Genomic DNA, 127355 nt, shown 5'->3' on the forward strand with positions numbered 1-127355 from the left:
CAGGGTACTAGAGCCTTCATGCCCCCGTATCACATCTTGTATCCAAGCTAGAGGTGGTACAACAGGGTACCAGAGCCTCCATGCCCCCGTATAACATCTTGTATCCGAGCTAGTGACGGTACAACAGGGTACTAGAGCCTCTATGCCCGCCTGTATCACATCTTGTATCCAGGATAGTGGCGATACAACAGGGTACTAGAGCCTCCATGCCTGTATCACATCTTGTATCCAAGCTAGAGGCGGTACAACAGGGTACAAGAGCCTTCATGCCTGTCCGTATGACATCTTGTATCCAAGCTGGAGGCGGTACAACTGGGTACTAGAGCCTGCATGTCCGCCTGTATCACATCTTGTACCCAAGCTAGAGGTGGTACAACAGGGTACTAGAGCCTCCATGCCCCCGTATCACATCTTATATCCAAGCTAGAAGTGGTACAACAGGGTACTAGAGCCTCCATGCCTGCCTGTATCACATCTTGTATCCAAGCTAGAGGTGGTACAACAGGGTACTAGAGCCTCCATGCCTGTATCACATCTTGTATCCAAGCTAGAGGTGGTACAACATGGTACTAGAGCCTCCATGTCCGACTGTATCACATCTTGTATCCAAGCTAGAGGCAGTACAACAGGGTACTAGAGCCTCCATGCCCCCCATATCACATCTTGTATCCAAGCTAGAGGCGGTACAACAGGGTACTAGAGCCTCCATGCCCACCTGTATCACATCTTGTATCCAAGCTAGAGGTGGTACAACATGGTACTAGAGCCTCCCTACAATGGGTCTGTCCTCCACAATAACTCATTTTGCGCTGATTTTGTAATCCCTTCCTTATATCGATGTATTACACAGAGAACGTTTCATTCCATCCGACAACTTCTAGGGGAGCGATTGGGTTTTGGCAATGAGTGCATTTTACATGGAACCCTTTAAGGATGTAACAATTTGTATGCGATTTTTTCATCTCCTCTTTTCAAACCCCATAACTTTATTTTTCCGCTCGCAGGGCCCTAGGAGGGGCTGTCCATTGTCCATTTGGGGTTATGTGTAATTTATTGTAGGACTTTTATTAAATATTTGAGTGAAAGAACACAATCCCTTCTGCCATTTGTGTTTTTACAGCCTGCACTCTGCGGTATAACCGACACGATAAGTATTTCTGCGGATCTCCTCAGTCCGGAGCCCTCAGCCCCCCAGTGTAATCCAGCCGGAGGAGCTACATATGTATACTGCACCTTTTATGTGTTTGTAGTGTAGTACTAGAAGGTGGCCACTAGAGGGCGGTGGAGTAGCAGTGTGCCCCGGCTCTGCTTCCTGCTCTCGGGCGCCCGCTGACGTCACAGCTCTTGCTGCCTGCAGCTGGGTCGGCAGTTGTAAAGAGGTGTCTGAGGCCGGCGGTGCCCACTTGGTGCCCTCGCTGCCCGCTCGGGGATCTCCGCCCATCTCGGACTTTGTTGCCAAGTTGCAGAATCGTTTTGGATTGTATCTGTTTCCTCGGGAGAAACATCTGCAGAGAGAGACCCCGAGGATGGTGGGGCCCCCGGGAGCCCCCGACCTGTCTGCATGATCTCCTCACTCGGTGCTGGATTGCTGGGGGGCAGATCTGCGAGTCCGGGTGAGTGCGGGTGACTGCTGGAGGCTTCACCCACTTCTTACAGTTTACTTGTTAGAGTTTTACTTTACTTACAGAACACTTTATTGTACTTGTACTGCGCTGAGGAGCAACTGCCCGGTGCAAGGAGCCGCTGCCCGGTGCAAGGAGCCGCTGCCCGGTGCAAGGAGCCGCTGCCCGGTGCAAGGAGCCGCTGCCCGGTGCAAGGAGCCGCTGCCCGGTGCAAGGAGCCGCTGCCCGGTGCAAGGAGCCGCTGCCCGGTGCAAGGAGCCGCTGCCCGGTGCAAGGAGCCGCTGCCCGGTGCAAGGAGCCGCTGCCCGGTGCAGGGAGCCGCTGCCCGGTGCAGGGAGCCGCTGCCCGGTGCAGGGAGCCGCTGCCCGGTGCAAGGAGCCGGTGCAAGGAGCAGCGCCCGCTGCTGGAGATGCATCTGTCTCTTGCACCATATATCTCCTCTTGTGCCCCAGATGCCGCCTGTTGCGCCGCGGTCTGTTACATTGTAGCTGACAGTTGTTGTTCTGCACTTCCTGGTGTTCACTATTGTTTCCATATTGTTACTCTTGTTGCACTATATTCACTAGGATTAGAGATGAGCGAGTATACCTGTTAGGCTGGGTTCACACGGGGCGGATTCCCGCCGGAAATCCCGCGGTTTGGCTGCAGCAAAAACTGTGAGATTTCCGCCAGGAGAACCACCGCGAAAAAACCCGCAGTGGCTTTGAAGCGGCCCGGCCGCTCACTCTTCCGCTGCGGCCGGCGCTCCCATAGAGGAGAGCACGGCCGCGGCGGAAAGAAAAAAGAATGGACATGCTGCGGTCGGCAAAGCCGCGGCCAGGCGCGTTTTCGGCCGGATTAACCGCAGCGGATTGGCCGTCCTGTGTGGATGAGATTTCTGAGAAATCTCGTCCACATGGCTGGCCAACACCGAGATTAGCGGCCACAGGCGGATTTGCCGCGGCGAAATACCGGATGGAACTTCCGCGGCAAATCCGCCCTGTGTGAAACTAGCCTTAAGGCGATTTACTCGAGAGAGCATCGCCTTTTTCGAGTAACCGCTGGCTCGTCCCTGAAGATTCGGGGAGGCCGCGGGGGGTTGCGGAGGGGATCAGGAGGGAGAAAGAGAGAGATCTCTCTCCAGCCCGCTACCCTCCGCCGCTCCCCCCCCCCCCTCAAATCTTCAGGGATGAGCCAGCGGTTACTCGAAAAAGGCGATGCTCTCTCGAGTAAATCGCCCTAACGAGTATGCTCGCTCATCTCTACTAAGGATCACTCCCCGGTGTTACAGTCGGTGTCTATGTTGTGTGTTACGCTGCCTGTCCACGGGCGTTGCGGTATTCCGCGGCGGATCTCCTCCACAGGAGTCGGCAGACGGATCTCCGCTGTGAGTCTTATCTGACAGATAGGCTCACCGCAGAGAATGCGGCCCCGCGGCCACAATTCAATAACGCCCGTGGACAGGCAGCCTTACTTTTATTGCACTATGTATCGCTAGTGCCGCACTCAGGTCTGTTGTATTGGGGGTTGCTTTTGTTTCACTATGTGTCAGTTCTTCTGCGATTGCGTGCGCCTCATTGCGTTTTTGCGCACAGAACAAGGCTTTTCTGCGCATATATTGGCATATTTTACTGTGCTTTTTCTGCCCACAGGGCATGTTCGTTTGCGCGTGGCAAGCAAATGCACTAATTGAAATGGCTTAGTTCTAGCGCAAATCCGAAGTGTTTTTTACGCATTTTTTGCGGTTTGCGCGCGCATTTCTGCACCTTCCTTCCATTGACTTCTATGTTATAATTTGGAGGGAAAAAATGTATGCCACCTAAATACAAAATATGGAATTGTGACTAAACCTATTGGAAGCAGGGGATCCTTCTCTGCATATCGCACACAAACATGCCGGTGTGAAGCCGCCCCATGATCACTTACCTGTCTGACTTTTGGTTTCTGTTGTATTGTGGTTCCTCTCGTTGCACTATGTATCCCTTGTACTCCACTGACGATCACTCCCGTGTGTTACAGACGTGTCCGTGTCGCAGGTTATTGCACTATATATCACTATAGACCACAAGAAGAAGATCCAGCATCCATAAAATCACTGTTTTATTGAGACCTATTAAAATCCCACCAGGAAGGACATACAATGGCGCGATAAAGAACCAGCAAGTGCAGAGCGCTGAAAACATGGCTGAAAATTTGCATAAAAATTGCTTGAAAAATGCACGGAAAATGGTCAGTTTTTCACAGACCAAAATCGCACTCTCCCATGTGAATACAACCCAGCAGATGACTTCTGTTGTGTTGCGGGTCACTGTTGTTGCACTACTGTATGTATCACTAGCATTGCACTGAGGTCTGTTGTGTTGCGGGTTACTGTTGCACTACTCTATGTATCACTAGCATTGCACTGGGGTCTGTTGTGTTGCGGGTTACTGTTGTTGCACTACTATATGTATCACTAGCATTGCACTGGGGTCTGTTGTGTTGCGGGTTACTGTTGTTGCACTACTATATGTATCACTAGCATTGCACTGAGGTCTGTTGTGTTGCGGGTTACTGTTGCACTACTCTATGTATCACTAGCATTGCACTGAGGTCTGTTGTGTTGCGGGTTACTGTTGTTGCACTACTATATGTATCACTAGCATTGCACTGGGGTCTGTTGTGTTGCGGGTTACTGTTGTTGCACTACTATATGTATCACTAGCATTGCACTGAGGTCTGTTGTGTTGCGGGTTACTGTTGTTGCACTACTATATGTATCACTAGCATTGCACTGAGGTCTGTTGTGTTGCGGGTTACTGTTGCACTACTCTATGTATCACTAGCATTGCACTGGGGTCTGTTGTGTTGCGGGTTACTGTTGTTGCACTACTCTATGTATCACTAGCATTGCACTGAGGTCTGTTGTGTTGCGGGTTACTGTTGTTGCACTACTATATGTATCACTAGCATTGCACTGAGGTCTGTTGTGTTGCGGGTTACTGTTGTTGCACTACTCTATGTATCACTGGCATTGCACTGAGGTCTGTTGTGTTGCGGGTTACTGTTGTTGCACTACTCTATGTATCACTAGCATTGCACTGAGGTCTGTTGTGTTGCGGGTTACTGTTGTTGCACTACTGTATGTATCACTAGCATTGCACTGGGGTCTGTTGTGTTGCGGGTTACTGTTGCACTACTCTATGTATCACTAGCATTGCATTGTGGTCTGTTGTGTTGCGGGTTACTGTTGCACTACTCTATGTATCACTAGCATTGCATTGTGGTCTGTTGTGTTGCGGGTTACTGTTGTTGCACTACTATATGTATCACTGGCATTGCACTGGGGTCTGTTGTGTTGCGGGTTACTGTTGTTGCAGCACTACTCTATGTATCACTAGCATTGCATTGTGGTCTGTTGTGTTGCGGGTTACTGTTGTTGCACTACTATATGTATCACTAGCATTGCACTGAGGTCTGTTGTGTTGCGGGTTACTGTTGTTGCACTACTATATGTATCACTAGCATTGCACTGAGGTCTGTTGTGTTGCGGGTTACTGTTGTTGCACTACTATATGTATCACTAGCATTGCACTGGGGTCTGTTGTGTTGCAGGTTACTGTTGTTGCACTGCTGGCTCCAGTGTTACAAATGGTGTTTGTTATAGTGTGTACCTCTGTTACTAGTATCTCTCCTACTATATTACTATGTTCCTGTTCCCCCTGTGTTGTAAGCGCTGCGGAATATGTTGGCGCTCTATAATAATGATTATTATTATAGTACAGATGGTGGTTATTGTATTGCGGGTTACTTCTGTGCACAATATATATATCACTTGTTCTGCACTAAGGATCTCCCCTGTTACAGATGACGTCTGTCACTTTATAGCTTACTGTTTCCTTTGCCGTATTTGTTACTAGCGCTGCACTAAAGCTTCCTCCCCCTGTGTTACAGATGGTTATATGTTACGTTTGTTGCACTAAGGATCCCTCCTGTGTTACAGATGACGCTCGTTGTATTGCGGGTCACCTTTCTGTGCTGGGGACAATTCCTCCTGCTGCCTCAGGATAAGGTCTATTACTGTACGGTACACTCTCTGCACATCAGTAGGGATCGTGTCTCGCCCAGCGGCGTTTCCTCCGTACGGCTGGATCGGCACCTGCACTGGAGTGGCCGCAGCCGAGGGGAGACGTATCGCTCTCTCCTATTCCTTCCTACTGGATTCACTCCTTGTTTGCGCTCATCAGATCTGCTGGTATTCCGTATCCAATGTGAGTGAATGCGATACTTTACACCTCAATCGCACGCAGCAGGAGGAATCTGCGTGGAATCTGTCGCATTCTCTGCACTGATTGGCCATAACATTAAGGCAGATTCACATGCGGAAAATAGAACCCTTTAACTTTAATGCGATTGTTCATATGCGCATATTTCTCCTGCACATTTCGGGTGTGCAAAAAACCCCAGCATGCTCTGTTTTCCTGGATATTTGTGCACCGAAGGTCCTGATAGAAGTCAATGGAGGGGGGGGGGGGGGGGGGGGGGCAAATGAACATGCAATACACTAGGAGATACGTGAAACACTGCGTAATCCTGCTGAAAACGAACACATCTGGAACTCATTAGACTAATTAGCTATTTCCATTGGTCTTTAATTGCTGAACCCAAATGAACATGCCTTGCAGACACGAACAGTACAGTAAAATACGCCGATGCGCATTCAAAAGAATATAGTGTGTTCCGCAAAACTGCTAAGCTCATGTGTGCGCAAATATGCATACGCTGATGTGAATCTGGCCTGAGGGTTACATGTTCTCGCCAACAAAAGAAAACAGATAAACGGAAATCTGCCATGTGTGAATATTCCGTAAAACCGCTGCCAGGGAAGTGAATAAGACGGATTATCTAGTGACAGTGGCGCTGGCCTGGAGTATATTTACGTAAAGGTAAAGTCCCCTGGTGCAAGCACCGAGTCATGCCAGACTCCTCAGGTGACCTTTTCTTGGCAGACTATTTTTGTGGGGTGGTCTGCCACAGCCTTCCGCAGTCATCTTTTACCCCTCCCACCAAGCTGGGTACTCCTTTTAATTGACTTCGGAAGGATGGAAGGCTGAGTTATATTTGAGTTACCTGAACCAAGTGGGGATTGAACCCACAACCTTCAGGTCGTGAGCGAGAGCTTAGGACTGCATTTCTGCTGCTCAACTGTGACAAGGGCCAAATTGTGATGTGTAGTCGGAGTATCTCCAGTAAGGCCAGTCTTGTGGGGTGTTCCCAGTATGTAGTGATTAGTACCTACCAAAAGTAGTCCCAGTAAAGGCCAGCCAGTGAACCGGTGACAGAGTTATGGGCGCCCAAGGTGTGGGGTGAAGGCTGCTTTCTGGTCCAAGGAGTGACTGTAGGACAAATTACTGATGAAGTTCCTGCCGGCGATGATAGAAAGGTGTCAAATCACTCAGAGCATCAAATCTCGCTGTGGAGCCACAGACCCGTTGGAGTGCCAATGTGACTCCTGTCCTCCACCAAAAGTGCCTACCATGGGCATGTGACATCAGACCTGGACCATGGAGCGATGGAAGGCAGCACCCTGGTCTGATGAATCACGGTTTACATGATGGAGATGGCTGAGTGTGTCACTTACCTGGGGAAGAGATAGTACCGGGATGGCAAGGATAAAAACTGGCAGGAGCAGGGTGATGGGCAATGCTCTGCTGGGTACTTTGGTCTGTGGATGTGACACGTACCCACCTACCTAGGATTGTACAGACAGGTACCCCCATCATGGCAGCGCTATTCCCTAATGGCAGTAAGTACGGGTGGAACACAGCGACTAGTGGTAATCCGCACGCAGTTACTGCGGCTCAGCCGCAGCGGGTATGGGGGCACCCTTCCAGTTTCACCGCTTGGTATTGGGCTCTTTTGTGATCTACTGTGAAGGTGAACATACAGCAGATGTAACATATAAAGCCCAGTGCAGACAATAGTTCTGCCAAATATGCGGGGCTGTATACTTTATAACCGGTCTGTCTACTGCGGGAGCCAAACATGGGAAGATGGAAGTACAAAGGCGCCAGCAGTTTCTATCCAGCCGCTCTGCCCGCTATCCTGGGGTTTGTACCATGAGAAGAGTGGTCGGGGTTAACCAGGAGAAGGCGGGGCCAACACATTTATAAGTAATTACAAAGAGTGGCGCAAATGTATGTCTGCTTACAGCCAGCACGGATTTCAATCCCAGCAGCCCCAGATGTGACGAGTTTCTTACGAGGGAAACGTCTCTTACTTCATTTGGCTAAATCACACAGTTTGATTCTCACAAATGGGCGCCAATCTTAATAAATCGGCCCGAAAGTATATTAGAGACTTGGGGTACTTTTACACTTTTATCGCTCACGATACTGATCGGACGGGACAACGGTCGCCCCATAAGCACAGGCTCCGATAGAATTGCGCGCTTGTGGAGTTGCTTGTTTTTCAGCTTACCAAGCGGCTCTTGGCCCGTGTGAACAGGCAGTCTATCATCTATGAACGACTGCCTGTTTACGCCTGGTAGAGATAACCAGCGCTGGGCTTCCATTTAGTGAGCGATCATCACTGCTGTATGAAAGGAGCAATAGTTGATGGAACGGCTGTTGGGCACTTTAGGGCATCTCATGTAAAGGTACCCTTACGTAACTCTTCATTATACAAAGGGGTCTTCTGGAACGATCACCTATTGGTGGTCTGTCCTCAGGATAAGTCCTCAACAGTTGATCGGCAGGGATCCACCGCTCTGGATTCCGAGGATCAGCCGTTCGCCGGGCCTACTGTTGGTGTGGAGAGGGCTGCAAGCAGGTTCTTTGTCCATTTTTTGGTGCCTCGACTAGATATTGCATTGACCTGCATTACCAACTGTCTGCTTTCAGCGCTGTCCACACTAACAGCAGCTCTGGCAAACGGCGGAGATCTTGAGCAGTGGACCCCTGCAGGTCAACAAGGATAGGTCGTCAATAATAAAGTCCTGAAAAACCCCAAGTTGTGCCAAGATGCACAATGCCTCCCAGAATGTGGGGCGAAGCGCTGGTTCCGCTCTCGGCACTCTTGGCAATTAGCTGATGTTGCTAGGGGAAGTCTCAGCCGGCTGCACATTTCTCCTTCAGCGCTGCTGTTACTGAGCCACCTTTTGGTTCTGGGTGGTAGAGGGAGATCCTGAAATGCAAACCCTGTTCTATGATGTTCATGTGCCCTAATAGACTTTAAGAACAGAGGTTGTAGTAGTGGTACAATCCCCTTAAAGGGGTTGTCTAGTTCTAAGCTAGTGATGGCCTATCCTCAGGATGTCATCAATAGCAGATCAGTGGAGGTCCCCCGCAGTTGTGCAATGAGCTGTTTTCTGCAGGAAGCAGACAGCTCCATTCCCACTGCAGTGGCCAGGCTTGGTATTACAAGCAAAGTTCCCATTGAAGTGAATAGCTTGCATTATGAAGCCTACGGTGATTCTGAGCTTCCCAATGGAGTCGGTCAGCATTGGCTGCGCCCATCCACACAATTAACCTAGATTGTGCTGACATCTTTTATAGCTGCTATGCCACTCTTGTAGACTACTGCTCCCCCAACATCCCTACTAGATGTAAGTTATAAGCTGGCAGTGACATACATTGCCCAACTACCACTTGGATCATGATGGCAACTCAGAGCCGGCAAAGCAAGTGAAAAAAGGGACGTAATAGTTATAGCTGAGTATAAATCTCCAGCCCCGACATCATATGTCACGTGACCAACATGGCAGATGCACGAGACCAGTCTTTACTTGTATTCAGTTCTCATGCCACTTTCTTAGACCCCATCTAGTAGCACGTTGGACTCCTTTCGCTTTCTGAACCGCAGCAATTTGTCGTGTGGATTCCACGAGGTAATGAAATCATTCTACAGGAATATCGGCCCCCGTGGACTGGGAAGCGTTTTGTAGTTACCAATCTTTGCTAAGGAATGGCAACATCCTGGCCCCCGGTAGTCTAGCACCAATGACCAGCTTCCTTGCAAGTCACTCAGATTGCTGGATATCCTCTATTCTTACTTGGAGAAGAGAACGAGACAGCAAAGTGCAGGAAACATTTTTTTTTGATGAGTATTCCTTTTCTTACTGGTTAAGGACCATTTTTTTTTTTGTGAACACCTTTGGCCCAGGGTTGGATACTTTACACCCCTTGTCATCACCGTAGTTGGATACTTTACACCCCTTGTCGTCACCGTAGTTGGATACTTTACACCCCTTGTCATCACCGTAGTTGGATACTTTACACCCCTTGTCATCACCGTAGTTGGATACTTTACACCCCTTGTCATCACCGTAGTTGGATACTTTACACCCCTTGTCGTCACCGTAGTTGGATACTTTACACCCCTTGTCGTCACCGTAGTTGGATACTTTACACCCCTTGTCGTCACCGTAGTTGGATACTTTACACCCCTTGTCGTCACCGTAGTTGGATACTTTACACCCCTTGTCGTCACCGTAGTTGGATACTTTACACCCCTTGTCGTCACCGTAGTTGGATACTTTACACCCCTTGTCGTCACCGTAGTTGGACACTTGACACCCCTTGTCGTCACCGTAGTTGGATACTTTACACCCCTTGTCGTCACCGTAGTTGGACACTTGACACCCCTTGTCGTCACCGTAGTTGGACACTTGACACCCCTTGTCGTCACCGTAGTTGGACACTTGACACCCCTTGTCGTCACCGTAGTTGGACACTTGACACCCCTTGTCGTCACCGTAGTTGGACACTTGACACCCCTTGTCGTCACCGTAGTTGGACACTTGACACCCCTTGTCGTCACCGTAGTTGGACACTTGACACCCCTTGCCGATACGGACAGGCTAGTCCTACTCCTAGACCATTCTATCCCTAAAGCACCAAATATTAACTATAGAAGAGCCAGGACCCTTAAGAATCTACTAGCACCCATTCAACTGAAAAATACTAAAGACCCCCAAGAACTAAAAGTTCATTCTTTCCCGACCTCGTGGGGCCGTTCTTGTGGCCACATACTTTGGAACCCCTGCAATACTTCCACTAATAAAACTGAAGTATTTCACAGCGACGCCTCGGGCCAATATTCTACAATAAATTCCTTCATGGACTGCTTGTACGATTAGATCATTGTTCTAGAATGTCCATGAAAATGACAGCATGTGGGAGGAACAACACAAATGTTACCAAGTAGAATAAACAAGCGTCCTTCTAGCGCTGCGAATGGCTTCTTGACACACAGGTTATCTCGCTGTGCAGATACATCAGTCTTTCACGATCACTCTGGTTACCTAATTAGTAAAGAGTCCTGACTTTTCAATTCATGTTTAACATAATTTAGCGACCGCACTTAAGTCTCATTCACCCGGGCCATGCGATTTGTCGCGGACGGAGACTGCGTTAAGAAGAGAAAACTGCGACTAAAGTTTGCGTTTTCTCATTCATACGCATGGCCGCAGCCCGGAGTTCCTTCGGCTGGCATAAATCTACTAAAATACCTCTAATGGTTTAGCAGCTCTAGCCGCTGCTGAACTCCCTCCTCCCTTTGTCAGCAGCTCCCATAGACAGGGAAGACCTGGGGCGATGCTTTGACATGGCTAATAATTGTCCAGTCTTCAGATGGGCGCGATCTTCAGCCGACGTTTCATCGCAGCAAAATAGCCGTGATAAAACGCTCGTGTGAATGAGGCCTTCGGCTGCTTCACTCCTGCGTTAGGGTCAGTTCAGGGCTTCTGTCTCTCTGTTCTGTTTGGGGGAGAGAAACTGTAATAAAAAAAAAAGATTCATTTTTTTCTCATTGATTTCAATAGGGTTACAAAAAAAACGCAAAATGAACTGTAAGGCCTCCATTTACTTCCATTCCGTCGGGTTTCCAATTCCTTAACAGAAAAATAGAGAACTCGTTTTTTTTAAAAAAAATTTTGTTCCATTCCAACGGAATAGAAGCAGAAGGAAGCCTTTCCATTATTTATTTACTTATTTTTTTGAAGCCCCATTGAAATCAAATGTGAAGAAAAACAGATCAATTTTTTTCACGTTTTTATATTGGTTTCTTTCCTCCAAAAACGGAGCAGAGAGACAGAAGCCCTGAACTGACCCTAACACCGCCGGTGTGAAAGCAGCGTGAATTGTAGAAAATGTTAACTGTTTGTGTTCCACTGACGGCGGTGTCTGTAAAGGTCCCCATAAAGGGAAATATGTTTTTGGGTCTCTTTAAGAGTCTTTGGCCCGTCTGTCTGGGACTTTGTGGACTTCCTGCGCCTCATAAATGAACATGATTGTTTTTCAGAAACCAGTTACTTCCTCTTCTGTAGTTGTTCCATTTTACCTTAGAAATGTGTCGCACTCACGAGATACGTGCGGGGAGCGAGAGGCTTCAGTAACCGAGGGCCTTCATTTTGGGGTAACAGCAGTTTGTGTCACCTCTCCTCGTGCGGGCGCAGCCGAGCTTGACTCTTTTTTTTTTTTTTTTTTAAATGTGAAAATACTGCAAATTATCGTTGCAGCATTTCTGCTACGTACTAACATGCCCTACGGCTGCGTTCACATGGGACGGATTTGCAGAAATTTCATGTGGCAAATTCACCTGCGGCTCATAATCCCGGGATTAGCCAGCCATGTGGGTGAGACTTTGCGAAAATCTCGTCCACACGGGACGGCCAATCTGTCGCTGCAAAATCGGGCAGAACCGTCAATGCGGCGGGAATTAACAGCCGCAGCAGGTCAATTCTTTTTTTCTGTTGCGGCCTCACTCCTCTCTATGTGGAGAGAAAGTCGCAACGGAATGCCAGCGGCCGAACCGCTCCAAAACCCGCGGCAAAATGCTGAAGCTGCGGCTCTCCCACGGAAATCTCGCAGCTTTGTGGTGCAGCCGAGCCGTGGGATTTCCTTCCCGTGGGAACCCAGCCTTAGACTACTGATGCACGACCAGGGTTCGATATCCACCAGGTAGTTCAAGTGTTGCTGCGGTTGTCTTGGTTGTATGAAGAGGAGCCGCAGGTGCAGGGAAGAGGACGGCATTAGGACTGTTCGGTTGTTTTAAAGAGACTGTGCCAAGTTATAAAGTTATCCTCTGTGCACTGGATAACACTATGATAGGTGGGGGTCTGACTGCTGGAACCTCCAATGCTCCCAAGGAAGGAGGTCCCGAAGGTCCCCATATGATTATTGTGTAGGTTGCACATTCACATCACTGCTGCGAACATTTTAATGGGAGCTCCAAAAATTGCTGAAAGCTTGTACTTGGCATTTTACAACACACCCACGGAAATGAATGGAATCAGTTCTTACTGTGACCTTTGGGATCATTGGGGGTCCAACTTCTGGGACCCTCACTGATCATAAGGTTATCCCTTATCCTGTCGATAGGGGATAACTTTACAGATTGACACAGCCCCTTTCAATGGGTCATCTGGTTACTGGAAAACATCCCTTTAATAGTGCTTTGTGTTGTAAAATAACAAGTAGAGCTATACTTACCCTCTGCTGGCGGAATCCAGCACTGCAGTCCCACTGTGGTCCCAGCATTTGTTGTGGCAGCAGCTGTCACCAGAAGTCCGGTGGAGGCTGCAGCATCACGTTCCCAAACTCCTGGCATCATGGCACTCAGGATGTGAATGCTGATGCCAGGAGAATGGGCGGTGACGCAGCAGTGGTCACCTGACTTCTGGTGATGACTGCTGTCACTACAAACACCGGGACCACAGCGGGACTGCAGTGCTGGATCCCAGCGGAGGGGTAAGTAGAGTTCCGTTTGTCATTTTACTACAGACGGTTCTAACAACAGGATGTTGCCCGGTATCTGGACAACCCCTCTGATGCTCGTGCACACATCCGCGTTATGTACCCGGGTTGTACTGTTCTGTAATACATAGACCGTAGCTTGCTGTGGGCCGCACTGAACCTGTTGTGTGGCTCCGGTTGTATACATAAACATACGGTGCCTCACGCATGATATGGAGTCCTTAGATTTGCCGCAGACATAAGTCCTAACGATGATGGATCTTGCAGCTTGGAATTTCTCTCGGTTGCCAGGCTTCATCCAACCGTATTCGTTTTCTTTCCTCCTTTTATTAACTGGTTCGTTCTAATTATAGGAAGGAGATGTCATCGGGAAATTCCCAGTTGTTTTCTTACACGTAAGAGCCGATGATGCTCTTGGCTTCACCAGAAGAAAAATACGAGCTGACGCAAATGGCGGCTTTTATTACTCAAGGAGACCGGGAGGGGAATTGAAAGGAATTAGAGATCTGTCCAATATTATCCTATGGGAGCTGCGCGCTTGTGAGCCAAGGAAAGACATTCGCCAGTGAACACCAGCTGCCTGACTTGGCCAGGCCTTCACATCGATGTCCGTCATGACCGTCACAACTGGAGGCTCACCTTTATAAAACCATTAGAGGGGTAGCCGCCCCCTTTATAATGCTTAGGCTATCCCAATATAGACGTGTGGGCGGCAGATATAGGTCCATCACTGGACTGGAGACCTTCTGGGGCGGCGGCGCTGTGGCTTTGGATCTTACCCCACAATATAATTAGGCTTTTCTCGCGGTTGAAGGGAACAGGTTTCATAATGGCGTTCTATAGGAAACCCGCACTTTCCTGCACAACTTTGCACTTTTGAGTCTGATTCGCTATGAACACTGATCTGTATTTAACTTGTATGTTGCCCGAAACATCTGCTGAAAATGGCGCAACATCTGGGCACGTTTGTTGGCGAGTCTGCATATTGGTGAAGCCATCTGCTAAAGTGGCACCAGTAATAGCCACAACCTCACCCGTGTCTCGTCTCTCAGGGCGCCAAGGCTTATTGTTGCATTGTAAACCCCACCAGAAGAAATCCAGTGGCGCCGGTCAGGTGATCTTGGTGACCACAGATTTTTTAAAATTAATTGCTCACCAAAATAACTTTCAGTTTCCCTCATGCTTGGATTAGATTTGTCCCATCTTGTTAAAAGTAACATTCCGCTAATTCCCAAATTTATTAATCAATCTGTAAATCCAGGATTTTTTTATGATGGAAATCTTATATATATATATATATATGTGTGTGTATATATATTAGGCTACAGTCACATGAGCGAGAATCTTAGTTACAGCAAATGTAGAGCGATATGCCACAGGATACCATACAGAACCTGTATGCCTTCATGCCTGCCCGTGTCGCATCTTGTATCCAAGCTAGAGGCGGTACAACAGGGTACTAGAGCCTCCATGCCTGCCTGTATCACATCTTGTATCCAAGCTAGAGGCGGTACAACAGGGTACTAGAGCCTCCATGCCCCCCGTATCACATCTTGTATCCAAGCTAGAGGCGGTACAACAGGGTACTAGAGCCTCCATGCCCGCCCGTATCACATCTTGTATCCAAGCTAGAGGCGGTACAACAGAGTACTAGAGCCTCCATGCCTGCCTGTATCACATCTTGTATCCAAGCTAGAGGCGGTACAACAGGGTACTAGAGCCTCCATGCCTGCCCGTATCACATCTTGTATCCAAGCTAGAGGCGGTACAACAGGGTACTAGAGCCTCCATGCCCACCTGTATCACATCTTGTATCCAAGCTAGAGGTGGTACAACAGGGTACTAGAGCCTCCATGCCTGCCTGTATCACATCTTGTATCCAAGCTAGAGGCGGTACAACAGAGTACTAGAGCCTCCATGCCTGCCTGTATCAATCTTGTATCCAAGCTAGAGGTGTACAACAGGGTCCTAGAGCCTCACTACAAGGGGTCCGCTCTCCACAATATATTCTCCTTTTCACTTACTTCTACCAACCTTACAATCACACAGATAGTGTCGTCACCCCCCCCCCCCCCCCCACTACTCCTTCTAGGTGCTTCGTCTTTTTGACAATGAGTGTAAACTGGTGAGCAGCAATCTTGTAAGATAAGCGTCAGGATCCCCAGACGTCCCCCACAGGATGTGCCATTATTTGCTGACTCCGGATACTTTCCCTTAGTGATGCGTCTCCCTGTATAAAGTTTACAATGATGTCATCTGCCGCTCACTGCTTGCCATGTGGGCCGCCGCTTGTCATCCTCTGCACTTGGCTGTACGACATTTACTCATCTTACAAAACCTGCTCCTCACAAGCCCCATTTACACCAAAGATGATCGCTCCTAATTCCTTCAAAAGGTAGCTTGAATGAGAGTATGAGCCGTTATTTTGCATAAGCTGCTAATGGGCTCTAATGCAGTTCCATCTAGACAGATATGTAGATGATGAGAGTTGTGGTGATTAGATGGACGGTCTTGTCACCGGAGGCCCTAGAAGTGGTTCCCCCCCTTGGCCTATAAGAGGCTCTCGGAGACTCCTTGTGTGTAGTGATCTCTTCTTCTGCTTGTAGAGCTTGTTGACCACTAGACGCCTCTACGAAGCAGAGAAAAGATTTCACCCCGTTACCAGAGTCTGAGAGGGGCGCATTATTGGGATGTAAGAAGCTGGAGGGTCATATCCATGAATTGTCCCCCATCGGCCGTTCTGACCAGACTGTTAGGAGGTGTTGGGATCAGTGGATGGGGGCACACAAAGTGACCGGGCTCAGGACGCCTCTACAGACCACCAGTAGAGAGGAGCGTCTGACCAGACTGTTAGGAGGTGTTGGGACCAGTGGATGGGGCAAACAAGGTGACCGAGCTCAGGACGCCCCCTACAGACCACCAGTAGAGAGGAACATCTGACCAGACTGTTAGGAGATGTTGGGACCAGTACATGGGGGGCACACTAGGTGACCGGGCTCAGGACGCCCCCTACAGACCACCAGTAGAGGAGCGTCTGACCAGACTGTTAGGAGGTGTTGGGACCAGTGGATGTGTGAGGGCACACAAGGTGACCGGGCTCAGGACGCCCCCTACAGACCACCGGTAGAGAGGAGAGTCTGACTAGACTGTTAGGGGGTGTTGGGACCAGTGGATGGGAGCACACAAGGTGACCGGGCTCAGGATGCCCCCTACAGACCACCAGTAGAGCGGAGCGTCTGACCAGACTCTTAGGGGGTTTTAGGACCAGGAAAAGGGAATTCTGGGCACAGATGTGAATTTATCCTTATCTGTTATGATATGTTTTTCAGCATCTGCGCTCTTGTATTAAACGGGTCTGTTGAATGGGATACAAACGGAATAGTTTCTGCTTGTGCCCACCCCCACAGAATGAAATCCCATAGAAAGATTCATTTCGTCCGGTTTCCATTTTTTGGGACAGAAAAACGGTCCTGCTGGTGAGTCTTTATTTTTTGTTAAAAAAACGAAAACCAGCTGGAACAGAAGCGTCCTGGAGCCCGAGCCGCCCTATGGAAATCATTGGGGATGTTACTGGATCCAATTGTTATTTGTTTATTTTTGTACCATCCTTGGATGGGAATTCGGCCTCAGGGCTTATTCACACGGGTGTATATCAGCCGCCATTTTCACGGTCGGCCAATATACGCTACTATCTGATGCATTGGATTTCAATGGATCAGATCACACAGGCGTATTCCCGCAGCGTAAATGTGCTTGGCCGTGTCAGTACAGCAGCAGGCGCTTTTTTTACACCAGGCAGCAAAGATAGTCGTGGAACTATATTTGTGCCCGGAATACGTAGACTCCAATGGGAGCCAATGACAGCGGCCGGTGAAGGGAGGTGGGAGGGGGTTGAGCAGCGTGACTGCTAAACTTTCTCCCCTCTGGCTATTTGCAAAGGGAGGGGGCCCCCCTCCCATTGCTGGCTGTGGACAAGGGGGGGAGGGGGATGAAAGCTTAGCTCCGCCCCCATTCCACAACCTCCCATTGCAAATAGCCAGAGGGGAGGAGAGAGGAGGTGAGCCAGTGAGGGAAGGGGGAGACAGGCTAAGCTGTCATTCCCTGCCCAACGGCATTGTAGCCTCGGCATATATGTGCCGGGCCTGGGTCGTCTGAACGGGCGCACAAACGTTTTTGCGGTGCCAGCAGGCGCGTGTAAAGATGACTACAGCCGTGTGGAAGAGCCCTAAAACTGGAGCTTTTCAAGGAGCGTTAATATAAATGTTCTGCTTTTACCCTGCATTGGTCAATACATGAAGACCGCAGAAGGTTGTGTGAAAACTGCGGCATGGTAGGCATGCAGAGAATCCCAGCCGTGGAGGAAATGCTTGTCCTACACGGTGACAGCGAAAACCAGTCCTTTAGAAGGTCCCAGCATTTTGCCAATTTTTTTAAATCCTGCAGCCTTCCTCCCGTTTGTTCCATTGGTGCATCTGGCAGCGTAGCCCCCATTTATTCCTTGCAGGTTGGTAATTGATGGGAGCTTCGTAAACTTTATCTGTAGTACTTTGTGTTTTCTTTCTGCTTCCGGTCCCCAGAGCATCGCTTGTATGGGTTTTCTCTCTGCTTCCAGCCCCTAGAGCATCGCTCGTATGGGTTTTCTCTCTGCTTCCGGCCCCCAGAGCATCGCTCGTATGGGTTTTCTCTCTGCTTCCAGCCCCTAGAGCATCGCTCGTATGGGTTTTCTCTCTGCTTCCGGCCCCCAGAGCATCGCTCGTATGGGTTTTCTCTCTGCTTCCGGCCCCCAGACCATCGCTCGTATGGGTTTTCTCTCTGCTTCCGGCCCCCAGAGCATCGCTCGTATGGGTTTTCTCTCTACGTCCGGCCCCCAGAGCATCGCTCGTATGGGTTTTCTCTCTGCTTCCGGCCCCCAGAGCATCACTCGTATGGGGTTTCTCTCTGCTTCCGGCCCCCAGAGCATCGCTCGTATGGGTTTTTGCTCTGCTTCCGGCCCCCAGAGCATCGCACGTATGGGGTTTCTCTCTGCTTCCGGCGCCCAGAGCATCACTCGTATGGGGTTTCTCTCTGCTTCCGGCCCCCAGAGCATCGCTCGTATGGGTTTTCTCTCTACGTCCGGCTCCCAGAGCATCGCTCGTATGGGTTTTCTCTCTACGTCCGGCTCCCAGAGCATCGCTCGTATGGGTTTTCTCTCTACGTCCGGCCCCCAGAGCATCGCTCGTATGGGTTTTCTCTCTATGTCCGGCCCCCAGAGCATCGCTCGTATGGGTTTTCTCTCTACGTCCGGCCCCCAGAGCATCGCTCGTATGGGTTTTCTCTCTACGTCCGGCCCCCAGAGCATCGCTCGTATGGGTTTTCTCTCTACGTCAGGCCCCCAGAGCATCGCTCGTATGGGTTTTCTCTCTACGTCCGGCCCCCAGAGCATCGCTCATATGGGTTTTCTCTCTACGTCCGGCCCCCAGAGCATCGCTCGTACTGTTAGCTTTATATCCTTTCTTCATTGAGATAAAATCCAACTTCTGCTTTTTCTTCTAGTAATCTGTGTTGCATCTGCAGTTACTAATCACCAAATCAGCACCAACTCATGTACTCGCCAAGGTCCTCTCTATAGTGATGTCACATGTTGGCGGTCTCCAGTGTTTTATTGGTATCTAGATGTAACTGGGTCTGCGTACAATGGTGCTTGAAAGTTTGTGAACCCACTGTAAAGTGTTTGCGTGATGATGTCAGGCCTAGTCTGCTATCTAGGATTTCGCCACTTGACCTTCGATCAACTAGTTTGATCCACCAAAATAGGGGATCAAATTGAACCTAGGTCTGAACCACGATCACGGGTTAAACCGTGTTGGCGCAATATTCTTCTACTTGATCTTATAGCCACTCTTGTTGATCTCAGATCAAAACTTTGGTGCAGCTAGCCCTTAAAAGGAAAAAAAAAAACATTGGAGGGACCTCCGTCTGCTCTGTGTGCCTTTTTAGAGATTGTCTGAAAGCAAGATGCCTGTGCAGAAAATTTAGATTCTGTCTTCATGGTTACAGACTACATACATTGTTTACTTGTGGTCTGTAACCATGGAGACACATAAATGAGCACAGAAGCAGCAAATGGCAGATTTGTAATTAATACGAATAACAAACGTATTTAATGAAAAAAAACTATCATTTAACATGTATGATAAATTGCAAAGTATGAGTATTTGCAGGAATACGGACTATTACATGAGTCATACTGAGAACTTTTTTATAGTACTAGAAGGAGAAGTTTAACCATTGACAGCCACATCCAGTTCACATTTCTCCCACATCCTGTGAATTCTACATTCATGCCGTCTGCTATGAACATAGACGTGCCCCTACATATATAGACCCCTTGTATTTCAGCCACCTTGTATAACATAACCTATTTATACCGCACCTGGGGTTCCTTCTCCTTTAAGAGTCTCTTTATGTCTTGCTGTATGAAGGCAGTGGCTGATTGTCCCCTTATGCTAAATTCGGCTCTGAGTGGGAGCCATATTTTGCTTAGTAACGACTGTGCAATTTGAAATCACTACCCACAAAGAAACTCCAGTGTTATCTCCCCGGCGGCAGGATATGTCTACGTAATTGCAGACAGGAAACCCCAATGCTGGGACTGCTGCAAAGACATCTGATGCTTAGCAGGCCGAGTGGAAATTATGCGGCGCGTTCAGCTTCAGACTTTTCCTTTACGATGAATGAATCTTGAAAGAAAAATGCAGCTGCAAAGTTCTCTGTGTACTACGGCCATACGAGTGTGGTGTGAGGCTGCACATAGCCCTACAGTACCCCATGTACTAAGGACATACACTATCCTACCAGAAGTAATTGGGCAGCTGAGCAAGAGTAGTAGACTCTACTACATACATCTTATGTACTTCATCTGGTATTTCCCTCCATTCATCCTGAAAATGTCTGGTGAGGGCTATCTGCAGTGGTTTAAGGAAGGTCTCCGCCATTAATGAAAGCTGCTGAAAAGGAGGCAGATTTCCATTCGTTCTGGGATTTTGTGCCTGAAAGAATTACATGGTGGACTGTGCCATTCTTTCCAGCGCAAAATACTGGAAACTTACGGAAACCTGCCCAAATGGAGAACTATTGGGCTCCATTTCAGCAGGTCATGTCCACGGGCGGATCAGATTCTGCATTTGGGAGCCCGCAGCAGAATCCAGCCCTGCCCGTGGCCGAGGGCACTGCGGGTGATCTACTTGGGCCGGCTGTCTACGGGCGCAGCGTTATCCTATGGAAAGCGTTCACTGCACTACCTGTGTGCGGATTATTGCCGCGGGTAACACAGTGGAATATCGCTCATGGATAGAGCCCTTACCCTAGGTTATATGTTTTTCATGTATTCTCTGTGGGGTTTGTATTTTTAATTCGTTCTGTTCTTTCGATGGCTAACAGTCATAGACATTGGTACCTGATCCAACAATGGCGCGGTGGTATAAAGCGCTCCAGAAGGACGGTGGTCATACAGCTTTCCAACCATGCCAGCAGGTTTTCCAGCCGTGTCCCGATGTTGTGTGTTCGGCTCACTTTCCTGTGTTTGTCTCTGCTTTTGTTCACCCGAGTCCACAGACTCCCGGATCCTTCTCTTTCCAGTCATCAAACTGCTTCCTGCCGGCTCACAGGGACAGGAAGGACACCTAGAATGTCCGCGGCGATCAGCCGGCGCAGGCGGAGCGGCTTTCGCTCTTAGAACGATTTTCCTGACAAACCTTGTCTTAAGACAAAACAATGGTGTCTCCGGTCCCGATCCCAAACGGAGCAGACAAGGGTCTGTTCACACTGCAGATTCCGTCTGTATAACCGAAGAGCCATTTATTGGCCCGTGTAGAAGGGCCCCATGATGTCATCACGCTTGTATGCCGCTCGTCGTCATGGAATGCAGCCTGAGCATGCTGTGTTCAGGCAGGTGTGTACGTATGTCGCGACTCGTGCTGTTTAGTGTGTTCCACTGATGATACTGATAGCATCTTTTTTGCGCATGCGTTAGGTATCTGTGGTCAAAAGCGCCGATACAAATCGCTCAAAAACGCTGTGATCGAAATTGCGGCGTTTTGCTGACGCCGTATGTTAGAGGGCTATTATACAAAAAAAAAAGAAATTAATCCACAAAGTTCGCTCATCATCCAAAAATCAGCGGTGTGAGTGAAAGTAGTGGGGCAGAAGTTGTAGTTCTCTTACCTCCTCGTACAGCGAGGCGGAGCGTAAAGCCGGTAGGCTGCCACATATAAGAGCAGTCGTTGGGGTTATAGAAATGAAAGCGGTTGTACAGATTGAGAAAAACGTGGTTGCTTCCTTCCAGAAACTGCGCCACACACGTCCACAGGTTGGGTCTGGTATTGCAGGTTAGCTCTATTAACCCCTTAATGACGCAGCCCCTTTTTCTTTTTCCATTCTCGTTTTTTCCTCCCCTTTTAAAAAAAAAAAATCATAACTTTTTCATTTATCCATCAATGTCGCTGTATGAGGGCTTGGTGTTTTTTGCGGGACGAGTTGTGCTATATAATGTACCGTATAATGTACTGAAAAACTCTTTAAAAATTCTAAGAGGAGTAAAATAAAAAAAACAAAAAAACAACATTCTGCCATCTTTTAGTGCGTCTGGTTTCTACGGCGCACAAACTGCAACAAAAGCGACATGATGCCTTTATTCTACGGGTGGGTACGATTACTACGATACCAAACTTGTAGGGTTTTTTTTTTTCTTTTACTGTAAATGTCTTTGAAAAAAAAAATTTTTTCCCAATTATTTTCTGCCGCCATCTTCTGCGCCCAATAACTTTTTAACTTTTCCGTCTACGTAGTTCTGCGATGGCTCATTTTCTTTTGCGGGATGTCCTGTAGTTTGTTATTACTAGTTCAGAATACATACAACTTTTTGATCGCTTTTTATTGCATTTTTTTATGGGAGACAAGGGGACTGTGCAATTCTGGCGTTCTTTAATTTTTCTTTGATGACGTTCACCGCGCGGGGTAAATGTGCTACTTTGATAGATCGGACTCTTACGGACGCGGCGATACCAAATATGTATTTTTCTTTTATGATTTAGATTTTTTAATTATAGATATGGCAAAAGGGGGGGATTTTAAACTGTAATAACTTTTTATTTTATTTTTTTACAATTAATGAAACCTTATTGATCTTATTTTTACTTTTCTTTTAAGCCCCCCTGGGGGACCACAACATGCGATCCTTTGATCGCTCCTGCAGTCTGACGTAATGCTATAGCATTACATCATACTGCTTTTTGACAGGCAGTCTATCAAGCCAGCCCACGGGGTTGGCTTGATAGGCAGTCTCCTAAGGCAGCCCTGGGGCCTTTCAGAAGGCCCCCGGCTGCCATGACATCTGCATGGCTTCGCCGATCTCACCGCAGGGGGACCGTATGGGACCCCCGAACATCGTTTGGAGGATTTAAATGCTGCTGTCTGAACTGACAGCGGCATTTCAAGGGTTAATAGCCACAGTCGGCTGCATGACCGATAGCAGCTATTGCCCGTGGGTGTCAGCTGTAGTAAACAGCTGACGCCCACGCTGTATGAAGAGAGTAATCTGGAAAGCCGTGTGTGGCGGTAGTCCTGGTCTTTGTCTGCTTCTAGTTCCTCTACATGGATCCCCTTTCTGTATTTTTGTACATTGGAGGAGGTGTTTAACATCCTACAAGTCTACGTCTTCAGTTGTTCTTGTTTCATGAGTAATATCCTTATTTTCTGACACGTTGCACTCGCCCACAGTTCTTCATCAGGGTGGCTTGTCTATACCTCTTGTGATCTGCAGATTAGTAGGGTCTCCATGGGGGTTCAGGTCCCTCCGTACTAGGGCTGACTATCTGCTGAAGTATTCTAATGGTGGATGTGACTGTCCAGCTGGCATCGTGCAGATAAGTGCAGGAAATAGGCGATGCCATAAGTGGCCTTGGTGCACATCTGCCGTATTACATGGAAAGTTACTTTCTAATGACCTCTGTCCGCATGTTGTCATCGGTAAGCTGCTGGAACAACAATGAAATCCGTTCTGATCCTTGAGGAATAAAATCTGAGTTTGTTCCATTAAAGTCTGCCGTTGTTTTACCCATATGTTATCAATGACTCATAGGTAGGTAGAGGGGACAAGTCTGGGCAAGTTGACATGAAGCTATGATACTTAATGGCATTGTTGATTTTTCTATCCACTTTCCCGTGTTATTTCTGCACTTATCGTGTAATTCTCCTTCCGCTATGAAGCGATTCATCAGCATCTCCGATCATTGAAACCTTAAAAACCCGTGGTACTGTTGTATCTTGTCTCCACCAAAAAAAAGCATGGAGAACTGAGATAGTGCTGTGGGAGGTATAGGGTATGCAAACAGCTGCTGATTGGCTGGGCTCCTGTCTGGCCTGTTCGCTATGTTAGCTTCCCGCTGCCGAAGGGAAGCGGGGACAGGGCGCTGTGCAAGCAGCGGGGTGCTCGGCACTGAGAGCAGAGGAGATGGCCGGCCGCCTGGCCAGCGGAGATGGGAAGGCCACGGAACTGTGACAGCAGCGGCCCCCGAAGGGTCTGCAAGAAACCTGGAAATGGTAGGGCAGTGGGAACAGGAAACTATGCCAGCAGCAGCAGGGTGGTCGGTACTGAGAGCAGTGGAGAGCGGGCTGGCCAGCGAGGACAGGGCAGGGAACTGTGCCAGCAGCAGCCCCAGCAAACACAGGGTTTTCCTGTGAGAAACCCAGAGAAATGATGGCACAGCATGGGGGTGGTCGGCACTGAGAACAATGGAGATGGCAGGCAGAACCTGTAAGGGGGAAGATGAAAGTGGAGACCCGGAGATGATGGTTCGCAGGGCAGCGGGGAAAGCCAACCAATCAGCAGCAGTGGGCATCACCTGCATCTCAACACAGCTCACCCATATCTCCACTCCTTGCTTCAGGTGGAGACAAGATACCACAGTACCAAAACCCATGTTGGGTTATAGGTGAACTTCCCTTTTATTCCATGCTCACATCTACACTCAACGATCACTTCATTAGAAACACCTATTGAACATCGGGTTGGTCCACCTTTTTGGGTGATCACTGCATTTAGAAAATCAGGGAACGGATTCCACAAGGGGTTTGAGGGCAGTTGGTCCAAGATTTCTTGTCCTTTCATAAGTTTGTCCAAAGAAAAACTCATCCAGGAGGACAATCCGTCCAATCTCAATTTGTCTGGCAGCAGTGGCATCCAAGCGTACTTGCTTTCAGTTCGCTTCCTCTGTACCGCGGATGGTCCGCACGGCTCTCTGTTGGACAGGCGCAGTACAGTAACTTTTCAAACTCCTGTTTTTCCCACGGATTCCGAGGCCTGTCCGCAGTGTCAATTGCAGATTGATGTGCAGACATCGCAGGAAAATGGAGCATGCTGCAATTTTTTTCCTCCGTAAATGGGAAACTGCTATTGGTTTCCGTTTGTGTGCATGGAAAATCAGTTCTCCATAGCGTGCTATGGAGGGTTATTGCTGTGGAGCGTGAAGGTGGACGCCCGCTCTGGATTCCGCAGCAAAAATCCACCCGTGTGCATGCACCCAAAGGAGAAATCCTCTGGTGCTGCCTAAGGAGTAGAGAAACCGAAGTCTGTCCTAATGCATCCATGAAAGATCTCACCAGGGAGACTAGAAAAGCATGGGGGGAAAGTCCCCACCCGTATCGCCACCGCCCGCGGCTTAGTCAGGAGAGCACTAAGAAATTGTTCTAATAGGTAAATAAATGCAGTCGCCTGGATGGCTTCGGGGTTCATTTTTGGACACAGTAACGTTAGGCTCACTTTATGCCAATCTTTACTTGAAGGGGCATCATTGTGACCTTATTGATCATGGGTTCAGTGCGGTCAGGCATTTTGTGCCTACAACTACTTAGGCCTCATATCCACTTGCACACAGCGGAATCCAGCCGTGCCCGCGGACATGGACAGGAAAATATATTTTCTTACCTGTCCAGATCCAGCGCCAGTGTCCTCTATGCCGGCCGGATCCTCTTTTCTCACCATGGCGGATGTGTCCGAACGCGCTGGCAACGTGCCATATGCATGCGCAGTGCAATTATTATTTTTTTTAATCTCCTGCTTTCCTGCGGATCCACGGCATGACCGCAGTGACCGCTGTGGCTGTGCTGCAGACTGGACGTCTTCCATTGACTTCAATGGAAAGCATCCCGCGGGATCCGCAGAAAAGCGGAGCATGCTGCGATTTCTTCCCGTGTAATCCGCATGCCGGGGAAAAATTACATCTGCATGCTTTAAATCGCCTTGCGGATGCTAATGCATCCCTAGGGGCAGCTAGAGCTGCGGGTCTCTGCGGATGTTTTATAATTAATATCCGCCCGTGGATTGCGCCTAAGTCTTTAGTTCTCATGTTTCCTGATAAAGAATCTTCCTTGTTAGATGCATTTAGACAGAAGCTCTTCTAATGACACAAAGTTCCTCCATGTCTCCTTATTTCTGGTGATGCTGGACCAGGGGCCACTAATGCTCAGCACTACTGTAGGACGTTGCAGCGGCGGTGCTCCGTCCTGGCAGCACACTCCTTCCCGCTCTGACTCTTTTCCTAATTACATTTTCCATCCTCCTGTAATTGGTCCATCTGGCCGAGTGTGAACGTCTATAAAAGCTGGCCGGCTTACCTCCCGGTGGATGGAATAATTCTGGATGATATTTAGTCCTGCAGCATCATCTGTGTACTTGTTCCTCTGCTATAATATGGTCCCGAGACCCCAGGAGCTGGTCCCTGCCAGGGGGAGATGGTTTGTTTTCTCGCGCACCAAGGGGCTGGCACAGGTTTATGCGGACGTGTCGGATCCATAGATGCTTTGTATTTCTGTGCACTAGTAGCCTTCTTAAAGGGGTTGTCCAAGTTATTGTATTATTCTCTAAATGTAAACCTGCCTCCAAAACTTTTCAATAAACTTTCTGTGCCGCAGATGCCCCCTTTCACTGGGTTGTCGACACATCATGTGACTTATGACATCAATGCATCCACCAAGCCCGGCGACATCCTGTAAATGTGTCATGTTTGTCGTGTGGTGTCTGGGTTGTCTTCAGCGACAAATCCAGGTTTAGTTTGGGCACTGATGACAGCCGTGTTCATGTCTGGAGACCTTGGGGGGAGCGCCTCAATCCTGTCTTTCTGTGGAGCAGCACACTGCCCCCTGCTGGTGTGATGGTTTGGGGACCACCCTTGCATATGACAGTTGGTCACCCCTAGTGGGGAAAAGACTCGGTAGTGTGTTGCACCATAGAATAATATCAGCCTGTATTCTGCCCGTTGGTAGTTTTTTTTTGTTTTTTTTTAATGTGGTTTCAGTAAAAAAAAAAGAAAGCCCATCAAAAACATTTTTGGGGGCCCATTCACACAGGACAGAATTAGGACGCCCGGACATATCTGAGTCACAATGTTATCCCTTTGTGGCTTGACTTCTGCACTTCGCATCTTTACTTCTAAACCACAAGATTAAATTCTACAGCGGGCAAACGTTCTGCTGCGGAATTAAAGACGTCTTGCAGAATTGTTGTTGCGGATTTCTATCATACAGAAGATGGAACGCCGCAGCTACAGTCTGCAGAATAATACGCAAGGCATTCCAACACTGGCGCGTGTGAATGCAGACAACAGCACATGCAGTGATATCTTTCACATGGACCATCGACCTGTGTGAAAACGGCTCGTGCGTACAGCTTCATAGGCTGCAATGAATCGCAGGGACAGAAGATAACCCCAAGGCCCCCTGTCCATGGACGAGGCGGAATGTCGCTAGTAGTACTCCGCTGCAGGGGGGAGAATGACCGCTCTCTGCGGCGAGCCTGACTGATGGATAGCGCAGCATACCGCAATTTGAATCCCATGAGTGGAGAATCGCTATGATTCTCCCCTCGTGATTGTCGGACTGCACTCTTCATAGTTAAGTCTATGGAAAGCGTTCACTGCGTTACCCACAGCCGGATTATCGCCTGTGGACAGGAAACAGGAGGCCTTCGTAGCTGTAAAGGGGCACGAACATTGCAAACAACTTCCGCTCATCTACTAGCTTGTGTTAGCCTCATCATTTACATAATATACTTAACCATCTCCCCAGTATCTGCCTCTCCTTCTGTTATAGTATATGTCTATGCACATTATAGTGGGTTTACTAACCATTTGGCCAAAATCATCCTGGAACAGCAGAGGGGTAGGCATTCACATACTGCCTCCCTGCTGATTGGACCAGAGAGAGCAATGCAGCATGGGAAGTAAGGGCAAGGAATTCAGGACAGTAATCTTACGGCAGAATGCTTACCTTGTTACACACCCCCTGCCTGAAAGTGGATTGCAAACGGCTGAGCAATAGAAAAATGGGGAAGACTACCTCAAAATTAGAACTTACAGACCTGAAGCAGTGCAAATAGCAACAAATGAGCGGGGGAGGAGAACCTGGTGTATTTGAGAAAACTTATTGAGAACTTAAGTGGACTTTAAAGGGATTGTCATAAAGTTGTCTTCTCTAGCCCCTGGCAGTCAGCTGTTGCCAAAAGGTGTGACTAGCCACGTGCTACATCAAATCAATAGATGTCCATGTGATACATGCTGGGTCTGCCAGAATGGAGGCCACTCTTACAAAGCTGCTCTCTTCTGGCGCGTGAAGGAACTGTGTCACATGCATGCCTTAAAGGGGTTGTCTGCCCCCAGTCATCAGCTGATCGTCCAGCCCATTGTCATGTGTTGTTTGGACAGGTCATCATTAGTTGATAGACAGGGGTCTGCCGCTTGGGACCCCCATCCATTAGCTGTCCGCTGTCCGCTTATAACAACATCGGGCTCGACCCCCCCCCCCCCCCCCCCTCAGTCCATCAACTACTAATGACCTATCCAAAGGATTTTGAAGCCTTTTTTGCGGATTTTTCACTGTGGATGACCTCCGCCATTACCGCTACGCGTGAATATAGCCTCAAAGGGATGACCTCGTTAATAGTTCTCAGCAATAAATGTAAATACTGTTTTTAAAGAGGTATTCCTATCTCAGAAATCACTGCTATATTTACTGGCCACCCGGCCAGTTACTACAGATACAGCAGAGTGCTTCACTGCAGTGCTATTACCTTATCTCCCATTGAAGTCAATGAGCGCTACACAAACACAATAGCGCAGCACGCCGCCCTGTTCCTGTAGCGCTCGTTGACCTCCATAAGAGCTGCGCAGACGGCTCTGCATGGAAGCGCTCAGCTATTTCCTACAGGGCCCGGTTTTCCCATCTCGGGTTTTCATGGCCTTTCAATCTCACTATTGCATCTTTGCTACTTTTGTTGTGCCGTTCTATATTATTCCTGGGGTGATGCCGCCAGCTCGGACAGCTTCCTGCACCGTACAGACAGGCCTCTAGCCCATAAGATGGCAGCCTATGGAGGGGCATGTGACCAGCGCATTACCATGCCTCCTTCATGGGTACACAGAGCGCCTTCCACACAAGGGCACGTTCTGGGCATTGGGCACACTGGGCCTCATGTATCAAACCTGCCTATGAGTGAACCAATCAGAGCTGTAATTGGTTGCTATGGGCAACAATGATGGCCTGTTGGCCAGGCACAGTACAGAATGGCACAACGGAAGAAAGGAAGCATTACTGAGATGTAAACATGATTTATCTTATTCACTGAGCGACATTATTAACAGACCGACCCTCTACAGATAATTAAAGGTTGTATGGCATCATGGAAATGAAGTGTGACTGGATCCAAGATATTGTCATGCCTATGGCCACCAGTCCTTCTGTCATAAACAGGGTCAGCCATGGAATAGTAGCACATTTCTGAGCCTGGCACCACTCTCTTATGAAAGCTGTCTAAAAGAAAGTCTGTTTTTTTTTTGCCCATAACAACCAATCACAGCGCAGCTTTCATGTTACCTCAGCAGTATAATATATAACAACCAATCACAGCGCAGCTTTCATGTTACCTCAGCAGTATAATATATAACAACCAATCACAGCACAGCTTTCATGTTACCTCAGTATAATATATAACAACCAATCACAGCGCAGCTTTCATGTTACCTCAGTATAATATATAACAACCAATCACAGCACAGCTTTCATGTTACCTCAGTATAATATATAACAACCAATCACCGAACAGCTTTCATGTTACCTCAGCAGTATAATATATAACAACCAATCACAGCGCAGCTTTCATGTTACCTCAGCAGTATAATATATAACAACCAATCACAGCACAGCTTTCATGTTACCTCAGTAGTATAATATATAACAACCAATCACAGCACAGCTTTCATGTTACCTCAGCAGTATAATATATAACAACCAATCACAGCGCAGCTTTCATGTTACCTCAGTATAATATATAACAACCAATCACAGCACAGCTTTCATGTTACCTCAGTACTATAATATATAACAACCAATCACAGCGCAGCTTTCATGTTACCTCAGCAGTATAATATATAACAACCAATCACAGTGCAGCTTTCGTGTTACCTCAGTATAATATATAACAACCAATCACAGCGCAGCTTTCGTGTTACCTCAGCAGTATAATATATAACAACCAATCACCGAACAGCTTTCATGTTACCTCAGCAGTATAATATATAACAACCAATGACAGCGCAGCTTTCATGTTACCTCAGCAGTATAATATATAACAACCAATCACAGCACAGCTTTCATGTTACCTCAGTAGTATAATATATAACAACCAATCACAGCACAGCTTTCATGTTACCTCAGCAGTATAATATATAACAACCAATCAAAGCGCAGCTTTCATGTTACCTCAGCAGTATAAGCAATAGCAACCAATCACAGCGCAGCTTTCATGTTACCTCAGCAGTATAATATATAAGAACCAATCACAGCGCAGCTTTCATGTTACCTCAGCAGTATAATATATAACAACCAATGACAGCGCAGCTTTCATGTTACCTCAGCAGTATAATATATAACAACCAATCACAGCGCAGCTTTCATGTTACCTCAGTATAATATATAACAACCAATCACAGCACAGCTTTCATGTTACCTCAGTACTATAATATATAACAACCAATCACAGCACAGCTTTCATGTTACCTCAGCAGTATAATATATAACAACCAATCACAGCGCAGCTTTCATGTTACCTCAGTATAATATATAACAACCAATCACAGCACAGCTTTCATGTTACCTCAGTACTATAATATATAACAACCAATCACAGCACAGCTTTCATGTTACCTCAGCAGTATAATATATAACAACCAATCACAGCGCAGCTTTCATGTTACCTCAGTATAATATATAACAACCAATCACAGCACAGCTTTCATGTTACCTCAGTACTATAATATATAACAACCAATCACAGCGCAGCTTTCATGTTACCTCAGCAGTATAATATATAACAACCAATCACAGCGCAGCTTTCATGTTACCTCAGTACTATAATATATAACACCCAATCACAGCGCAGCTTTTATGTTACCTCAGTATAATATATAACAACCAATCACAGCGCAGCTTTCATGTTACCTCAGCAGTATAATATATAACAACCAATCACAGCGCAGCTTTCATGTTACCTCAGTACTATAATATATAACACCCAATCACAGCGCAGCTTTTATGTTACCTCAGTATAATATATAACAACCAATCACAGCACAGCTTTCATGTTACCTCAGTACTATAATATATAACACCCAATCACAGCGCAGCTTTTATGTTACCTCAGTATAATATATAACAACCAATCACAGCGCAGCTTTCATGTTACCTCAGCAGTATAATATATAACAACCAATCACAGCGCAGCTTTCATGTTACCTCAGTACTATAATATATAACACCCAATCACAGCGCAGCTTTTATGTTACCTCAGTATAATATATAACAACCAATCACAGCACAGCTTTCATGTTACCTCAGCAGTATAATATATAACAACCAATCACAGCGCAGCTTTCATGTTACCTCAGTATAATATATAACAACCAATCACAGCACAGCTTTCATGTTACCTCAGCAGTATAATATATAATAACCAATCACAGCACAGCTTTCATGTTACCTCAGCAGTATAAGAAATAACAACCAATCACAGCGCAGCTTTCGTTTTACCTTAAGCAGTATAATATATAACAACCAATCACAGCGCAGCTTTCATGTTACCTCAGTATAATATATAGCAACCAATCACAGCACTGCTTTCATGTTACCTCAGTATAATATATAGCAACCAATCACAGCACTGCTTTCATGTTACCTCAGTATAATATATAACAACCAATCACAGCGCAGCTTTCATTTTACCTCAGCAGTATAAGTAATAAAAGCTGCGCTGTAATTGGTTGCTATGGGAAACGATGGCAGATTTTGCTGTAGACAGCCTTCCTAAGCCTGTGGTGTCGGGATGAGAGGCGGCCTACTTTTCGGCGCTCCGCCCTGTACCAGTCCTGCATATTTACCTGGTAAAATAAGGTTTTGTCCAGTCAAGATAAAAAGGCAGGGGCAGAAATGTCTTCACGTTTCCAGCGTTTGCTTTGTGCTGCCCGCAGACCGGCTCCTCCTCAGGTTCATTTATGGGGAAGTTTAATATAGATGTTGAATCGGCCAGATATTGCTGCCAGTTTGGCAGGTCTCACGTGAATTCCCTGCATACTTCTATATTCGCCCTTCTGCGTGCGCTGATGGCGGCCGGCCTCGTATTTTCCTCAGCTGGTCGTCGCTTTTCACACCTGTAAAAATGGCTGGAAAAACAGAGCTTACTTCAGGAAAAATAAGGCCGTAAACCCCCTCAGTAATGGCGTTCTATAAAGGGGGTTGTTTAACGGGAACATCCAGGCCGGCGGCAGGGGGAGCGGTGTGACCGCCGGCGATGCAGATGACAGGCCGACCGTGTCGTGTACCCACTGCTCCTCCAGGCCCTTTCATGGATGTTGGCCGTTGGATATGGGCTAGATCTGATTATAACATGGAGGACATTACAGGGCTCTTCAGAAACGTATCGAGCTCAGGGCCCACAGGACCAATCTGGCCGCCACTTTGATTTATGTGGCCCACAACGAGCTCCGAGCGCAAAAGGATCAGCTCCCCACTTTCTCCATAAGATGCAGCCAGCTCATGGAAGAGGGGGCAGCGCCACCACAGGGAGCGGGTTCAATGTTTGATTCTGAGCTCTGGCGCACCTCCACACCTCTCTGTTCAGCTCTTCACAGGTGGTGGCACAGCTCCGACCCCTAGCAGGTACCCCAGCCGCCCGCCATGGTAGGACGCTCAGAGCTAAAGAGGAGACCCGCCATCATAGTGCATAGAGCTCCACAGCCATGTTACGGAGCAGGTGCACCAAGGGCCCTTCCTCGCGGGCCATGCTGATTGGTCAGTGAGATGTGTAGCATATTCACAGAGTATTAGGACCTTCTTGCGGTCTTTTCTGTGTGCGTATTCGCTGCATTTTTCTCCTGCCTTCGCACATCTGCATGCGTCACTCGTGTTTACACAATCTCATTGACTTTAATAGGACCTGCTGCCATCTTTGCGACACGTGTAAAATAAGCGCACAAAAAACGTGCGTCTGAATATCCCAGTGCAAATCTGTGACATTTATGCCGTCTGTGTTACGCGCATGAAAAAATGTGTAAGGGCTTATTCAGACGAGCGTGGGCGCAACTACGCTGTCGGCATGGAGCCTGAACGAGGGGAACCCCTTCACTGGCTTTTTAAACTCCGCGCCAGAGCGGACAGGTCCCATCTTTTCTCGCAGTACAATTAACGGGCGAGAGCCCCTCAGTAAAAGCGAAACCACTAAAAATCCATCGATATCCGTAGTTTTATTTTGTACCGTTACGCGGCCGTTAATATCATGGCGGCATAAGGGGAGCATGTTCATCTAAATCCGCATTAATATAAAGCACAAACCCGCCCGTGCGAATGAGCCCATGTTAACGGCCCCTTGCTGGCAACCATCATGCTGATGTGGCCCTCGGTGAACATGAGTCTCAGGAGTTGATCGGGTCCTCTAAATACTTCTGATGTTCAGAGTTTCCCTGAACTGTAGCGGTATGTGGGACGTAAGCCAAGTTAGTGACAAAGGTTGGCGGTGTTACACTGTGACACTTATTTACTGTAACGTGATGCGGTATTTCCTCTTCCTGTAATCGCCGGCGCTGTCCTTGGCCCGCTCAGTCTGCCGCTGCTATACAGATGTGGGATTTAATTTGCAGGAAAAAGAAAGCAATCCGCCGCTCGTTCTGGTCTGCACGGCCGTGTAGTAAGTCCATTAATCAGCCGGTGTAATATGCTTGCGTAGACGCCATTCCCAGGTCTAACGTTCTGTTCTGAATCATTTCGCGTCTTTCTAGGGGTCTTCCATTATTTTGATGCAAAGCTTGACATTTCCATCTGCCTACATCCAGTATACCACCGATAACGAGATAGCATTCTGGAATACCTTTTGCCACCACTAGGGGAGCATAGAAAAGAATAGATTTATGCATCTCCCATTGCGCTCATTAATGAACACGCAGTCAGCTCCCCCTAGTGGTCGCCGAAGGCAGACAGAATTTTATTGTTTAAAACAACCCTTCAGTCCTGGGGCAAAATGTTGTCCCTGGAGCGGGAAGGGGGGAGTTATATTATCTGGTACCCTCTTCTTAACTCCTGTGCAGTCACCGATTCTCTGGTTTCTGGGGCCCCACTCGGCTGATCCAAGATGGCTGTGCCTCCTCTTCTTAGACTACCCAGTGCATTAGTAATCGGGCATTGCGTGCCGCTTTCTGATTGGCTAGGGCTGCTCACCTGTCCAATCAGAGCGGCGTGTAAGGATTTAAGCTACCAATGTAATTCTAATGCTCAGTGTACATTGGGTAGTCTAAGAATCGCCATGACCCTCTTGGAAGTATAAAGGGGGCCGCCGCCGGAACAGGCAGATTGGTGGCAGAACCTGGAAAGACACCAGATAATGTAACACATGAATGTAAATGTGTACAAACAATGGGTTCTATTGTCTGCTTACCGCGAGATGTGTGAGGGAGCCCAAATATTGTATAAATACCGAAAACTGCTACATGGACGCAAAGTCATGTAGGGCAGGGGTGTCACACTCATTTTCATCGAGGGCCACATCAGGCTTATGGTGACCTTCAAAGGGCCGATTGTAAGGCTGCCTGCAGACAGCCGGGACCAGACCCGAGCCCCTGCAGGGACCAGCGCAGCACTCGCCTCTCCCGTGGCTCTGGCTCTGTGATGTGTCGGCTGCCGGCCAGCGTGCGCATGCGCAGAATGGAGCCAGCGACCGGAGAGCGACATTTCTAAGGGGAGCTCTGCGAGTCCCGCACAGAAATAGAGCATGCCGCGATTTGTTTTCCGCCTGTATTTTCATGTGGACATATCGCGGCCGTCTGCCTAGGATTGTGTTTTTTAACGCAATCCTATGGCAGCTTCCATGGGCGGAGATTTTGCGGGAAATCCCGCCACGGAATACCCGCCCGTGTGCAGGGGGCCTAAGACTGTACAGTAAGGGCCTGTACACACAAGTGTATTTGCGTACATAATATGCAGTGAATAAAAGCCATTGATGTCAATGAGATGATTCACATGATGGATATTATCACACAGCATGACCTATATTGTTACATACTGCGCACCCCAATAGGCTATTAAAGTGAATGGGCCATGCAAATACCTGGTGAATGCGCAGGAAACCGATGTGTTCACTGCATATTTGCGCACCATTTCAGTGGGCCCATCTGCATTCTTTTTTGCATACGCAAATATACAGGCATAAGCGACTTTCGAAATACAATTACACCCGTGTGAACGAACCCTAATAGTGGCCCTGATAGTGGCCCTAGTAAAAATAATAACCCCACAGTGGCCCAATTAGTAATATTACCCCCTCAGTAGTAATATCCCCGTAGCAACATTAACCCCCCCCCCCTCAGTAATAATAATAAGCCCCCTCGGTAATAACAATAAGCCCCCCTCAGTAATAAGCCCCCCCTCGTTAATAATAAGCCCCTCTCAGTAATAATAATAAGCCCCCCTCAGTAATAATAGTTCCTCCCCAACCCATGTACTTACCTCCTCCTTGCTGTCAGCGCCGCTCCCCCTCTGCTTGTGCTGAGCCCCCGGATGCACACTGACATCAGTGTGTGCGCCCGGCACGCTTCCTCCCCGAGTCCTCTCCTGTGGAACTGAGGAGCAGGGGACTCAGGGGAGGAGGATTCGGGCTGCATACTGACGTCAGCGGTAATAGCGCGATTACCAGCGGGGAGCTGCAGCACCTCAGCTGGTAATCACTACATTGGTAAGCAGTGTCGGCATGCCAGGGGCCAGATAACATGTGGACGGATTTGGCTTGCGGACCTTGTGTTTGACACGTGATATAGGGCCAAAAAAGTCAGATCTGGAGATCTGCTTTATATCAATAAGTATAATGGCCATTTGCAGTAAAACCGTTAATCTCCGCCGCGCACAAGCGCCTCAACAGAACAATGAAAAGCATTTCATGTCATTTCCATCGTATTCCAACGGTTTTGGAAAGTTGAACGAGTTTTTAGCATCAATAGGCACGCAAAAAAGCCATTCCTAGTGTTTCTGGCATGGCAGGCTGTGTACTGCGATCAACCTGGATCAGTCGGGGGAAACTTTCTGCATCCAGTTGGCCGTTGTGGAACAAGACAGACTGTACATGTCGGGCTCGGCAGCGGTCCATCAAAACTGTACATTCTGCTCTTACAAACTGCACTCGTAAAAAGCACCATTATATATACAACGGATGGCGCAAGAATAAAAATAGTCTCCGAGAAAAGGGGAATTCGATCCTGCACGCACGCCGCCCTGTGTGGTAGGAAAAATGGGGAAAACTCAAGTGTTTTATTACTTGTCAGCAGTGAAGAGAAAATGTCTCAAAATCCGATTTATTCACCATAAAACCACATACTATAAGGAGAAGCAACAGCGATCAGGATGGAGCGAGGTCCGGCGTCTGGACACACGTATGACGCCAGCGCATAGAATAGCGGGGCTGTTGTTACCGTGTCCTTGTAGGCCGTGGAATGTGGGGTTTATTATAAATCATTGGGGCAGATTTACTATTGAAAATCGTGCCAGAAAACCATCTTACATGTTTTGCGACACTTATTATCTGTTTTAGACACTTTAAGACACTTTTCTCCGTTGCTGCTAACAAAGGGGTGTCTAGTTGTGTAAACGGGTACATGGACAAAATGTGACATTGTGCCCCAAAAATTACGCCCAAAAATTGTGCATTTTTTGGCACAAACTAAGCCAACTAATAAGTGGTATTAAAGACAGTCTGGAGATGGGCCAGGTGGATCATTCCGCATGAACCACTGTTTAAGGACTGTCTAGTCTTCCATTCACACTGTCTAATTATTAAACTGCACAGTAAATCAGCCACAATGTATTTTTGAATATCAAACACTTTTCTTTCTTATTTACTTGTTGTTTTTATTCTCATTTCTCTGATTGTTTGTTTTTTATTTAAAAAAGCTCCCCAGTTTCTTTGCTGTTCTTGCAGTATCTTCCAACAAAGCTGGAGGACCAATATTCTCCTAAAATCCAGATACAGACTGCTCCTCAGCACTGAATGTAATGATAAGAGGGGTGGGGGGTGGTGAAGATGTGAAATTAGCAATTTATAGCAGGGGAAGGAGGAGAAGATAAAACTTAAAGGGGTTGTCCCGCGCCGAAACGTTTTGTTTTTTTTTGTCAATAGGCCCCCCGTTCGGCGCAAGACAAACCCAATGCATCAGTTAAAAAAAACCCGTTTAGTACTTACCCGAATCCCCGCGCTCCGGTGACTTCTTACTTACCTTAGTAAGATGGCCGCCAGTATCTTCACCCACGATGCACCGCGGGTCTTCTCCCATGGTGCACCGTGGGCTCTGTGCGGTCCATTGCCGATTCCAGCCTCCTGATTGGCTGGAATCGGCACACGTGACGGGGCGGAGCTACGAGGAGCAGCTCTCTGGCACGAGCGGCCCCATTCAACACGGAGAAGACCGGACTGCGCAAGCACGTCTAATCGGGCGATTAGACGCTGAAATTAGACGGCACCATGGAGACAAGGACGCCAGCAACGGAACAGGTAAGTGAATAACTTCTGTATGGCTCATATTTAATGCACAATGTACATTACAAAGTGCATTAATATGGCCATACAGAAGTGTATAACCCCACTTGCTGCCGCGGGACAACCCCTTTAATGGTATTGCTGAGGAAGGAGGAGGCAAACGATTACTTTATTGCCAGGAGGAGGAGAAATTGTTCGGCACCTGCAATGTAAATCTGTGTCAGCTGTTTGTTCCCAGGAGAGAATGCCGAGAATGGATGTCTAAATTATACAGTATACAGAGAAGATTCAAAGTGTGGAGAGCTTCCCCTGTCAATGTGCTCTGCTCTGTATGATTGAGACATGACAGTGTCAGCCTTCCCCAGTGCAATGTACACTGCAAGAGCCAAACAACTTCTCACCTGGCAATAAAGTAATGATTCATCTCCGCCTCGGCTGTAATATGGAGTGTTATCATCCCCTCCTCCCCTCCAGCAATAAACTGCTAGTTTCATATTTCCCCACTTCTGTCCTTACATTCAGTGCTGAAGAACAGTCCACCTGCCTAGCTGACAGATTTTAGAAGAGTCTCGGCCCCCCAGCTTACAGTATGCTGAAACATACTCTAAACACAGCAAGAAAATTATAGATTTCTCTAATTGGCTTTAATTTAAAAAAAAATGTTTTATATATTGATTTATAAAGAAATAGAATTCTACCGTAAAGCTCCGTTACGCGGGACGATTGTTGGCTAAACGGGCGTATGACCTCACCGCTAGAGGTTTGCGCTCGTGCAGAATGTTTAGACAGGCAGATCATGGCTGAGTACCACTAACTTCTTCCTCAGCGCTTCACATTTTATGAGGGTTTAGACGCAGCGAGAAGTGAGCGAACCAGCGATGATTTTTACGCCAGTTAAGTGAGCGATAAATGAAAAGTAAGTCCGCTGCGCCATTGTTCCAGTCAAAAAAAATAAAGCTAAACGGAACTTAATATGTGGCTACACAAAGTCCATCGGAGCCGAGGATGGTCTTTGCAGCAGCAGTCTTCTCTGGCCTCATTGGAGACTCCTCCCTATGATGTCCATATGGCCTATTAGGATGGAACAACCCCTTTAATGAGACGTCACTACTGGTCTCTATATACCTGTCCGAAGCCTCTGTAGCTGTAGATCTCTCAGTACCATTACAGACTTCCTGCCTGGATATTTCTTGCTCTGTCGTATCATTTTGCCGTGTCGGCACATCTACGCGCTTTCCACTTCCTGTCACCTGCAACTTTCAAATATTTCTTACACCCATAATCCAACCAAAATGTTTGAGCGAGTATGCGTGCCCTCGCCATATCCTGGTTGTGGACATTCACACTAATTAAATGGTATGGCTTGTGATTTGACGTGTGGATGAGGCATGCTGGATTTGACCGTTCCCAAGTCTTTGCTGCGTGGGAGACACTTCTGGTCTGAGTGTCAATAAGCAAGCGTCCTAATGTGTATAGTGAGCTTAAAGAGATCCTGCCACTTTGTAAAGTCAGCAGCGGCTGGCTGCATAGCTCTGCAGCCGCGACACTTCTTACTCTTACTCTATTGTAAGTCCCCTTCCCTCCCGCAGCTCCCCAGGCGCTCCGTCAGGCTTCTGTGTTGGCTTCAGCCTTGAAACACCATTCTCTTCCTGGTAATATGGGTTGAATACTCCGCCTCCAGGAAGAGAATACTGTGATTGGCTCAGCCAATCACAGCCGGCACTTGATGAGCCAATCACAGCCATTCAATGATGTAATTCCCTGAAAAATTGGAATGTGCAGAACAAATTAATTGGATTTACATTGATTCCTATGGAAATAATTGCCTCTAGTTTCATTGTTTTCAAGTTTGTCCGATTGCTGTCAGACGGCTTACCAACTAAACTAGAGGTTTGGCTGTAGCTGTAATGGGGCTCGGAGTAGTTGTCGGAGACCTTGTCACACAATATGAAGGTGAATATTGTATTATATGTAATCACTTAAAGGAGCCGCCCCAACTGACCGCAGCCTTGTTTACGGACAGTTAACAGTCCAGCTTGGCTTCAGAAGTTCAGCAGTAAAACTTTTACTGATATTTGTTCTCTTTTTCCTCACAGATAACAAGCTCTCTGCCAAGAAGATATCCCCTGGAATGCGGACTTGATCTCATCCTGAACATGAGTAAGTGCTGCTGCCACTAAGCTTGTGGAATCTCACTACACTGAGTGATCATCGGCGTTGACCTGCATGACTTTAGTCGTAGCGATGGAAGAAGTCGTGGATGTGAAGAGCATTAACCCGTACATCTAGGAACCAATGACATCAGCTTGTGGTTACTGCCTCAGGCCTCATTCACACGAGCGTGACCTTCACGCCGAACTTACCTGCGACAAAAAAACGCCACAGAAAATAGCATGAATGGACGACTTCCTGTAATCAAGCCACGAGCTGAAAGGGGTGTTTTGTGGAAATACTATTGATGCCCTATCTTCAGGATAGGTCATCAGTAGTTGATCGGCCGGGGTCCGCCGCTCAGGACCCTGACTGATCAGCTGTGCAGGCGCGGTCTGTCAGTGCCGCAGTAACAGAGGTTGGTGCGAAAGCCTCCACGCCGACCTCCCATGTAGTGGCCGGCGCTTGTAACTGCAGGCACTGCTCTCATGGATTTCAGACAGGCTGAACTGGATGGACATTCGTCATTTCTCAGCCTAGAATACTATGTATCCATGTTAAATCTCTGTTCTGGGAAATTCCGCTTCGGCATCCAGAGAGGGTGAAGATGTAGAATGGGCAGCGGTGGTTCTTGTTGGCGCTGCTGCTGATTGCAGTAATAAATGCTCTTACCCGCTGATAACATCGCTCTCATCCCGGTTTGTTCTATTTTTGTCCTTTTGGCTCACAACATGTATTTTTAGATGATCGTTTACTCTTTTAATTTCCTCTCCGGCATCTTGTTGGTGTCATGGAGGGGATTGTTTACTTGTGGTGGAGTCCAGGGATCCTGCTCTTCGTGGTGGAGTTGGGCTGAACTCCTCAACTGTTATTGGACTAGGTTGTCGCTGCGGCACCTCTTCCTCGCCAGCCCAACGCCGCTGTTTGTTTTGGTTTCTGTGGAAATGTTAATGGTTAACCCTGCCTGCGCTGCGGCCACACGACCGGTTAACTCCCTGTATGTAGGAGGCAGTATAGACATTGCTGTGGTTCAGGAGTCATGGACAAGGCGAGGGGATCAGCACTGCACTCAGTTCTGTTCTCTCACTTGAAAGTGGATATTTTGTATATCGGATAATGTAACGTAAAGCGAGTTTAGTGTATTTATATATGCAGCGAATGACCCCCTTTATAGAGACCCTTATCCAATAGTGCGTTGGACTCCTGTTGTGGCGTAGATTCCACTTGGTGATGAAATCGTTCTACAGAAATATCGGCCCCTGCGGACAGGAAGCTTTATCTAGTTGTGAGCTGACGGGAAGGGGTCAGCGATTCATGCTGCTCACACCAAATTCTGAGCTCCCATCAGTAACAGACATCTGGCTCCATCTGACCAGGAGATGTTTTTCCGCTGTTCAGTGATACAAGTTTTGCGCTCTTTGGCCGACTAGCGTCTCACCCTTCTGTTTCGGCTGCTCTTGACCGTGCAGTGCCCGTTGATCTAGACAAGCCCCAGAAGCAATAGCCTAAGCTCTTGTATTTTGTCTGTGTGACCCCGTTCTTCACATTTGGAGTATTTGGTCTCTTCTTCTATTTGATACATCAGATCTTCCTCATGAAGGCGCACCCAACAGCCTCTTTTGGAGTATAGTATCCCCATGATATTGTTATTAAAGGGGTTTTATATAAATAATGCTTAAAGGGGTTGTCCAGGACTTGTTGATGACCTAGTAGTAGATTTCCGGGTGTCCGCCGCTTGGGATCCCTGCTGATCATTGGGAGTGCTGTCAGTGTGGACAGAGGCGGATAACACAGTCATCGTTGTAGCAGCCCAATTTAGTACAGATTCCGCAATCGCCGTCCGTGTGGACGATGCGCGGTAATACATGGGCATTGAAAGGCATGAACTTTGCTGGTTCACTCAGACGTGCGGGTAGGAATTGCGAATTCCGCGAGTGGAAGAAAGATTGCAGCATGCTCTATTTTAGCGCAGATTCCGCATATATGGGCTCCACTGATTTCTATGGATGCATGCGATCTGCAGTTGCGTATGGGCGCGGATTCACTCGCAACTTGCTAGTGGACCAGATACAAAAGCCAGAATTTTAAAGGGAGGAGAGAGACAGAATGTACATCTATGTGGAAAACCACACACATGCGCAATTAATTTCCTCAACCATTCGCAGCTCTTCCACTGCAGATATCGGCACGTGAAACCTGGCCTGTTTGTGTGAGCCCGGCCTTAAATCACCCGCTCTGTTTCTAGGCTGGGTTGCGCATGAATTGCAGCCCATATTCCTTATATTGCATATGGATAATAATAATAATCTTTATTTGTATAGCGCCAACATATTCCGCAGTGCTTACATAGACAGGGGGGATACAGAAAGACAAAAGTACAAACATTACAGAACCACGGTTACATAGTAATCAGCTGATGGAAACAATAGGGGTGCGGGTCCTGCTCCAACGAGCTTACATACTACAAGTAATGGGGTGATACAGAAGGTAAAGGGGCTGGAGATGTGCAGGTATGGTGCGGTGGAGATGTGCACGGTATGGCGAAGTGAAGAGTGAGGGATGCTATACACATAGACAATGGTCAGACATTTAGCCGTGTGACGGCAGAAACGGTGTGACTGCAGGGCTGGTTTATGACGGCTAGCAGGGATTGCAGTCAGTAGGTCAGGGAGCATGTTATCAGGCGGAGTACAGAGGGGTTTGTTTAGGGAATGCGGTAACGTTTGCATAAGTGCCATACAAGTGTATAGGGCTGCGTGGTACGCAGAGACATAGAGCATGCTGCGATCTATTTCTCATGCGTATTGACAGTGTGTAAGCTCTAATGTCAACGGATCAATGAAAGTCTATTTACTCTCATTTACTCCAGTCACCACATGTCACAGGGCTGCAATATGTGCCAAAATCACGGCCGTGTGAATGAGCCCTTACTGTCTGTGAATGTGCACAAGGCTCGCGCCATTCACTGACAGCAAACCGAGATCCTGAAAATGAGATACAAGATGTATTGTGAAGCTGTAGGGCCTTTCATGTGTCCGGTGATTGGTGGTATTTATAGGAGTATGGACATCCCCTTTAAGCGGAATGTGATCTGCTAAATGTTAAGTTGCTCTTACCGAGTCACGGGAGTCGCCATCCACTAGGATAGGAGCGGATTGTCCTACATGGAGATAAACAGATCTGTGTTGGGAACATCTGAGGGACGTTGTCTTGGAGAAGGTCTGCTTAGTCCAATTCACAGGGAGTTTGTGGTTTGTCAGTCTGGAGTCTCAGTGATTTCTTCCTGTGTCTGTAAGGCATTGGGTAATGTGCTCCTCGCAGCCCCCTCACTGATTACGGGATGAGGTCACGTAGCAGTATAGAGATATGCTGGGGAAGGCAACCATTCATACCGGATCACCAGGGCCTTCTGCTTGTTGGAAGCTAGGTATGTTCCACTGTCTGGAGCCTTGGTCTATAAGGCTAGGCTCACACTGGCGGGTTTGTATTGCGGATTCCGTGATCGCCGTCCACATGGGAGATCTGCGGTAAAACGCGGGCGTTGGAAGGCATGCTTTTTCGTTATACACTCACAGATATGAATTGCGTATTTCACAAGCGGAAAAAAATCCCAGCATGCTCTATTTTGCTGCAGAATCCGTGTGGATTTACATTGCATATGGGCTGCGGATACCTGCGTTATCGCTAGGCAACAGCGCGGGATATACAACTAAACGACACAAAACCCTGTACTACGCATGACACCTGCACACCTCCACGGTCATCCGCAGTACATTTATAGGAGGTTCGCAGAGTAACCGGCTGGGCTCACTGATGGAATCCATTGCGGGTCTCCCACATGTGGAATCTAAAAGGGCGAACCATCCAAGATCACCGATCACTTATCTCCTCTACATAGCGCTGTGTCGGTATCTCCCATAGAGTTGCATACAGCGGCAGTCACATTGGTGATGGAGGACTAGGGGTCACCAGTTCTTGTGGGGTCATACCTTCTAGAGATCAGTAGGGGTCCTAGTGGTTGTATCTCCACCAATCTAACATTTGTCACCCATGCAGTGGATAGACCAAATAATTACTGGAATACCCCTTTAATTGTTTCAATTACATGAAAATGGGGGGTCAGAATTATTTAACATCCTATATGGAGACACATTAGCAACAGCTTTATACAGGCTTTTGTTGTTTCTTCTTCTGGATCAACACCAATAAGGCTACATTCACATCTGTGGTAGTGATTACGTTTACCTGCTCTGTCATGGGTGCAGAAAAACGAAACCCCCTGGATGAACCGATCCGTCTCAAATCAGGACCCAACTGTGCCGAATGGACCCCATTAACTATAGTGGGGTCCCCCATTAACTATAGTGTGGTCCATTCGGTCCTAGCATTTTTACTAGATGAAAAATTTCTGCATGCACGACTATTTCATCTGACATTTCATTACATTGCGTCCCCTAAAGACGAACCCGGCGCAGTAAAACCTCCCCTAGCGTCATGTGTAGCACTGCATGTGGCTGCAACTTCATGGGAGTTACTATGTTTCTTAATACTCTGTTCTATAGCACATACATATTCCACAGCACTGCACACGGATTCTCATCACAGACATCAGCCATGTTCCCCCGGGGGCTCACATTCTAGAATTTCACCTATTAGTATGTCTTTGGAGTGTGGAAGGAAACACAGAATACCCGGAGGTAACACGCAAACATGAGGAGACCGTGCCAACTCCATGCAGATGTTGCCTCTGGCTGGATGTGAACCCAGGACCCCACGGCAACAGCGCCAACCACCAAGAAACTCGTGCGAGTTCGGTCTGATACATTGTAGACGGGACTTGTACGCGCAAAGAATCCATTATTTTCAATGGATGATTTTTTTCTCTGACCGTGACAGAAGAATCGCAGCCTGTCCTGTTATTTGGCGATTCTGTTTAAGCGCGATATCGTTACGAGTTTCTCACTCGCCCATGTAAATCCGGCTCTAAGAGTAAAACCTCCTCTAGACGGCGGCTGTGGGGTTCCCCGTTATTTCTTGTGAGTCTACAGATAAGCGTTGAGTTAAATGCCCGGCCGTTCTTGGAAGTATTCAGCCTCTACCCGAAATCACGAAGACAAATCCCGCGCCCGTTAATACAGCGACATAAACTTGTAAAGCGTGCGTCATCCGGAGATAGGGGGAGAAGTTGTTAAAGGGTCAGAATGCAGCCAAGTCTTCATACAATGCTGCAATCAAATGAGAGCAAGCTAATGGTTTAATTAGGTGAAGCCGGGCGGACAGCAGCGCCGTGTGCCAGACCCTTCCTGCAGCGCCGTGTGCCGGACCCTTCCTGCAGCGCCAGCCAAACACACCCCGGGATGGCATATCCTTCATGTACATAGTAAAAAGTGCGGAGTCCCATACATGATGGCGCATGCGGTCTGTACGACCACTTGTACCAGGATAGACTTTTATCACCTATCCATAGGATATGTTTGATCGCGGGGGTCTCACCAATCCTGAGTACAAGGGTCCCGCGTCCCACTCGTCTGCCCATGTGTGACCGTCTCTCCATTGAATCTTCTCACATGTAGAGAGTGCACTCGGAGGAGGAGGAGACACGGGACCCCCATTCACAGGACCAATAGGTGGTCTCACTGCTGTCACCTGTCTTATAGATAGGTGATAAAAGTTTGCCTTAAGCAAGAATCTGCTATCACGACCCTGCGGAAGATCCACGGTAAAACATGGGCATTACAAGGCGGGCACTTAGGCTTTATTGTTCGCAGATACAAACTGCATATTCTGCGAGCGGAAGAAAAGAAACAACATGCTCTGTTTTAGCACGGCCCCCATTGAAGTCAATGGAGGCGAGTGTTCCGACACCCATACCCAATTAACATTGCATATGAGCGGCAGAAACGCTCGCAACTTCGGAGGAAAATAGATATAAAAGCTGGAGTGCCGGCTGGAGGGGAGAGAGCTCTCTTCCGCATGGACGATACGCTGGGCATAGACGTCCCACCCCCTCTCATTGCTGGCTGCGGATAAAGGGTGGGAGCTTATGAGGGGGAGAGAAGGGAGAAGACAGCTCAGATGGTAGCCTATATCGACCGTCCATGAAAACGGCAGCCGATATACACTCCTGTGAATAAGCCCTAAGGATCTGATTATTTGTGGGGGGATTGTCATCTCCACCCTTCAAAAGCCATAACTTTTTTTTTTCTCTGCCAGCATAGCCATATGAAGGCTTGTGTTTTTGCATGGCAACTTGTGGTTTTTATTGGTACCATTTTTAGGGTACAAATAATGTATAACTTTTATAAAAAATGTTCGTAGGGCAGGGTAAAAAGACCGTCAATTCTGCCAATTTTCTTAATCATTGTATCTGCGTCAGTCGTGCAGCAAAAATGACCTTTTTCCTGTGTTAGAATGATTACAATACGAAAACTATACATTGTTTTTAGGTTTTTACACTTTTTCACAATAAAAAAAATCTTCCTTTTTTGGCCGCCTGCAGACGAGCGGGTCGGATCCGGCAGCGAGAAATCTCGCCGCGCGATCTGACCCCAGAGCCTGCAGGGACGAGCGTGTACTCACCCGCGCCTGGCGGCCCCGGCTCTTTGATGTGCCGGCTGCCGCGCAGCCGGCGCATGCGCAGACCGGAGCCGGCGGCCAGGTGAGTGCGTGCTCCGCACAAAATTAGAACATGCCGCGGTTTGTTTGCCGCGCGAGATTTCGCGCGGCCAAACCGCGGCCGTCTGCATAGGAGTGCGTATTGTAATGCACTCCTATGCAGACTTTCAGCGGCGGAAATCGCGCGGGAAATCCCGCGGCGGGATTTCCGCTCGTCTGCAGGCGGCCTTTGTAAAATATTTTTCTTGTGTTTTTTTTTTTGCTTTTTTATAGCGTTTGCTGTGCAGGATAAAAAGTGTGCGGAGTTTATGGTGTGGGTTGTTACGGATGCGACAATATCAAACATGAGTTTTTAACATTTTTTTTTAAACAAAGGGGGAAGTGTACGAACACATTTTTTTTATCCTTGTGTTTTTATTGCTACCTTTTATTTTTTATATTTTTTTATATTCCTGTAGGGAACTTGAATCTGTGATGCTATGTGCGCACTGAGAATAGATTGCAGTACTTCAATACTGCAATGAATTATTGCTTCTCATAGTGATGACAGGCCATGGGAGACCCAGATGCCTGGCATCTGATTGCCATTTCAACTCCTCAACCATTTGTGATTACATGGCGGAGGGCAAATGATGGGACAGAGGGAGCCCCCTCCCCCTGTGAGCTCTTTGCATGCCGCAATCAATATGGATTGTGTCGTGTAAGGGGTTAGGCGTAGGATGTCGGCTGTCTATCACAGCCAGCTTCCACTGTGGATGGCGTGGGCTCAGTTTCTAAACCCACACCATCCATAGGACGTAAGTTTTCATCCATTCATGGGAACCCCGTGCCAGGACGTACATTTATGTCCTGTGATGGGAAGGGTTTAAAATCACCCCCAGCTGAGAATCCCACATTGTACCACAAGCATCCAACTGACCCCATGAATTTTACAACTGTTCTCCCAGTCCCAGAAGTTCCCCCTGTGCCTCCCGACCTGCCCTCTTCTACAGAGCTCCTGAAACACTGGTGTCTTCAGGACCCGCCTCGCCTACAGTTATGTGACCTGGGAATGTTTAGCCCACTCGACTCTAGCCTCTTACCAGCGGGGCAGTGCCTGAAGCAGCGGGGAAAAGTGAAAGAGAGGTGAGTATAGTCTTTTTTTTTTTTTTACAGCTGACTGTAGGGTAGAGAACTAGGTGACCAGGGGAGTTAGACCTGGTGATAGGAAGAAGGGGCCCTAGACCCGGGTGTCTCCCATGATATCCAGGTGACTTAACAGCTCTGTATCACATCATCAAGCCACACCAACATATCAGCGGTGAGCTGTCTCACTTCTGACACTACAGGGCGCTTCGTGCAGCTTTGTAGATGTCTTGTCTTCTAATGACCGATCTCAGACAGTGGAGCGCAGCAACTGGGCCACCAAAATATAGTGCCTTACCATTGTCACTGTCAGTCATGTCATTATGGGGGGATCAGTAAGCAGAGATCCCATTGATCTCAGGAACGAGAAGTGTCCCATTCCACGGTTTTCACGGGTGCCTAAGCATGTGCGGTGACTCTGGACACCAGTTACTGACGTGTGACTGACCTATCACAGTGGATGTTTTCTGGGCTACTTTTTGTGTTGTCCTTCATTAACTTGTCTCTAAATCCTGCGATGTGCTGAGCAAGATACTAAACAAGCAGGGAAACAAAAAGTAGGTCCGGCAGATGCCTCGTGGATGCCATCCATCACCCATTGGCTCCATCACCCAGTTGTGTGGCCTCAACTCTGGCAATGTGGGTGAGAGCAGCTGTACGTCAGAACTTGGCTCGTGTATTAGGCCTCAAGGGCCACGGGCCCTAATAACCGTATTTATACACCCACTTTTTGTGGTACCAAATATGCAGATAAATGACTTTAACCTCACTGCTGGGATGTGTTTCAGATGACGAGGAAGCCCTCAACCTCATTATGAAGGACCTGGCTGCCCTGGGGAGGTGCGGAGGATTGCTGGACGGTAACCGCCACAAGAATAACAAGCAGGTAATCGTCTCTCCTTATTGCTTACAGTTGTAATCTGGGTGCCGCAGTGAATAAAATGGTCATGTTTATGGTGCCATGACATATACACTATCCTACCAAAAGTAAGTGGACCCCTGAGCAAGAATCATAAGTACTATTTATTTCTGTATGTTACTACCTAGTGGGGCTCCTAATAACTCTCCATGGCACACCTTCTACTAACAACTGGTACAGCTGGTATTTCCCTACATTCATCCTGCAAGCGACTGGCGAGTTCTCTCAAAGAAGATGGACGCTGTTCATATTGCTTGAGCTGAAGTTCTGGTTCATCCCAGAGATGTTCAGTAGGTTCAGGTCGGACTCTGTGCAGCCGGTCCAATCGTGGAATATCCGTATCCTCAAACCAACATGAAACAGCGCTGGATCTGTGATGAGGCACGTTGGCTTGTTGGAAGTATGGCCGACCATTCCCAGAGTATTACCACATTGTCTAGAAGGTCAGGGTTCACCTCCGTGTTCATAGTCCTTGTCACTACAACCAACGGACTGAGACCATGCCACGTAACACATCCCCAGACCATAACGGACCCTCCGCCGTATATAACTGTTGGCACACCACACTCAGGTAGAAGGTGTTCCCCAGGATCCTCCACACCCGGGAACGTCCAGCTGATTTGTTGGTAGAGTAGTGCGATTCGTCACTCCATAGAACGTTCTTCCGTTGCTCACCTGTCCAATGGCGACGCTCCGTGTACAGTTATAGACGGCCGATGGATTGTGCTTCATGATGGGCGGCTTGTGTGCAGCGACATAACCCATATATCTAATAGCGTGCAGCTCCAGGCACAGACTACGGCTGACACCTTTGAGGGTCTGCATCTTATGTAGCATGGTTTAGGACATGTGACATTCTACTGATAGGGGGTGCAAATACTTTTCTAGGATAGTGTAACTTCTCTTTGTACATTTGGTAGTGCTGGAGACTTCTCTTGGATTTGAGGACCTATTCTGGTAGTTCTATCCGCCGGTGTCAAAAATGCTCTAGGACGCCGTGTGTTCACAGATGGAAAGCAACATGAACAGCATAGGCTATCTGCGGGCCCCCCACCGATGAGCACAATGAAGGGGCCCCAGTGCTTTATTGTACTTGTGCCCCATGCTGTGCCCCAAGTGACAAATGCCTAGAATGCTGCAGCAGATCAATAAGGCTGATATTACACGGACGAGTGCGATATTGGGCTGTGAGACTTGGCAACGTGCAATTTTTTTTTTTCCCCCCCGCTGATGCGAGTTTTTTTGTGTCAAACACCTCGCATCACTTTAGGGAAGCAGCGATCAGCAATTGTTTCCCATAGTTTTCAATGGGAATCCTTGCCCTCACGTAGACTCCGGCTCCCACGCTGAGGTACCACACCTCGTCTATTGTAGCGTCAGTTGCCACATTACTTGGGCCACTTATAGTCTGGTGGCCTGGGGGCCCCGAAGTGAAGCCCTGATCCTGACTGGTGGGGTGAAAGACCGGCGTACCCAGGTGTTATCTTTGGATGGTCAAAAGCCAAACCAGTGTATGGTACAGCAGTAACAGGCGTATGTGAGGGTGTATATATAGGGGAAACATATAATAGGAAAACAGTGGTATATGGGGTTTGTATAGATACGGAAATACTGGTGTATGGGGGAGAGATATAGGGAAACTGTAATATATGGAGGAAACCTATATAGGAAAACAATGGTATATGGGGGAATCATAGACTTGGAGTTGTGTATATATATAGAGAAACAATAGTATATGGAGAGACATATATATTGTGGGAGATATAGGGAAACAGTAGTATTTGGAGGATATATATATATATCTCAGGGTGTATATAGGGAAACAGTGGTATCTGGCATTGCTTGTGACTGTATACTGAATGTGCTCCATCACTGCACACAATGACTCCATCGATTTGTTGGGGTGCCCCGCCTTCGTCGTCACTCATCAAAAAAGCAAGCCACTGCAACGCTGCGCACGCGGGACGGCAAGATGGCAGACCGTTACTGTTTGCAGCTAGTCTATACCGGTGGTGTTGTGGATGAAAAACATGAACAGGAAAATCCACTATTGTGTGCTTTGGCAGCTCCGCACGCCTGTGTTACCGATGAAGCGAAAGACCTAAAACATGAAGACCTGGTTTGTGTTTTTAAATAAAAATCAGTTAGAAAGTTTATTGATTTAAAAAATGGAAAGCGAAACGAGATCTTACAAAATGTGGCACCTCAGGTCATGTCCGTATCAGCAGGGGTGCAGGCGTGTTCCATCTGGACTCGCTGCTTGGATATGGCTATTGTTGTGGTTAGTCTGCCCGTTACTGTGCGTCCCGGCACCAATATCCTTGTGAATTCCTCTGCGGCATTCTCAGAGCATTTTCGTTTTTTACCTTGAGGAATTGCTCTGAAGGGCTGGCTCTGTAGCCATGTGACTTGCTCTATGTGATTTAATCATGTACGCTATATAAGCGCCAATGTTGTTTTGTGGAGCTTTTATTTACATCAAGAGACAAAGTATCATAAGAACTTCATCAGGAGTTGATCTGTTTCATTGTGCTCCAAAAATGTGAAAAGTGAGAAGAGACAAACAGCTTTACAAAGCAGTCAGAGGATCCAGCGTCTGCATCGTGTCTGTGCAGAGAACCAAATACAAAGTGACATTGGTACAATGCAGAGGAGTTGCTTCATCCTTCTACACTGAAAGATAAAACAACCCTCTGGTGTCCAGACAAAACTCCATCCCCGGACTGGAGCGTTCTCCTTCTCTGCCGTCACTCCAATCTTCCAGTTCCAGGTCCTATTATCAGCCATCCAAGATGACCGATGCAAGACTACCTGATATTGGTAGTGTTAGACTACCATTGCACAGTGCCTGCTGTCTGATTGGGCAGAGCTGCTCACGTGATCAGCACTAGCCAATCAGAGAGCAGCGCAACATGTATTAGGTAGTTAGAAAATTGCTGCATCCATCTTGGACAGTCAAACTCTGAGCCTGGAACTGATGAATCAGAGAGCGGCAGAGAAGACCAACTACAGGTAATATACCCTCCTTCCTCTCCTGTCCTGGGACAGAATTTCATCCTGAAACTAGAGGGTCACTTTAAAAAGGTTTTGGGGCAAAAACTGTCAATGACCTATCTTTGGGGATAAGTTATCAATTAATCGCCGGGCAACAGCTGCACAGGATCCCAGGCGATCAACTGATCACCCAGCCAGGTGTCTGTGAAGCAGGCCGGTTGTGCGTCATAGTAGATGGCATCAGAAGTGACCTACATGGCTTCACTCTCATTGAAATCACTTCCACCCAAGAAACAAAACCCTTGCCATAATTGCAATCTTTTGGTCACCCCGTCTCCAAGAAAAAGTGTAATCAAAAGCAATTAAAAAGTTGTATGTACATAAAATGGTACAAATAGAACCCAGGGTGCAGGTCGTCCTACAAAAAAACAAGCCCTCACATGTCCCCATCGACAGAAAGATAAAAAAAAGTAACGGTGGTTACTGAAAATATTTTATTTTTTAAAAGTAGTTCAGCAAAAGAAACCCCAAAAACAACGATATAAATCTGGTATGATGGTAATGGCGCTGCCTCACAGGATACAGGTAACATGGCGTGTGTGCCCTCAAAAACAAAGCACACTTCCCCCACGCAAGATGAAAACATTTTCCCCTTTCACTCCACTTCGAAATTTTTAATTTTGGTACCTGAAGTAGTAACATTAAAAATACAACTCGCCCCTCAAAATACAGGCCCTCCGGGAGCGACGCCGATAGAAAAATAGGGAGCGAGATATGATTGTTGTGAAAGTGGGGAGGAAAAAAACAAAAACGAAAAAGAATATGGCCGCGTCCTTAGGGGTCCTTCACATCATTGCAGCTGCTTTTTACCAAACTTTGTTCAACCCCTTTAAATGTTCTTTAAATTCACGGGTAGGATCCTTATTAACCCTTTAGTGGCACCTATTCTCAGCTCTTAAACTGAGCATATTGTGAATAACAGAAAAAAAGAGAAGGGTGAGAACAAAACACCGCCGCCGTGCCGAGAAACAATTGACCGCCACCGAAAATGGAGTTTCCATATAAACATAAAGCTGCATATTCTGCTTCAATAACAGAGTTATTAACTTCTCTACCGAGTCGAAAACACCGGAAAGATGTCATCTAGTCTGGGGACGAAGAGGAGAGGAAAAGCTTTCTTGTTTTGATTAAAGGAGATGTCCCGCGCCGAAACGGGTTTTTTTTTTTTTAACCCCCCCCCCCCGTTCGGCGCGAGACAACCCCGATGCAGGGGTTAAAAAAACCACCCGCACAGCGCTTACCTGAATCCCGGCGGTCCGGCGTCTTCAATACTTACCGCTGAAGATGGCCGCCGGGATCTTCTACCTTCGTGGACCGCAGCTCTTCTGTGCGGTCCACTGCCGATTCCAGCCTCCTGATTGGCTGGAATCGGCACGTGACGGGGCGGAGCTACACGGAGCCCCTCTCTGGCACGAGCGGCTCCATAGAAGAAAGCTGAAGACCCGGACTGCGCAAGCGCGGCTAATTTGGCCATCGGAGGCCAAAAATTAGTCGGCTCCATGGAGACGAGGACGCCAGCAACGGAGCAGGTAAGTATAAAACTTTTTATAACTTCTGTATGGCTCATAATTAATGCACAATGTACATTACAAAGTGCATTATTATGGCCATACAGAAGTGTATAGACCCACTTGCTGCCTCGGGACATCTCCTTTAAGTGAAAAGCGCTCTGAACTTTAACCAAAAACAAAAACACAAACGTCTGCCGGCAAAGGGGAGGAATGCAGGAGGCAGAGAGGAAAGGGAAAGCTCCAAAACAACCGAAAATAAGAAGATATCCTCTTCATGGACTATTTGTGCATTATACCTCCCAAACTTCGCGCGGCCCTGATGATGACCAGAATCTGAACTTGGAGAAGGAATATGAAGCACGGAAGGGGATTGTTTTTAATCTTTTTGGTTTTTAGTAAGGCATCCAACCTCTAAAAATGCTAATACCTATACACAGCGGGGAGTCGTGCGGAGAGCTTTCAGGTCCTCTGGATGAATGGTCATCACCTTTAATAGATTCAGAGGGGTTGTTTTGCAGTTACTGACAACGTTTGCACCGAATGCAGCAGGATGAAATTCTGTCCTGGGACAAGAGAGGACGGAGGGTATATTACCTGTAGTTCATCAGTTCCAGGCCAAGTTTTTGACTATCCAAGATGGATGCAGCAATTTTCTAACTAATTTTCACGTGATCAGCTCTGGCCAATCAGAGAGCGACTGTCAGTCACGAGTTTAGAGATGGTATGTAAGCCATTTTATCCCAAACATGTTCAATGAGGTTACAGTCTGATGAGTTTGGGCGCCAAGGCAGTGTGGAGAAGTCATTGTTGCGTTCCTCCAACCACTCCATAGTGATCCGAGCTCGATGATGAGTGTTGAAGGTCCATTCACATCTTTCCTGAGCGCATTTGAGGTGTTGTTGGCAATGACGTGGGGTCATCAGGGGCACCCTTGTTGGTCTTCAGCTATGAAGCCTCAGTCAATGTAAGACACAACATGAGCATTGTGTTACTTGTCTAACTTCCACATTGTTGTATGGCTGGGTTAGTTGGTCCACTGTGGCACATCATTGCCGTGATGCCAGGCAAATCGCCCAATATTCAGCTCTAGGATCAACCACACGTTGCCTGCTGTGTGATCTTCTGTCCGATGTCTGTCTATGGTACAAACAGTTTTACTACAACCTGGATACCATGGTTAAGGAACAACCAACAAGTATGTCTATTTCAGAGTTACTGGCACCACACCTCGGGCACCAACAATCTGCCTACGGTCAAAGTCACTCAAGTTACCGTGTTTATCCATGACTGCCAAATGTTTCCTTCTGCTGTACAGAGGAGAGTGCAGAACATCATGTGGGAGCAGATCTGATGCGGCCATCACATCGTACCACTTAAGGCCCAATGTGCACGGGCGGATTGGATTCTGCATGCGGGAGCCCACAATGGAGTCCGAACCCGCGGCCAAGGACACTGCTTACCTGTCCGGGTCTTCTGCGTGCCTGTCCGGGTCTTCTGCGTGCCTGTCCGGGTCTTCTATTTTCCTCACTGCGGATGTGTGTGGAATCGCCGGCTGGCACACTGCCGCATCTGCACAGTAGATTTTTTTCTTTTTTAATTCCTGCTTTGCCGTGGATTGGATGGCTTCCATTGACTTCAATGGAAGCCGTCTGTGTGGGAACCGCACTGAAATGAAGTTTGCTGTGACTTGTTTTCCGGACTGAAAGGTCTGCAAAACAAATCTGCATGCTTTAATTCATGTGGAAACGCCCATACCTCCCTATGGACGGCTTGATTCGTGGATCTTCTGCGCGGACTCCGTAAATCATATCCGCCCATGGACATTGGGCCTTAGTGATTACAAGATGTCATGCATCGATGGTCCTACTGCAGTGATCGTTCTGAGTAGTTTGTACACTCCTGCTTGCTTGAATGCTAACCTGTAAGATACTCACTGAGAATAGAGTCTGGGCGAATAACCTTCTCGAATCTCCTAAAGCTTTAAGCCATAGCAGCCATGAAAACTCAAGATGTGCTGGAGGCCGCAAGCGTTAATTGGAAGCAGGGACTGGGCATCGGCTCGTGAGCCGCCTGTTTGCATATGTTGTCCATCAGTAACCTGGCAACTGCAGCAAAACTCGTGTTCTGCAGCCAGTTAGTAAGAAGACCCCAGTCCGGGCTCACGTTTCAGGGGAAGTCTTTTATTATGGAATATCACAAATCCAGATGTGGAGAGAAGAAAATAAGTTTCAGGCTTCACCGAGATGCAAACACCTGCCGCCTCCAGCCATCCATGTGGAAAATCCATGTCTACCCAACGCGGCGAGAGATAAGTCAGCTGCTCGCAGGCTGGAGCTCTCGGGTGATTAGGAACTGTATGGAAGAAGACGTCTCGTGGCCTGAAGAGGATATCTGCATCGCTGTCCTATAGTAACGGTGATCTTTAGAGGAACGCGCTTTTTATCATGTTTATTCCTTGATTGATTAGGCAGATTTTCTTGCCCTGATGGTCAATGTTACCCGGCCGATCAGTGGCTGATCACCTATCCTGAGGAGGCATCATCAATAGTATTTCTGTGAAAAACCCCTTAGGCCTCATGTCCACGGGCAAAATATGATTTAAGATCCGCAGCGGATCTCCCGCATGCGGATCCGCATCCCATAGGGATGCATTGACCACCCGCGGGTAGATAAATACCCGCGGATGGTCAATAAAAGGGATTTAAAAAAAAATGGAGCATGAAAAAATCTGGACCATGCTCCATTTTCGTGCGGGTCTCCCGCGGGGACGGCTCCCGCGGGCTTCTATTGAAGCCTATGGAAGCCGTCCGGATCCGCGGGAGACCTAAAATAGGAATTTAAAAGTATTTACCCATCCGGAGCGGACCGGGAAGGTCTTCTCTTCCTCACGGCCGCATCTTTCTTGCTTCGGCTCGGCGGATGTGCCCGGCGCATGCGCGCGGCACGTCGACGTGCCGCCGGCGTGACGAATTCATCCGCCGGCCGAAAAAGAAGATCCGGCCGTGAGGAGCAGCAGACCTTCCCCGCCCGCTACGGATAGGTAAATTCTTTTAAATTCTTATTTTCAGCGCTCATGTCCGCGGGGCAGGAGGGACCCGCTGCAGATTCTACATGTAGAATCCGTAGCGGGCCTGATTTTCCCCGTGGACATGAGGCCTTAAACTTGACAAAGTGTTAAATGCACAGTTGTAGCACTCTTTAACATGACCTTTTCAGTGGCTTTTGTGGTGTTAAGTGTCGGATTAAAATTTGCTGCAGCGGTGTATTTAATAAAAATCTAAAACACTCGCTAATCGGCTGCACATCTCCCGTGAGAGCAGTGAGGTATACACCTGGCCTATGGGGACGAGCAATGTTAATTGTGATCATCTGCTCCGATTAACCGATTCTCGGCCCGTGTGAAAGAAAATGATCAGCAATGGTTGCATCAGGCCGAGAATTCAGCTTATGTCGAAGGACCCTGAGGGTCCATTTACACACACAGATGATCGCTCAAAATTCGTCAGAAACTGACAGTTTTGAGCGATCATTTTGCATTAGCTATTAATTGGCTAATCAGCTTATTAGTAGCTAACTAGCTTCATTTGCATGTATTTAGAGAACAGCGGGTGGTCTGTTCTCTAAATACATCGCTATTGCTCCGCAGTGGGACCACTGCTGAAAGAATGTTATCAGCGCTGCCCACAGAGAACTCCGCGTGCGGTCCGTCTTATCAGACCCAATGGATTTTTAAGCTGAACTGAACTCAGCGATGGCCAAAAAGTGCACAATGGGCACACATGTACACACAATGATTATCGCTCAGAAGATGGCTTTTCAGTGATAATCATTATGTATAAAAGGGCCTTTAGAGATTATCTTTACATGTATAAGTATTTTTGTATGGTCAGCATAAAGAACGGCCAGTAAGTATTCTTTCCAAGGATCCATCAAGGGAAATTTAATATATATGCAGGAAGGGCAACTAAAATAACAATATAGGAAAGGGTTCTTTACAGCTACAGTAAACCAGATATAGAATGTCTGACCCCAAAAGGTGGTAGTGGCAGATACAGTCACTGCATTAAAAATGGTCTGGATGCTAATGATTTAATGACCGTTATAATGAAAGGGATTGTCAGAGGAAAAAAAACAAGTCCTCCACGGTAGAAAATCATAAATAAGCTAATAGCTCTCCCAGGTCTCAGTCATTAATGTTCAAGCTTTCTCAGATCAGTCACGCATCATTTATTACTCGATTAAAGGGCTTATCTGAGATAAATTTAAAAAAATAGGGCCTCATGGCAAAAAATAATAAACGAACTACTACACACCTGAGAGCTCCGGAATATTCCCCCTTCCCCTGTGACATACTGCTTACAGGCTGCAGCAGCCTGCTTATGAGTTATCACAGGCTGCAGCAGCCAGTCATGTGGCTCAGCGATCGAGTGCTAAGCTCTGTGATCGGCACACACAGGGTGCTGCAACCTGTAAGAAGTATGTCACAGTGGAAATCCGAAGCTGTTGGCACGGAACTGTGGGGACCCAGGAGAAGTGATTATTAGCTCATTTATTATTTTCTGCCGGGGGGGGGGGGGGGACGGACCTAATTGTTTTTAAACTTATCTCAGATAAGCCCTTTAATCTAGTAATAAATGGTGTGTGACTGATCTGAGAAAGCTTGAACATTGAAGACTATGAACACTTGACTATGAGTTTTATCTTTATTATGGTCATAAATTAGCTGATAAGAAGATGCAGGAGAGGAGAAAGAAGATCGAGACTGAGCAGTTAGTGGATGATGGGCATTCTGCAGTTTGCTGTATACAGTGATATATTGAAGCTGCAGAAGACAAACTGTGCAAGATTTTCAATTACACTCTGCTACAAAAATAACATTCGGCCCCAAATTGATGAATTTCAGTGAAGAGCAATGTCCCCAAACGTCCCATATACTTTAATTGGCATGTCTTTTTTTCTAACTATGTAACTAGGATAACACCATTTAGAAATACTCTACAGCAGGGGCCCCCAAACAGTGACTCAGGAGCCACATATGGCCAGCGACTACCTGCTGTACATCTCATTATAGGACTTCTAAGTTATAGGTACATAGTTGAAAAGTTTGAAAAAAGACCCAGATTCATCCAGTCCAACCTGTAATTCTACTATGTTGATCCAGAAAAAGGCAAAATTCTCATGATGCAAATACCAGTTTCCCCATATTATGTGAATCTTTCCTTCCTGATTCCAAATAGAGCAATTGGACTAAATCCCGGGATTACTCGCCCATCTCTATATTTATAGTATTCAGAATTTACAATTAGATTTTTTTTTTTCAGTGACATGGATCCTTGATTGTAAAAGTTTTTTTTTTTTTAGGAGAGGCGTCTCCAGACCCCTCTTGACTTGGTACAATGCAGTTTCAAACGGCAACCTCTGGCCTAGTGATAGGTTTAATGGGCATCGTATGTACAGGATGAGATTTTTACGTGTGCTGCTGGGATTTGTTGTACTATGTACTCCTAGCAGCACAGTCAGGTGGTTGAGGGTTAATTGAGCTGGCTGGGTGTGGTACTTCCTGCTGGCCAATCTCCTGGATCTGTGCTCACATATAAACCCAGCTCCTGGTCAGTCTCTGGCTGGACCCTAGGGTGAGCACTCATGTTACTTCTGTATCCAGTAACTTGTTATCAGTCATGTTCAGCTTGTTCCCACTCTGATCTGTGTTTGCAAGTAGGTCTGTTGTGTCTCTCTGCTTCCCCAAGATTGTTTGGACACCTGTAGTCCTAGTCTGCAGCCCCCTTTTCCTTCCCCCTGTACAGGTGCAGCCTCCAAAGGTCTTATGTCTTATTCTGGGTGTCAGTTGGTGTAACTGGACACTGTTCCCTGTGTCAGCTTGTGTAGTTGACTGTCTGTTCTGTGTGTCAGTTGGTGTAACTTGACACGGTTCCCTATGTGAGCTTGTGTAGTTCACTGTCTATTTCCCCTGGTATGAGGACACATAGACTTGCTGTGAGTTTCATCTGTGTGCATGTGATCTCTGAGTGGAGTCTGTCTTGTTCCTGATGCAGCTGGCTGTGTGTCCAGTGCTCTGTTCTGTCCTGTTGCAAGCTTTGCTGAGTGATTTCTGTCTTGCTGGTTCATGTCCGTTAGTACGTTTAAATTCTGTCAGTTTCGTGTCAGTTTGCTGTGTGACCTGCTATCTGTGTCCTGTCCTGTTGCAGCTTTCTGTGTGAACTCTGTCCGATTCTACTGGACTCCTGGTTAGTGTAGGGACTAGCGGTATAACCAGGAGCCGTGAAGTGGCCCGCTAGCTTCCATGTTTTGTACAAAATGTCAACCAATACCTGGTATTTATATTCAGCTTATCATCTGTTTCTAGTGGTTGCATTGTGGCTGCTGTATGCTGTGTATCCTATGATTCTGTCTGTCATGTAGCATTTGTATGTCTCCTGTTCTGTGGCATGGTTCCTAGGATCAGCTAGGGCCCAGATCCGAAGACCGCTGGGCTGCCCTTATTGGGGCAATGTTCCCCGCTTAGGTAGGGCCATGCCATCCTCCTGCGTAGTACAGGGTCAATTGCCTGAAACCTGTGTGAATCCTGTGTGACCCTTGTGCTACCTGTGTCCATCTCTTCCCATTCTCTCTATCCCTTTTAGGGTGCGATCGTGTGGGCTCCCATGCTTAGGTTGCCCACACGATCGTAACAGAGATTTCATCATTGATGACTGAACTGACTTTCCATATATGGAGGAAAATACCTCCCATTCTCCTTCTAAGGGCATCTAAACCATGGTGACACATAAAGCCATAAAACATCCTATAAAACGTCCTTCCTTAAGGGTCAATACAAGAACGCAAGAAGAAACCGGTATCATTTGCCTGGTGTCCAGACAGTCTTTAATACGTTGTAGGTTTGTGCCTCCTACATGGCTCCACAATCTTAGGGCTGGACTATGTCTACTTCTGGAAGGCATCCAGCTTCCTCCTTATATAGTGACGTGGATCCTTGATGGTAAAGATGGTTAAGTTTCCTTATATGGGGATGTAACCAATCTTCTGACCTATCGCCTTTTTATTCTACATACAGGTATGCCTCTTGCTTGTCATTGCAGAGATGCCTTTAGTGATTCTTGTCACTGCAATAGGTCTTTTAGGTGTTGCCTTTTGGGAATACCTCAGGATTCTCTTCTCTCCGTTGTAGTATCTACTGAAGTGCACGAACCGATTGGCTGGCAGGGAGGCTTTTCCATTGGTCACCGATCATTGTATAAAATCCGGCCACACCCTGTAATGGGTGCCAGTTGTTTTGCTAATATCTGGTGTCTGCATGCTGTTCTGAGCTCTGTCTGTTTGGGTCCTGTTGCATCTGCCTGGCTTTGGTACATGCATGCAGTACGGAGCTCTGTCCTTTGGGACAGTCTCCTTCGATATCGGTTATCGGATGCCTGTGTCTAGTCATGTCCTGTCTGTTTCCCTACTCCGTCAAATGGGTGATGTCTGACATTTTCATCCCTACCCTGTCAGATGGGTGATGTTTGACACCTCCGTTCCTACCCTGTCAGGTGAGTGTTGTCCGATGCCCCAGTCCACAATCGGCTTGTATGATTGTCAAACTCCTGAATCCCTTTTTGGTGTGGACACCTGAGTCTTGTCTTGTTTGTGGTGTTTGGTGTGCTCTCCTGTCTTAGGGTACAAGACGTGGGGTCGTCCTTGTCTGGACGAATGCCCTGTTTTCAGGCATGGACTTCCAAACCCAATATTTGGTGAGGGAAAGCTCTTCTATTCTTGTTTGTCTCGTTGTATTTCTCACATGTTGGTGGTAAAACATGTTTATGTTGGTCCTGTAAGGACAATCGTCGTGTCATGTCTTGACGCGTTGATAACATTTGTGCAGGCGGCCAGGTGAATAAGCCCTGCATGAACATAACATAGCCAAATTCTTTAGGGAGAACTCTTGATTAGCTGACGGAGAAGTTCCGTGTTGTTCTTGGGGGATATCTTATTTTAGTGGATAAACTCCTGTATCCAAACTTCTCTAAATACGTTCTGCACACGTCCTGCATCGTATCAAGATTCACTTTATTCTGGGCAGCAAGTCCGGTATTTTCTTTTAATCTAACCCAGTCCACACACACCGCCTTCCCCATATGTCCCAATGGAAAAACATTGGCAAGATGCAGTAGGGTGTGATACAATAGGGCGTGTTAATATGGTGCGTTGGTTAGAAATAAGACTAAACATTTCCTTGATGCTTTGCAATATTTTCTTGATGCAAATGACCCTTCCTGCTCTTGGTGTTCATCCAGTTATATCCAAGGCACTCATAAACCTCCTTCCCCATAGAGTAGTCATACGCACATTGCACAGTTTTATATTTAAGATGATGATGTGTAGAAGATCTGTCATGTCCATTCAGTACCGGATGTACAACTCCGGGCCGGTAGATTTCTGGAACCTGTCTGCTCTCTAGTGTGGTGCACTTTAGAGGACCGATCCGCTCTCGTGTGGTGCGCTATGGAGGACCTGTCCGCTCTCTTGTGTGGTGCACTATAGAGGACCTGTCCGCTTTCTTTGGTGCACTATAGAGGACCTGTCCGCTCTCTAGTGTGGTGTACTATAGAGGACCTGTCCGCTCTCGTGTGTGGTGCACTATAGAGGACCTGTCCGCTCTCTAGTGTGGTGCACTATAGAGGACCTGTCCGCTCTCTTGTGTGGTGCACTTTAGAGGACCTGTCCGCTCTCTTGTGTGGTGCACTATAGAGGACCTGTCCGCTCTCGTGTGTGGTGCACTATAGAGGACCTGTCTGCTCTCTTGTGTGGTGCACTATAGAGGACCTGTCCGCTCTCTAGTGTGGTGTACTATAGAGGACCTGTCCGCTCTCTTGTGTGGTGCACTATAGAGGACCTGTCTGCTCTCTTGTGTGGTGCACTATAGAGGACCTGTCTGCTCTCTTGTGTGGTGCACTATAGAGGACCTGTCCGCTCTCTTGTGTGGTGCACTATAGAGGACCTGTCTGCTCTCTAGTGTGGTGTACTATAGAGGACCTGTCCGCTCTCTTGTGTGGTGCACTATAGAGGACCTGTCCGCTCTCTTGTGTGGTGCACTATAGAGGACCTGTCCGCTCTCTTGTGTGGTGCACTATAGAGGACCTGTCTGCTCTCTTGTGTGGTGCACTATAGAGGACCCGTCTGCTCTCTTGTGTGGTGCACTATAGAGGACCTGTCTGCTCTCTTGTGTGGTGCACTATAGGGGACCTGTCCGCTCTCTTGTGTAGTACGCTCTAGAGTACCTGTTGGCTCTCTAGTGTGGTGCGCTATAGAGGACCTTTCTGCTCTGTTTTGTGGTGCACTATAGAGGCCTGTCTGCTCTCTTGTGTGGTGCACTATAGAGGACCTCTCCGCTCTCTAGTGTGGTGTACTATAGAGGACCTGTCCGCTCTCTTGTGTGGTGCACTATAGAGGACCTGTCTGCTCTCATGTGGTGCACTATAGAGGACCTGTCTGCTCTCTTGTGTGGTGCACTATAGGGGACCTGTCCTCTCTCCTGTGTGGTGCACTATAGAGGACCTGTCCTCTCTCCTGTGTGGTGCACTATAGAGGACCTGTCCGCTCTCTTGTGTAGTACGCTCTAGAGTACCTGTTGGCTCTCTAGTGTGGTGCGCTATAGAGGACCTTTCTGCTCTGTTTTGTGGTGCACTATAGAGGCCTGTCTGCTCTCTTGTGTGGTGTGCTATAGAGGACCTGTCCGCTCTCTAGTGTGGTGTACTATGGAGGACCTGTCCGCTTTCTTGTGTGGTGCACCATAGAGGCCTGTCCGCTCTCTAGTGTGGTGTACTATAGAGGACCTGTCCGCTCTCTAGTGTGGCGCATTATAGAGGACCTGTCCGCTTTCTTGTTTGGTGCACTATAGAGGACCTGTCATCGGTCTTGTGTGGTGTACTATAGAGGACCTGTCCGCTCTCTAGTGTGGTGCACTATAGAGGACCTGTCCGCTCTCTTGTGTGGTGCACTATAGAGGACCTGTCCTCTCTCCTGTGTGGTGCACTATAGAGGACCTGTCCGCTCTCTTGTGTAGTACGCTCTAGAGTACCTGTTGGCTCTCTAGTGTGGTGCGCTATAGAGGACCTTTCTGCTCTGTTTTGTGGTGCACTATAGAGGCCTGTCTGCTCTCTTGTGTGGTGTGCTATAGAGGACCTGTCCGCTCTCTAGTGTGGTGTACTATGGAGGACCTGTCCGCTTTCTTGTGTGGTGCACCATAGAGGCCTGTCCGCTCTCTAGTGTGGTGTACTATAGAGGACCTGTCCGCTCTCTAGTGTGGCGCATTATAGAGGACCTGTCCGCTTTCTTGTTTGGTGCACTATAGAGGACCTGTCATCGGTCTTGTGTGGTGTACTATAGAGGACCTGTCCGCTCTCTAGTGTGGTGCACTATAGAGGACCTGTCCGCTCTCTTGTGTGGTGCACTATAGAGGACCTGTCCTCTCTCCTGTGTGGTGCACTATAGAGGACCTGTCCGCTCTCTTGTGTAGTACGCTCTAGAGTACCTGTTGGCTCTCTAGTGTGGTGCGCTATAGAGGACCTTTCTGCTCTGTTTTGTGGTGCACTATAGAGGCCTGTCTGCTCTCTTGTGTGGTGTGCTATAGAGGACCTGTCCGCTCTCTAGTGTGGTGTACTATGGAGGACCTGTCCGCTTTCTTGTGTGGTGCACCATAGAGGCCTGTCCGCTCTCTAGTGTGGTGTACTATAGAGGACCTGTCCGCTCTCTAGTGTGGCGCATTATAGAGGACCTGTCCGCTTTCTTGTTTGGTGCACTATAGAGGACCTGTCATCGGTCTTGTGTGGTGTACTATAGAGGACCTGTCCGCTCTCTAGTGTGGTGCACTATAGAGGACCTGTCCGCTCTCTTGTGTGGTGTACTATAGAGGACCTGTCCGCTCTCCTGTGTGGTGCACCATAGAGGACCTGTCCGCTCTCCTGTGTGGTGCACCATAGAGGACCTGTCTGCTCTCTAGTGTGGTGCACCATAGAGGACCTGTCCGCTCTCCTGTGTGGTGCACTATAGAGGACCTGTCCGCTCTCCTGTGTGGTGCACTATAGAGGACCTGTCCGCTCTCCTGTGTGGTGCACCATAGAGGACCTGTCCGCTCTCCTGTGTGGTGCACCATAGAGGACCTGTCTGCTCTCTAGTGTGGTGCACCATAGAGGACCTGTCCGCTCTCCTGTGTGGTGCACTATAGAGGACCTGTCCGCTCTCCTGTGTGGTGCACTATAGAGGACCTGTCCAATCTCCTGTGTGGTGCACCATAGAGGACCTGTCTGCTCTCTAGTGTGGTGTACTATAGAGGACCTGTCTGCTCTCTAGTGTGGTGCACTATAGAGGACCTGTCCGCTCTCTTGTGTGGTGTACTATAGAAGACCTGTCCGCTCTCTTGTGTGGTGCACTATAGAAGACCTGTCCGCTCTCTTGTGTGGTGCACCATGGAGGACCTGTCCGCTCTCTTGTTTGGTGCACTATAGAGGATCTGTCCACGCTCTTGTGTGGTGCACCATAGAGGACCTGTCTACTCTCCTGTGTGGTGCACCATAGAGGAGCGGTCTGCTCTCTAGTGTGGTGCACCATAGAGGACCCTTTTGCTCTCCTGTATGGTGCATTTTAGAGGATCCACCACCTGTCCTGTGTGATGCAGCATAGAGGACCCGTATGCTTTCCTGTGTGGTACAGCTCCTCTAGATAAGCTATAAGTAGTAGATTGGCAGGAGTCCGCTCACGGATCTCCAACAATCAACTGTTTGCCGGGCCGCAGGAAGCACACAGCTCTCTTCCCTCTGCAGTACCGATTGGGCCAATCTGCACCAAATTTGTCACATTGGTAAATCAGGAGCTTCGGAAGGTTTGAGCCCGGGTTTTAGCTCTCTAGGACCTACCATTCTTTATATATTCGCAAAAGCAAATATGAGCTGAAACCTTTCAAAGCGCCTGATTTACCTATGTGGCTAACTCAGTGTTAGAAAGATGTTGACTTCATATCAGTAGCAAATAAAGGTTTTAATCACACACACAAACAGCAGTTACATGAAATAGACCCTGTGCGGCCGCGTAACTCAACTTGTAGCTTGTAATGGTAGTTTTCTGTCAGAGGTTCCTGTACTGTACCATAAGGAGAAGAGTGCCTGGCTTGGTCTGCACTGCCGATGGAATACACACCTTGGTGCCTATATATTGTGCTTGAGCTTTACAGCTTATAGTGGTCACTTTATGGCAGAGGCTCCTGTACTGTAGAAGAAGAGTGCCTGGCTTGGTCTGTGCTGCAGATGGAATACACACCTTGGTGCTCGAGCTTTACAGTTAGAGGCTCCTGCACTGTAGGGGATGATTTTGCCTGGCTTGGTCTGCGTTTCTGAAGCTTGCACAGTACCCCAGCACGTAATATTTTTGTGCTGCTGATACACGATTAATTCCTGTCTGTTTTTATTTTTTGTACTCGTACCTATAGATAAGCTGTGAATATTGTGGAACCCAATGAAATGGCTGCGAGGTCTGATGCTCATATTAGCCCGGTCCGTAACACTGATTCTATCATATAAAGCCTTGTTTGTGATTGTTGATCCGTGGATGTTTTATTACACGAGGGTACGTTCCTCTCTCCAGTGCCGCTATATACAAAGCCTTCAGCCAGAAACCCGAGAACTATTTGTGTTTACATGCAAGTCCAGCAGATTTCTATGGCCAAGTTTATTTTCTTTGGAGCTTGGCCACTGCAGATTGTCGTATTTGGAGGAGCGACAGGCGTGGGTGGAAGTTTTGGGACCGCGCAAAGAATGAGAAAAAAATACAGCCAATACGGCTTTGTTTTTTGGCATGAATGCTTAACACAAACGGAGGATCCTATCGTCGCTCGCTCTTTCGATGCCGGAGGGAAACGTCACAGAAACTTTCCTTTGTGTGTTTTTCCTACTAAGCCTGTGAGCGTTGGCCAGTTGTAGAGATATCTCTGTGTGGATTCCCATTTATTGGCAGTGCCACTCTTACTGTTAGACAACCCATAGGAGAAAACCAAATTCAGAATTCCAATAAGAATTTGGTCTTCTATGGGGTTGAGGGCAATGAAGGGGTTAATATCTGCTTCCCCGGTGGTTCAAGTTAAGTAGAAGTAGTTGATGCTGGCTTCTAGGGTTAATGCCTGCATTCTGGTGGTCTGCAGTAGTGGTGGATTTGATATTTGCTCCCCTGGTGGTCTAGTGTATTGGAGGGGTTAAAGAGGTTTTCCGGGACTACGTTATTGGAGACCTATCCTCAGGACAAATAGTCGTTTGGTGAGGATCCACGGCTCGGTATCTCCTCCAATCAACTGATTGACGGAACAGTAGAGCAGTCACTGCCACGCATACCAGGCACAGCGCCATTTCATGTGAAAACAGCCTGCCACTACTTCGGGAATGCAGGGAACCTCTGCCGCGGCTCTTCAATGGGAGACCCCGCATCAGGTGTACCTAACATGTGGTGTGATGCTGCCGTCAGCCCCATTGAAAACAATGGGTGGTGTAATGCAAAAGAGCGCACAGGGTAGAACATGCTGTGGGTTAATTCCTGCATCGCAGTGCCATGTGGGAAAACATCGCTCATGTGTATGACCCCATCTAAAAGAATGGGGTTTAGATTTGTGCGTCTTGCAACACACAAATCTTGCGCGATTTTCTCGCCCGTCTGAAGCTAGCCTAATGGGGCGTATTACGCACAAGAATATGAGATGCTGAGTTTAGTTCATGCATGTGCGCACTTTGAAAAACGCAGCTCTGAATGGACCAATGGAAATCAATGGTCTTTTAGCACTGTGTATTACACTTGTGGGAGCCCTTACATGGTGTGTCCAAGCCATAGTAACCACGCATTGCTTGTCGCTGATCACTGGGGTGTTTTGACAGTTTGGTGCCTTCACGCTTGTAGGTATAGGTGAAGCGCGGCTGGTGTGGTTACCGTGACTCAGCCGCATGCTGTTCAGCACCATAAAGACTGGAAAACCCTTTTATAGTGGAAGAATTTGCACATCTTGACCTGGCTGGTCCTTTCTATTAATTAGAAGCCCTGTTGGTAATATCGGAGCAGTTAGTGTAGTGCCCCAGAATATCACCCTGGTCCCCTCCATAAATGGCATACATAGTTGTCCTATGTAGATGCACTGTGCAAAGCTTGTCTTGTCATATTCAGTGTGTGTGTTGCACGGCTGCGGCACTTGAGAGGTTAACTTTCATAAAATCATTGCCTGCATATAAATGTATTCGTTTGTAATGTCATGTGGTGTGAGTGAAGGTATAAATGGGAGTGATTGAAAGTGGTAAAAGTTTTCAATCTGTCAGTTCCATCTTGAGAGGTTTACCACCTAACACAGAGCTGCATGGAAGCTCCTTCAGCTTCCTTGTGGTGAAGATGGAGGAAGAGGAGCGATATCCTATGGCGATTGCATTGTGGATGTGAGTGGAGTGAGCCCCAAGTCTAAGAGAGAACCCTCGTAAGTAATTCTGTAAGACGGACCCAGTGCAGAGGTACAAGCTAAGTCCCTAAGTTTTCAAATGCAGCCATCCAAAGCTAGAGTAACCGAGTAGAAGTACTCTCCGAGTCACACCAACGCATCTCCAGTGTGGGGTGTAAATGCTAACAAGTTAATAATTACTACAAGAGTGTCTGTGGAGTGACCCCTACCCCTTCCTCCTCTGGAGTGCTTCCTGTCCAGGAGCTGTGCTGTACAGATAACGTGGACTGTAGGACCAGTTTCATCCTGTGTATCCTCCCTGACCTCTCTTCTTACCTGCACTGTGAAGATGTACCTGTGTTACTGTGTAAAATCTGTTTGCTCTACGTTATTCTCAAGTAAAGTTCTTTCCGGGCCCTAACGGTTCCTGGGGATCCGAGGTACTAGAAATCTGTGTCTGTAATTATTCTCTGCCCTGTAGCAAACCGGTGTGTTGGAACGGTGGCGTCACCTGTGACAACTACTACCTCCATCATCCTGTTTATTGGCATTCCCTACCCTAGGGGTGTCAATGGTGGCCTGCAGTCCTGCTCTGGCCTTGGCTACGTGTCATCCCTCTGGGTAAGGAGCCTGGTAAGTGCCGCCGTGACAAGCCAACACTTCACCCTCCCAGCTCCTCACGTCTGTCATGTGTCCCGGGTACTCCTCTGAGGTGCTGCATTAGACAGAGGACGGGTCTTGATGCCATTTGTGCAGGTCCTTCGATTCTCTGGAGGAAGCCACCAACAAAACCCCTGAAGTCGCCGCATTATAATCCAATCTGTTCTGTGTTCCTCCTGATCTTCATCTCCTGGCACTAATTTACTGTATCTCAGAATAACTCTCCTCTAGCAATATCCTCCGTGGATACAAGGAGCTTGACATCTCAGATAATGAGGTGGTCGGTGAAGGGTTAACACAAAGTTATTACAGCTGCTTATTATTCAGCGCTCAGTGAGAGCAAATAGGAGGAACGTTTTTTTCCCCTCATCATCAGGAGAATGAGATTATGGAAACTTGAGGCTTTTATGTTCTCGGCTCTCAGACAAGTTGTAAATACATGAAATTCTTCAGGCCACCCACACAAGAGCCATTATTTTCCAATCGAGAGACATTGAGGTGTGTCACTGACATGCATGGAACCAGATGGGCCGCAGGAGAACCCCGTGCTAGCCTAAATATGTGCAGATGCTGCCTATGGACTGTATACTGTACTCATCCCTGTGGATGTGCCACTCTAAAGGAAGACTGGAATGCCCCTGCAGCTCTCATATTATATTCTAGCTGATGTACCCGGCTTCACCCAAGTTAATTTGATACAGGTGTTTACCTATTGTTCGCACAGAAAGTTTTCATGAAGTTTTAGTTACTTCAGAAGAACCAAGGAATAAAATATGTATACACATAGAGGAGCGTTAGATTCTCCTCAGGCTACATGTACTGATGTCCCTCTGCAGAATGTGCCCCACACACACACACACACACACTCTCCTCACTTCTTACACTTAAAGGTAAAGCCTCTTTTTATTCAAATTTAACCCCAGACTGGAGATCGCAGCCCCTTCTTATCCTTAAAGGCTCCAACCCTGCAGTCCATGGCCGCTTCCTTATGTACTTTACAGACTTTCAGTATATACACATAGAGGTCAGTTAGATTCTCCTCCGTATATACACATAGAGGTGAGGTAGATTCTCCTCAGTATATACACACAGATGAGGTAGATTCTCCTCAGTATACACACACAGAGAGGTCCGTTAGATTCTCCTCAGTATTTACACACAGAGGTCAGTTAGATTCTTCTCAGTATATACACACAGAGGTCAGTTAGATTCTTCTCAGTATATACACAAATAGGTGAGTTAGATTCTCCTCAGTATATACACATAGAGGTCAGTTGGATTCTCCTCAGTATATACACATAGAGGTGAGGTAGAGTCTCCTTAGTATATACAGACATAGGTGAGGTAGATTCTCCTCAGTATACGCACACAGGGTCAGTTAGATTGTCATCAGTATATACACACAGAGGTGAGGTAGATTCTCCTCAGTATATACACAGAGGTCCGTTTTATTCTCCTCAGTATATAAACACAGAGGTGAGGTAGATTCTCCTCAGTATATACACAGAGGTCAGTTATATTGTCCTCCGTATATACACATAGAGGAGTGTTGGATTCTCCTCAGTATATACACATAACGGTGAGGTAGATTCTCCTCAGCATATACACATAGCGGTGAGGTAGATTCTCCTCAGTATATACACATAGAGGTGAGGTAGATTCTCCTCAGTATACACACATAGAGGTGAGGTAGATTCTCCTCAGTATACACACATAGAGGTGAAGTAGATTCTCCTCAGTATATACACATAGAGGTGAAGTAGATTCTCCTCAGTATATACACATAGAGGTGAAGTAGATTCTCCTCAGTATATACACATAGAGGTGAAGTAGATTCTCCTCAGTATATACACATAGAGGTGAAGTAGATTCTCCTCAGTATATACACATAGAGGTGAAGTAGATTCTCCTCAGTATACACACATAGAGGTGAAGTAGATTCTCCTCAGTATATACACATAGAGGTGAGGTAGATTCTCTTCAGTATACACACATAGAGGTGAGGTAGATTCTCCTCAGTATACACACATAGAGGTGAAGTAGATTCTCCTCAGTATACACACATAGAGGTGAAGTAGATTCTCCTCAGTATACACACATAGTGGTGAAGTAGATTCTCCTCAGTATATACACATAGAGGTGAAGTAGATTCTCCTCAGTATATACACATAGAGGTGAAGTAGATTCTCCTCAGTATATACACATAGAGGTGAAGTAGATTCTCCTCAGTATATACACATAGAGGTGAAGTAGATTCTCCTCAGTATACACACATAGAGGTGAAGTAGATTCTCCTCAGTATACACACATAGAGGTGAAGTAGATTCTCCTCAGTATACACACATAGAGGTGAAGTAGATTCTCCTCAGTATACACACATAGAGGTGAAGTAGATTCTCCTCAGTATACACACATAGAGGTGAAGTAGATTCTCCTCAGTATATACACATAGAGGTGAAGTAGATTCTCCTCAGTATATACACATAGAGGGGAGGTAGATTCTCCTCAGTATATACACATAGAGGAGCGTTAGATTCTCCTCAGAATACAAATAATTTCCCAAGGCTTTAGGCCTCCTTCCCACGAGCGTGACGGGCTCCGCCGCGTAATATTACGCAGTGAAGCCCGTCACGGCGCCCCCCAGAGCCCCTATACTTACCTGCGGGAGATAGCGTGAAAACACTTCCCCGCCCACCGCCGCCGCGTCACCGCCCACCGACGCCGCGTCACCGGCCGTGTCACGTGCGCGGCCGGCCGTGTCACGTGACGCGGCCGGCCCCGTCATACGGCGTCATATGACGCGCGGCGGTGGGCGGGAAAGCGTTTTTTCACGCTATCTCCCGCTGGTTACAGCGGGAGATAGCGTGAACGGACGGCTTCCATTGACTGCAATGGAAGCCGTCAGCGCGTACAGCCCGTCCTCACCCGCAGAAAATAGAGCATGCTGCGGGTGAGGACGGGAGAAATCGCGGTGCGTAATTCCGCGGTGGAATTACGCATCGTGAGCATTGTGCTATTAGGTTCAATAGAACCTAATAGCTGCGGGCAACGCAGCGGATTTTCGCCGCGAATTACGCGGCGGAAATCCGTTCGTGGGAAGGAGGCCTTATGGTTTCTGAGAAAAGACTGCATTTAGGATTAAATAATCAACTTGTGACCCCATTTACTTTATCAATTTAGGACCCAAGCAATAGTCGTGCTGAAATTTCACATTTGTGCGGTATAGATATGTGTTATTAGTTACATTACACAGGGGGTCACTTACTTTTGCACTTAGCATTGAATAATCAAGTTGTGACCCCCTTACTTTTCCTATTTAGGACCTAAAGAATGGTTGTGCCAAATATCAAGTTTGTACAACAACATCGGGGAGTTAAGAAAATTAGTGGCGAGTCAGTTAGGACCTTCGTCGTGTGTGTGTGTGTGTGTGTGTGTGTGTGTGTGTGTATATATATGTGTATATATATATATATATATATATGTATATATATATATGTATATATATATATGTATATATATATATGTATATGTATATATATATATGTATATATATATATATATATGTATATATATGTATATATATATATATATATATATATATATATATATATATATAAAGCATCTGTAGGGTTCTTTCTTGCATCCGTTGTTCAGCGGGGTGGTGGCTCCTCAGTGAATGTGGCTCAGTGGTTAGCACTGTTGACTTGCAGTGCTGATGTCCTAGCATCCAATGTCATCAAGGGCACATAAGCTTTGTAGAACTCTGTACAGATGTCCTCCTTGGTCAGATTAGAACCTACAACTCCAGCACTGCAGGGCCACCTGAGGACCTAAAAGTGGTTTCCCCCGTGGCCTATAAAAAGGCTCTCGGAGGCTCCTCTTTGGGTACTGACGCAGATAAGAGACTTCACCACATTACCAAAACTTGAGAGGGGCGCGTTATTGGGATACGACACTGTTACCAGGTGTTGGGACCAGTGGATGTGTGAGGGCCCACACCGGGCTCTGCCAATGACCTTGTGGTCGAAGCATTGTTACCGTGTTCTTGGAGGAATAAAGACATTTATAGGTTTGTGCCTTGGGTCCGTCACATCTCTCTTCTATGACACGGCTTGCAGTCTCGGCCGTGAATATTGTTCATGTCATGTATTATGTGGATGGGCTGCAGTAGGTTTTGCCCCTCACTATATGGGCATCACAGGTGTGTGTTTTAGGGGTCCTAAATGTTTTTATGATCCGCATTATAAATTGTAAATCGGCACTACGGGTCACTTTTCTGTAAATTCCATCCACTTTGCAGCTTCTGTATTATGCTACGTATCTTCTGCATGAAAATTCGCAGTGGAAAACCCGCAGAGTACACGCCACGTGCGATATAACCAAAGACTGCGAACCCCGACAAGGAACTAACTGGTGTGATTTCTTCTCTCAGCAGGACGCCCGAATCAAGTTTGAGTACAACGGAGAGAAGAGGTAGGTGCTGCCATGTGTGAAGTGTCAGTAAGTGGTGATGATATCGGAAGCTTCCCGTATGGTTTGGCCTCCAGCCATTGTAATGCCACTCAGTGTATCAATCCATAGGAGACGCACGATCACTTATACAATCACTTTACAACTTTTTAAAATGTTTTTCTACTTTTGCTTCTCAAGTTGGCTCTCTATTCTGTCCGCCGACTTGAAGATTAGGCACGTCTATTAGATGGACGAAAGAGGAAGAGTGGGGAAAGGTCTGCAGATGTTAGGAAGCTTCTACCAGAGGGAATGGAGAAGGAGCTTTGGTATAATGTACATGTGATGAAGCTGCAGGCCTGATGCCTGTAAGCTGCACTACTGAGGTGTACGGATATCTGTCCCCTTCATATCTGGTGCCATCATAAGGGGGCGCTCTGACATTGTCCAATCAGTGCTGCCAGTGTCGCACCCATAGCTTAGGCTCTGTTCACATCTGCTTTTAGGTTTGCCTTCTTCTGTATTGTTCTAGGAAAATGGAAACTCTGCAGTAAACGGGTTGGTCTTATGACGGAACGATGGCTTCTGTTATGCTGGCATACGGCACTGTTTTGTCCGGGATTTTAGGCCACGCAAAAAACAAGCCCTTATACGAACGCGTCGATGGAAAAGTAAAAAAGCTATGGCTTTTGAAAAATGGAGATGAAAATCCGCCAAAAATCGTTGCATGCTTAAGCCCAAAATAGGCCATGTCCTTAGGGGTTAAACGACCGAAAATGAGCGATAAACGTTACATGTAAATGCAGGCATAGTGCACTTTTCATCTGAACGATGATTTTAAGGTGAACTTAAAATCCATCACTCAGCTTCAGAGCCATAGTGTCTCTCCAGACCGCATGCTGTGTTCTCCACAGGAGCCAGGAGATTACATTGTAACCCGCATTGTAACACTTTTCATTGTTATGGAAGAGAACAATACAGCTGTTTGCACAGCAGGGCATGTGATTAGTCACTCTGGGCTCTGCAGACCGCTCCTGGAGGCCCGTTTATATGCAATGAAAATGATAAAGCGTTAATGGACTTTAGTGTCCATTAACACTTTATGCAGAAAGATCACAAACTTTCAATCTTTCAATCATTTGAAAGATTATCTTTGCATGTAAATGGGCCTTAAAAGCATGTACAGACTGAATGATGAATGATAATTTGTTTATCGTTCAGTTTATGCATGCCTAACAAATGAACAAGGAATCAGCCTGTATGAACAGGTAGTCGCTCATCAATGAATGACGGCCTGTTTACTATGAATGGGAATGGGCGGATGAAATTCTCTCTGGCCAGCTTGGCCTCCATTCGTTGAATGATGATCGTTCCTGTGTAGAAGCCCAGGAACCATCATCTATGGGGCGACCTGTTGAACATCTGTGCCTGACAGGTTAAGCTGTGTAAAAGGACCCTTCAGGGTCATGACCATGACTGTTTTGTCACCGCATATTACACTTGTTTTGCGCTGCCGCATGACACGCAGTAAATGCAGTCAATAGACTTTCCTTGCTCCATGCACACCGGCGTGTGAATACTGTGTATTGATACACAAGAAAAAAATATAGCAGCATGCTCTATTTCTCTGCGTACCACGCAGTGTGAGCCGTATACGGTTGTATGGGCTGCATATGATACAATATCCATATACAATACATGGCGTATGGACAGCGTTTTCATACACATCCCCGCTGTGAACAGAGTGGGGAATTAAAAGGCACATCACACTGCGCATGTCCGTAAGCGTATGATTCGTAGGCATGCGCAGTGCCATTCGCGGTCTCAGCCGGTAGCACGTATCGCTGGAAATGTGTAAAACTCTGCGGGAAGAATAACTGAGGAACGGCAGAGTGCAGAGTGGTGAAAAAAAACTGCAGAATCGGTATTTCATGGGGAATACAAGGATTTACTAAAACACTGGAGTCCGGAGCAGTAAGTAGGGGAGTGTAGAGCGATGACAGAGGCAAACCTTTCTATGACATCACTGTACGGTGCAGCAGCTGGAGCTGTGTACAGTGACGGTACAAGGTGACGGTGCAGCAGGTGGAGCTGTGTACAGTGACAGTGCAGCAGGTGGAGCTGTGTACAGTGACGGTACAGGGTGACGGTGCAGCAGGTGGAGCTGTGTACAGTGACGGTGCAGCAGGTGGAGCTGTGTACAGTGACGGTGCAGCAGGTGGAGCTGTGTACAGTGACGGTGCAGCAGGTGGAGTTGTGTACAGTTACGGTGCAGCAGGTGGAGTTGTGTACAGTGACGGTGCAGCAGGTGGAGTTGTGTACAGTGACGGTGCAGCAGGTGGAGTTGTGTACAGTGACGGTGCAGCAGGTGGAGTTGTGTACAGTGACGGTGCAGCAGGTGGAGCTGTGTACAGTGACGGTGCAGCAGGTGGAGTTGTGTACAGTGACGGTGCAGCAGGTGGAGTTGTGTACAGTGACGGTGCAGCAGGTGGAGTTGTGTACAGTGACGGTGCAGCAGGTGGAGTTGTGTACAGTGACGGTGCAGCAGGTGGAGTTGTGTACAGTGACGGTGCAGCAGGTGGAGTTGTGTACAGTGACGGTGCAGCAGGTGGAGCTGTGTGCAGTGACGGTACAGGGTGACGGTGCAGCAAGTGGAGCTGTGTATGGTGACTGTACAGGGTGACGGTGCAGCAGGTGTAGCTGTGTACAGTGACCGTACAGGGTGATGGTGCAGCAGGTGGAGTTGTGTACAGTGATGGTGCAGCAGGTGGAGTTGTGTACAGTGACGGTGGAGCTGTGTACAGTGACAGTACAGGGGGACAGTGCAGCAGGTGGAGCTGTGTACGGTGACAGTACAGGGTGACAGTGGAGCTGTGTACAGTGACGGTACAGGGTGAGGGTGCAGCAGGTGGAGCTGTGTACAGTGATGGTGCAGCAGGTGGAGCTGTGTACAGTGATGGTGCAGCAGGTGGAGCTGTGTACAGTGACGGTACAGGGTGACGGTGCAGCAAGTGGAGCTGTGTATGGTGACAGTACAGGGTGACGTTGCAGTAGGTGGAGCTGTGTACAGTGACTGTGCAGCAGGTGGAGCTGTGTACAGTGACGGTACAGGGTGACGGTGCAGCAGGTGGAGCTGTGTACAGTGACGGTACAGGGTGACGGTGCTGCAGGTGGAGCTGTGTACAGTGACGGTACAGGGTGACGGTGCTGCAGGTGGAGCTGTGTACAGTGACGGTACAGGGTGACGGTGCTGCAGGTGGAGCTGTGTACAGTGACGGTACAGGGTGACGGTGCAGCAAGTGGAGCTGTGTATGGTGACGGTACAGGGTGACGGTGCAGCAGGTGGAGCTGTGTGCGGTGACGGTACAGGGTGACGGTGCAGCAAGTGGAGCTGTGTACGGTGACTGTACAGGGTGACGGTGCAGCAGGTGGAGCTGTGTACAGTGACGGTGCAGCAGATGGAGCTGTGTACAGTGACAGTACAGGGTGATGGTGCAGCAGGTGGAGCTGTGTACAGTGACGGTGCAGCAGGTGGAGCTGTGTACAGTGACGGTGCAGCAGGTGGAGCTGTGTACAGTGACGGTACAGGGTGACGGTGCAGCAGGTGGAGCTGTGTACAGTGACGGTACAGGGTGACGGTGCTGCAGGTGGAGCTGTGTACAGTGACGGTACAGGGTGACGGTGCTGCAGGTGGAGCTGTGTACAGTGACGGTACAGGGTGACGGTGCAGCAAGTGGAGCTGTGTATGGTGACAGTACAGGGTGACGGTGCAGCAGGTGGAGCTGTGTGCAGTGACGGTACAGGGTGACGGTGCAGCAAGTGGAGCTGTGTACGGTGACTGTACAGGGTGACGGTGCAGCAGGTGGAGCTGTGTACAGTGACGGTGCAGCAAGTGGAGCTGTGTACAGTGATGGTGCAGCAGGTGGAGTTGTGTACAGTGACGGTGCTGCAGGTGGAGCTGTGTACAGTGACGGTACAGGGTGACGGTGCAGCAGGTGGAGCTGTGTACAGGGTGACGGTGCAGCAGGTGGAGCAGTGTACAGTGACAGTACAGGGTGACGGTGCAGCAGGTGGAGCAGTGTACAGTGACAGTACAGGGTGACGGTGCAGCAGGTGGAGCAGTGTACAGTGACAGTACAGGGTGACGGTGCAGCAGGTGAAACTGTGTACAGTGACGGTACAGGGTGACGGTCCAGCAGTTGGAGCTGTGTACAGTGACGGTACAAGGTGACGGTGCAGTAGGTGGAGCCGTGTACAGTGACGGTGCAGCAGATGGAGCTGTGTACAGTGACAGTACAGGGTGATGGTGCAGCAGGTGGAGCTGTGTACAGTGACGGTGCAGCAGGTGGAGCTGTGTACAGTGACGGTGCAGCAGGTGGAGCTGTGTACAGTGACAGCTCTGGTGCAATGAGATTCGCTTGATAAATGGCGCGTCACGCAGGCACATAACTGCCGCTGAGACGGGCTCTTTGCTGTCATTACTCTTATGGGGGCAGTTAGAGGGGACTGCTGTGGGGGGGCTCAGGCCCCCCAGTCTCCGCTGGTTATTACTCAGACACCTGTGGTTTCTTCTTGCTGGTAAAAACAAATGATGATTGGAGGACGGGATCCGATTACACTGAAAATAGGAAAAAGCAAAAACAGTCCGAGTGGAAAGTGCTGCCAGCTCCCTGAATCTCCCCTGGAGGTTTCCGCTGCCGGACGTCGATATAACAAGAGCTTCAAGATGTTTCAGGCATTAGATAGCCATGCATCTCAGCAGAACTCAAGACGTACAAACACTTCCAGGGAATTATGGAATTACTTACAAACGTTCTGGAAGAAAACAGCGACAAATATGAGTCATGTAGAGCGAGCGCTGACCGGAGGCGGTGCGGGTCCAGTCATCTCACAGCCCCGCGTGAAAACATCGCTCTTGTGTGTGACCCCCTGCAGAAGAATGGAGGCCTGAAACACAGGAACGTGTTGTAGCCCCGTGGGCGATGATGGCTGATTCTTAAACAGGAATGACACAAAAATAGGACATGCACTGATGTTTTCAAATAAGGAGAATGGAACAATACCTGTGCAGGGCCACCTATTGGATGGCAGCACAACACCTCTGCAGGGCCATCTATTGGATGGCAGCACAATGCCTCTGCAGTGCCACCTATTGGATGGCAGCACAATGCCTCTGCAGTGCCACCTATTGGATGGCAGCGCAATACCTATGCAGGGCCACCTATTGGATGGCAGCGCAATACCTATGCAGGGCCACCTATTGGATGGCAGCACAATACCTGTGCAGGGTCACCTGTTGGATGGCAGCACAATACCTGTGCAGGGCCACCTGTTGGATGGCAGCACAATACCTGTGCAGGGCCACCTGTTGGATGGCAGCACAATACCTGTGCAGGGCCACCTGTTGGATGGCAGCACAATACCTGTGCAGGGCCACCTGTTGGATGGCAGCACAATACCTGTGCAGGGCCACCTGTTGGATGGCAGCACAATACCTGTGCAGGGCCACCTGTTGGATGGCAGCACAATACCTGTGCAGCGCCACCTATTGGATGGCAGCACAATACCTGTGCAGCGCCACCTATTGGATGGCAGCACAATGCCTGTGCAGCGCCACCTATTGGATGGCAGCACAATGCCTGTGCAGCGCCACCTATTGGATGGCAGCACAATGCCTCTGCAGCGCCACCTATTGGATGGCAGCACAATGCCTCTGCAGCGTCACCTATTGGATGGCAGCACAATGCCTCTGCAGCGCCACCTATTGGATGGCAGCATCCAATAGGTGGCGCTGCAGAAGCATTGTTCTATTTTCCCTATTTGCATATTTCCCAGAGGAGCATAGATGGCCTTATAAGTCTCCTCGCTCGCCTCCTAGGTGTCTCCTTAAGGAGCGATGTTACCCCTTCCGACCTACGTCATAGGCCTCTCACTAGCCAAGCCAGGATCCTACTGCACCCCGAAACAGCTGTCTGTGTATGAATTCTGGCATGGTTTTCAATTCCCAATCATTGCTCTACAGACCTGTATGAAGGGTCAAGCATTGATCTGTAGGAATGCTGCCAACCAATAGGTGGCGCTGCAGAGGTATTGTTCCATCTTCCTTATTTGCATATTTCCCAGAGGAGCATGGATGGCCCTATAAATGTCCTCGCTCACCTTCTTGGTGCTCTCCTTAAGGAGTGATGTTACTTCTCCCGACCATGTGATATTTTCAAACTCAGACTACAGGTCCGAGTGAAAAATCTCTTTTGAATTAAAGGGGTTGTCCCGCGAAAGCAAGTGGGGTTATACACTTCTGTATGGCCATATTAATGCACTTTGTAATATACATTGTGCATTAAATATTGGCCATACAGAAGTTATACACTTACCTCTCCGGTGTTGGCGTCCCCGTCTCCATGCCGCTGACCGAAGCCGCCTTCTGCCTGGATTAGATGCCCTCGCACAGTCTGCTCTCTTCTGTCCCGCTCCGGCGTTCTCGCGCTGCAGAGGTCTTCTGCGCATGTGAAGAAGACCTGTGTGGCGCGAGCACGCCAGAGCGGCCCCTTCAGTGGGACAGAAGAAGCAGACTGCGCAAGCGCGTCTAATCCAGGCAGAGAAAGGCTTCAGTCGGCGCCATGGAGACGGGGACGCCAACACCGGAGGGGGTAAGTGTATAACTTCTGTATGGCCAATATTTAATGCACGATGTATATTACAAAGTGCATTAATATGGCCATACAGAAGTGCTTAACCCCACTTGCTGCCGCGGGACAACCCCTTTAACCTCTTCAGATGAATGTTTTTTTTCCCCGTGCGAATGCTGCCCATCTCAGACTGGCACGTGAAAGTCACCTGTGCGAATACAGCCTTCGGATAACTTAACACAAGCCATTATGATAATGGGCCGTCTATCACAACCCCATTTCACGCTCCCCAACATGCTTTTTGCCTGCGGATGCGAGGCGTTTTTCTCTCTAAACCGCCTCACATCACTTTGGGGAAGTTGGGATCCTCTGCCGCAGCTGATAGCCGCAGCGGAGGATCGCGGAGCTTCTCCCATTGTTTTCAATGGGAGACCTCGCATCGCATTGCGTGCTCCCAGGACGTGGTGCGATGCTGCCGCCGGCCCCATTGAGAACAATAGGCACTGCGATGCGAGAGCGCTCTGAAAGATAGGTGCGAAGTGGGAAAACATCACTCATGTGTATGACACTATCCAAAAGAATGGGCTTCATATTCATGCCTCACTGGAGCTACAGTGGAAAACTGCGAAATAAGAAAATGATATCTTATATGATAATATAAAATGAGGTCTTATCTGATATCATGGGAGACATAGATATATAAAAAAATAGGAAAAAAGTAAAAAACAAAAAGCCTAAACCATCGCCATAACAGCCCTATAATCGAAACTGTACAAGTTATACATCAAGATGTCCGAAACACAATGGCGAGCCCCTGACTGTGATTTATTTGTGTAAATGTACTAAATGGAAATAATGATTAAAACATTCATAAAAAAATGCAGCAAAAATCATTTTGGTGGCCCAAGAGAAAAAAAGTAGGGCCGTGAAATCACTAAAGTGTCTGGCCATGGAGGACTGAACTGGTCGTGAAGGGGTTGGTTCTGCAGCATGACCGTTTATACCGCGGGTCTCACCTCTTTAAATGAGGGGGTAAAATCCAGAACGAATCCGCACCAAAATCTACGGCAAATGCAGAAGGGACTGTTGCAGGCTTTGCCGTGGATTTTGCACTGTGAATACTGCGTCCCGTGTGAACATCGGCTTACAGTAGTGAGCGGCACATCGGGGCGGGGGGGGGGGGCATAAACCGTGTGAGCATCGGCTTACAGTAGTCAGCGGCATATCCGGGGGGACCATAAACTGTGGGAACGTCTGCCTATAGTAGTGGCGGCACACCGGGGGGACCATCAACCATGTGAACATCGGATTAAAGTAGTGAGCGGCACACCAGGGGGGGCATAAACTGTGTGAGCATCGGCTTACAGTAGTGAGCGGCACACCAGGGGGGGGGGGGGGCATCAACCTTGTGAACATCGGCTTACAGTAGTGAGCGGCTCACCGGGGAAGGCCATCAACTGTGTGAGCATCGGCTTACAGTAGTGAGCGGCACACCAGGGGGGGACCATCAACCGTGTGAACATCGGCTTAAAGTAGTGAGCGGCACACCAGGGGGGGGACCATCAACCGTGTGAACATCGGCTTACAGTAGTGAGCGGCTCACCGGGGAAGGCCATCAACAGTGTGAGCCTTGGCTTACAGTAGTGAGCGGCACACCGGGGGGGGCCATAAAATGTGTGAACGTCGGCTTACAGTAGTTAGCGGCACCATCAACCATGTGAACATTGGCTTACAGTAGTGAGCGGCACGCTAGAGGGGGAGAGGGGGACCATCAACCATGTGAACGACGGCCTACAGTAGTGAGCGGCACACCCGGGGGGACCATCAACCATGTGAACATCGGCTTACAGTAGTCAGTGGCACACCAGAGGGGGCCATCAATCGTGTGAACGACGGCCTACAGTAGTGAACGGCACTCTAAGGGCGGCCATCAACACCAGTGACTGCGGATCTGTATGGTGCAGGAGCTGGAGGCTGGATGGGGGTGGTCTTAGATGGGTAGCTCCTATATATAAAGGACGGGATGGTTAGGGAGTGCCAGACCCTTCACCCCTGATGGACTTCAGTCCTGTATCTGATAGGACTTGACCTTGTGTCTTGTTTTTCGGACGTTTACTGCAGTTATTACCGCCGGCTCTAAGGCTTCAGAGTCTTTATGAGTAGCGAGTCATAAATGTAATTCCCAGCGGCAGGTAGATGTCTGACTACAGGATGAGTAAGAACAGCTAAAGGTCCAATCGCTCCTAGACCCCGTCGTTTATAGCACCAACATAGTCTGCGGCATCGTACAGTGTTAGTCACCGGTCCCCAGAGAGGCTCAGAATCTGGTTTCCCTGTTTCAGAGTATGATTCTTGGGGAAAAGTGGGGGTGCAGATTACCCAGAAGAGGCTCAAGGAGAAGGCTTACTGAAAGCCCCCTTTATTAGAGACCCCCATCTAGTAGGGTGTTGGACTCCTTCGGTCTTCAGAACTGCAGCAGTTCATGGTAGTGTAGATTCCACTCGGTGATGAAACCGTCCTGCGGGAATATCGGCCCCTGCGGACAGGAAGCTTCTTGTAGTTGCTGCTGATTAGATGGTGGTGCTGACATGTTCTGACCGGCTGACGGGAAGGGGTCTTCAGTTCACGCTGCTTGCGTCAAATTTTGACCTCCCATCAGCACGGAGCAACAGAAATCTGGATCCTTCTGACCAGGCGATGTTTTGATGCTGCTCAGTGATACAATTTTTGCGGTTTTTTTGCCCCTGCAGCTTCCTGCTTGGCGCCAAAACTGGTCATCTACTGTAATAGCCCATCTGGGAGCGACGAATTCAGACACGTTATTTGGAGCTTCAGTGTTCTACGAAGCTGCTCTTAACTGTGCAGCGCCCGTTCATCAGAGCGATTCTTGACACCCTCCTCTGACCCCTTTTGGCATTGAGTTGTTATCCTCTACAGAATCCCTCGCTGGATGTTTTCCTCGATCGCACCATTCTCTGTATACTCTCCACCCCGTTATATGAGAAAACCCCACGAGGTGACAGTGACATCCCAACCCCGGCTAGTCTAGCACAGACGACCGGCCTCGTTGGAATCACTCCGATCGCTGGATCTTCCATCTAATGTGGATTCACACTGAAACTGATCCACGGAAAACGTGTCAGGTGACTTTATGCTGCACTCCGGGGATAATTTCCATAGAGGGAAGCGCCAATCATTAGAGGACCAGGGCACTAATAAAGGGGCATTCCTGTATACTCCATGCAGATGCGTCCTGGTTGTGGTTGTACCCCGACGTCCCTAACCACTGCACCGCCACTTCTGTTCAGGTTGTCAGTATTTCGGTGCTCGCGGACGCTGCAGGCATCTTTTACTGATTTATTACCCCTTCACTATGTTATGCAGGTAAGGTGTAACTAATAATATTGTGTTGCTCCGTTTCTTGTGTATAATAAGGTGTAATATCCGGTTACTGCGGTTCTTGTTTGGACATATCATCTCCTGCTCCGCGCTGTGTGAAGGTATCTGACATCTGCGCCTCCTTCCTTACAGGATCATTGAATTCAGAAGACCCGTAAAACTAAAGGATGTGCTGCAGAAAGTCACCGATGTGTTCGGGCAAACGCTGGACCTGCACTATGCAAACAATGAGGTGAGCAGCGCTGATGGATTCCTGTAACCAGGACTTCATGTTCTGGCCTGTGCGAACACTGCAGGAACGGCCGTGAGCTTACATCCCCTCCAGAGAGTGATGAGGCAGAGCCCCGCCGCCGCTTACCGTTATCACCGGTAGCATATTCTGTAATCTAGGGGCTCGTTCACACAGGCGTATTGTCACCGCGTATATCCCGTGCGGAACGCTCAGTGAACGGAGTCAGTATAAGTCAATGGACTTTCATTGATCCATCCACACCTGTGTGCGGGCGCTGCGTATCGTTACGCAAGAGGAATAAATCGCAGCATGCTCTATTTCTCTGCGTATCATACGCAGTCCTTCTATGAGCTGCATCTGATACGCCGTCCATACGCAATACATCACATAAGGGCAGCGCTTCCAGAACAGAGCGGCAATATTAAAAAAAAAATCATCACACTGCATCTGTCCGTGGGCGCATCATGAGCAGGCATACGCTGCAGAGCGTATGGTCTGTAATGTGTAGACCCACACCGCTCTACGTATACGGCCATATACACGGGCCCCAATAGTCCAAACCTCTGGGCTGAAATCTTCTTCTATTTTTATGGCTGTTGGAGGCCGGATTCAGGATGGGGCTGATTCATTGTGAGGACCTGTCAGAAGCCTCACCAATACCCCAGAACTGAGGCAGATAGAAAACCACAAGGGCACAATTGTCAATCTGCTGTAATAGGCAGTGCCAGCCTTAGGCCGCCTGCAGACGAGCGGAAATCCCGCCGCGGGATTTCCGCCGCTGAAAGTTTGCATAGGAGTGCATTACAATACGCACTCCTATGCAGACGGCCGCGGTTTGGCCGCGCGAAATCTCGCGCGGCAAACAAACCGCGGCATGTTCTAATTTTCTGCGGGGCACGCACTCACCTGGCCGCTGGCTCCGGGCTGCGCGGCAGCCGGCACATCAAAGAGCCGGGGCCGCCAGGCGCGGGTGAGTACGCGCTCGTCCCTGCAGGCTCTGGGGTCGGATCGCGCGGCGAGATTTCTCGCTGCCGGATCCGACCCGCTCGTCTGCAGGCGGCCTGGTTGGATGGCGACCTGCGCAGAATTTTTTTGGTGCCACCGTGTCATTACAAAAACAATACTATAAATATTGCACTGATGGGCAGTCTGCCTTTATTCTGCTTGTGCAGAAAGCAGCAGGGTAACAGCAAACCCACCTCACAGCAGCTCAGTGACTAAATGCTGCACCAGAACTAAGCCCATAACATTAATACAACACCAGAACCAAGCTCATAATCTAAATACATTACTAGAACTAAGCTCAGTGCATAAATACAGTACCAGAACCAAGGTCAGTTCGTAGGAGCAGTGCCAGATCGAGCTCATAACATAAATACAGCAACAGAACCAAGCTCATAATATAAATATAGTGCCAGAACTAAGCTCAGTATTTAAATACAGCGTAAACCAAACTCTGTACCTAGATACGGCCCCAGAATGAAGCTCATAACATAAATACAGTACCAGTACCAGGCTGAGTATATAAATACAGTAGCAGCACTAAACAAGGGCACTGATGGCTGTCAGCATTCCATTAGAACATCAGAGGGGAGGAAACAGAGCCAATAGAAGGATCATTCATGTAGCTCCACAAGATGCTGTCACATGGAGGAAGAGGATTATCTGGTCTGGTAGACCTAAGGGTAGTCATCCCAACCTACATACACCTAGTGCCGTCCTACAAGCTGGTGGCCAGTGCCATGTGTGACTACACGGGCCGCACATAGCGAAGGTTGACCGTGGTAATAAGGGCCACGTCTGGACAGACAGCGCTGCGTTGCATGATCACCGCCAGCTGCGCTAACACCATACACGTGTATGCAGCACCGCCTAATAACTAGCCGATGTCTGACGGCTTCTCTACAGAAAACTAGTGACAAATCCGCCAGTGTGAGCGAGGCCTGAGGGGCTCACCGGGTGCAGAATGAAGGCTTTCTGACAACTGTCACTTTCTGGACATATAGTGCGCCATGGTGTGCCCGTATACGTCCGCTGCTACGTCTTAAGTTCTGTCTGGATAGTCGGGGATGTGTTAAAGTCCGTGACATGTCGTGGCACGGAGGGGACAAGCTTTATGGTGAACGTCACTCATATTATCAGGGCAAGTACAATACGACATGGCAGGCGCCCGCCGCGTCTGCTCTTACAGGGACGACCCCTCATATCAGCGCTGACGTGCCATGGGACCCATTAAGGCCTCATACTCCATTACATAACGCAATCCTAAAGCTTTGCAGTCAGATTGACTAATGCTGGATTACCTAGAGAGTATTTATTTAGCAGCAGTAACATATAGGATGAGGAGAATCCATACATATATGATGATCCGGTCCCGGCATTTGGAAGTATCTGTCCCCATAACATGACGGGTTATGTGCATCGTCGCAGCGCCCTCTGCTGGGGATTACCTGACATAATAGAACAGCAGATTGGGATAGCGAATTGGTGACGATGACCTGATTCCACTAACCGCCATCACATCTTATGTTCTGCCCGCAGCTCGTCGTGCCCCTGAAGTACCAGGATGACTTGGATAGAGCCATAGAACACATGGATGTCAACCCCTCTCACAAGAGCCTGAAGATATTGGCCAAAGCACCACTAAAGAGCATAGTGAGTGAAGGGTTAATGTTCTGCCCGCAGTCACCCATTGTTAATTATGTCTGTCTGTTTTTGGGATAGTTGGATGACAAGTAATGTAATATGATAGTGGGAATGACTCTTGTCCCATAACTCCCAGTATCTGCAGCCGGTGGGGCCGAAGCATCACCACGACATGAAGATATCGCGCTCCATGGGCGACATTCTGGGGTCGCTGTACAAAGACGTTGGGAAGGCAAGAAAGTGCTCAACAGGTAAGAGGAAGCCATCACTTCCCAGACTAAGCTGGAACCTTCATGGTCCGGCTGACTATGATTATTACTTGTGGCTGCTGTCAATTAGCTGGACTGACAGGCCACACCCCCTGCACAAAACCACACCCATTTTTAAGGGGAAAAAAGTTATTACAGGTAGTGTAAATAAGAAAAATACTCGTTTTTTTGTGCAAAACATCACTGCGGCAAGATACGTCCTCAATAGTCAGTGGGTCTTCCATCTCTGATGACCTTTATCTCAGTAAACGTCTCTTCAGTTTGGCTGACAACACTGCAGCGTGGTCTTCACTTTCTGGTTCCGCCATCTTTCCCTCTTGTCATTATAACGCACTTCCTACAATTAGGGCCCCATAAAATGCACTGTTAACACTATATATTATACGTCGGGTGAAATGTCCCTGGAAGTGCCAGTTCAAAACCTAAACCCTCGCCGCCATTCCGCAGCGCTAAGACTTTCAATATCCTTAGTACTGCAACTTACAAAGCCATCGAGCAGCGTGGGACCCGACCGAAAGACTCCACAAACTAAGGCCTCCCTCACACGGGCGTTTTGCAGAAACATCGCGTTTTTCAACGCTGCATTTACTGCGGTTTCAGTTGCGTTTTCATGCATTTTTGACAAAGTTTTTGCTGCATTTTCAGCAGTGCTGAAAATGTAGCCAAGGATGCTGAAAAGAGAAACAAAAGAATACTCACCTAGCTGGCGCTCTCCGTGTCCCTGCCGCTGCTCTCTGGAGCTCCCGGAACTGGCCATCACCAACAGAGGATCTTTTGCTAGTGACGGGGTTTGAAGACCCCACCTCCAGGAAGAGATTGCTGTGATTGGCTGAGCCTGCTGAGTGTCAGTAGGCTCAGCCAATCAAAGCCAGCGCTGGATTGACGGAGCCTGCGCTCCTGAACCGATCAGGGCAATCTTCCGCTAGGAGACGGTGATTTCAATTCCCGTCGCTAGCCATAGATGCTCTGTCGGTCATAACAAGTGCCTGGCAGCCGGCCTGGAGCTCTAGAGAACAGCGGCGGGGACCCTGGCGCTAGCGCTTGCCTTTAGCGCTGCCGAAAACATGGTACCAAGTTGTGCCACGTTTTCAGCAGCACTGAAACAGCTGTCCATTCATTTCAGTGGGCGACGCAAAGCTGAAAACGGCCAAAGACAGAACATTAAACACTGTACGAAAAAATCCGGGTGAGGGAGGCCCAATAGACAGAATTTGTATCTTTATGACTCTTGAGTGATGCGCTAATTTTTCCCCTGTCCTGGCACCAGGTTCCCATTAAGAGGGGCGAGCGTAGCAGTGATTTTCTCTGGTTTTGTGTCTCGCCAGGATCCTTGCACACTGGACGCAGCTCTCCGCCTCCAGGAAGCGTCCCTGATGAACAGCAACAGATTGCTCGCCAGAAATCCATCACCAGCATCAACAGCGAGGGGGAATTCATACCGGAGGTGATGGACGTTTGTTTTACTCGTGTGTATAGCATACATCTGCCGCAGCGCTGCACACAGACTGTCACTCCCGTGTCCCCTTGGGGGATCGCTCTCCATATTCACCTATCATTATGTATTGGGGATGTTGGAGGAAACCCCCACAAACACGGGAAGAACATACAAACTCCATGCAGACTTGCTGTGTGGGTGAGAAGTTCACGATCTTTAAACTTTACGTCTACTTTTAGTCAAGTTGCTGTAATTAATTGCTGGAGTTGTCCTGTTGCAATCTATTGATGGCTTATCCTTAGGATGGGCCACCAGTAGTAGATCGCTGGGGGTTTGCTGATCAGCTGTACATCTGCATGGTGTGCTTGTGCATAGAGCTGGTGTCTGCGGGAAGTAGACGGTTCTGTTCTCTCTGAAATGGCCAGACATGTTACTACACGTATTCACTGTAATGGGAACTTTTGACTGCAATACCAAGGCTGGCCACTGCAGTAAGAACGGAGCTGTCTGCTTCCTGCAGAAATCAGCCCAGTGCATGAGTGCACTGACCCAGCAAACAGCTAATCATACATAGTAACATAGTATGTAAGGCCGAAAAAAGACACACGTCCATTCAACTCAGCCTATTACCCCCACAATGTTGATCCAGAGGAAGGCAAAAAAAAACCCAGAGGTTGTAGCCAATTTTCCCAATTTAAGAGAAGTAATCCGTGACTATAACATATAATATTGTATTGCTTAAGAAAGGCGTCCAGGCCCCTCTTGTACTCTTTTATTGAATTTGCCATCACTACGTCCTCAGGCAGAGAGTTCCACAGTCTCACTGCTCTTACAGTAAAGAACCTCTTACGTGTCAGTGTAGAATATTTCTTTCCTCTAGACGTAGAGGGCGCCCCTCAGACGTCTTTTCTCTAAACTAAATAATCCCAATTTAAGGCCCATTTACACTGAGTGATGATCGCTAAAAAGTCCCTAAAAGGTGATCGTTTTAGCAATAATCGTTGCGTGTAAACGTGCGCCCATCATGCTCGGTTTGTGCACTGCTAGCTGATCGTTAAATTCAGTTCAAACTAAATATTGTCCTTCAGCCTTATCAGCAGTTCTCCACGGGGAGCGCTGATAGCATTGTTTCCCTGTGGAGAACAAAGGATCTGAGCGCAGATAAGAGCCTGGGGCCATTAACTGCCTTCAGGGAAGGCTTCATTTGCACACTTAATTGCTCTTTAAGTAGTTGAGGAGCTACTTAATAGTTTATGCAAAATGATCGCTCAAAGCTGTCACTGTCATTTGAGCGATCATCGCCCGTGTAAATGGGCCTTTAGTGGTGGTCCTAGATGGCAGACCCCCACTGATCTACTATGGATAGCGCGCCCCAAGGATTAAGGCCCATTTACACTGGACGATTATCGCTAAAACTTCACTCATCTGATCGTGATCGTTTTAGCGATAATCGGTGCGTGTAAATGGGCGCGGGGCACCCTCATTTTGGGCTCTTTTTGCTGATCGTTAAAATTAATCTCACTTGATTTTGGCCATCAGTTTTATCAGTTGTTCTCCACGGGGAGCGCTGATAGCATTGTTTCCCCGTGGAGAACAAAGGATCTGAGCGCAGATAATAGCCTGGGGCCATTAACTGCCTTCATGTAAGTAGTGGAGAAGCTACTTGAATACCAATCATTGTTTATACAATATAATCACTCTCAGCTGTCTTTGTGTTTGAGCGATCTGTGAGCGATTTATCTGCTGGTGTAAATGGGCCCTTAGCCTTCAATAGTTTACAACTGGACAACCCCTTTCAGCCAAAACTATAGTTAGAGGGATTGTGCCGACATTGGTAGTTATTCCTTATCCATAGGACAGGGATTGCTTTCGCACTAATGAGTATCTGACCTCTGGGACCCCCGCTGATCCTCAGATTAGGACTCCTGCATTTATGGAGTCGCAGTCCAGCTTCATTTCAGTGGGAGTGCTGGAGATAGCCGAGTGCACGAGTCTATGCTGGGGTTTGGGGGTTCTGTATATACTAACTAAGCTGCTATAAAGATAAATGAAGCAATGAATCCCAGACAGTGCGACCCTACAGAGGTACAAGGTGGACGTTCCCTTTAAGGATTCTGCTGAGAGACGTATCGATCTGTGTAATGCGGCTTCCTGACCGTCTGCTTTGCATTATTTTCCTGTCCTGCAGGTTGTGGATCCGTTCATCAGCCCGAATGGCTCTCTGTCTAGTAGCTGCCAGTCCTTAGATCAGTCGTTGGACAGGTAAGTATATTAGCTGACTGCATCAGTGATGGACACATTCTATCATCACATCTTGTATACTAGGTGACTTCATCAGGACCACTGGAGATGGTAGCACTGATTGTTAGTAGCACTATATTATACCATCGCACTCGCTGTACCCGCAGCGTCTACCACCATCAGATGTGTCACATTGTCCCTTCAGCCTGGAACACAGCACTTCAGTGTCTGAAAGATTTGCTTCTACATGACCCTCCATGACCGATCCGGAAGGGTATCCTAGAAGGAGTCTTATAAGGCCATGCACGCTCCTCTGGGAAATATATGCAAATAAGGAAGATGGACCAATACCTCTGCAGCTCCACCTCTTTATTTGCATATATTTCCCAGAAGAGCTTGCATGGCCTTATAAGTGTCCTCACACACCCTCTAGATTCTCTCCTTAAGGAGCGAGGAGCCTTGTCCATGAGTATAGCAAATTGTGCTGCTTTTATCTATACAGCATGTCCCGGGACGTTGTTGCAGGGGTTGCAGAGCAGTAACGCTGGGCCTGATGCCTGAGGGGGCTCAGAGCCCCCATTGCTACATGAGAGGGCAGCAGTATTGTGAATGGCACATGGTAGGTGGGGCTCATACTGCACATTGAGCTCTTATTCCCCTGGACTTGTACGCTCGTCCCTGGATGTTCCCTTCGGATGATTGATATTGAGGATTATTTCACTTTTTCCCATTTTTTGCTTTGGGCTGTTTGGAGGTTGATTCTCCGCAGTTACATCTTGACTTCCCATCATGTAACAGTTGAGCTCGCTGGGGACCCTCGAGGCGCAGACAGAATGTGCTCCATGAATGTTGTTTTTCTTGTGGTAATTGCATTTCTGGGGAATCCTTGTTTAACGGCGATTCTTGTTTTGGCTTTCAGCCCAGCGTATTCCACGCCAGTTCTAGGAAGGAAAGGTCAGCTACAAGACAGCATGGATTGTTTAGGTAAGTACTCTCACTAAACTGAGAGAAGAGGGCGAGCGGTGGTGCCTCCCCCTGCTTCTATGCTGGGAGGTCAGATAATGCATGTTTGTCAGGTGTGATGTCATCATTTCACTGCTGTGGGGGGCGGGGTCACAAGAAATGGTTTGAAGGAATTTGTCAGCAGCACGGAGTCCGTTAACCGCTCTAGAACCAGAAAGTTCTCATTGTTTTATGTTAGTTTTTTTTCTCCGCACCTTCCAAGACCTATAACCTGTTAATTCATCTTGTGACCTAGCGGTGTGGGGCTCGTTTATGTGGGACAAGTTGTATTTTAATGGTTCCGTTAAAACTTAAAACATTTTTTAAGTGGGGAAAGATGAGAAAAACATACAATTGCGCCATTGTTGGTGGGTTTAGTTTTTGTAGCTCTCACGGTGCAGTAACAATGACACCTGAGCGTTGTTTGGGGGTCGGTGCGATCCGCTGACACTTATAGGGTGTTTAATGTTTTTATATTTTTAAAAGGTAAATACATTTTTTCATAGACAAAAATGGCTTCTCGTCTTCCCGCATCGCAGGGGCTGTGGGAGGCGCTTTTTCAGCGGCGTACGCTGTAGTTGGGGGGGCATACATCTTTTTACTCACTTTTTATTTAAACTTTTGTGAGCTGACATATAAAATCACAATTCTGGCATTCTGTCCTTTTTTCCCACCTTCACTGCGCGGTCCGAATATTAATCGTTCGCCCCATCGCTCCGGTAGTTATGCTCTATTCTGGGGATAAACCTGATATTACTGGAATACCCCTTTCACTCCCTATAAGACCGCTCCTGTTTGCTCCTTAGTGATCCGGCCAAATGTTAAAAACCTGAGGTGTCCCTTTAATGGAGTAACTCTGTAAGGTTTGACACAAAGCGGTGGAGCCGGTAAAACAGACCCTGCAGTTCGCAGATATTTATTAAAATCACCAAAAGGGAGGAATATTCTGAAAATGTGTCTATTTTGTTTTGTAACTGAAGTATCTCATATATGTGCCTCCAGGCTTCATCAGATACAGATTTCCACTTGTTTATTTTGGAAGGACATTTTAAAAAACTTTACTAATTTCTGAACAATTCAGGAGACTCGCAGATCGAACATTAATTTCATCTGTATTTAATGTATAGTTTTGAATTCCTAATAATGACATTGCTGTAATAAGTCATCTATGTATTTAATTAACGGCTCGTGCATGGTTGAATTGGTGCGGATTTTGATATGAATCTGCAACTGACTTCACAGTGCAGAATGTGCCGGTCATTGTGGGGCAGCATCTGTTAGCGTTATGCTGAGAGCCCCCCTCCCATTAGACTGCAGTGTGGCCCCACGATTATCAGCGGGTTTGGACAGCTAAATCTAATGTGTATGGGGACCTTTATGTGAATCCCCATAAAGGAGCCTCAAGCATATATACACCTATAGTCCCCACGGTATCAGAAATACATACCTGTACACCCCTCAGTATCAGACATACATACCTGTACACCCCCTCGGTGTCAGACATACATACCTGTACACCCCCCTCGGTATCAGACATACATACCTGTACACCCCCTCGGTGTCAGACATACATACCTGTACACCCCCCTCGGTATCAGACATACATACCTGTACACCCCCCTCGGTATCAGACATACATACCTGTACACCCCCCTCGGTATCAGACATACATACCTGTACACCCCCCTCGGTATCAGACATACATACCTGTACACCCCCCTCGGTATCAGACATGCATACCTGTACACCCCCCTCGGTATCAGACATGCATACCTGTACACCCCCCTCGGTATCAGACATGCATACCTGTACACCCCCCTCGGTATCAGACATGCATACCTGTACACCCCCCTCGGTATCAGACATGCATACCTGTACACCCCCCTCGGCATCAGACATGCATACCTGTACACCCCCCTCGGCATCAGACATGCATACCTGTACACCCCCCTCGGCATCAGACATGCATACCTGTACACCCCCCTCGGCATCAGACATGCATACCTGTACACCCCCCTCGGCATCAGACATGCATACCTGTACACCCCCCTCGGCATCAGACATGCATACCTGTACACCCCCCTCGGCATCAGACATGCATACCTGTACACCCCCCTCGGCATCAGACATGCATACCTGTACACCCCCCTCGGCATCAGACATGCATACCTGTACACCCCCCTCGGCATCAGACATGCATACCTGTACACCCCCCTCGGCATCAGACATGCATACCTGTACACCCCCCTCGGCATCAGACATGCATACCTGTACACCCCCCTCGGCATCAGACATGCATACCTGTACACCCCCCTCGGCATCAGACATGCATACCTGTACACCCCCCTCGGCATCAGACATGCATACCTGTACACCCCCCTCGGCATCAGACATGCATACCTGTACACCCCCCTCGGCATCAGACATGCATACCTGTACACCCCCCTCGGCATCAGACATGCATACCTGTACACCCCCCTCGGCATCAGACATGCATACCTGTACACCCCCCTCGGCATCAGACATGCATACCTGTACACCCCCCTCGGCATCAGACATGCATACCTGTACACCCCCCTCGGCATCAGACATGCATACCTGTACACCCCCCTCGGCATCAGACATGCATACCTGTACACCCCCCTCGGCATCAGACATGCATACCTGTACACCCCCCTCGGCATCAGACATGCATACCTGTACACCCCCCTCGGCATCAGACATGCATACCTGTACACCCCCCTCGGCATCAGACATGCATACCTGTACACCCCCCTCGGCATCAGACATGCATACCTGTACACCCCCCTCGGCATCAGACATGCATACCTGTACACCCCCCTCGGCATCAGACATGCATACCTGTACACCCCCCTCGGCATCAGACATGCATACCTGTACACCCCCCTCGGCATCAGACATGCATACCCGTAGACCCCCCTCGGCATCAGACATGCATACCCGTAGACCCCCCTCGGCATCAGACATGCATACCCGTAGACCCCCCTCGGCATCAGACATGCATACCCGTAGACCCCCCTCGGCATCAGACATGCATACCCGTAGACCCCCCTCGGCATCAGACATGCATACCCGTAGACCCCCCTCGGCATCAGACATGCATACCCGTAGACCCCCCTCGGCATCAGACATGCATACCCGTAGACCCCCCTCGGCATCAGACATGCATACCCGTAGACCCCCCTCGGCATCAGACATGCATACCCGTAGACCCCCCTCGGCATCAGACATGCATACCCGTAGACCCCCCTCGGCATCCGACATGCATACCCGTAGACCCCCCTCGGCATCAGACATGCATACCCGTAGACCCCCCTCGGCATCAGACATGCATACCCGTAGACCCCCCTCGGCATCAGACATGCATACCCGTAGACCCCCCTCGGCATCAGACATGCATACCCGTAGACCCCCCTCGGCATCAGACATGCATACCCGTAGACCCCCCTCGGCATCAGACATGCATACCCGTAGACCCCCCTCGGCATCAGACATGCATACCCGTAGACCCCCCTCGGCATCAGACATGCATACCCGTAGACCCCCCTCGGCATCAGACATGCATACCCGTAGACCCCCCTCGGCATCAGACATGCATACCCGTAGACCCCCCTCGGCATCAGACATGCATACCCGTAGACCCCCCTCGGCATCAGACATGCATACCCGTAGACCCCCCTCGGCATCAGACATGCATACCCGTAGACCCCCCTCGGCATCAGACATGCATACCCGTAGACCCCCCTCGGCATCAGACATGCATACCCGTAGACCCCTCGGTGTAGAGAAGAAACTGATAAACAGAAATATGACTGAAATGTAATACTTTCCATCTTGGTGTCCGGAGAGTATCTCTATGCGTTATACATGATCCTACCCGCCATTTATTTAACGATTGCCCTTGTTTACTTCACAGATTATGAGATCCCGCTATATGAGCGGTTTGGTAAAGGAGGAACTTTTCCCCGACAATATCATATTTCCCAGCGCCGGAAGGACTACAGTGACGGTGAGTGTGCGCCGCGGGCCGGTATGTCATGTGGACTAGATAAGGAACTACGTTATTCCATATGCTAACAATCCGCTCCTAAGTGTCCTTTTACACGGACGATTGTTCTGGTGAATATCTTTAGCTTTCACATAGGAGCGATGATTGGAGGCGGAACACAGATCTCTCCCGCTCAACCGCCTCCACTCCCAGTAAACAGGCCGTCGGCCATAGATGAACAACTGCCTGTTTACACGGCTGATTGTCATTCGATATTTATGCCTGAAGAGACTGAATGATGAAAGGTAAGCGGATGAATTATCGTTCAGTCACTGGCAGCATTTACACTGAATGATATTGTTCAGATTTTCTCGATCCAGCAAGAATCTGATCAATATAGTTCCGTGTAAAAGGGCCCCAACTGGGTGTACGGCGTCAGGAAGGTAACACACCGGTAGTTGAGCTCTTGTGCTGATGAAGGATGCACTCATGGCACCCGGCATCTATCCGTGGGATGTATGGATGATCTCACACGCCTCTCTTGTTTTATAGGTCGTCAGACCTTTCCGAGAAGTTTTGGCGCCCCTAACAATCAGCTCCAGTTTGGTTCGAGCAGCAGGAAGAGAAGTATTAAGGGAGTCAGCCTGATGCAGTTTGATGACCATCGAATACTGGGGTGGACCAACTCCGAGCAAAACATCCCGTTCCTGCACTCCTCACAGACCGACCTCTGCAACAAATGTAAGAACCCGCGACCTACAGGTGACTGGTACTGGAAGTAGACGTCAGCAGCCAAGTGCTTGTTGGGGCTTATATACAGTTGTGAGGACCATTAGTGGCCCCCGTGATTGTTTAGTATCTTCAGAAATAATAGACATGTAGGAACTTTGTATCATTAGAAGATTTTATGTCCAAAAACATTCAGCAAGGAAGTTTCCCTGTCAGCAAACCTATGAAATAAAGACCGAGCCTCGAATATGACTTGGACGGGATCACAGGCCCCTTCCCTAATACTTGGAGGACGGCATCCACAAGCTTCCTGTTGTCATCTGAGCTTCTTCCTCCGTCTGGTAGTTTCTTCCACTGAATGTTTGCAGTTGCTTCCCTCAATAGCAGAATTCAGCTTTCTACATTAAGATCCGGACTCATTGCTGCCGGTTCTCCATGTCTTCTCCATGTCTTCTCCATGTCTTCTCCATGTCTTCTCCATGTCTTCTCCATGTCTTCTCCATGTCTTCTCCATGTCTTCTCCATGTCTTCTCCATGTCTTCTCCATGTCTTCTCCATGTCTTCTCCATGTCTTCTCCATGTCTTCTCCATGTCTTCTCCATGTCTTCTCCATTCTTGTGCACTTTTGGACGTTGCATTATCCTGCTGTATGAACCATTCTGTAGTTTTTTTGGGAGCAAATTTAACTCTAAAATGCTCTAAGAATCCTCAGATTCCATCATTTCTCTAAGACGTTCAGGGCCTCCAGTCCCAGAGGCAGGAAAATGGCTTCTCCACCATGCTTCACGGTTGGTAGGGGGCGCTGTTCATTTCAGGCTTTGGCATCTATAAACATAACGCTGGTCTGCATTGAGAGCTCTAATTTGGCTTCTTCTGTCCATAGAACATTTCCCAAGAAGGATTGTGGTTTGGAACGTTTGGCAGAGTTTAGTTGCTCTTTTTCTGCCTTTCGTTAAGCAGTGGGTCCTCGTTGGCCCTCACCCATAAAGCCCTGCGTTGTGCAGTGTATGGTATCAATGCAGATGTCTCCAGCTCAACCGGAGGTCTTTGGATGTTCTATGTGGTTTCTTTGCTACATTTGTAGCCAACCTTTTTTGGGGTTCCCTTGTCACTTTTCCTCTTTCCACCACATCCAGGAAGGTTCTTGAGTTCCATGAGTAGCAACTTCTTGATAACATTTGAAACTGTTGAAGCCGGGATGCAGAAGTCTTTGGAGCCGAGGTCTTTGTAAATCGGCTTGTACCCTTTAGACTGCTTCAAGGAGCGTTACTAAATACTTGATTTCAGGAGATCTTCTACATGGTCTACTCGAAGTGACCCTCTGGTCCCTGACATACCAAGATGGCTGCATGAAGTCTCTAACTACGTGATATACACTGTGCATTGGTAGTGCATCGCTAGTCTAAGGTTGTGTTCACACCTGCGTTCGGATGCTCTTTATCCTGCTCCGTTATGGGAGCAGGAATGGAGAATTCCCTGGCCGAGTGAATCCGTCTTATAACAGAAGCGAACAGACCCCATGGACTATAATGGCGTCTCTTTGGCTTCCATGCAGGACGACTGCTTTCTGCATTTTATTCTGGATCTGCGACAAAATCTCCGAACATAACCTGAGACGCCGCACTTTGCTCTGATTGGCCAGCGATGCTCACTTGAGCCGGGCTGGCCAATAGTAGCATGTAGCATTACCAATGTACAATGCGCATCAGGTAGTCAGACAATCAGTGCAGCCATCTTGGTCTGTCCGGGACCGCAGAGCTGTTCTAATATTCAGGGGTGCCAATAATGTTCCTCACGACTGGATATGTTCTGTTATTTGAGCCTAATTCATTCACCCTATGTAACTCTGTAGGCAGCGGTTGTTGGTACGTTGTGTGATTACGTCAGGGGGTCCATCAGGGGTGCAGAAAGCCAAATGATAACAAACAGGATAATTCACCTGCATTGTGACCACTTTGGGACTATTTTCCAAGGTTTATGTCTGATTCTGTTATATTCGGAATATAGAATAATGTAGACGACTGCGCTATTTGGAGTCCATATAAAACAGAAGCGAATGGAAAGCTTATAAAACGGGCACCATAGTCCTGTCCGTTTCACACTGCGGTGCTGCACAGTTTCTTGCGATAGGAGCCCCCTGCCAATTATACAGACCACAGATAAATGTCTATATGGTCTATATACTCAACTGCTCTACTTTTTTTGCTATTTTCTTTCCTAATGTGCATCCTAAGATGGTAAAACCGATAATAACCGTCTGTATTCCCTATAGCCCCGCAGGCTCCTGAGAACTGGAGGCTGGGTAAGCTGCTGGGCAGAGGGGCATTTGGAGAAGTCTATCTCTGTTATGATGTGGACACGGGTAGAGAACTGGCTGTAAAACAAGTGCCGTTTGACCCAGACAGTCACGAAACAAGCAAGGTAAGATATTCTACTGAGTCTTGGGATGGAGTAAATGGTCTGACTGGTGGTGTTCTGATTCCTGCAGCAGTGTCTTGTTGTACTTGGTCTTGTGGTAGGCTTGAAATATAAACCCTACCCTGAAAATAAGCCCTAGCTGCATTACATTAAAAAAAGGGAATACATTACCTATCAGACTCGGTTCAGGTCCCTCCTGCTGCTCTCCACAGCTCTGGCGCGGCTCCCGCAGTCTTCAGCCACCCATACACGATCACTTCCTGGTTACGGGGCTCATAAATCCCGCCTTTACGAAGTGATGGCTGTGATTAGTTCATCAAGCACTGCATTGATTTGCTGAATAGTATTCGAAGAACCAATCAGAGCCATTGGTTCCTGGAGGCGGGATTTATGAATCCCGTAACCAGGAAGTGATCTTATATGGGTGTCCGAGGACTGCAGGAAACTCGATGCGGAGCTTTGGAGAGCAGCGGGAGGGACCTGGGCCGAGCCTGCTAGGTAAGTATAATATGATATCCTCAAAATAGGACCTAGTGCCTCTTCTGGGGCGATGTATAAGACAGCATAGCAGACCATGTTTACCTATATAAGAACAAAGGTATTAAAATGTCTACCTGCCCAGTGGATGACAGGTAAATGGGCCCCACTGATCACCAAATATGGTGCTAAATGTGATATTAACATAGCCCAATATGGCGGGCGAGGGGGAGGAGTGTGTGTGGGGGGGGGGGGGGGCGGGGGCAGTAGTCGAGAGGACTAAATACTTCATTGTGAACTACAATCTTAATAAAACATCCTGGAAACATTTATCCACAACAGTGAAATATCTGACCCATCCTTCATCGGTAGTTGATGAGCTAGTGTTCGCTGCTCTGGACCCCGGCCAATCAGCTGATTGGGCGCCCACAGTAATTGATGCCACTCACAGAGGTAATAAAGCGGCAGCTGTTACTCCAACCTCTGTGTAGTGGCCGGCACTTGTAACTGCAGACTAAAGTCTCATTAAAATCAGTAGGAGCTGCGCATGCAGTTACAAGCGCCAACCGTTACACAGGGGTCTGAGCAGCAGTGTCCGCTGTGTACCCCTGCGTGTAGCGGCCGTATCAGCGGATGCCTGATTAGCTGATCATCTATTTATGACCGATCCCCAAGATAGGTATTCAGTAGTATTTCCCTGGAAAACCACTTTAAAGGGGTTATCCACCATAATCGCTTATTACCTATCCACAGGATGAGTAGTAGATGATTGATTGCTGGAGGTCCGACCACTAGGACCCCTGGAGATCATGAGAACCATGCACCCAGAGTCTTCCCTACCGAATGGACTGGTGTTGTACATGCATGACCACTGCTCCATTCACTTCTACAGGACTGACTAGGGGATGGCTGAATGCAGCGGTCTGCTCTCCTTAGACAGGAGTGTTGGTCATTCATGTGTACTGCTACTATATTCTGTAAAGGGGACTTGGAGTGCACCATTATCATGATCCCTGGTGGTCCTGGCGGTTGTACCTCAAGCAATCCGTCATTTATCACCGATTCTGCAAATAAATGATTCTATTGGGATGGCCCCTCTGGGTGATACCCGCTGCTTCGGGCGCTTTACAAGCCTATCTTCTGTTTCGGCTGCAGGAGGTGAACGCTCTCGAATGTGAGATCCAGCTGCTGAAGATTCATAGACATGAAAGAATAGTTCAGTATTACGGCTGCCTGCGGGACCCAACTGAGAAGAAGCTCTCCATATTTGTGGAGTACATGCCAGGGGTAAGTTTAACGCTGTGTATACCGAAAGTGTCTTCTACCATTAGAACGGCAAACCTGCGCTGCAGTGCGATATTGGGGCTCATTAGGAAGTGATTCTCGGGGTTCAGCCTCCATCTGTACCGGACAGGTGGACATCCTCATCTACTTGTATCGTAAACCCCATTATCATTGTACACACGGGACATGGATGATCACAAGAAATGGACCCAAGTGGCAAGTGATTGGCTTTAGTCAAGTCAACTCCATATAGGGTTGTCTTGTTTTTGTGGGAGCTGTTAAAGTACTCCTTTAAATTTAGAATTGGCAGTAAGGCTTTCATGTGTCCAAATTAAAGAGCGCGAGAGACATCCACTGTGTGAAGTCACGGCTGTCCTCTATCTGAGGGGGCGAATTCAGGGGTAACTTTATAGTGCAAAGCAGAACAAAGAAAGGTGCGTTGTCCAATTACGGGAGCCAACTCCTTAAAAGTAGAAGCTTATGATAAAGTCTCGGTGCTGACGAATGCATACACAATGTGACGTATGCGTACTATATTTTACACTTATAAGAGTGAAGAAAAGTGGATACAATGGCTAAATATGGCCTCCGGGGAACGCACAGCCACTCCCTCCCCTCCCGAGTACCAAGGACATTTTTGTCCAGCTTATGTCGCTTCATGAGTTCTGGACTTATATATATTAATCCTCGATTATCCAGTGTAAGACAGATACTTTCACCTCTTCCCCCATTTTTATCACACGTCCATTCTGAGACTAGGTACATCCCATGGGCTAGTCCCACAGGGCAGACTTCAGTGCTTCACCTTCCTGGAGCGAGCCTTCAGGGGGAACTTGTCTTCACTCCCTTCTCCAATTTGAAAACTCCTTGGGGTTAGGAAAACCTTGAGTGCAGATTATGTTTGTGACGGGGTGGGTCTTCACACAGGCGCTCCCTGGGGCGTATAACTTTGGTAACTTATTTATTACACATTGTAAGCAAATAAGGTATAAAAACCATTAAGATTTTAAATGCAGCGTAAACAGCCAAGCACGGCCATCATATTTAGGATAAAGCTTGAACTATAGCCAAGACAGTGAAAATTTGGATAATCGGTGGCTTCTACTAATTGGTCCCACAGTTGTATAAGCATTGGGTTCAGTAACAGATTTAGCATAAAAGCCAAGATATTTTAGCATTGTTTTCTCGTTTGATGATTCCTCTAAACGCTTCAGTCCTTGTGCAATCATTCCTCCAGCTTTATACCCTGTGACTGGTAAGGGTAGGCCTAATAATCCTTATACTCCGGTACGTGAGGATAAAGGTCTTATGGTTGTCCATTGGAAAAGATTGCTTTGCTCCATAAGATTGCCCTCGGACCGTTGTAGGCCGTGTCTTAAAGGGGTTGTCCCAAGGCAAACATCAAAATTTTACGTTACCCCATTCCCCCTGTCACCCCCTGGCATAAAATAGCAATTTAAAGCGGTTTTTAAACCGCTTGCTACTCACCGATCCGACGAAATATGAAGTTATAAAAATCTTCTCCCTAAGATGGCCGCCGGTCCTTTCCCAGGGATGCACTGCGGTTTTCTCCCATGGTGCACCGTGGGTCTTCTCCCATGGTGCACCATGGGCTCTGTGCGTTCCATTGCCGATTCCAGCCTCCTGATTGGCTGGAATCGGCACACGTGACGGGGCGGAGCTACGATGATAACGCGGTGACCAGCTCTCCGGCACGAGCGGCCCCATTCACCAGGCAGAAGCACGGACTGCGCAAGCGCGTCTAAAAACGCCAGAAGACATCAGAATTAGACGGAGCCATGGAGACGTGGACACCAGCACTGGAGGGGGTAAGTGTATAACTTCTGTATGGCTCATATTTAATGCACGATTGGCATTAATATGGCCATACAGAAGTGTATACCCCCACTTGCTGCCGCGAGACAACCCCTTTAAGACATAATGTACATTTCTCGTCCGTATCATTGGGGGCCACAGCCTAGACCATGGGATATAGCCACTGCCCTAGGAGGCGACACTAAGCAAAAAAGTGTTAGCTCCTCCCCGCTGGCTATATCCCCCCTGCAGGCACTCAGCTAATTAGTCTTTAGCTTAGTGTCTGCTAGGAGGCAGACGTAGGAAAAGCTATTCGCGGGAATCCGGGGAGTTGGGGCTTTTCCCTGGCTTTACTGGCCTCCCGGGGGAGACGCAGGCAGGGGGTGTCTCCACCACTACTGCGGCGTCTCACCCAGAGAAGAAAAAGGGGCCCGACCATGCAATGCGCATCTGAGTCGGTTACCCGCCAGCCATAGGGCTCCCCCTCCCTGGAGTAGCGCACTGTCTGACGGTGACGCGTAGGGGGCAGCACTGCTGGAGCTGTCGACGTGTGGACAGGCTGTGGCCCCCAGAACAATACCCTGTTTGGGACTAAGCGAGGGCAGCATTCCACCTGGGACCCCACATGAGAGCACCAGAAAATAGTCACTCGGGACTCCCTCCTCGCAGCGGGCGGAACAAGACGCAGGTTACCTGGGATACGCGGCGTCACAACTCTCGGACGGAGAGGCAGCAGCAGCGGCGGCAGTTTCTCCCTTGGCAGGGATAGAAGCGGAGCGGGGCAGGGCAGGGCAGGACGCCGGGGCGCTGGCCGGCTAGCCACTTCCGGGCGCGGCGCTCCGGGGGGCGGAGCGCCGTCGTCACGGCCGGAAGACGTCACTTCCGGGTCACGGGGACGCTTCCCGACCAGGCCACGCCCCCTCCGACCGCGGCAAGCTTAAAAAGGGCAGCCAGGAAAAAGAATGGCCGCTCTCTGCAGCACAGCGTGTCAGCTTGCCTACACGCACGCCGGAGCCCGGCACTGTGCAGCTCCCCGAGCCCGCCTGAGCAGCAGCCCGCCTGAGCAGCAGCCCGCCTGAGCAGCAGCCCGCCTGAGGGGCAGCAGCGCTTCTGAGCAGCAGCCGTCCAGCCATCCAGCTCTGCAGTGTCCCTCTGCTGTGGAGAAGCATCCGGACAGCAGCAGCATCTCCTGTCTCGGGCACCAGCAGCAGTGACAACGCCGCAGCAGGTCCCTGCCACAACGCCTGCCGGGTCACCAACGCTACAAGGTCGTGTGTGTGTACCCACGTCGACTCCCGACAACATTTAAACGTCAGGACCAGAGGCTCCAGCTGGACCGGGGGAACCGCACAAACAGCTGCTAGACCGGGTAAGCCTTGCCCAAGGCGGCACTTTGCGGTGTTCTCCCCTCGCCCTCCCCTCCCCCCCCTGCAGGCATTCCTGTAAACGGTACCCACCAGTTGCAAATTGTGTTGTGTTACCATGTCTGACCCCAGATCAGAGGGTTCCAGCCCGGCCAAGGGGAGGGTGAAGCACTACGCTTGCTCTACATGCAGCGTTAAATTTGCGTACGGTCAAACCGACCCCCGCTGCGCGGGATGCACCACGGCACGCGCTCCCCCAGGGACTCCGGTGCCCCCCGCCGCCCCTGTGGAGCCAGGGCCCGAGCCCCAATGGGCAAGGTCCCTGGCTGCTGCCGTTTCCGGCCTGGCCTCATCCTCTGCGGCAATTTTACGCCGGTTAGAGCTTAGCTCCGACGCGTCCTCCTCGGAATACGCACGAGGGAGGACACGCAAGAGGAGGAGGTCCCGCAGTAGCGAGGACTCCCCCCGGAGGTCACGGCGCACCAGGAGGTCAGGTAGGTCCCCCAGGTCCAGGCGGTCCGGGGACTCTCGCGGCTCCCACGGCTCCAGAGAATCTGTGCATACGTATCATAGATCACGGCACTCGTCGCGATCCCGGTATTCTACAAGACAGGCCCGGGCTCACCATGAGTCCCCACGAGCGTCTTGCTCTCGGGCATCCCATGACACGGCCCAAACGGCAGGTGAGGGCAGCGGGTCGGAAAACTACGACCGCTCTGATGCCTCGTCAATGTCTGAACTCACCATGAGTCCCCACGAGCGTCTTGCTCTCGGGCATCCCATGACACGGCCCAAACGGCAGGTGAGGGCAGCGGGTCGGAAGACTACGACGAAGAGCAAGTGTCACGCCCAGCCAGCCTAATGGATAGCCTGGTAATATCCGTAAGGAAAACCCTCCAGGTTACGGAGGAAACAGTAGACGGCCCCGTCCACGGTGTCGTTTAGACGACAGAGGAAATCACGACAGGTCTTTCCGGACCACCCGGATTTCTCGGAAGCCCTTAACAAGGAGTGGCAGAACCCGGATAAAAAATTCAGGCAACCCGGGAAGACTTGGGAAATTACTTACCCGTTCCCAGGGGGCTTGAAAAAGGGTTGGGCGGTACCTCCAGTAGTCGACCCACCCGTGTCACGACTAGCTAGGAGCACAGCATTGCCAACAGCCGAAGTAGCGACGCTAGCGAACCCGCAAGACAGGAAGCTGGACACCTTGGCAAAAACAGTGTTTCAAGCCACAGGCACAGCCTTGCAACCGATATTTGCGGCTGCATGGGTCAGTAAGGCGTCCACAGCCTGGGCCAAACAATTACGGAAAGACATCATAGCAGGCGCTCCACCAAGTGAGTTGCTCGAGCTGACAGATAATATCATACAGGCAAATAAGTTTGTATGCACAGCTCAGCTTGACGCAGCCAAATTTGTGGCCCGAGCGTCCGCCGCATCGGTAGCGACAAGGAGAACACTCTGGCTGAAGAGCTGGTCAGCGGATACAGCGTCCAAAATAGCGCTAACGAAATTGCCGTTTGAAGGAGACAGGCTATTCGGCCCCAAACTGGATGTCATGATAAAGGATGCCACAGGCGGCAAGAGCACGTCACTACCGCAAATGGCGGCAAGGAAGGAGAAGGCCCCATTAAGAAAGAAGCCGTTCTTTAGGCCCTTTCGGCGCTTTCCATCCCGCCCAGGGGCGGGGCAGTGGTCCCACTCTACGAGAACCCCTGCAGAGTCAAAGAGGGGCCCCTCATTTAAAACAAAACAGACGTGGCGACCCCGACCCGGAACATCGAAAATGGCGGGACCAAAAAACGTGGCATGAGGCACTGCCCCCACCCAGTGTCACCAGGGTGGGGGGCAGACTCTCCCAATTTTGGGAGACATGGGGGAGGCGCGTGAACGACAAGTGGGTACAGGAGATTGTGACATCCGGGTACTCAATCGAATTCACAACCCTCCCACGGAATTTTTTCTGCAAGTCCAGAGTGCCGTCCTCTCCGGAAGGGGTAGCCAACTTACAACAAGCAGTACAGAACCTACTAGCACAAGGGGTTGTGAAACCAGTGCCAGGAGCCCAGGAGAGGCAGGGGTTCTACTCGAACCTTTTCCTAGTACCCAAAAAGGATGGCAGAGTGAGACCGGTCCTGGACTTAAGGAGATTGAATCGATTCGTCAGGACAAAACATTTCCAGATGGAGTCAGTCAAGTCCGTGATAACATCCATGCAGCCGGGGGAATTTCTGTCCTCGATAGATATCAAGGACGCCTACCTTCATATCCCAATCCGGGAAACACATCAGAAATTTCTCCGCTTCGAAACACAGGGAAGGCACTTTCAGTTTACAGCGCTGCCATTCGGCCTGTCTACGTCACCAAGAGTTTTCACGAAGGTACTAGCAGCAGTGATGGCGCTAGTTCATGCGGAAGGTATAGAAGCTATTCCATACCTAGACGACATACTAATAAAAGCACCATCGTTGGACGACAACGTCAGGAGCCTGAACGTCACGATAAAAACCCTACAAGAATTCGGCTGGATAGTGAACCACGAAAAGTCATGCCTAATACCAACGCAACGTTTGCAATTTCTGGGCATGATATTCGACACCAGCCTCCACCGGATCCTGCTACCTCAAGCAAAGGCACACAAGCTCCGGCAGGGCGTCCGGTCCCTAAGGCAGGGGAAACCACTGACCATCAGATACTGCATGGCTATCCTGGGCCAGATGGTGGCAACATTCGAGGCAATCCCCTTCGCTCAGTTCCGATCAAGGATGTTACAACACCTGATACTGTCACGCTGGGATGGGTCCCGGCTGACCCTGGAACGGCAGATCCAGATAACCCCTCAGGTCCGAGGGTCACTGAAATGGTGGCTGAGACCTGGCAGGCTGCAGGCAGGGCGACCGTTGGGCCCCAGGCAATGGACAGTAGTGACGACGGACGCCAGCCTTTCGGGTTGGGGCGGAACACTGAGGGACCAATCAGTTCAGGGAGAGTGGTCACAAAGAGAGGCAACGCTTCACATAAACATTCTAGAACTGCGAGCTATCTACCGGACGCTCCAACACTTCGGGCCCAGTCTCAAGAGAAAAAGCGTACGCATTCAGACGGACAACACCACAGCGGTGGCCTATATCAACCGGCAAGGTGGGACACGGAGCTCGTCGGTAATGAGCGAGGTGGCAGCCATACTGACATGGGCAGAGAGGCATCTAAGCTCAATATCCGCGGTGTACATCCCCGGAGTAGAAAACTGGATGGCGGATTACCTAAGCCGGGAAAGGATAGATCCCGGCGAATGGGGCCTGCATCCAGAAATTTTTCAGACGATATGCCGGAAATGGGGCACACCAGATGTGGACCTCATGGCGTCACGGTTGAACTGCAAGATACACCCATTTGTGTCCCGAGCCCGGGACCCACAGGCAGCGGCAACCGATGCCCTGACAATTCCGTGGAGGGAGTACAAACTCCTATACGTATTCCCACCAATCCCGCTCATACCGAGGATCCTGGGAAAAATCAAGCAGGAAGGGCGACCGGCGATATTGGTAGCACCAAATTGGCCAAGAAGGAGCTGGTACGCGGCCATCAAAGAAATGCTGTACGACACACCGTGGCACCTTCCGGAGCGAAGAGACCTGCTATCCCAGGGGCCTTTTGTTCACCCGGATTCCAGGTCTCTACATTTGACGGCCTGGCCGTTGAGACCGAGGTATTGAGAAGGAAAGGTTATGCGGAGAATGTCATCCAGACAATGATACGAGCCAGGAAAGCGGCCTCATCGGCAATCTACTATAGAGTCTGGAAGCGCTTCTTCATCTGGTGCGAGGAGAGGCGTTTACAACCAATGCAATTTTCGGTGTCCAGGATTCTTGCATTCCTACAATCAGGCCTTGAAGTAGGATTAAGGGTAGGGTCGCTGAGGGGCCAGGTGTCAGCACTAACGGTACTGTTCCAAAGACCAATTGCAAACAGGATGGCAGTACGGACTTTCCTGCAAGGAGTTGCCCATACAACACCCCCGTTTAAGCCTCCGGTCCAAACTTGGGAGCTCAATCTCGTGTTAGACACTATTACGGTCCAGCCGTTTGAGCCGCTCAAGGAAATCCCGATGCGGTTACTAACCTGGAAGGTGGCATTCCTCGTCGCCATCACATCAATCCGAAGGGTCTCGGAACTAGCGGCACTGTCTATACAAACACCATATATGGCCTTTCATCAGGACAAAGTGGTACTAAGACCATCACCCGAGTTCTTACCAAAAGTAGTCTCTCAGTTTCATATTAATGAGGAAATCGTTTTGCCCTCCTTTTGTCCAAATCCAGTACACAAAAAGGAAAAACTGCTACACCACCTGGACGTAGTAAGGGCGCTGAGAACCTATGTGAAGAGAACAAGGGATTTCCGCAAGACCGACTCCCTCTTCGTTATTCCGGAGGGGACTCGAAGGGGCCTAGCAGCCTCAAAAGTCACCCTATCAAAATGGATAAGGTCCCTGATAACGGAAGCATATCGAGCCTCGGGACGCTCGCCACCATTTCGGGTTACGGCCCACTCCACACGGGCGGTGGGGGCCTCCTGGGCAGTCCGTCACGGAGCCTCAGCCCTCCAGGTGTGCAAGGCAGCCACCTGGACTTCCGTGCATACATTTTCGAAGTTTTATAGAGTCCATATAGCCGCATCATCCGACGCCGCTCTTGGACGGAAAATCCTGCAGGCGGCAGTCGTTTGACCGCACGTGCAGTGCCCACCCAGTATATGTTTTTTTCGGGACTGCTTGTGAACGTCCCATGGTCTAGGCTGTGGCCCCCAATGATACGGACGAGAAACAGATATTTTTGGTATAACTTACCGTAAAATCTCTTTCTCGTCACGTTCATTGGGGGCCACAGCACCCACCCCTTATTATTTAGGCGGTTGCCGGAACTCTCTGTTCTTCGGTCATTTTTTTGGTGGCAAAGAATTACGCCAGATTTATGTTTGGTATGTATATAACACAATATGTATAAATGTACTCCCACTGGCTACCTACTGCTTGCAGACAGACTAATTAGCTGAGTGCCTGCAGGGGGGATATAGCCAGCGGGGAGGAGCTAACACTTTTTTGCTTAGTGTCGCCTCCTAGGGCAGTGGCTATATCCCATGGTCTAGGCTGTGGCCCCCAATGAACGTGACGAGAAAGAGATTTTACGGTAAGTTATACCAAAAATATCTGTTTCGTTGTGTCTTTGTCGGAGATGAGTCGTCCTACAAAGAGGATAGGTGCTTGTAAGTATCGGACTGGCATCGTTGAGCGGTCTACTGCTGTGAAGGGCAAAACGAGGTGTAAATATTTCCAGTATACATCTGACAAACAATTTAAAGGGGTTGTCCCGCGCCGAAACGTTTTTTTTTTTTTTTCAACCCTTCCCCTCTGGTCGGCGCGAGACAACCCCGATGCAGGGACCTAAAGAAAGCTTACCGAAGCGCTTACCTGAATCCCCGCGCTGCGGTGACTTCTATACTTATCGGTGAAGATGGCCGCCGGGATCCTCTTCCTCCGTGGACCGCAGCTCTTCTGTGCGGTCCATTGCCGATTCCAGCCTCCTGATTGGCTGGAATCGGCACGTGACGGGGCGGAGCTACATGGAGCCGGCATTCTGCACGAGCGGCTCCATTGAAGAGAGCAGAAGACCCGGACTGCGCAAGCGCGGCTAATTTGGCCATCGGAGGGCGAAAATTAGTCGGCTCCATGGGAACGAGGACGCTAGCAACGGAGCAGGTAAGTAAAAAACTTTTTATAACTTCTGTATGGCTCATAATTAATGCACAATGTACATTACAAAGTGCATTATTATGGCCATACAGAAGTGTATAGACCCACTTGCTGCCGCGGGACAACCCCTTTAACAATAACCGTGATGTCTGAACTAATATATATATATAAAACTCCCCTTGAGTCTCTCTTCCTTGCCGCCACTTTGTGAACCGTGAAGTGTGAGACACGTGTACAATCAGGGGATTCTGAATCCTCTCAAGAACTCCAATAACAAAATGTGGTCCCCTATCACCCTCTGGTACCTCGGAGGACTCCATATTGACATACTACCTCACACAATAGCTTCTGTGGTTACAATCTAAAAAGAGATAAAAAGAAGCACTCGTATTAGTTCGCCTTGGATGAGGCCCAACTGCATGGAATCTTATACTTTAATACAACTTACCAATCTCTATAAATAAAGGACACAAACACCAATTTTGGATAAATAAAGGCCGCGGTGTTTATTAACGGGGTTAATAACAAAGGGGATAAATTTAACCCAAAATGAACATAACATTACAATGTAAACTCTGTCATACAGACACAAGTTTACTACCAGCAAACTCTCCCCAAGTTTATCTGCCCACCCACCTAATGCGGGCGATAATCCCCCATTAATTACACCGCGACAAATCTACGGGAGGGAGGGCGGGAAGCTGCTTTCTCTTCAGAAGATGCCAGCTCCTCACAGCAGCTCCATAAATAATCTCTGTACCTTCCCACCAGGGTACCACTCTGCCAATCATCCGCTCCTGTCAGGCCACCACATCTGCCTGACAACCCAGGCGATTTCCCGCCATTTTCTCACAGCCAATCCACCACTGTTGCTGGCCTCTCCATCACCGGGCAGAACACCATCAGATCCATCACCAGCTGACCCTGCAATATCCTTTTAACACATCGTTAGCCAGCAAGACCTTCCTTAGAGGGAACATACACTACAACCATTTAAACTTAAAGTCCCCAGATTCCATGAGGCTTTCAGTCCTAAATGTCTCTCAAGCCTTAGAATCTCTGAAATGGGTAGGATAGTTATAAAGTGCATTGAGCAGGTCCCTTTAACATTTCACCCGGGCTATGACAGACGCAGACAATACCGGCCTATACTAATCTTTTTGTGACACTGTTGACCTGGGACAATCCAAGCAGAAGACCCTACGCCACACAATACCTACTTTGATGGACGAGTTAGTCCATTGGTGAGATGTCTCCTCATGGGGTACAACACTTGTGGGAGGCAGGTCAGTTTACCTCTGTCCCGGATACCATCATCTCCCTCTTCCTTTGCACTCCTCCACCTCACTCTGTGGTGCTTGTGCCTGCGAGACAGATAACAAACAAAGATCCATCCCTGTTTTTGTGGGTGCTAGAGGAGCCACCATTACCTCAGTCAGGGGTCCCAGAGCTGCAGCCTTAGCAGCTTCATCCGCCCTCCTGTTTCCTCTCGCCTCTTGAGTGGTCTCTTTCGTGTAAGCCTGGACTTTGATGATTGCAACCTGTTTGGGTGGAGTTGGTGCCAACAACAAGTCTGATACAGCTTCTGCATTTCTAATTGGCTTGCCCGAGGACCCCCCCAAAGCTTCTACTACGCCAATGGGCCCATAATTGCAGGCGATGCTCAAAGAGCATCAAATTGTACTTCCAGCCATCTTACATACCTTAGTGAGTGCCTTCAGCCTCGCCTCCTGGGCTGACCTCCTCGGTGGGAGTGGTTGTGGTAGTCGTACATCACGCTGCATGGTCAGTGCATATCCTGTCTTGCCTTGCCCGTCTTTGTAATATCTGAAGCCATCAACAAATAAAATTCTCTCTGACATCTCTTAATTTACTGACTTCACCAGTTAAAGGCAGTTGTGGTCTTTGCCATCTTTCTGCTTACTCTCGTCTTCCCTATCCCCCTTTGGATCCATGTAGGTGGGTTTAACACAAAGCATCTCCTAATGGTGAGATGAGACGGGGTTAGGAGAGCCCCCTTATATTTAGTGAGCTGGGCAGCAGACGGGTACTTGGTTGTGGTCTGATGAAGAACTTCCTGAACTCCATTACCGACCAGGAGAATTGAATTGTATTCCAGGATTATGTCTGTGATTTCTGTGATGCGGCAATAATGCAGGGAAGGCGCAGCGTCTAGAGGTACAGCAATAAACCGCTTTGGCTTCAGACCTTCAGAATAACAATATACATTACCGTTAGAACGGATGACTTTGGGGTGTAAACCTCATACGTGAGGAGTAGGACACAGGCCCTTATATATATCAGACAGTCACCGCGTATGATGGGAAGCTCATATAAATCACATTATCGGCAGATATCCAATAGAAACCTTTTAAACACTCCTGTTTGTTACGCAGATTGGAAACCCTTTAAAGGGGTTGTCCCGCGCTGAAACGTTTTTTTTTTTTTCAATAGCCCCCCCGTTCGGCGTGAGACAAACCCGATGCAGGCATAAAAAAAACAAACCGTCCAGTACTTACCCGAATCCCCGCGCTCCGGCGACTTCGGACTTACCTTGTGAAGATGGCCGCCGGGATCTTCACCCTCGGTGGACCGCAGGTCTTCTGTGCGGTCCATTGCCGATTCCAGCCTCCTGATTGGCTGGAATCGGCACACGTGACGGGGCGGAGCTACGAGGAGCCGCTCTCTGGCACGAGCAGCCCCATTCAGAAGGGAGAAGACCGGACTGCGCAAGCGCATCTAATCGGGCGATTAGACGCTGAAGATTAGACGGCACCATGGATACGGGGACGCTAGCAACGGAGCAGGTAAGTGAATAACTTCTGTATGGCTCATAATTAATGCACGATGTATATTACAAAGTGCATTAATATGGCCATACAGCAGTGTATACCCTAACTTTGTTTCGCGGGACAACCCCTTTAAGTAGAACCTTGTTGCTAATTTCATTCTCTTTGCAGTGTCCTCGTCAGGCTTGTTAGGCACACAATTATCTCACTACCGTTTTAGCGTCATAAATCATTAGTATTCCAATAAGTAAAACCCAGTTTATTGAATACGCCGTGTGCATGTGTTGTAGACACCTCAAGAAATACATGTATGTTATATATTCCACTCTTCTCTGTGCTGAGGTTGGTCCTTGTAAGGAGGAGCAACAGGTTGTCACATCAGAGGACTCCCACCTACGTCTCCCCCTCCCCTTATATTAATTGGCTCCACTTCTCGTGGTCTGGTTTAGGCTAACTTCACGCAGGCGAGCGCGATATGCGTCCGTGAATCCCGACCCATATCGAGGAGTTCTGCCATTGCTTTCATTGTGGCTGGCACTGCGACATCATGCAGTCATTTAGAATATGCTGCGATGCCATGCGGGGAAAAAAATCGCTCGTGGTTCTGACCTAATTCAAAAGAATGGGGCTCATATTTGTGCGTCTCGCGTGATTTTATCACCTGTGTGAAGCCGGCCTAACTGGATATATCTATGAAGCATATAACTTGTGCAAGCAGGTAACAAGCAATGACACATATATGGGCGCAAATAGCAAATCCGCATCATTAATGATTCAAGAACAAGATCAGATCAAGGACATTTCCGTCCAGCTTACGTCGCTTCATGAGCTGCGGACCAATATACATTAACCCCTGAATAACAAGTGTAAGAAAGATACTTTCACCTATCAATTAGCATGAGCAGAGCTTAACAAGGAGGAGAATTCAGGCTTCTTCACATGTCGTTATTGCCTCTGTCCAGCGGTTGTGTCGAGCTTCACATGTGAAATCCCAAAAATATGGTCCACCGCGTTACCCCAGGAGGCGAGTCCTGAGGGGCTCTCACATCTGGCTACAGGAGAACGGTTGTGGGTGTAGAGATTGACTGGGGCGGTCAGTGCACCTGTCAAACTATAACGCAGGGGTTCTAAGGTGAGCTCACACAGGCCAGAAACCAACCGCCCATGAAGCCAGGAAATGGATACAAACCTGCCAACACGGAGACTTATTGGTCTAAGGTTCAGCAGATTTAAACATGTTCTGTTCACTCTTACAGGGTCGTACCAGAACTAAGCTTTAGCAACTATCTATAGTTTAGGTGATAAGAGTCTAATGGCTGCAGGTCTCGCCTCTATGCCCCCCTGTGATCACCCCCTTCTTATCACTGCGGACCCGCTGTACCTGCCTATAGTAGTGCCGCTCCATTCATTTCAGTGGGCCTAGCAGTAGTACAAGCACTCACCTCTCCTGTCGTCCCATTGAACATGAATTGTGGGTGGCACAAAAAACTCTACTTTTACCTACAAAACAAGACAACCTCTAATTTTTTTCCTTTTACCCGTTATTTGGGGCAGCGCCTCGGGTTCTCATGTCTACGACAAGGTTGGGCTCAAAGACCAGGGATTTTCAGACTTTTTACTAATGACGAGGAAGAAAATCAACTGTTGCTTCAAGTTGTGGAAGCAAAGCGCAAGGCTGTTCCAGGAAGTCTGCTGTCCGGGCCTTAAGCGCCGACTGACCAGTATTTGTGTTGGAATTTTGACTATTTTCTAGAGATGAGCGAACGTGCTCGGTCAAGCCTCTTTTTCGCCCGAATACCGCGATTTTCGAGTACTTCCGTACTCGGGCGAAAAAATTCGGGGGTCGCCGTGGCGGCGCGGGGGGTTGCAGCGGGGAGTGGGGGGGAGAGGGAGAGAGAGAGGGCTCCCCCCTGTTCCCCGCTGCTACCCCCCACGCCGCCACGCCTCTCCCCGCCCCCCGGAGCACCTGAGTACTTTTCACCCGAGTAGTGAAGTACTCGAAAATCGCGGTATTTGGGCGAAAAAGGGGCGTGGCCGAGCACATTCGCTCATCTCTACTATTTTCATATATTTTGCGGTATTTTTGTAGGAACAGCACAAATGTGTAGATTGTCCGGACGAATACCATGAGCGATACTTTAACAGTCTAGCGGTTGTTTTGCAAAAGTAAATTGTTAATATTAATGCCGTAGCTCGTGCAACTGGACATCTTGCGTGTAAGCGCCATTTCTTATCATGTACATCAGTTTTGAGCGCCATCTTGCAGTTAGACTTTAAAGCTAAAACTTTCCCCTAACATTACTATTAGCAGATGGAACAAATAGGAGGGTGTCTTGCTGTGTAGCTGCCACTTTATTTTTGGCCATATCTCTATGGGCCGCCCTACTGCGCATGCATAACCACCGCTCCATTCAGTCTCATTCTCAATGCGGAGGGTGCAGTGAGCAAGCACGGGGAAAAGCGGACCCTCGTTCTCCTGATCCGTGCATATCCCAGCAGTGAGTGATCAGACGTTTATCCCCTATCCTGTAGATAGGTGAGTAATGTTAATTCTGGAACACCCTCTTTTACTTCCAAGGGCTCAGTTCTCATAACTTTAGATGTAAAGTCCGACACAACCCCTGGACAATGGCAAGAGCTTGTGAGAATACCTCCGAGTAGTGTCCATCAGTTGCTGTTTATACTGCTGGTTACTTACTGTGCCTACATATATTAATATAATGTGACAATTGGGCACCTGTAGAATATCACATTGTATTATAAACTAAGAGACAATCCCGCCGGCTCCGCTGATGCTCCGTCCCCTCACTATAATCTTGGCCGTTACTGGATGCTGGGAAATGTTTCTTCACTCATTAGATTTATTGCATGTGGAATGGAAATTTGTGTGCGGTCGTCACGTGCTGCACATCAAAGGTACGGGCTGTCCATTAAACCATTACTGAACCGCTCTACAAAACTGTAAGATTTGTGTTTATTAGTCAGAGTCAAAGACTAAACAAGAGGCTGAAGATCGCGTGAGAAATCCGGTCTCTTGGGACGCCTTAGACAGCAGTGGTATATAGAGCCTCAGCATTATGTCCATAGGCATCTGTCCCTCGGGACGTCATAGACAGCGGTGTTGTTTAGAGCGCTGCTGTGTATTACGTCCATAGGCATCTGTCCCTGGGGACGTCATAGACAGCGGTGTTGTTTAGAGCGCTGCTGTGTATTATGTCCATAGGAATCTGTCCCTGGGGACGTCATAGACAGCGGTGTTTAGAGCGCTGCTGTGTATTATGTCCATTGGAATCTTTTCTGGGAGAACATCTTAGAAGGAAGGCTTTACCATCAGAAATGTCCTTTTGCTATATATGTACTGATAATTTCAGATGTTCTATAACATATACATTTATTCTTCTATAGGGTTCTATCAAGGACCAACTGAAAGCCTACGGCGCACTAACTGAGAATGTTACCCGGCGATACACACGGCAGATTCTTCAAGGAGTCTCCTACCTGCACAGCAATATGATTGTACATAGAGATATTAAAGGTGAGGTTCCAGCATATTGTGGATTAGACTTACTCTCAGAAATCAGATCTCAGTCTATCTAGGTACATAGATATATAAGCTCCTTATTGTGGTCCATAAAACACAGACCTTGAAAATAGGTTCGTCTGAAATCGGCCTTATAGCAGCTCTTCCATCACTCTCCATGGGTTCTGTGAAAATTATGGATGATTTAGTGATCCTGCACTGAGCAGGGGGTAGGACCCGATGACCCTGGAGGACCCGATGACCCCAGAGGACCTGATGACCCCGGAGGTCCCTTCCAACTCTACCATTCTATGATTGTAAAATGACGGCCATCTCCTCCCACTCTGGCCTGACTTTAGAGTAGCATTTGCTCTTTTATGCATGCGCTGATCCCACTCTAACTTCTGGTGCATCGCCATCTACACGGGCCTGTGGATGACATAAGTGACGTGTTCTACATCGCTCAGAAGCAGCAGGGCTGAATTACTCTCAAGACCGGAATAGTTCGGATTCACCCACCTGACTATTCTTTCCTAATTTGCATACGGTGGATGTTTAAAAGTTCATTTCCTAAATGGATGGATGGGCTAGTGAGACCTAATGCATAGATGCTTATAATGCTATCCTACTGACTAATGTCACTGGTTTAGTAGGGTCAGAACCCTCCAAGGTCCCATTAGGCTGCTTTCACCCGGGACGGACTATTCTGCATTACTAACACAAATTTTGATGCTCAATTGAAATTGACCAGAATTCTGCTGGCATCAAAATCCACCCGGACTTTGGTACCTGATATCGGGACGGCGTATTCGCTGTTGTGGAATATTCTGTCCCGCGTGGAAGCAGCCTTAAGGAATATGTATTCATGCAACTTCCTTACATACAAGTCTTGGTTATTTAAAAGTTAGGCTACATTTCGATACGTAGTGCTGATTAACATGTTCCAACCAGTAGAGCTAAAGACTGGTTGGGGTTAGTGTAGGAATATAGGGAGAAATTTACTGAGACCGGCATATATATACGCTGGTGAAGATAGGGGGGTGATATTCGCCAAATGTATGTGCGCCAGGCTGTGAATTCTGCACTTTCTAGGAGCTGGCACGACTCTTAGTGAATCGGTTGGGCTGCGGGAAGCCATGCCTCCTTCTGCCTAAGAATGGTCCACTTTAGCGGGGTGCAAAAAGATCCAGAATAGCGCGTTTTCAATGGCATGCACTGCTGAGTAGGCCTCCCCGTAGCAGGCAGTGGGACCGATACCGCAGGAAGCCTGAGTTCCTGAGATAACATTCTGGCTCGCGGAGTCCTGTTGATCTGTGGCATCTTGCCCAGCCGTTTCCTGGATTTCCAAGCTCGTACTGATGTGTAACAATGGAAGAGACGGGATTATCTTCAGAGCAGCCATAATCCAGATGTTTTATCCATTCTCTGCAGGTGCCAACATTTTAAGAGACTCAGCTGGGAATGTAAAACTTGGTGACTTTGGGGCCAGCAAACGCATCCAAACCATCTGTATGTCTGGGACCGGAATTAAATCTGTGACAGGGACCCCATACTGGATGAGTCCAGAGGTGATCAGCGGAGAAGGATATGGGAGGAAAGCGGATGTGTGGTAGGTACTGCAGATAATCCCCGATGAGAGATTGATGGAAGCGATGTGAGAATTGGACTCCTAAATAAGAACATGATGTCCAGGCAGAAAAGAAATACACTTGACATACATGTATGAAGACAGGGACCATAAGGGACTAAGGCAGAAGGAAAACAAATACACGTACATGCTAACTAAAACATGGATGCCGGAGGGGTTTCATTATTTGTAGACCTTGTTCAGTGATCATATGAGGAGCTCATAAGGGGTTTTCCAGAAGGAACTACTATTGATGATGTATCTTCAGGGCAGGTAATCAAAAGTTGATCGGCGGGGGTCCAATACTTGGGAAAACAGCCGATCAGCTGAGGGGGCGCATGCTGTCAGGGCCGCTATACAGCCGGGGTTCCCAAGCAGTGACCCCGGCTGATCAACTAATAATGACCTAAATTGAGGATATGGCACCAACAGTTTTTCATCTAAGATTAGCAAAACAGAGTTCACTTATAATCCCAGGGTCAACCTAGAAGAAATGTATCGCGCATGGTGACTGGTGACTATAGCCAGGTGATCTTCCCAGCATTCATCTCCTTATACACCTTCTAGGTGCTGACCTTAAGGAGAAACCATACCCTTCCTGACCCAAGTCTATAGGCCTCTGCCCAGCGAAGCCAGAAACCTACTGCACACTGATGTGGGGCAAAAACCCCGAAACAGCCGTCTGTGTATGAATTCTGGCTTGGCTTACAATTCCCAGTCATTGTTATAAGGCTTGTCTAAAAAGTTTGACATTGACTTGTAGCAATGCTGCCTTCCAATAGGTGGCGCTGCAGAGATATTGTTTCATCTTTCCTATTAGCGATTGTAAATACATGGCTGCTACCAGCATCAATCATGGGTGTAATTTCATCACCCTGGAAAAGCATATTTGGCTATCAGCCAAGTCCACCATTTTGGATTTCCCCACTTGAACGAGCTTGATCCACCAAAATTAGCGGGTCTAATTGATCCGATATTTGAACCCCAATCACAGGTTAAACCACGTTGCTGCGGTGTTTTTCTGCTTAAGTGGCAATCGTCTCTTGGCAATCGCCAATCAAAATGTACCATTTAGGGCCTGTTGCATGAACATTTTAAAAATATATAGCTCGTCCTGCAAAAAAAAAAAAAAGTCCCCATACAGTTTAATCAACAAAAAAATAAAAAGGCAGGGATGAAAGGATTGAAGGCTACGTCCATCTTTGCGACTTATTAATTTCCCTTGTGTCAATGTAACAAATGAAAATAAAGCAACTTTGTAAATAGTTGAGCATTAAAAATGTCTTTATCGTTTCATTCTGCAGCTCCTATGCAGAGCCTGGTGTCTCCTTGGTAACAGACTACGCAGAAGCTGTGTAGTCTGATGTGCCTTGTGTCTCCTTGGTAACAGACTACACAGAAGCTGTGTAGTCTGATGTGCCTTGTGTCTCCTTGGTAACAGACTACACAGAAGCTGTGTAGTCTGATGTGCCTTGTGTCTCCTTGGTAACAGACTACACAGAAGCTGTGTAGTCTGATCCTGCAGTGATACTCCCCTCCATCTGCCCCCCGACTTATAGTCAATAGCTGACGAAGAAGTAGGGGGCCGATGAAGCAGACTGTGCCAGCAGGATTAATTACAAAGTTGCTTCTTTTACTTTCGACTCTTCTGGACCCCAGAAACTAGTTTCTCCCTACTTTTTTGGAGTCATTTTGAAGTTTGGATAATTGAGACTAATGGTTTTCCTTTCTTTGTCTTCTCTCCCCATTGAAGGAGCGTAGCCTGCACCGCTGTGGAAATGCTCACAGAGAAACCACCATGGGCAGAGTACGAAGCAATGGCCGCCATTTTCAAAATTGCTACTCAGCCAACAAAACCAAAGCTTCCGGACAATGTCTCAGACTCTTGTAGGGACTTCATGAAACAGATATTTGTGGAGGAAAAAAGGCGGCCGACCGCGGAGGAACTTTTACGGCATCCTTTTGTCAGTCATAGTATTTAATGTTTCTTATAACTGTGGAAAATGTAAACCAAATGAAGGATTCTTAAACGCCCTGAGGAGCCTCCAAGACATCCGAGTCTCTGCTGCATTCCCCAAGAGGCCGCGCCGATCAGCTGTGGGAATATACATGTGGAGCATCGCCAGCGCTACTGGAGGGCGTAACGTCGGCATGCTGCAACAGGTCTATTGACCAATACCCCGGATCCAGAGGACTCCCCAGACCCAAGAACCCTCACTGCCAAACCATTGTCCGTTCTGAATGTTGTAATGATCAAACACTATCGGTGCCCGTAAAGCAGCGATGAGCAGCAGCTGTGCTTCAACGATGGGCCAGAGTGGCGGCGTTACATTGTAGCTTCTGCAGATCCCTTAGGAACAGTAATGAGTTTGCCCATAGTGGAGCTTTAATTCTCATAGAGACTTAGTTTATGATCAGGGCTGCAATCTTACTGTGGAATTGCAATTATTGGTCTAGCATTGGCCGTAGTTTCACAGTAAGGTTTCTTACTCTGTGAAGGCTGCAGCGTTGAGTAATCTCCTGCCCCCTCTGGCAGCACTTGCCTTAAAGGGGTATTCCGATTACTAAATGATTTTTCGAGTGAATGAATGAAAACTGATATATTGATGGGGGTCCGACGGCTGGAGAATGCAGGACACTCGTTTGCCCCCTTTCATTCATTGGAGGACCGCAGCTTCTATCCGACCTCAGTAAGGTCGTCTTCAGTGGAGCGCTGGCCACGCATGTATGGTGATACTCCATTTAAGTGGGGCTGTCAGAAATAATCAAGGCCTATGCCCGATTATTTCCGTTAGCCCCACTGAAATAAATGGAGCGCCACGGCGCACGCACTGTCAGTGCTCCACTGAATATGATCGTGCTCAGGTCAGACCGGGTAGGAAGTGGGACCCCTATGTTCCAGCGGTCGGACCCTCACTCCAAAAATGATTTAATAACCGTAATACTCCTTTAAGGGAATAGAAGGAAAAATCCAAACTGCTGTGTTTTGCCCCCAATGTAGGCATCTCGGTAAGTAGTTCCCTAGCATAGCGTTTATTGACTCCAGCTCTCCAGCAGGTCATGTTGTCAGGATTTCCTCACTATCGCATCAGCGATATCTTCTTTTAATCAGCACCTCAGAAGCTGCCACAGATGGGAGATCCTAACATCAGGACCGACTGGAGCTGAGAGGCAGCGAGGTCTGTTGCCCCTTACATCCAGTGTCTTGGCGGTAGACACAGGACTAAGTGTTCCTGCAAGGAGAGCAAGGTTAAAGGGTTCCCCCGTAGTAGTTACGTGGTTAAGCTTTGCTACAGGAGAATGATCTGGTTGACCTTCTAGGCATTAAGGGAGGAATTGACTGAAGGCCTTTTTACACACAACGATTATCGCTCAAAAGATGACTTGTACATGTGCGCCCATCGTGCACTTTTCGTCCATCGCTGACTTCAGGTCAACATGAAATGCGTCGTCTCTGATAAGACGGACCACACGCTGAGTTCTCCGTGGGCAGCGCTGATGACATTCTTTCAGCTGCTGTCCTGCTGGAGAACAATAGTGATGTATTTAGAGAACAGACCACCCGCTGTTCTCTAAATACATGCAAATGAAGCTAGTTAGCTAATAATAAGCTGTTTGGCCTATTAGTAGCTAATGCAGAATGATCGCTCAAAACTGTCAGTTATGATGTGGCTTAATATGCGCCTCATGTAATAATAGGCAATTCACTTACCACAATTGGTGCTTCTTATTCACAGGCTGAGCTATGTCACTGGGTGGATGTGAGCCTTATATCCGCGTTTGATGACACTTCATGTTAAAAATCACAAACTGAACCGTTTCATCCATTTTTCAAGCACTCTAAATAAAAAACAGAAGTTATACAAGTGGGTCATTGAAGTCAGCGGTGCCTGAAGGGCAAACGGAGCCCTGCTAGCATTCTGGTTTTTTAATGCACCCGTTGACTTGTTTGGGCGATTCTGGCCTGAGAATGACCACAAAACAGGACATGCTGCAATTGTTTTACATGGACCGCTCATCTGTGAAACATCCGCTAATCTGATTACACAAACTTTAGTGGGTCCGGATTATGTCTGATCTCCCGTGTGAGTAACCCTAAGGTCAGCCGTGCATCGAAAGCCAAAGTCTAAAGAGCTCTGAGCTGGAGTGGAGTTCTGATGTAATTTACACTGACTTCTGGTGTAAATTCTAGTAAGTCAGGCCAATGGTGGCCACGCCCCCTCCCACTAAGCCACGCCCACTTCCTTAAAAAGTGTTGCGTAACATTAACTTGCAGCTCTTTTAGGCCAGTTCTCCGGATTGGTACGCTGACATGCCTCTCTGGGTTTTTGGATTTCATTCAGTTCAGCTCTGACGTTCGGTGTCTTGGTTCTATTGGCCGGGGATCGGTGGAGCTCGCGTTCCTATATCTGTCATCACTAGACATCTTGTCAAACTGCCCCGTGGAAGTCCACAAGCCGACTCCAGGTTCTATTGGCCTGCCGGTTCTACTAAAGCTTTGAAGTTATCGACAGACATTGGGCTTTGCTGGCAGATCTCGCCCTTCTCGTTGGCTTCTGCTGATATTCTAGTGGATATCGGCATCGACAATCCCCCCTGCTGTTCCTGGTCGGAGGGGAACAATCAGCTGTTAACGTTTTTTGGCCAGACGTCTTGTTTTCCCTCAAAGGAATGTACTTTTATAATCTATCCACAGGACGGGTACTAAAAGTCTTATCACCAATGAGACCCCCCACCAATCCATAGAACGGGAGTCCCGTGTTCCCCTCCCCTCGTCATCGTGGGCCAGCTGCACCCGGGCGCAATGAGATCAGACTGCATGGAGCGACACTTACACACGTGCGGTGCTGCTCCATTCCTGTCAATGGGGCTGACAGAAATACTGGAGTACAGGCATTGGGCTATCTCCAGCAGTCCAAAGACAACCCAACTCCCAGTGTGCACAATAGACCCCGCAATCACATATAATAAATCCCAGACACCATAATCCCGTACTTGTTACATTTAATCTCATGGATTTCTAGGCGTACATACACGAGGCTTTAATCACCATAAAGTGCTTCAATTCATGCACAGCAAGCAGAGGAAGTGACGAGACAGGAGAGGCGAGCAGCAACATTTCGGGGAACCCCACCCCCCTTCCTCAGGCATGAGGTACTTTATGGACCAAAATCACTTTATGGTAAAGAGCCTCATATATATCCATACGGTGGCGCTCGCCGCTCGCTCCGGGCGCTGATTGACAGGCTGCTCACACACAGTAACAAAGCATCAATGTGCTTCCATCCTCCAGGCTGTAGGTCTCGATCATCAGAGTCTTCGTCCACCATCATGTCTTGTAGAGCCCGGGCCCAGCGCTGCTCACCGCTGCTTCACTGCATCTAAAGCCTTGGGAACTTGTATTGAAGATACTTTATTTTTTCACCAACTTGTGACTTATAGCGCCAGGAGGAGGCGGTTTTATTGCATATTAAATCCTCTTTATCTTTTGTGATACCGGACTGTTAGATACGCCGAGCGGGGGAGGGGGGGGCTGAAGAAAAATAAACTTTTTATTTAATAGAATTGTGAAGTGGATTTGACTCTCACAGGTTTAAAGTTACCCTCCAGGCCCGGAGACACAAAGATGGCCGCAGGCTTCTCTGACTACTGGTGGACGCTGCATATTGGTACAGGTCGTCGGTCTACGGCACTATGTAGTGACTATTAGTGCACGTCGTCTGTCTACGGCAGTATGTAGTGACTATTAGTGCACGTCGTCTGTCTACGGCACTATGTAGTGACTATTAGTACACGTCGTCGGTCTACGGCACTATGTAGTGACTATTAGTGCACGTCGTCTGTCTACGGCAGTATGTAGTGACTATTAGTGCACGTCGTCTGTCTACGGCACTATGTAGTGACTATTAGTACACGTCGTCGGTCTACGGCAGTATTTAGTGACTATTAGTGCACGTCGTCTGTCTACGGCAGTATGTAGTGACTATTAGTATACGTCGTCGGTCTACGGCACTATGTAGTGACTATTAGTGCACGTCGTCGGTCTACGGCACTATGTAGTGACTATTAGTGCACGTCGTCGGTCTACGGCACTATGTAGTGACTATTAGTACACGTCGTCTGTCTGCGGCACTATGTAGTGACTATTAGTGCACGTCGTCTGTCTACGGCACTATGTAGTGACTATTGGTGCACGTCGTCGGTCTACGGCACTATGTAGTGACTATTAGTGCACGTCGTCGGTCTACGGCACTATGTAGTGACTATTAGTGCACGTCGTCGGTCTACGGCACTATGTAGTGACTATTAGTGCACGTCGTCGGTCTACGGCACTATGTAGTGACTATTAGTGCACGTCGTCGGTCTACGGCACTCTGTAGTGACTATTAGTGCACGTCGTCGGTCTACGGCACTATGTAGTGACTATTAGTGCACGTCGTCGGTCTACGGCACTATGTAGTGACTATTAGTACACGTCGTCGGTCTACGGCTCTATGTAGTGACTATTAGTACACGTCGTCGGTCTACGGCTCTATGTAGTGACTATTAGTACACGTCGTCGGTCTACGGCACTATGTAGTGACTATTAGTACACGTCGTCGGTCTACGGCACTATGTAGTGACTATTAGTACACGTCGTCGGTCTACGGCACTCTGTAGTGACTATTAGTACACGTCGTCGGTCTACGGCACTATGTAGTGACTATTAGTGCACCTCGTCGGTCTACGGCACTCTGTAGTGACTATTAGTGCACGTCGTCGGTCTACGGCACTATGTAGTGACTATTAGTACACGTCGTCGGTCTACGGCACTCTGTAGTGACTATTAGTGCACGTCGTCTGTCTACGGCACTATGTAGTGACTATTAGTACACGTCGTCTGTCTACGGCACTATGTAGTGACTATTAGTGCACGTCGTCGGTCTACGGCACTATGTAGTGACTATTAGTGCACGTCGTCGGTCTACGGCACTATGTAGTGACTATTAGTGCACGTCGTCGGTCTACGGCACTATGTAGTGACTATTAGTGCACGTCGTCGGTCTACGGCACTATGTAGTGACTATTAGTGCACGTCGTCGGTCTACGGCACTATGTAGTGACTATTAGTGCACGTCGTCTGTCTACGGCACTATGTAGTGACTATTAGTGCACGTCGTCGGTCTACGGCACTATGTAGTGACTATTAGTGCACGTCGTCGGTCTACGGCACTATGTAGTGACTATTAGTGCACGTCGTCGGTCTACGGCACTATGTAGTGACTATTAGTGCACGTCGTCGGTCTACGGCACTATGTAGTGACTATTAGTGCACGTCGTCTGTCTACGGCACTATGTAGTGACTATTAGTGCACGTCGTCGGTCTACGGCACTATGTAGTGACTATTAGTGCACGTCGTCGGTCTACGGCACTATGTAGTGACTATTAGTGCACGTCGTCGGTCTACGGCACTATGTAGTGACTATTAGTGCACGTCGTCGGTCTACGGCACTATGTAGTGACTTAGTTCACGTCGTCGGTCTACGGCACTATGTAGTAACTATTAGTGCACGTCGTCGGTCTACGGCACTATGTAGTGACTATTAGTGCACGTCGTCGGTCTACGGCACTATGTAGTGACTATTAGTGCACGTCGTCGGTCTACGGCACTATGTAGTGACTATTAGTGCACGTCGTCGGTCTACGGCACTATGTAGTGACTATTAGTACACGTCGTCGGTCTACGGCACTCTGTAGTGACTATTAGTACACGTCGTCGGTCTACGGCACTATGTAGTAACTATTAGTGCACGTCGTCGGTCTACGGCACTCTGTAGTGACTATTAGTGCACGTCGTCGGTCTACGGCACTATGTAGTGACTATTAGTACACGTCGTCGGTCTACGGCACTATGTAGTGACTATTAGTGCACGTCGTCGGTCTACGGCACTATGTAGTGACTATTAGTGCACGTCGTCTGTCTACGGCACTATGTAGTGACTATTAGTGCACGTCGTCTGTCTACGGCACTATGTAGTGACTATTAGTGCACGTCGTCTGTCTACGGCACTATGTAGTGACTATTAGTGCACGTCGTCTGTCTACGGCACTATGTAGTGACTATTAGTGCACGTCGTCTGTCTACGGCACTATGTAGTGACTATTAGTGCACGTCGTCGGTCTACGGCACTATGTAGTGACTATTAGTGCACGTCATCGGTCTACGGCACTATGTAGTGACTATTAGTGCACGTCGTCGGTCTACGGCACTATGTAGTGACTATTAGTGCACGTCGTCGGTCTACGGCACTATGTAGTGACTATTAGTACACGTCGTCGGTCTACGGCACTATGTAGTGACTTAGTTCACGTCGTCGGTCTACGGCACTATGTAGTGACTATTAGTACACGTCGTCGGTCTACGGCACTCTGTAGTGACTATTAGTACACGTCGTCGGTCTACGGCACTCTGTAGTGACTATTAGTGCACGTCGTCGGTCTGCGGCACTATGTAGTGACTATTAGTACACGTCGTCGGTCTGCGGCACTATGTAGTGACTATTAGTACACGTCGTCGGTCTGCGGCACTCTGTAGTGACTATTAGTGCACGTCGTCGGTCTGCGGCACTATGTAGTGACTATTAGTACACGTCGTCGGTCTGCGGCACTATGTAGTGACTATTAGTACACGTCGTCGGTCTGCGGCACTCTGTAGTGACTATTAGTGCACGTCGTCGGTCTGCGGCACTCTGTAGTGACTATTAGTGCACGTCGTCGGTCTGCGGCACTATGTAGTGACTATTAGTACACGTCGTCGGTCTGCGGCACTATGTAGTGACTATTAGTACACGTCGTCGGTCTGCGGCACTATGTAGTGACTATTAGTACACGTCGTCGGTCTGCGGCACTATGTAGTGACTATTAGTACACGTCGTCGGTCTGCGGCACTATGTAGAGACTTAGGACCTTTTACATGGGCCAATAAATCGCATCTCGCTCGTCGTTGAGTTTATGCATGTTTATTGTGAATGGAGGGGGGTGAGAGAAGATGGGAAATGGGGGCCCAGATAGGCCAAAAGTGTCGGTCTAAGGCACACGGCCGGACTTGTATTGCGGAGTCCACAGCAACTTCCTGCCATAAGCATACAATGTAACAGCGGCTTTTCATGCCCACAAGTGGAAATCAATTGTAATTTTCCGCTCGGGGGTGGGGGGGATCGCACCATGCTTTATTTTGAGCCGGATTTCATGCAGACGGCTTCTATTGAAGTCAATGGAAGCCGTTGGACCCGCGGCCCTTCTGCAATCGTCATTGTGGAAAGGCTGCGGGATCTGCGTCATCGCCTGTCCTGTATCCTGCCGGGTAGGTAGGGTTGTATCAGTAAGTATATTGCAGCTTTTTATGACTTTTTTTATATTGCACGTGAGTTAAAAAAGACAAAAACCTGAACTTTTCTCACACGAGAATCCCGCTAGTCAGAATGAAGCCACCGACATGAAGGGTTTGGTTACGACTCGGCACGGTTTTCACTCCCATCAGATACATGAGGACATCCGGGTTGTGTGTCTGAGGCCGTACATGATGGATCTCATGAGGGTTAGTGACTCAAAGAAACAGACCACAGAGAGATGATAGGGGGCGCCACATCACAGTGAGATAGCAGAAGAGTGACGGTTCTGGAATGGCCTGATGAGCAGCGCTGTACATGACTCTGATGCCAATGAATTCGTTCTCACAAGCGTTCCTTCAGCGCAATTTCCTAAGTTGGAGAAAAGATGAGCCTTGCCTTATGTTTCCGCATGTTACGCAGCAAGCTGCCATAGAAGTCTATGGCAGGTTAAAAAAAAGCAAGGGGAAGGGTGCGACAGGTGGACAGTGCAGGGACAAGAGCCAGCCGGCCTGAATTTGGCTTTATATAGCCTTTCTATTCCACGGAGAGGTAGTAACGCCGTATCGCAACTGGCAATACGAGTGCAAAAAGTACATGCACTGACATATGCGTATCCACCTGTTCATGCCATCTAGTTCATGTGCAGGGCCGCTCCGTTGTGGCGAGCGTATTTGCGTATACGTTCGTCTGTAGAAGTCATAAGGACTTAAATTGATGACCGTGTTTTCGTCATGTTTTGTGGGAGCGTGAAAATCACAACTGCGAAGTCTGATGAAACGAAGGAATTGATTTCAATGGTCTCTTTGTCCCTCGCGTGTTTCCCGCGCAATATTACCACATGCGACAAGGAGTGGGCCTTACCGTATCATTCTCATAAGCAGTTTTTATATATGCGAGAGAGAAGATACGGCGGGAAACGCCTTCCGGATTGGGTTTTACTACGCAAAATTTAAATGGTAAAAAGAAAAAGGATTTTTGCCTCATTCGTGCCCAAATTCACTCCGTAGCAGCGAGAATATTTGCTCATGTTTAAGCCCTAAGGATGAACAAGGAGTCCTGGAAGTGATGATGTGGACCGCCCCGAGCCTTGATTCAGTCTGTCTGGGATTACATGAGGAGACGGAAGGATTGGAGCCAGCCGACATACACAGAGGATCTGTGCTTAGTTCTCCAAGATGTCTGGAACAACCTCCCTGCCGAGTGTCTTCCAAAACTGTGTGCAAGTGGGTACTGGAGCATCTTGTCTCCACTGGAAGAAGGAGTGGAGACATGGGTTGGCTGAGTTGTGTTATAGGGGAGGGGCCAGTGCACGCCCCCAAGAGTGTATTGGCTGCTCCCTGCACACAGTATGTCATGTCCCCTGGTTCCAGCTGCTCCTCCCACACACTCATAACCCTAACACCACAGGGCTCTGTGCTGCTAGCGCCTCCTGTCACTTCCCCCTCCCAGCTGTGGCGCTATCAGTCTCACGCTCAGCCCTCCCATCTCCGCAGGTCTAACATCATCTCCCCTCCCGGCTACTGTCACTGTTTCCGCCTCTGTGTCATCTCACCTGGTGCCTCCAGTGCTGTACCTCTCCCTGCAGGATTCCCACCTGCCATGCAATGTATCCAGCCCTGTCAGTCTCCCCCCATCTCTGACCATCTGAGATCATCTACTCTCCTGGATCCTGTGACTTTCCTCGGCACTCTGCCTTCTCTCTCGGCGCCACTGAAGTGCCACTCTGTGGCTCCCCGTCGACCAACGCATCTAAGCCGCCATCAAGCTATCTGTCTAGGTATCTAATTAGGAGCTGTGACCGGTCCCCATGTCTCCACCCCTAGAGCCGGTGGAGACAAGATGCACCAGTACCCTAGAAGAATGGGTGCCACTGCGGAGGTAAAAGGCGTCACATCGAATACTGATGCATTAATTGACCCAAAACTATTAAGGCCGGGCGCACGTGCACGTATGGTAAACAGCTGCGTATAAAACACGCTG

General features: G+C 48.4%; 1 protein-coding gene across 2 annotated transcripts; it reads left to right on the top strand.

Moving 5' to 3' along the window:
* Positions 1–1362: 1362 nt before the first annotated feature.
* On the top strand, positions 1363–121568 carry LOC136587035 (mitogen-activated protein kinase kinase kinase 3-like). Of its 2 annotated transcripts, none has more exons than XM_066585446.1 (17): positions 1363–1613; positions 39524–39587; positions 48107–48204; positions 72347–72387; positions 82524–82623; positions 85165–85278; positions 85406–85520; positions 86864–86982; positions 89162–89235; positions 90134–90198; positions 94154–94246; positions 94778–94966; positions 97227–97375; positions 99005–99136; positions 114262–114391; positions 115808–115985; positions 117757–121568. In XM_066585446.1, exons 2-17 carry the CDS (start codon positions 39584–39586, stop codon positions 117983–117985), a joined length of 1830 nt encoding a protein of 609 aa, XP_066441543.1. In that variant the 5' UTR covers positions 1363–1613; positions 39524–39583; the 3' UTR covers positions 117986–121568. The 2 variants fall into 2 exon arrangements, with proteins under 2 accessions (XP_066441543.1, XP_066441544.1); XM_066585447.1 differs by having other exon boundaries at positions 72350–72387.
* Positions 121569–127355: the final 5787 nt, after the last annotated feature.

Source organism: Eleutherodactylus coqui, chromosome 12 (genome assembly GCF_035609145.1).
Source record: "Eleutherodactylus coqui strain aEleCoq1 chromosome 12, aEleCoq1.hap1, whole genome shotgun sequence".
In the NCBI taxonomy this organism is placed as follows: domain Eukaryota; kingdom Metazoa; phylum Chordata; class Amphibia; order Anura; family Eleutherodactylidae; genus Eleutherodactylus; species Eleutherodactylus coqui.

Coding starts and splice junctions, on each gene's coding strand:
- LOC136587035 (XM_066585446.1), top strand. Junction 94,247..94,777: donor CCGGAAGGACTACAGTGACG/GTGAGTGTGCGC, acceptor CTTGTTTTATAG/GTCGTCAGACCTTTCCGAGA. Junction 99,137..114,261: donor TTGTGGAGTACATGCCAGGG/GTAAGTTTAACG, acceptor ATTCTTCTATAG/GGTTCTATCAAGGACCAACT.